Source organism: Balaenoptera musculus, chromosome 14 (assembly GCF_009873245.2).
Source record: "Balaenoptera musculus isolate JJ_BM4_2016_0621 chromosome 14, mBalMus1.pri.v3, whole genome shotgun sequence".
Classification (NCBI taxonomy): Eukaryota; Metazoa; Chordata; class Mammalia; order Artiodactyla; family Balaenopteridae; genus Balaenoptera; species Balaenoptera musculus.
In genome coordinates, this window is record NC_045798.1 from 87,609,434 (window position 1) to 87,753,612 (window position 144,179).

A 144,179-nucleotide genomic window follows, 5' to 3' on the forward strand; every position below is an offset into this window, starting at 1 on the left:
CAGGTGAGACTGTGCGAATATTCGTGGTTGTGTTTGATGCTCCAGCGGGACGATCTGCTTTTCTCCCGACTTTGGGGGGATCAGATCCGTACGGAGTTTTGACTGAAAAGTACAGCAACACTGCGTTCCGAGTTTCCTTGGGGAACCTACAGACAGTGAGGGAACATTCAAGTGAATTGAGAAGAAGGAAGGATGAGAATGAGGGAAAGGTGAAGAAAGCACGGGTGAGGAATCACAGAGATGCCCGAACGCCACACACTCAGTATATAAGATTACAAAAATGCGGTAAGACTGCAAACTCCAGGTACCTGTGGGTGCGGGGGAGTCACGTGACCCCTCTGGACCCCAGCTTCCTTCGTATAAACAAGAATTTTGGAAGACGTGGTCTCTGGGGGTTTTACAACCTTCAAGTTTCCTAGGCAGATCCCTAACTAAAACCTTAATGTACATTCATGACAGGTGTGAACTTTTCAAATATCTCCTTGAATAGTGGTTTGTTATGTTCTGTAGGGTTCACCTCAAACTGAAGGGTGCTGATCCCAGATGAAACGTTACATGATTCATTAGTACGTTAGCCTGCGCCTTGGTTATGTGGAACCCTAACAAGGCTTCGAGAAAGCTGAAAAGACACGGGATTGAGGAGATGGGGGTGGGCCTGCCACTGTGTGAGCCGTGGCCTCCCCGGCACGGGGCGAGTCAGGCCACATCGGGGGCCAAACACAGCGTCATAAACAGGCACCGAGAATCGCTGTCCGTGATGACCCGCCAGCAGGCGTTTTAATAAATCCCAGGCATCACCTGACCGCAGGCTACACAGACAGCCACGGGATGGGCGCCAATCTTATTCTTGGGGAAACTAGCCAAGAAGCCCTGGGGGTTCGGAAGTGGCAGCCCCCCCTCCCCGCCTCCCCCATGCCCACACCCTCCCACACTCTCAGTGCACAGCCTAATCGCTCCCAGGTGTGGTGGTACCTGCGGGGCACCTCAGCCCACCTTCCACGCCGGACGGGCACTCAAACCATCCCAGGGCGTGAGCCAAGGCCCCCCCACCCCCACCCCATAACCAGCCCTGTCTACCACCCAACCCCCCGCCCCCCTGCCCCCCTGCCCCACATCCGGCCCCCGTCCACCACCCAGCCCCCTGCCCCCCTGCCCCATATCCGGCCCCCGTCCACCACCCAGCCCCCCGCCCCCCTGCCCCATATCCGGCCCCCGTCCACCACCCAGCCCCCCGCCCCCCTGCCCCATATCCGGCCCCCGTCCACCACCCAGCCCCCCGCCCCCCTGCCCCATATCCGGCCCCCGCCCACCACCCAGCCCCCCGCCCCCCTGCCCCCTATCCGGCCCCTGCCCACCACCCAGCCCCCTGCCCCCCTGCCCCACATCCGGCCCCCGTCCAGCCCCCAAGCAGAGCGTACCCAGCAAGCATCCACCACGTCACTCCTGAGACTGAGACTTTGGGACCAAGACCCAGACACCGGGTGATGGAAAACCGAGCGAGGTTTGAGAAGAAACTCCACGGAAGGCTCAAGGAATATAAGGAATGCAACATTCCTGTTATTGTGGTTTTTAAAAATACATCCCTCGGAGATGCACAGTGACATATTTACAGTTGAAATGTCATGACGTCTGGGAATTACTTAGATGATTCCAAGTCAAAACAACCACGACAACAAAGTAAAAGATACCAACAAATCTTGGCAAAATGTTGTCATTGTTGGAATCTGGATGATGAACATGAGTGAGAGTGTGTGTGTAATTTTCCATCAAGAAAAAGTTAGAATAAATGTAGAAGAGAAGGAAAAAGTAATCACAATACACGACTATAAGGGCCTTGATAACTTAGTTTTGGGAAAGCAGATGTCTGGAGCATGAAGGGAAGAACCAAGAGAGAAGGAAAGACTGAGTCTGGGCAAGACTGGCTAATGGTGCACTATAGGACACTCCTGGAACTCACACTCAGAAATCGCAGTCAGTGTTTTTATCTCTATGTACGTTAGTTCTTAACTTACAGAAGGTCAGCCGAGAGAAACTTCGACATGAAACTCTGAAATATGAACTCAGAAATCCAAATTGTCTTGTTCTGATCCAGTGATGGTCCTCTGCCCATCTCTTGACGGGCCATGGTATGTACACTCCTTACCTGGCGGATGGCTGCGGGGACCCACGGGATGACGGGTGTCAGTGCTTCGGAAAGCGGTAGCACGTCCCGTGAAGATCGTTACTAGGCTGCATGCAGGGTATCAGGGCAGAACAGAGCAGGGGGCTCGCAAGCCCAACACAACTGGGCTCTGATGGTGTGGCCGCAAGTTACTGGCTGTGTCACCTTGACTAGGCTGTAGCTCCTTCTCTGACCTTCTATTTTCTTTGCTTATAAAATGGAGCTAATAATGCCTGCTTTGAAGAGTGCTGTGAGGCTTAAATGAGTTAAAATAGATGAAAACTCTACCTGAGTCCCTAGCACACGGTCCTTTAAAACATTAGCTATAGTTGTTGCTATTGTCCTGAATGTACCTCAAGACTGAAAGGTGTACCACCTAGACCTAGACTAAGACAATTCACTGTGCAACACGGTCTGACCCATGTCCTTCCTGGCCTTTGTCTTTCTTACCTAAAAGGTCTCACCTTCTCTGTCTCACGTTCAAGCTTCCCCTTGACCCCTGGATTGTCCACCCCTGGCTTGTCTCCAGTCCTTGAACGACGACAGACACACACAGGAACTCAGGACAGATGCACGAAATCTACACAAAGGCAGGCTATTGTGCTGATGCTGGGTTTTGTCACAGCAACTTCCCCACTGATACATGTTGTGGATCTTTGCCTGAAGCCTCACTTTGAGTTAATGTCATCAAGGGATAATTGACAATGATCTCCACCCCTTTCCTCTGTCAGATGTGACAATTCAAAATATGTTCTAAATGTACCGAGGGGCATTTCGCAGAATACGTTTCCTTAGGCTCTTCCTCACGGAAACTCACATGTCACTTTTCTCTCTCATATCAAGATCTTCTTGCAGATGATCCAAGTCAACCAAGGTTTGATGCCAGATGCAGATTCTGTTTTAATTCCAAGTCATTACCCCAAGCATTTTATAAAACTGTTTCCAAAATTTCAGGCGGGTGCCACCCGGTCCTGGGGACACGTGGGCATCTGGTTGATTTTCCGAGCTCCTTGACCTCTCTCCCCAGGTGGACCCCATCCCTCTTCCATCTACACCCCCAGAGCTTGTAGCCCTCTGGCTCAGAACTCGTGCTGACGTCTGCCTTCCTCCCCGACTGTGAGAGTGCCAAGGGCATGTGCTATTTTGTTCCTCTTTCTATCCTGGTGTCCTGGCCTGCCTGTACTTAGCCACGGCAGGCGCCCAGAATTTGCTGAATGAACGTATAATGTCAAAGTTTCTGCACAATTTCAGAGAAGCTTTAAGTATTTTGATGAGACTTGCGTGTTCATCTGGTTCCAAGTGCCCTCTCCGCGCAGGGGCCCTGATACTGATCCCCTCACGCGTGAACGTCGAGCTTCTGTTTGACCTCTCCAGGGTCAGGGACTCTTGTGTCCTACTGCTGAATGGCCTGACCCCCAGGTCATCCTGTCTGTTAAGCCAAAGTCAGCCGGTACCTTCCGCCCACTAGTCCCACGTCTGCAATGCAAAACATCCTCAAGTTCTGACTTGCTATTTCTCAGGGCAGACCTCCAATCACCTCGTAACTGCTCACCTGTCTCGTGTGACACCTGTCTTCTCTGAAAGAAACCCCCTCTTTTGGTTTCTGTTACCCCGTCCTGGAAATGTTTCCAGTTTGTCTTAACCACTCTCTAGATGTCATGCCCAAAACTGAACAGAACACGACACGACACAAGGAGACTCGTGGAGCACAAAGTCAAGTGGGAATGATCCTCCTTGTGACCTGAATGCTACTCTTCTGTTGACAAATCCCAGGACGATAAAAGGCCAGCTTCCTCTTGCCCTTACAAGATTGCAACTGTTGGCAGCAAAGCTAAGGGTTCACTCTGATGCCCTGCTCTTAGCTTGGCACGTGCACACATCTGACATCCCGTTAGGAGAGGGGGCTTGGAATGGGTCTCTCCATTATGTCTTCTTTAGTTGAAAATAGAAAGAGAGAGGGAGAATGAAAGAAAGAGGAAGGAAAAAAGGAAGGAAGGAAGGGAGGGAGTGAGGAGGGGGGAAGGAAGGGAAAGAGAGAGAGAGAGGAAGGAAGGAAGGAAGGAAGGAAACATTCTCAGTGCAATCTTCACTTCACTGCATCTTTCCTCTTCCCATAAAGGAAACTGACCGGAGAGGGGGGTGTGACCATCACGTACCTCCAGATTCCTGCAGGACTTCCCTGACCTTGAAGCCTGCCAGGGCTGGTGCATCAGTTGGCAGAAAGGAAGTCAGACATTCCAAGAACTCGTCACAGGGGCAAAGACCGGGGCATTTCACATTTTGTTTCAATAACCTTGCCGATCTCTCGAAGAACACGTCGCCTTTTTAAAAGGTACGACTGAGAACACGAGTAGCACAGATCAGGAATGCGCCGCTGTTGTTTTCAAACAGCAAGACAGCGAGGGGGAAAGAGAGGTGCCATCACAAGCGGAGTCATTTGTTTTGTGTGCGCAGCTCGGTCAGATTGCCTCCAGCAGGGCAAGGGGTAGATGACGCCACAGCGAACGTTCAGGCGCCGTCTGCCACCTAAGTCCCACCGCCAAAGATGACATCGCACGGGCACGCGGCAGGACATCCTCACCGCTCTTTGGTGACCAGCGGACGGACAGAGAGAAAGGACAGCCCGCATTTCCTGAAGGAAGGAGCACGGTCACCGTAGGACACCCCAGAACCGGGGGAAGTGTCTGTCTGGGGTTTGACTCCACGAACATCCCACGCCTGTGTTCCCTGGAGGGAATTCCCCACACCTGGTGACACACACAAGAGACCTGGGCTTGTTTTGGTTGTGTCGCACACCAAGAGTGCTACCAGGCTGGTGCTGCTCCTTCCTCATTTAGAATCAGCCACCCGGGAAGAGAGAGGTTCTAGATAAACGGAGTCATAAACCTCCCCCGTGCCAGGTTGGTTCTGCAGTTTACGAAACTCACGAGGCCTTCCACAAACTCCTCAAATCGGCGTTTGCATCCAAGAATGGAGGGGCATGAAGGGGCCACCAGTGACCCAGGCCTGGATGCTCTATTTTCTGCACCGACACAACGTGAAAGCCACGTTCAGGTCCTTACCCCACCCCTTCCTTTTCCTGCCAACTGGGACACAGATCTTTTTAACCTCGAAGCACGTGTTATCTTTTTACATTAAAATTCTGTTAGTGCATCTGAGGCCCCCAAGTCCTGTTTCTGCCATCTAAGCAGTAAATCTACTGCAAGTCTCAGAACAGTGTGTGTATTTGGCATCGGGAAATGAGAGGTGCCCGGGGAAAATGAGAAATACAGAGTTACCTTTAAAAAAGAAAAAAAGTGTGCGTGTCCTGGAGTCCACAAAAGACTTGAAAAAAATACCGTGGCCACCTTGGCATCTTTTTTTTAGATGAACTATCTTGTGACTCATCCAAAAAACTCTTCTGCTTATACAAATACAGAGCACTAACACTTGCGTTTGTGTTCAGCCAACAAAAATTTTCAAACCACAGATCCAGATGGGCTGTCAAAGGATTTAAGCCACCTCCTGAAATAGGGGAAAAAGGTCTTACAAATCTCAAGAACTCCAACATGTTTTTATTGATTTCAGTTTCCAATAGAATGAATATGTTTTCTCTAAATATTTTTTATCACACAACTGAAACATTGAATTATTTTTTCAGAAATAGAGTTAAATACATCAATCTAGTTACAAATTCTAATATAAAGAGTACAAAATATAATGTTATAAATTGTATTTTAAAAAAGAAATACAAACTCTATGGTCTTTTGCATTTTACTGCCTCAAAGCATAATTAGCAAAGTTGAAGAATGAACATTTTCCCTCAGTCACTCCACACAGACACACTACGGGGCACCTAAACCATCACTTGAAGTCCTGGCCTGTGATTTTTTTATTCTCTTTCTTTTTGCTCAGTGTATAAAATGTCCTGCGATTAGAACACACCCGAGTTAAAAGCAGTGAAACAGCATACGCTACTTCAGACACGGAGACATTCTGAAAGTGGAAAAGTAAAGTTGTACAAACGCAGCTGTTTTTTTGTGCATCGATCACACCCCCCAGGGGGTGATTTGCCTGTTTTCAAGACGGCATGTTGGTAAAGAGAATCTGGCCGTGAAAACCCAGGAGGTGCGCTGCGTTCCAGGCACAGACCGAGAACTGCCAGTCACCTTCTGTGACCCTGTGGGCTACACTCTCTCTCCTGGTGGAAAGAAGGTGCAGCTACCTGAGCCAGGTGCCTGGGAGACAGCAGGGAGGTGTCACCTGCGACCTGCTGTGTCCAAGGCCACATCCCAGAGGCCTGCCGAATGATGACCCTGCGTGTGCACGTGCCCCCGTGTACTGTTTGCCTGCCACTGTACAACCTGTGACAGAGTGGCCAGATCTGAACATGGTTCCCGACATCCTGGGCAAAACCAATGCTCCCTAAGTTCACCAAAGTGGCATATATATGTCATCCCCGGGGCCATTTCCTGGAGCACCTTCAAGAAACTAGTGTCTTTCTTGGGTTTAAAAAATAAATAAGTAAATATTGGGAGGCATCTCTTAAAGCACTGAATACTTTTCAAAACCAAAAAGGCAAAATCCACTTGGTTTGAAAATCTGTACTGTGCCATGACCGAGGTGAAACGCATCCATCTGAGATGGCCCCAAGGCCTTCCAGGAACCAGGGGAGAAAAGTGACAGAACGGCTGACGAATGCCCAGAGAAGATGCTTGAACAGCTGAATTTTTCAGAGAATTTAAATGTTCATTCTTCAAATTAAGGAATATGAGTGAATAACCTGAAAGAGTCTCTAAGCTCGTTATCTGTGTTACAACAATGAGGACGAGGGTGAGGAGGGGAGGAGGGGGGTTGAGAGCAGCAGCAGGAGTGTGCGAGCAGGGGCCGGGAGACACACGGAGAAGCTGCAGTGTAGACAACCAAACCCTTTATTGTCTAAGTTACATTGACGCCAACACTGTCAAATCCTGTTAAGAAACAAGGAAACAGCAGATTGGTAGAGGTAGTAGAAAGTCTGTAACAGTCAGAGGGTGACTTACAGGAGAGACCATGCGGAAATTATCAATCGAAAAAAAGTGAATCAAAACACATTGGCTAAATAAATAAGAAAAACACAAATCGTATTAAATACTATGGTCAAACTGACACAAACACATGAACAAACCAATACAATACTGTGCTCAGTGGAAGAAAGGAAGTACAGTCGGGCCCCCGGACGGCTTGCCTTGGAGGGTGGTGTTCTTGGACGCCCCCCTCGCCCCGACCCCCGTCTGCTGAATTAAGGGAAAACCTTATTTCTGTGCTCCGGGCAGAAACAAGTATTCCAACTGGCTCGGGCTGCGTGTCCGGCCAACAGGACCCCGGGACGCGCCCCTCTCCACCACGCCCCCTGCAAAGGGGTCTCCCGGGATGACACCTGCGGCTCTGAAGGCCGCCACTGAAACGGTAAGAACGTACATGACTCCTCCTTGTCGCTTTGGGTACAGAATTCCTCTGGATAACGAAAACACAGAGAAACAGACCGAATCACGAGCCCCTGTGCGTTCCTGAACTGTCACCCTTCACTGTCAGCCAAGAAAATAAAAGCCAGAAAATGCAGAAACGATCACTGTGAGGAGACTACGGAAATGATCAAACGTAAGTCAACAGAAAGGCATGCTGATTTCTAGGGTGAACAGAGGAATGTATCTCTGAAACTTTGCTCAAACTAACTTTGGAGGACAGTCACTGAATCGTATCTGCAAGGACATTCCTAATGACACCAACACGACAGATCATTCTGGTACATATTCGGTGTAAGAATATCAGGAAAAAATAAGTAAAAAAGTTATATATATATACACACACATATATGCAGCTATATGTGTGTGTATATACATGTATATATATATTTATAGATATAAGCTAGCCAGTTACATTGCATTGTTTGCAAATGTTGCAAAGTAACCTGAACCGTCAAGTAATTTAAATTCAGTAACAAGTAGAATCCAGAACCAAACATTAACTAAGAACAACAACAACAATAACAATAATAATAATAATAATATAATTCAACAAATCATTAGAACAGGAAAACCACACTTTACGGTGTGTGTGTGTGTGTGTTTAAACAAGTCTTTGTATCAGAAGCCCATTTTCTACAAAAACTGCACTAATCCATTACTGTATTAAGTAAACTGTCGCTCTCACCAGTATTAAAGATTAGGATAATTTCTGTACATGTAAAATTATTGCTTTTTTGAAAAATATATTTAGCATGCTCGTTTTAATCCATTTCCTGCCTTTACAAAATTTCACAATTAAAAAAAACCTAGTAAAGCTTTTGCAAAAAATTTCACAGAACATTTTCATTCAAGGCAGCAGTAACTTTTGATAATGCATAAAATCATTATGTGCAAAAATCTGAAACTCTCAGAAACATTACCATCACACACGGTGTCATGGTAATAGGAAAAGAAAATATTTATATCTGTGGAATACAATTTTAACTGCGTACACTGCAAGGTTTAAGACCCTTTGTTACGGCCCTTAACTCCCCACCGCTGAAACTGGCATCTGCGCGACCGAGGAAGAGGTATATAAAGCTGCCCAACCCACGGGCCGGGGGGCCTCCACGCTCCGGGAATGAAGGGACTCGTCCCATGGAGGCCCCCCCGGCCCAAGAAGGAAAGACGCCTACTTGCTGGGACAGACGGACGGGAAGGCAGGGAGGGAGGGGGGCACAGGAGGCCCCAGAGCACCAGGACCCCGGCGACCTGGGCCCCCCACGGGCTCGGGGATCCTCCCGCTATGACTAAAAGGGTCCAAATCGAGGGGGGTTCAGCGGCCGGATGATTCGTTAAGACGGGCAGTCTTCCGTTGTAAGCAGTTTGCAGAATGTAGCCCTGTTACCAAAAGGTCCTGAGAATAAACAAAGAAGCCTGCTTTTCTTAGTGTTCAACTAGCTCTCCTTTCCGAAGCACAATAAAAGCCTTCCCACGGATGTGTTTCCTCTGCCGGATTCACTGAGCACAGATGGGAGAGAGGGACACACCTGGGAAACGCAGAGGGCCCCCAAGGGGATGCGATGGGACCACTGAGGAAGGAGGACCTCGTCACCCGCCCGCCCCCCATTGAGCCTGTTTCCACAGCACCTCAACGCCCATCCTTCCTCTTTTATTCACTATTTTAAATACCCACTAAGACAAGGAGAGGCCAGAGCGTCAGAACTCCGTCAACCTGGACCCCTCCGCTGTCTGTCCTGACGTCACCTCCAACAGGCCTCTGAGCATTGGCGGCGGCTTCTGTTACAGTGCTTGGCTGCTTCACTCTGTCCGACACACACGAGCATCTTTCTTCCAGTGTCTCAAACCTGTCTTGAACGATATCGATGCTTTGTGCTCCTACCGTGCCTCCCACCTCCACCGTTTATTATAAGAAAATACGACTATGGTCGGTGAGCACGTATATGCATATAGAATATCTACATGTAATTCTAAGTCGAGCATCTTCGTTGATGTTTAACGTGTAACAAGGAGAAGCCCTCCCTTCAGCTTCCGCCCCGCCCAGCGGCTGCAGGATCTGAGGTGTCCGGTCGGGAGTTCTTCCACGGGGCGGTCAGGGTCACGGTCGGGACATCCACAAGGGAACTGCGGACGCTGTCCCGGGGCACTGGGGATGGTGAAAGCTTGTCTCTAGGTTCCCTTTCTGAGAGGCACTGTTTGGACAGTATCTGCATTAGAATGGTCTCTCCCCTGGGGAAAAAAGAGACAAGAGAAAAGCTCATTTCCGCCTTTGGTTTCCAAGTGCATTTTTCCTATTAATTTTCTTAGCAACGCCCAAAGCACAAACAGCAACCTTCACAGAGCCACTGAGTCAGGTCGGCAGAGACCCCTGGCTTCAGCTTTAACTCACTGCACATGAGCAGGATATGTTTGCAATGTGCCTTCCTGCCTTCCAAGGCAGCTTGAGAAAATCACCCCCAACGATCTACAGAGGATCATTAGGCGTCTCTGTTCCGCGTGCAAGAACAGCAAATCATAGTGCCTGAACCAGCTCCGGAGGAAAGGTTAAAAAGACGGCCAGATGGGACCGGAGGAGGATTCAAAACAACAATGCACCGTGAGTAATACAAAGCGGGGTTCACACGTGAATGGCAGTGCCAGAACAGGGTTGAATCTGGGGGCCATACGAACCAGAAGCACAGCACTCCCATAGGTCTGTGAGCACCTGAGGAAGCTTCCACCCATTTCCGTAAATAATCACCACGTTGGAAAAATAGAAGGGGTATTCTAAAGTCAAGGGAACTGCAAGATGAAAATGAGAATAAAGGAGAGCCGAAGTTTTCAGAGAAGGCTCTCTCACGACACGTGAAGCATCACTGTTTGAACAATGGAGTTTACAATCTGAGGACACAACAGGGCAAGATTAATCTTACTTAACCGCATTAACCTTCAGCTAAAGTCTCGATGAAGTAAAACCAACAGCTTGAAATTAACATGCACACATAAAATGCAGCACTCGTGTGAAATTCCAACTGGTTTCCAGCTATGCCTGCAGGAACCCTAGAAGTAAGTGTGTGTTGGGGGCGGTCTGGTTGACATAATGAATTAAGTCCCTCTCTTTAGTTAACGGTTTCAGAAAACTCCTACGTAAAACTAGCTCTGCATTCACGACACCTACCAGTCGACATCTAGCGGAAGTCAGAAAGATACTCAACAAAATTTTATGGGGGGCTGGGGGAGCGGGCACAGTGGTCCCGACAGTAGTTTATTTGAAATGTAGGAAACAGTAACGGAATGAGAGAGGTGATAAAACTTCCTTAAGTAGACGGTGAATTTCCTGCCGTAAACTGAGAAGGATGTTTTGCATTTTTGCACAGCGACATCACGCCGTGGGGAGATCCATCATCGACAGGGCTCATTTGGAACTGGTTCCAGATACATTCGAGGACGGAAAATGGCCTTTGTATATACGGACAGAAAAACAGGAGTTATTGTTAGCTGTTAGGTGGCTGGCCTTGAACGTTTTGAGGAAGTATGTAGCAAACAGACTTGCTGGGGATTCCATAAATGGGCAAAGAATGTGTATGAACACGTGTGTTGTGTGTGTCTACGTTCTGTATACACAATCCAGGCATCTCCTTGGATTTCCCTTCCTTTGGACCAGAATACACAGACTTGTATTGGAAGAAGGAAAAAGGCTGGTTAGAGAAGAAGCATGAAGATGGCCCTCTGTCCGTAAAGGACTGAAGTTTTACACTGCAGGCTCAGAAAGTTTTAAAGCTATTTATTTTACAGGGACTCCAAAACCTGGCTAACCCGAATAACCAGGTTGTTTAATTCAGTCCACAAATCTAGAGGCACAGATGCCAAGTTTCTCTTTATAAATGAGGGGATGTGTTCAAACAGCATCTCACTTTTAAGAGAGTTGTTTTCACTTCCGACTCGTTGGGACCAACACCTTATTCCTCAATACAGCAGTCTTATATATAGGGTTTTTAAGAAATGACTGAAATTCATCTGAGAAATCAGGCCCAGGGGAAAATGCAGCCATGGAAGAAAGGAGTCACAGAAATACTTACATTAAGTGGACACATGATATCTGAGCACAAACAAGTTGCTTTTATTCTCCCACAAAGAAAGAGTCATCAGAAGACGAGAAACACGCTTTTAGAAAATTTGGCTTTTCTTTATTGCAGCTGTGTGAATTGTGGACTCTCCAGTAAAACTGAACAATATTTATTCAGAAATAAATATTGTCTTTCTTTAAGGCGTTTCAGTGTTCCCAGGGATGAATACTGACTTCTGGAACTTGATGAGGCCTACTTTTTCTTCCCCTTTTGTCACATAAGGTAAAGGAATGCATATGTGCTCATGCGTGGGAGTAAGTGACCTACACACACAAAAAAGCCTGTATCCCCTGGGACACACACGAGTCTCTCGGCCTCCGTGGACCAAGGCCTGCATTAGACACGCATGGTGATGCTAAATGTTTAACGATGTACAGGGAACATCTTACTGACAAGGACCTTGCCCAACAAGCCAACAGTTAGCTGGGACTCGCGTTATTACAGGTCATTTTGGATAAATCACTAGTTATAGTCACGACTTTTCACGTTATGTTATACTGAGTGGGAAAATGGATACTGTGTTTCAAGACATTTGGTTTACATGAGTAAGAAAATTACTGAGACAAACCAGCTGAATTTTGAAATGCGATCTGTGATACTGAGAATCTAAAAGTGATACTTGAAAACAGATCGTACACAGATTCAAATATACCAGCCTATGGGATTTATTTCTCCATCGTTTGCCTTCTAATCTCCATAGCTAAAAATGAGACAAATTAGGTTGCCATTTTTCATCTCATTTCCCTTTATTTTGATTAATGGAATTATTTCTCCAGCTTAACTATTGTAAAATAACATTTAGAATAATAAGAAATAAACTATTAATCATAGTCTATAAATTTTTGGCAAGGAATCCAAACAAATCATAACACCAGATTTCATATTTCAGCAAAAGACGGTCTGGTCTTTTAAATCCCAAAACCAGGGGAATGGAGGGAGAGAGGATTAATTTTTCTTGGTTTTAGAAAGACCATTATTTAATTTCTAACATTTAACGAACAATACAATTGGAAAAATACAGTTTCTCCACAACATTAAAGAAACCCCCCACTTTTTTCTCTAACATCCACAGCACAGTGATACCAATATTTTAAAAAGCATACTATTTTCAAAAAATGTTCTTTCTAATGATGAATTTTGATGACTACTAGAAATTAAATGTTCAGTTGTGTTAAATCTATGGCAAAGCATCTTGAAAATGATGATATACATGAATTCCTCCTCTTATGTAGAGTTTTGCTTGGAATATTAGCTTCTCTTATGATCAGAATTATCTTCCTAATACAACAAGCACCAGCAGCAAGTGCCTTTATTGCCGAGGGCTGGAAGATTCATCCCCACAGCTCGGGAAGCTCCACTAATGACGAGGGCTCCTCGCTGCCAGGGCTCAAAAACCCTTTTACAATAAATGCAAAGGAACGGGATGCCTAGAGAATAGATACCGTGCCCAGGAACAAACTATCTGATACCCTACTATCACCTAATCCAGACCTTTAACTTCCAACAAGTCAGTAATCCTTTCCACCCCACCCATCAGAGGAATGTGCTGATAAAGAAACTGCTCCCAGATCTCTGAGTTCAAGGGCAAGCCTGTATGTAACACAGAAGGGGCTTCGCCAGTGTGCGTGCAGAAAAGAGACCACGACCAAAAACACATCAAAACGAAACTCTCTGGGGGAGGGATGGATTGGGAGTTTGGGATTAGCAGATGCAAACTAGTATATATAGAATGGATAAACAACAAGGTCCTAATGTACAGCACAGGGAACTACAGTCAATATCCTGTAATAAACCATAATGGAAAACAAAAAATAAACAAACTGCACGTATGACCCTGTAAACACAAAAACAAAACAGGAAACTCTTTTATTCCTCCTCAAGTAACTAAATTAACTGAATTAAATCCACTGCAACGTATGTACATTATGACATTAGGATTATCCCACATAGAAAATTCAGATATTAATACAGTAAAGTAAGGGCAGGTGCCATATGGCTGTGGGTACAGACATGGCATCTGCCCACCAGGGTGATGTCGTCTGAACACAAGGCAGCAAACTAGGGAACTACCATTTATGTTGACAACACTTTTCTCAAGCTAAGAGCTCTCCTATCCTCCCTTCAAGGCACAACTGACAACTAGACTGTAAAACAAAACAAGACAAAACCAGGGTGTTTACAAGCACACGACCAGGTTCTGACAAAGCAGGGAGATGCTGAGGAGAGGGAGTGGCCGTGACGACCGAGCACGACGGGCCACGACGGGCACATCCACACGTGACGACCGAGCACGACGGGCCACGACGGGCACATCCACGCGTGACGACCGAGCACGACGGGCCACGACGGGCACATCCACGCGTGACGACCGAGCACGACGGGCCACGACGGGCACATCCACACGTGACGACCGAGCACGACGGGCCACGACGGGCACGTCCACACAGGCATCAGCACGTGCGTCCACCTGTTTACACGCACGTGCACCGTACACATACACGGCACCCGAGTCTCCCCAGCTGTTCAGGACAACTGTTCCCTCTCGGTTAGAGTAACTGACAACAGCAAACGTGCTGGACGTCTGGTCTCCGCCAGGCTCAGTCCAGCGTCCTCGTTCATCTTCTCCGCAAGCGCAGAAGTACGTGTTGCCGTTGTCATCATTTTACAAATGAGGAAACTCAGGTGAAGTTCACCTGCCTGAGCTGAGGTCTAGGTGAAAGCCTCCTACTCAATAACCCAACATCTTAATAATTCAGGTTACGAGTCCCTGGGAGTAGAACTGGCTTATCCTGGCTGATCTTCGGCGTTGAGCGCTATTAAATATTTGTATGTTCTCCACCAGGATCAAACCCACTTCAAACCCACACATTCGCCTGCCAAGAGGCATCACAAACTTGACTTGAAGGTCAGCTGGAACTGGTTTTGTCCGGCTCCTCCTGCCACATTCCAGGCTCCAGGAACGGCTCCTCCCGGGAGCTGGAGCCTGAGGCCAGCACCCGGGTCCACTCCATCCCTTCCCCTCCCTCCCATCCTGCACCCAACCCCCAAGTTCTTCCTGCTGCCAAACATCCCCACACCCATCTGCTCTCCGCAGCCCCACCCCAGCTTGGGCCGCCTCTGGGTCTCGCTGGGATGACCCCAAGCACCTCCAGAGCGGGGCGCAGCTGACTGTCCGGAACCTCCGCAATCCATCCCCCACCCAGACCAACCCGACTCTCCTACAGACACAACACTGGTGACGTCATCCCCGGCTCAGGGTCCGCACTGCCCTCAGGATGGAATTCCCACGTCTCAGCGCTGGTACCCAACGGCGGTGTGTCTCCCCCCACCAGGCTCATGTCCTGAGCGCCTGGCCACCCGCCCAGCTCTCCCCCCATACGATTCCTCCAACGAGACATCTCTTCCACCTCCGGGGTTGGGGTCGGGGGGTATTGGCGGGGGCATCTGCCGGCTACCCGCACCCTGGCACAGTCTTCTCAACGCCACAAGCCTGGTTCCAGGACCCTCACCCTATCACAGCGCTGCACCTCTCTGCCCTGTGTTCTTCTCTAAACCACCCACTGGACCTCAGGAACCATGAAAGCAGGAAAATTATTTACCTTGTCTCCCAACATCCTCGTTATCTCCACCAACGTGACAGAGCCTGGCACGCAGGAGGTGCGCAATAAATACTGTTAATGAGTGAATAAATGATTATTGCAAAACTGAAGTCCCAAATACTGTTTCAGTTAGATAATCTAACATCTATTATGTAAATCTATAGAAGTCCATCAACTGTTAGTGTTACATCAAATAATTTATGCGTGAATACAGTGTTGTGCGATTTTAAAAACTCCCCTGGATCCACAGCTTCTAAACCCCACGGGAAAAGAATGATTTAAATATTAATTAGTTAATGTTTGTAAAGCACACTACACATGAAAAAGAACATGGCTGGTAAGTATAATGAGTCCCATTCTAGACATAAATAACCACAGAACTGTCCTATGAATCTATATCGTATTCTAAATCTAAGACAGCAGTTGTGATTTTTGTAAACAATGAGAACTCCAAAATAAGAAAGAACAGTGAGATATAAGCCGATACCTACTACTGCTATGTTTTTCACTTATCCTGGCAGACACATCTCTATGAGAATTCTTAAATTCCAAAGTACGTTAAAGAAAACAGAATTTCCTTCAAGAACCAAAATGTTCAGTGATTAATCAACAAAAGCTACTTTTAATGTAACAGAGGACAAAAAGTACTTCCAGAAGCCGTATCTCGAATATGCCAGCACGAGAGGTGTATAAATCCAGCTCAGTTTTGGTGTCACGGGCCTGACAACCACGGTCAGGAGACTGAAAAGCAGGACAGCTGACCCACGGAGGCCTTGCAACTGGAGTCAGCAGTTCCTAAGACCACAGTATTGAGTCACTGTACACGTGAAACTGAGAGGTTGGCTGGTAGTAAGTACAAAATTGCAGAACTTGGGTTTACAGAGACAAAGACAAAAATATAGATACATCTTTTCTCTCTTTTTTTTTTTTTCTAAAGGGAACGCTATTTGTTTATTTATTTATTTTGGCTGTGTTGGGTCTTCGTTTCTGAGCGAGGGCTTTCTCTAGTTGCGGCGAGCGGGGGCCACTCTTCATCGCGGTGCGCGGGCCTCTCACTATCGCGGCCTCTCCTGTTGCGGAGCACAGGCTCCAGACGCGCAGGCTCAGTAGCTGTGGCTCACGGGCCTAGTTGCTCTGCGGCACGTGGGACCCTCCCAGACCAGGGCTCGAACCCGTGTCCCCTGCATTGGCAGGCAGATTCTCAACCACTGCGCCACCAGGGAAGCCCCCATCTTTTCTCTTTCATCACCAAGAATGGGTAACAGCTGTGATGAATTCCCAGCATAACTATAAGTAACATAGAACTGATTTAAAATACAGTCTTAGTGATTTGCTTTGTTGATCTATTTCTCCCTGTACCAGAAGCCTTTCAAAGAGGCTCAGGTAGAATCCATGTGCACCAGATAAACGGATGTGTGTTCCTGAAGAATCTCACCATGTTATTCAGAGACCTGCCTGGTGCTCCCCGGCCCCGTCAAACACTCTTCTGGAAAAGCCGCGTCTTAGGTGGATTGAATGGGTCGCTGTGGCTGCAGGAACGCTCTGGACTGACTTCACCTGTACTGTCAGTGTGTAATTCTCCAATTACGGCACGACCCCGCTGCTACTGCAACCCACAGACACAGCACAGCGTGCCGTGTCGAAAGGGGGTTTTACTTCTGTTTAAAAGGCGAGTGCTGCGTAATTCGAGCTGAGGTCACATGTGTCCAGAAATCTTTTATATTCTGCGTTCAGTGAGATGTTATTTTTTTCATCAATTATCACAGCATCGTGAAGTTAACAGCTTTCATTCTAAAACTATGGGTTTTATTAAGAGAGAAGTCACTTACTAAAAAACTACAACAAAGGGCAAGGCATTCTGTCCATGATATATGAAGAAAAGGCTTTTAACAAGAAACAGGGATTCTGAAAATTCGATAAAAAACAAAACCAAAGCCTCTGATCAGGTACCGTCCATCGTAAGGCCAGCTCGACCATTAATTAGCAGCAGGCTCTGGGCAGTGTTTTTATCGCTCACTATTCTCTTCTAGAGAAACGGACTGGAATTTCTGGAGGTTCTTCTGACATCTATGTCACCATCATCATTGTCAACGACCGTGAACCCCACACGTGTCCAGGCAAGGTGTGCTAACTGGATCTGACCACCTGGACCGGATCCTGGATGTTTATTCTGGCAGCAAGGAAACCCCTCTTCATTTACAAGGGGGAGAGGCTGCAGTTACAGAACCTCCTACGGCAACCAATCAGAAAGCAAGAAGGTTATGGAGAAAATGCTTGTGGGAGAACGAGGACGGGTGTGACATCCTGTCAGGGGCAGAAAGGAAGAAGAGCTCTGAAACCACATGCTCTTAGCCCAGGATGACGGGACAGACCTCTTAGGACGGCGTACACCCCCTTACTTCAGAGCTACAGACCGAATCCCACAGTCACTCGTGCCCAGGAGCTGGCCACCTTTTGTGGATCGAACGCACTAAGGCCACACATCTACGGTGACCCACGTTCTATGTACACGCACACGGGTATCTTACGCATTACGGCCGAGCCGGTGGTGTGCGTTAGACAGAGAATCAAATCAGGACAAAGAGGAGGCCCTGAGACACCAAACTCAGCAGAACGCTTCTTATGGAGTGATTCAAAAATACGGTTCTGAAATAATGCCATGTGCGGCGACATGGATGGACCTAGAGAGTGTCATACAGAGTGAAGTAAGTCAGACAGAGAAAGATAAATATTAATCGTATAATATCGCTTATATGTGGCATCTAGAAAAATGGTAGAGATGAACTTATTTGCAAAGCGGTAATAGAGTCACAGATGCAGAGAACCAACTTATGGTTACCAAGGGGAGGGACAAATTGGGAGATTGGGATTGACAAACACACACTACTATATATAAAATAGACAACTAATGAGAACCTACTGCATAGCACAGGGAACTCCACTCAAAACTCTGTAATGGCCTATATGGGAAAAGAATCTAAACAAAGAGTGGATATATGTATAACTGATACACTCTGCTGTATACCTGAAACTAACACAACAATGTAAATCAACTCTACTCCAATAAAAATTTTTAAAAATACGGTTCTGAAGACAAGAGACAAAGCCTAACTTGTTCTCAAGCTAACCTCCAAGCAAAACATCTTGAGTGGAAAAGTATGACTTTCTGGTGTTTTCCGTCACCACCGGTCTCTACCAATTCCGTCACCCGCGACGAGACCCAACGCAGCTGCATCGACCCCGACCGTGTTGTTCACGGCCTGAGCCGCCTTCAGTGATTATCAGGCACCCCACAGACTGTCCCACAGCCCTGGGCTCTGATCTGCAGCAACGCAAAGCTACGTACACAGCTGGTAAAACACCACGTGGTACCCTTGTGATGACCATCGTGACACCCCTCTTCCCAGCTACCACGTGAAAACCCACACACCCGTGAGTCGGGAGACCTACTTGTTTGGGGGCGTCTGCGGAGGTGGCGTGGGCTTCAGCACCTCGGAGGCCGTTAGACTCAAACAGCACTGTGAGAACAAGGTGTACGTTAGCAGGAGGACACTAGTTTCCCGACGCCCCGTGACACGCGCCCCTCACAGATTAAGCACTTGCACAAAAAAAAAAAAGACCCAGCGCCCAGCCTGTGGCCGGAAAATACCAGTTTACCATAACACTTACTGTAAGAGACTGAAAACGCTGCCTGGGGCCGGTGCCCTTTTTAATTCAGGCTTCCTCGCCAAAGAGACCCATCAGTGACAACATTAATTAGCCAGGCGCGTGCAGAGGGCCCCTCCTTCTGCGTCACTTACCGTTTGGCCCCTGTCACTTTGCATCAGACCCGACCCGGGTACGGACGCATCCTTCACGCTTGGGATGAAGCACCCCCGGCCCCGCCTCGCCCTGGCTGTGTGGTGTTCCCACCACACACACACTGCGTCCCCCTGAGTCCATCTCAGGCAAGCTCTTGACAAACAGGCCGAGGAATTCTGCCACTCAGCACCCACCGGTCCACAGAGGCCAGCTGGTGCCAATGAGGAAAGCAGGCAGCCGGATGTCATGCCGATGGGGGACTTGGGTTTCAGTGCGTCCTGGTGGCAGCATAACTCATTACCCCGTGCACTTCTGAGGAGTCCACTCTAATTAAAGTGGAGCATTTGCAAAACAGGCTTATCTCAGATTAAACCACACGGCGCTTGGATGCAAAGAAAATATCATTGCAGGTGCAGGTGCCGGATGGGACAGCCTAGAGTGTAATCCCAGGAGAGAAGGCCTGACCCCCCTCACCTCACCCGGGAGAAAGCTAAATACGTCACCGACTGCGGGAAACAGAGACTGCCCCCCCCGGGGCCCCCCGGGCAGGTACCTGTGTGAGCCCGCGTGTGGGCCCGGAGGTGGCTGGGCTGGTGGAAGCACTTTCCACACTCCACGCAGACGAAGTCTCCCTGGTGGGCCGGCGTCCGGAGCGTCCCTGGGCGGCGGTGCAGGGGTGGGGGAGGGAGGAAGGGGGCGAGAGGAAAACATCGTCAGTCCCTCTGCTGTGTCCTGATGGCACAGGCCCCCGGACAGCCAGCACGCGCAGGACCACGAGGGAGCACAGAGTAGAGAGGATTAAATTCCCCTCCCACGACGCGCCCTCAGGTGTGTGGGACCCGGGCAGCTGGTGGCCCGTATCCGGCCGACTGAGTGATGTGGTCAGACCAAGTGAGGGACCAGGAAGCAGGGCTGGGCCCTGTCCCCAAGGCGATGCTGGGCCACACGCCCGGGAGCTGCGCCATCCCCGCCTTCCCCCCCCCGCCGGCCCCTTACCTGTGTGTCCTGCACATCCCGGGCAGAGCACAGACGGGACACCTAGGAAGGAGGCCGGTCTTAAGAGCACCGACCTCCTGTTCCCTCCTGACCCTAAAAGATGTCCGGCTTTTGCTAGAGAAGGGACGCAGAAGACGCGTACTTGTCTGTCTGCCTTTTCTGGATGAGGGCATCTCTCTGAAGAAAAGCCTAATTTTTCATGTAACAGTAGCTCTGAAATGACTTCCCTAGCCTGATCTTCCCATCAGGCTCAGTGGTAGCTCAACTCAGTGGGAAAACAAAAATCAAAAATACTAACTAGAAAAAGGTATGCCTATCACAACAAATCTTTTTAAACAATGTTCCCTGAGCTGAGTATTCACACACCTAAAGTCTGACATTTGAATGTAAAAGGCGAGTGAAAGGATGGCCAAGGGTCTTAGCCAAAACAGCTGAAACCAAATCATTCTCTTGTCCTAATTCAGAAGCCACAACACATAAAAATAATATAAAATTGTTTCTACATTACAGGTAACGTTTATGGAGATAACAGCCAAAGAAATGCACGAATTGCAGGGCAGATCTTGGTGGATTTCTCGTTGGACAAGTCATGAATGTGAGTCCCCGAGAAAGAGAAGCATTTGCCCACAAAGTTCTCAGCTTCCTCAGCACCTCCTTCAGGGATGCGAGGAGAATGATAAGACACATTTTAACCCACTCGTGCCCTGTCATTAGTAAAATATCAGCGTGTCAGGTTCCCGGTAAAACATGGAAAGTGTCACCCGGCCACACGACCCCAGGAGCCGTGGGCTCATGGGCTGAGACCACCCGCCTCCTCTTTCCTGGAGTTCTGACCAGGCCGTGTCGGGGGAAGGAAAAGCTGAGGAGGGCATCGCTGGATGACTGACCAATGGGCCCAAGACGGGGGCCGGGGCTCCTGAGTGCGCCGGACACCCCACTTCTTCCGATCACAGGCAGCCATCATGAAGACGGCTTCTATCAACAGCTAATATACTCAGCCGTTCAGGGCGGTCCCCTCCCTCCTCTGATTCTGGTCCAGGAAAATCTCAACTTTATCCTCGCTTCTGTTCCTCCCTCCTTTTCACTGTGAGCACCATCCAGCTGGGCTCCTAAGAAGACCCTCTCTGACAGCAGCTGTGGTTGCCTGGATTGTCCCAAGAATAATGGGGCTGCATCTAGATGCAGGTCCTTAAGGATGCCTCCAGGACACCCACCGATGACGACGACTCCCCCATGTGGTCTCTGCATCTAATGGTCACAACATGCAAAACTAAGCCATTATCATACTTTGTTTTCCTAAGTAATTCCCATCCAAACTAGCAGCAGCAAAGGCACAGCCCTTGTACCCACTCACCCATTCTGACTTCCTTGAATTCAGTATGCGTCAGCGCACATGCGCACACACACACACACGTGCACACAGACACACACACACTATCTTCCCATGCATTCTATCATATCATTTTCTCCCTACGTTTTAAAGAAAAGACCCTTGCCCTTTACGGTCAATAATATCATGCCCAAGCTACTCCAAAATTCTGAGCTAGTGAGAAAGGTTACAAACTTCATTTGAATTGAAGGCTACCTGGTGAGCAAGCAGCTCTGACACTCTGACCTCAAAAGTAAAGTTGTGTATAGAAAGTGGGCTCAGAAAGGAAAGGAAGAGGCCTGGCGGGTCTTCGGGGGCACCTGCAGACTCTCCTCCAAAGCCCTGTCAACACTCATTCAACTTCATTATGCTGCAAGAGGTCCTCCCCACCCCTGCCAGGGGAGGAAGGAAACTGAAGGATCCTGCGAAGATTCTACTGAGATTCACACAAAGGAAGTACAAATCTTCTGTCATCATCCTATTAATATGTCTTGGGCATACAAGATTTTTTTAAAGTCCCAACAAGAAAAACCTTATATGTTATCCTATCCAGAATTACCCTGTTCTTTTATTTCCGATTTTTTTAATTCTAAAATCCATATCATCTCCTACTACAGGCTGGACACAAATTCTGGAAACACAGATAGTTTACTATTTTATGACTGTTCTATCAACAAACCACTCACGTTACATTCATACCTGTTTCCAGCCCTGGGATCTACACAGCAGAATGATCACAGGAAATGTAGCTTTTTTTTTATCCTTAAGGATTAGGTTTCAAGCCCCTAAGGGAAGTGACGATGATCGTTTCCAAGTAACATCTTTTCTCTTTTGGCAGAGTTTCCAGACTATTCATTTCTACACAAACATCATTCGGTCAAAACACAAGTGTGGAAAAGCTCTCTGAGAATTCTCTCTCTTAACCTCATAAAACCTTGATGTCTCAGAGACGTCGCCCGAGAGCACCTCCTCTGTCTCAAGACAATACCTCCCTTGAGACTCACAGGGTCACACCTCCAGCACCACAAGGATCTCGTGTCCACAACAGGTGAGTGCCTCTTCTTTTACAAGATTCCCTCCTGCACGTTTCTGCCTTCCTACCGCGATACGTGTCACCCACGGCCCGCGTGGGGAGGCTGAGATCTTCACTCGCAGACGACACCCCTCGGGGAAACACAGCAAGACTGCATCAGAGGACAGCGTGAGCCCCCAAAGTGCTGACAGACTCGTGGAACAGGACAGTCGCAGAGATTATTTGGAATGGAGATGAATTCGCTCAGATTCTAGACTCTAGACTCCTGATGCCAAAGTCAACCACATAGGTACTCGAGAAAAAAAAGGGGTGCTCAGCACGGAGCAGAAACCAAAACCTTGAGAGTTTAGTTACTGCAAATTCAGTAACATGTCGGGAATGTAATTTTTGGGAGGGGGCTGCACATCGTTCCTAGGCTGCAATAGTAAACATAGAGTCTCCATAACAGGAAACACCACTTCTCTGTTCACCTCTCAAACAGACCTCACCACACCTGCTGGGTTTCCCTGCAGCTACGTCACTTTCAAAGCATCATAAACAAACACTCAAAGGAGAAAGGAACCAGCGACGGCCCCCCATAGGCCAAGCAGGGACTGATACCCGTCCGCCGCTGGACCAGGAAAGGGATGCAGGAGAGGCAAAGGACAGGGTTTGAAGACGCGATGGGCCGGGGATGAGAAGAGTTCTGGGCTTGCTCTGAACCACCCCCAAGTCCAGACCAGGAGCCAAACCGAGTCCATGAGGGAGAGAAGGGGCCGTCGGGGGGGAGCAAGTCCCTCCTGGCGGGGCATTCAAGGTAAACTGAGGCAGGCCGACCAGGATTTACACAGCTGACCTCAGTTCTTCCCTAAACCCAAGAGCTTCGGTTCTCAAACCGCACCTATGAACTCACACATCAAGGCCAAAAAATTTTAAGCACTTCCCCTAAGAAACCCAAACCAGGGTGAGGGAAAGCACCATAAATCTGCAGACTTACACCTGACATGAGAAGAGTAAATCATCCAAGAACAGCACACACGCTTTGAGGACGATTTAGCATTTTTCACATTTAAAAGATAAATATCTAACCTCTGTTTAAGGGGAGGGGGGAGCCTTAGAACCATTTATTTAAAAAATCTTAAGGAAATGGAAAACATTTCAGGCTACCTGTACTTCAAAGTCTGTCTGTCATCTGATATTCTCTAAACCTTAACTTAAAACTCACTTCTACTTTTTTGGGAAAAAAAGCAACAACAAGGCAGGTCCACACGCGGCACAGAGAGCCTTTAGGAAGTGGGCATGTGGGCCGCTTACTAGGTGCGAACTGTCAGGTTCACAGCTGTGATCGGGCAGGCCGTGGGTTGTAACAAATGAAGTTCAAGTCTGGTTTAGTAAGTGGAAGTCATCCAAACACTGGTGCGGACTCCACTCACTCTGCAGGTGGGTGTAGACTCCGGGAAGCGCTGGAGAAGGTGACCAGGAGCACGGCGCCCACGAAACTCACCATCATCTATATCCAAGTGCTCTCTCTGTTTTAGGGTCCACGAAAACCTACATCTAGAGAACTGAGGTTGGCATGAGATCCAAAAGGCCAACCAATATACGTTTATTCCATCTCAGAGCAAATAATCTGCACGACTGGGGAACACTGCTGAGAACAGGGAAAGCTCCCTAACCTTAACAACCTCCAAAAAGGTGGAAACGCTAAGCCACACGGTAGCAGCCTTTCCTCACCTACCAAGGGCCGTGCGCCCAGAGCACCTGAAGCACAGGGGAGGGGAGGAGAGTCTTAACCAGGACACGCCCTGTGCACCGCATCTTATGAAAGCCTCCACCACCTCCGAGCAGCCAGGCCTCCGCTTCATTCTAGAAATTCTCGAGAAGCTCTGTCTCTGAGCCACAGCCCCAGAAACACCTGGGGTAAGGATCCCGCTGGCAAAATCTCTAAGCCTGTGGAACGCCTGAGTTTTCTGCTAGTCGAAAAACACCTTCGTTTTTCTCTAAGGGTCAACATGGACCAAAGGCCTCCTCGTCACACCAACGTGGCACCAGCGACGGAGCTGGGCAGGTTCCAAGTCACAGGAGGAGACCAGGAACTGAGAGACGCACACCCGCCTGCCACCAGGCACCCCACACAGCGGATCGGGTGCCTCTGTGCACGGGACTCCCCCAATCTGAACTCTGTCCCCCAAAGGTGCTTCTGAGCTCCTGGAATTTGAGGGACTGGATCTCACAATTCATCTGAAATGGTACCCTACTTTAATAAATTACAGATGCTTGATGTACAGTTGTATCCAAAGAAGGGTTAGGACCACCCAGGTAAGGTAACTTGAGAGCCAGAGCCCCATAGGGATTTTTGTCTATTTATTTTTTTAATGGAAATACTTAGATTTCCCAGTGTTCTGGATATTAACTGAGAGCTACCTTCAATTTATAATCAAGAAGAGGGCATCACATCCCATGCAGGCATTCAACAGAGCCTGTGGAGATTTGTTGACAATTCCTAATTATTATTCCTATTAGGTATTAATACCGAGGTACTGGGAGGAAAGGAAGATAATGATCTGAGGTATAAATTTTTCCAGAATTTTAAACATGAGTCAATTCCCCAAACCTGGTAAGGGACATTCACATTCTGCAAAGGCTCTGCTAACGAATGCTGCAGTACTGATGCGCGCTTTTAAAATTATATACGTGTAAAGATAAAACTTAAGTAACCACTTCAAATGCACATCTTGTCTTTGGAGAAGCATGAGACGATGAACATCTACTGATTCTTGTTTAAAATAACCAAACGGAGGGACTTCCCTGGCAGTCCAGTGGTTAGGACTCGGCACTTGCACTGCAGAGGGCCTGGGTTTGACCCCTGGTCGGGGGACTAAGACCCCCCCAAGCTGCGGGGTGCAGCCACAAAAATAATAAGAAGAAAAATAAGATAAAATGAGCAAGTGGAGAAGTGCCACGGAGGCAGCCTGTCAGCGTGGAGGGGACGTGACCGGGTGTGCCGGGGACGTCACCAGGAGGCCGGGCACAGCAGCCAGGGCGCTGCGTCGGGGCTCAGACACAGCCAGTGGGCACGCTGTGCCCTGCTAAGGAGGGGCGCCCCCGTGAGGTCCCAGGGCCCCCAGGGCGGGCGGGGAGAGGGCCCGCAGCCCTTACCTCTGTGCTCGAGCGCAGGGCCGTTGCCGCCCCAGCTCTGGTAGAGAGAAGCAAAGTCCTTTGGAATGTACGTCTTGAAGATATTGAGGACGTCCAGGCGTTTCTCAGGGCCCTCGGACGCAGGCTCTTGCTTGACGGTGTGCAGGACGGGCTGGGCCTGCGAAGCCGCAGTCCCTCTGGAGCCGACCTTGGCGGGGGGCTCTCGGGGAGGTAGAGGGGGGCCCCCGTCTCCTTTCCCATGCGGCTGACCCTGAGGCTGAGGGCTGAATTTGGCTTTGGGCGGGTCCAGGGCACTGTGCTTATTTGGGGGACCGAGGCCGGCCCCCGCTGGGGGGAGGCCATACTTGTCCCCCTGCCTGCTGTTGGCCGGGGGCTGGGGAGCCGCCCGGGCGATGACGGTGGGCGTCGGTGTGGCACTTCTGCTGAAGCCCCCGCTACCCGCCGCGGGCCCGGCTCTGGGGCTGGCCTCCTGCTTGGGCTTGGACGGGGGCGGCGGAGCCCCGGGCTGCTCAGGGCCGGGGCCGGGGCCGGGCTTGGTCTGCCGATGCCCGTCGGGGCCGGCCGCCCAGAGCGCGCAGGGCCCGCAGGGGTGGCTCTCCTTGCTCCTGGGCAAGCCGGCGGCTTTCGTGGGCATCCCCAGGGGCGAGGGGCTCCCTTTGGGGCCCGGCGCCCCGCCCGGCACCTGAGTGCGGGTGAACCGGGAGATGGGCAGCGGCTGGCACTCTTTGCCCCCGAGGGCAGGCGGGGGGCCCGTGCGTCCGCTCCGGGTGAGGAAAACCAAGTTGTTTCTGATGCTTTTGTAACCGTTGGGCTGAATCCACTGGGGGGCCACGGAGTGGCAGCTGACCCTGTGCCAGATGCGCTTGTGCATCCAAAGCACCTCGGGGTAGTAGGTCTTATGGCTGCAGTAAGGACACGGGTGGACGGCCAGAGCAGCTTGCAGGGAGGAGGCCAGCTCCTTGTGGCTGGGGTCAGCCCGAGTTGACCGCTCACTCAGGTCCAGCGGGATCAGGTCGGGGGCCGGCGCCCTTTTCCCTCCCCCGGAATGCTCCGTGTTGTGCAAATCGGACAGCTTCTCTTGCGGGTGGGTGGCCTGGCTCTCAGAGGGGAGCTGCAGATCCGCAGTCTGAGGGGGACGTGAAGGGAGGTCTGCAGCATCCCTGGAGCCGGGGCCTTCTTGCTTGGGGTGAAATGCTGGCATCTTTAAGTCCACAGAAAACCTAGGCTGCTCTGCTCTCTTGGAAGTGTCTCTGCTACTGCTTTCAAGTACGGACACAGAAGCTGCGATCCCCGCGCCGGGCTCCCTGGCAGCTCTTCCCGATGGGTTATTTCCAAGTGTGTGACTTTGGTCTCCATTGGAGAGCGCAGCGGAGGCTACTTCTTCAGGAAAGCAGCAGCGGTGTGGCTTTGTCCCTGGAGGATCGAAATGGAAAACGTGACGTTACCATTTCTCTTCAGAACAGAAGACAGAGAAGCACACCCAAACCGCCACGTGCACATGTGGAGGGAAGCGTGTGGGTCTCAGGAACAGTGCGATCCAGGACCTGGATCAGTAAGCTCTGTTAAGAGCGGATCAAACCTGAGGGCAAAATGGCGCTATTTGGGGTGAGGCTTCTTTTCCAATCAGATGACTCAGTAGACTACAGGGGAAAATAACATAGCTGCCTATCTAGTGACATACAACTAAAGCTTTCCGTGACTTTCAAAGAACCCCTCAGCCCGTGGTCACAGAGAGGCAGGGCTGGAAAAGTGTGCTTTCCCCCCAGGGATCCTGCAGCTGCCTCAGAAACTACGGGCCGATTCAGGATGGGCCCCCGTGACTGCCTAGTAAAGTCCAACATTCAGCTCCAAAACCTGGACACCAACAGTTTCCCATGGAGGCATGAGAGGGAAGGGGGTGAGTCACACTCTTCGTCCCCGCGCCTCCCAGGGGGGAATGCCCGGGAGAAACGGTGCTCCCTGGGTGGGACGCCCACTGCCACTCCTGGGGGGTCTGCCTGGAGCCTTCTACAGGAGAGCTGGCCGGGCACGGGTTCCCTGCCACGGGGCGGCCTCGCACCCTCCCGGGTGAGTGCCGGCGACATCACCCCAAGAGCAGCCAGGCTCCCTGAGCTTGGGCACCGAGGCTGCAAAGCTTCTCCCCGACCGGACTGCACTGCAAGTGGATTCGACACGATTTAACAAAAAACCCACTTGAAGTCTGCACTGACGACCTTGGGTTTGTTTCAGTTAGAAGGTGCACAAACGTTTCTGGATGTCTTAAACCTTTCCGAACTACAGAGCGTGGATTCTTTCCATCAGTACGAGCTCGGAGGTGTTTTTTCTCATTACAGGTGTCATGGCGGGGATGGACTAAAATCTTAGGTTTTCTTTTATGAGAAAGCCCAATACTGTGGGTTTTTAAATAAGAATTTTTTAGAGATTTTAACATTCTCATGGAATGTAGGTATCTGTTTACATAGAATGTTCTTTAAAATTTTTCTATACTCAATGTTTTACTATATTTCTAAAGTTAGTATTTTACTATACTCAATATTTTGTAATAACCTATAAGGGAAAAGAATCTGAAAATACATATACACACACACACACACACACACATAACAATCACTGTGCTGTACACCTGAAACTAACATGACATTGTAAATCAACTAGACTTCAATAAAAAACAAAAAATAAAATAAAATTTTTCTAAGTATATTTTTGGAGTTAAGACAGTAATCACATGAAATTGGTGAAAAAAGAAAGAAAAAAAAGTGTATTCCAAAGGGATCTTCAGGAAAGCAGGAAAGTGTCCTTCACAGAAGGCATTTACCAGAGACCTGAAGGAACACAGTGAACAAATATTCAGTGAACACCTGAATGAACAAATATTCATTTTCAATTAGTAGGTAGAGAGCCACTTACAAGCAACTTTAAAGGATTACGTCCACATAAGAAGTGTTACCAGTATGTAGTGATCGGCAGAATTGGTCAGGAAACAAGACAAAAGAGGAATACATTTTCTGATCCTATAGGCTCTGAAAAGCTAACATTTAAATAAAGTTAGATATACCTGCCTGTCATGTGGGTACCTAGCGTTACTCAGAAAGCAAACCGGGCGGCCCTGGAAAGCTCTGATGATAAAAAGGGCATTTAACCTGGAATTAAATGCAGGGGACCGTCTTGGCCTTTGTTTAATTCAGGCTGAGGCTCAGTCTGTCAAATTCACTTTTACACTTTCAAAGAGAGTCAGGACGGCGGCTTGGGGGACCTAGTTTTCCCTGCATTAAAGGCATATGGATTTATGAGAACACACGTCAAAGCCTATTAGTTGAAACAACAGGGCCGCTGTACCTGACACATCTGCAGGTGTTCAGAGCACATCTGTCAGAGCCCCCAAAGGTTATGTTCTCCCACAAAGGATTTCAAACATCACGAGACTCTCCAGTACCTCTGACCAAAACACCAAGTGAAAAATCACAGCAGGCCCTCCATCACAGTAACGGAATTCAGAGACACGGCTCCGAGGATCCCCGCACCTCACGGTGGGCCAGCACACCTGCGTGAGGGTTCCGAAACGCCTTCCTTAGCTCCTCACCTCTGTGCATGGGTCTTAAATTGCACTGAGTAGCAAAGGAAGCAGTTTGTAGCAATGTTAACGCAGATCAAAACACACTTTTCAACTGCCCAGCTGAGAAAGCAGATTAGATCCATTCTGTGGGCCTTGGGATTCTGGTTTATACAACAGGTACCGTTTCAAAATATTTTATCTCTGGTTTAGGGGGTAAAAAGCAAGAGCACCGTAAAAGCCCATGATTCCCTCTTTTGAGAGGCTTACCACACTGGTCATTAGGGGACAGAAGGACACATGGACCTGATGCCTCCTGACGGTCTTGGGCACAAGATGAAATGTGGCCGGACAACAAGGTAGACTGGGAGCTGACCCGACCCCGCCGCCCAGAATCCACAGGGAGGAAGGTCTCCTAAGGACACTACAGCCTCGGTCCTCCCACAGCCCCACCATCACCAAAAAAAAAAAAAAAAGACAGAGATTCCAAAGTTTTCAACAGGATGGAACAAAGGCTCAAAACTAACAAGAAGAAACAAAGTGCAGGAAGTGAAAGGTCTGGCTTAAGGGCTGTGCTGTGAAAAAGAGTCCAGGTTCCTAGGGGACCACAAGCTCAGTGTGAGTCTCCATGGCCCAGGGTTTTATTGATGTATCAAGGTAAAGCCACAGCCACAGCCAGGGAGGCGAGGGCACCGACAGTGCTCACTGGAGGAGCCCAGTCTCGGCTCTGAGCCCCATACTAGGAAGAGCCAAAAGCATATCCAGGACAGGCTCACGGAGGGAGGTCTCCGGAAACCAAGTAATGTGGAGAACGACTGCAGGAACTTGGACCGCGCCACCTAGAACAGAGGGCTGCTGGCTGGGCCACCACAAACTTTGACATTCAGTCCCTGGGTCCTGAAGGGAGGGAGGGAGGGCTAGTTCATCCACAGCAGCATTCTGGCTGCCCGCTGGCATCATCTGCAAAGGACGTGAACCATCGCTGGAAGAAAGACCCAAGGCCAGTGCCGAGACCAAAAACCAGCCTTTGGGGAAGAAGGGTCTGCACGTTTTTTGAAAGAACGTTTGGGTGATTCTAACTGTGGCCACGATCAAGGCACGCCGGGGTCGACAGAGGACAAATAACTGGGAGTCACGGAGAACCGGATTTCAGGAGAGGCCGAGACAGACAAAGAGCTGCCACGGGGCCAGAGGTCAGCTCCCAGCAGGCGGGGGGGGGGGGGGAGCCGGCCTTCCGGGGTCCACAGGCTGTCTCTCTCTCCCTTCAACTCCAGGGCTGGGAGGATTATGCAGAAGGCACCAACGACCACCAGAAATGAATCGCCGGCTTCACAGGTGCCTCAACGGCCTCACAGCTTTTCTTCCAATTCAGTGGACTCAGATGTGGTGGAATCTGCACAGGTATGTCTGAGTGATGTAAGGGGGAAATACACTTCTTTTTTGAGAAAACGCTCTGTCATTGCTTCATGTGTAACTTCAAAAGCAGCAACTTCGCACTTCCCTCTGGGAGCGCGTGTGCAGCCATCACACGGAAACCTGGGATGGGCCACAGGGAGCGGTTTCAACTTTGGGGACTGAAGGCGCTTTTACAAGAAGAGCCTCATTTCTAAATCCTCGGTTATCATATATCACCTCATCAGGTCACCTTGGTTTAGTCTGTCCACTTAGCATATGACTGTGGCTCTTTGCCTCTCTTTTTATGTTTATTATAATTTCTTCGCTTCCCACCCTTGGTTAAAACAAAAAACAAAACAGAAACTCTCAAAACAGAAACAAAAAACAAAACAGAAACTAACGCAGCACAGAACCCTGCATGACTTTACCTTACGGTGGGCCTTCCCCTGGCATGAGTGTCCCCACGGACCCTTCAGTAAACCTACGGTCACTGCAGGGAGCTGTGTCCTGGGTATGGAGGGAGGAGCTTTATAGGCTGACTTGTGCCCGCCGTCAACTGATTCCTGACCAGTCTCCCCAGCTTCTCACCCCAGTTAGTTACGCTGTGAACTCAGGTGACTCATTCTGATAGGAGCCTAAGCAAATCTCAGAGGGTGTTATCAGTTACTAACGTCTATAACGGGATCGAGAGGAAGCAACAGGAATGTGGATCACCAGTCCCGCCTGCCGAGACGCGGCTCTACATCACCAGGGAGGGTCAACTGCTGGTGGCCAGACTTGGTCCCCGGCGCCCGCCGGCCTGGTTCCCCTAGGCGAGCGGGATGTGGTGCCAGACGCCGGCAGCGGTACCCCGGTCATGGCTGACCACACCATCCGGCCAGCATCGCCCAGCCTCGTCTAGGGGTGGCGTGGCCCTGATGGGGTCCCCAGGCAGCGAGGGCCTGGCTCGCAGCAGGAACCACACAGACATTCGCTGTCGCCCTTAAGGGGAAGGAGGCGTCCTGGTTCCCGCCGGTGAGCTGCCGTCCAGCCGGGAGCGCCCAGTGCGGGACTGGGAGGAAGACTCCCCCTTCCCCAGGAGCCGGAACCCCAGCGGAGCCGTCTACATCCGCTATCACCTCTCTCAACACATCCAGGAGGTAATGCTGCTCCCCCCCGCGCTGCAGGTACGGAAACTGGGGCAGAGAGCAGCTTCCAGAGGGCCTCGCTGTGGCTGGTGGAGCCCGATCCCTACCCTGGCCGTCCGGCCCTCGCCCACCCGCTGCGTCCACGGCTGGGGAGGGTCCGCAGGGATGGAGGTGACCCTGTCCGGTAACTGCTGGGGGAGAATCAGAGGCTATGGGGGAAACCTAACTTGACTTTTCCAAAAACTTACCCGTATTTGGGCTGGGTGCTCGTAAGGTGAAGTACTGAGCCTCACGTGTGCAGCAAGTTTCTAGAACTTTTCATATTGGACCCCAAATGACTTCAGGTCCTGCAATTCTAGAAGACGAACTCTCTCTCCAAAATAGGATGCACAAGCACATGGTCACGCAGGAAAACTCAAAATGGCAGCCAGAGAAAGCAGTTCGCAAAGTACTGATCGACCCTGGTCAGGCTGGAGAGGGCCGCCTGGCCGCCTCCCAGAGCCCAGAGGTTTCAGAGCCACGGCCTCCCCGCCCCCAGCGCCTCATGCCACCCGGCCACAGGACCAGCGCGTGGCCCCAGGAAGTGTGCAAGCTGCAGAGGAAACAGGAAGAGATGCTCTCTCCTGCGGCCCCTCCTCCTGCCCCAGGAGGTGATCTGGGAACAACCTGAGTATGAGATTCCATCAGCAGCCCCATCCCTGAGTTAAAACCCAGATGTAACATCTGTAGTGATGACCGCAAAGGGCAGCTGGCGCTCAAGGCTGAGAGCAGTCTGCGTATTCAGGTACTTGGTTCTCCCAACCCCAGTGGCTGTGACCTTGAGATTGCCTTCATGCCCCTTCCTAGCCGTTCCTCTTCGTTGAAAAGAAAGATCCACCAAACTAATTCCACACACAAGTGTATGAAGGGGGAGCGGGGTTGAGTAGGTTCTCGAGATAGAAAATAGCCTAAACCCAAATTATTCTTGTGATTTGAGCCTTATATGGGACAAACAATAACCCTCTCCCCAAAGATACAATATCCCAAGTACTGTAAGCCTGAAGAATTCTCACAATTAAGAACTCCCCGATTAAAAGCAATTTTGAGATTTCAGAGGTTATTTTTAATATTTGTGAGTTCCTAGTAACTTTTATAACACATATTACCAGTTACTGAAAACTTCCTGTGACACCAAGAACATCCGTTTTTAAATAATGTTTCTCAGAAGACCCTTCTTTTCTAATTTCTTTTACCCTGCCTTAAAAAGGGACAGCTGGGGCCCTTCCCTAGTGGCGCAGTGGTTAAGAATCCACCTGCCAATGCAGGGGACACGGGTTCGAGCCCTGGTCCGGGAAGATCGCACATGCCGCGGAGCAACTAAGCCCATGCACCACAACTACTGAGCCTGCGCTCTAGAGCCCGTGAGCCGCAACTACTGAGCCCATGAGCCACAACTACTGAAGCCTGCACGCCTAGAGCCTGTGCTCCACAACAAGAGAAGCCACCACAATAAGAAGCCCGCACACCGCAACGAAGAGTAGCCCACGTTCGCCGCCAACTAGAGAAAGCTCACGAGCAGCAACGAAGACCCAATGCAGCCAAAAACAAAAAATTTTAAAAATTTAAAAATTAAAGAAAAGGGAAAGCTGTTAACAAAAATAGATACAGGGCAGAATAAAAGGTATGATGTTTTGAGAGAAATGAGAGCCATTATGCATCCAGATTTAGCTGAAACTTGAGAGTTAACTGAGACAATTAAAACGCAGGAAATTAACAAAGAGAAAACTGCATAGGTGTCTGGAGGTGGAAAGAGTCCCCGGAAAGATATTTCAGCTAAAAGAATCTCAGAAACACTGAATCTCAATGAAATGTGATGAAGAGGATTATCGTAGGATGTCTTGGATACAATGTAGAAATGACTTAAGAAAATGTTTTAGCTGCAATATCGATGGGGCTTTTCGATTAACAAACGGCTTAATAAGCTTTCTGTGCAAGTGAAGCAAAGGAAATGCTGAAAAACACTGCCCCGGGCTGGTTCAATCTGGAAGTTCTCTCCTTCTGGGAAAATAAAGGAAAATAACCAAGGGGCAAAGACACGCTTATTATTGGTCGTATACAGAGGGGCATCCAGAAAAGCACGTGACCAAGTGACCTACTTGCGAGGCTGCTTTAAGGAGGGGTTACAGCAAACAAGGAAATCACCAGGGCTTCCAGGCCCAGGAACAACACCAGCACCAAAGTGAAAGTCCCAGCTCTGCCCCACTTCACCCTTTGTAAAAGGACAGGCTTTGTTTCCATAGAGAATAATACAGAAACTGCTTCTAATGGCCCAGTATCCATCAAGGACTATTCAGCTCTATGGTCAGAAAGTCTCTTTAGAAGAAGTGTTTCAAAGCTCTCTCACTCATTATACATATAATGTGAACTATAATAATTAATAATAATAATAATAACAATAAAGTCTCAGTAAGGAAACCAGACAGAACTAGAACAATGAGTGACAACTGAATAATCGTGTTTTAAAATTTTTGTAAATGAACCAATATTTTATTCCCTAAATTGTTCCTGCTTGTTTTTCTGTCTGTCTGAATACAGTACAGAAGTTTTCATTTTATGTAATTAATCTATTCACATAAATAACTCACAAAACTGTAATTTATTTGCATTAATGGAAAAATATGTAAATATCTTAGCACTTTGGAAGCCGGATTTTGATTTCTGAAGAAAAACAGTTACAGATTAAATACAGGCCTTCTGACTAAACAGTGTAACCACCGTTCCACAAGGACACTTAAAGCCTGAAATCTGGGAAATAATGTTTTCAAGAACATTCCTATTCAGAGAGTACAAAACCAACATTTTAAAGGTTAATCAAATACCTCGCGTTTCCACCCAAGCTTCCAGTAACTAGAGGGAAGTCCGTCCTGCCATAAAACATAATCACATTCTAGAAATCTAGAACTTAACTGCTTCCTCACTGACGCAACCATAAAAATGTGTCACTCGGGTCATTTGTGTGTGTTTTTAAATCGAATCCATGCTGAAGTGAATAGAATTCAAGTCTATTTTCATGGCTACTGTCCATTTTATACACCCTCCTTCACCCCCCAAATCCTAACAGGAAGTATAAGCTCGTCCACGTGACAAAATTCAAACAAATGTAAAAATGAAAAGAAACCATTAAACAAAACTTTACAAACCACACTCTGAAGAGTAATGAACATTTCCACTTTACAAAGGCAAAGAGAAAGTAAATCGAATGTTATAAAGAAGTATGTTGAAGCCGAAGTAATTGTAGAAAGAAGGTATCTGTATGGCTTCTAGATTTTAAAATGCCATTAAGAAGGTGCAGTAAGGAACAGCCCGGGGAAGCTTAGCACATGATGCTTTTTTTGCGTCCGTCATCCTCCAGCCCTGCTGCTTCCTAACGGGCAGGACTGGTACACCAACTGCTAAACCCCCACAAAGAACGCACGTCCCTTAAACCGCCTTCGTTTCTTCTTCCACAAGCTGCGTTTTAAGAGACCAAGCCCCGAGCAAGACTTCGGCAGAGAAGTCACCCTGTAAATCTCCAACATAAAAACAACTACAACAGACACAGACTAGCGTTCACATGGTTGAAAAGTTTGTCTGCTGCTTAATTATCCCGAGATACAAAACCCGAGTTCTGTGTATTTACAAACAAATTATAATGACCCTTTTTAAAGAAACTGGGACTCTTTATCAGGACAATCTTTCAGATGTAAAACCAAGCACGTGCTGACCTGCAGAACAAAGGCCACTCTGGGGCACACTGCTGGCCGGGCTGGCCCTGGAGCCGCGGCTTCCGGCGCCGTGTGCGGACCTCACCACTAGATGGCGCCCGCTCCCAACGCGAGACCCCCGCTGCCGGCGCCCGCGCTCCGCGTGGCGTCCCGGGTTTCAGAAACGGACCGAGGAGGCATGACTTTTGAACAACAGGTACGTGTCTGCCAAAGAGGTACACAGACAACTTGTTTTACGTATGCAGCAGTACAGTTGTGCATATTTCTTCTGAAAGGGCTTCGCAAGTACCGAATGTATCTGAAATGGGTAAGAGTAGTTCATCAAAAGCTCTTGAAGCGTCTTACATTTTTATGTCTGTTCCCCAACATTTTCAGAGGTTAAAATGTGGAGAGCTGTAAACTAGTGATATACTTGGATGATCTGGCTAACTCAGGTGAAATGATCTATATGCCATTAGACCGTGAGGGTCAGATTACAGGCAACACCTACCAAGGTCCAATTTTTGGACAGAAACACACAGAAACCGGGGTGCTTCAAAGCGGAACCGGCCCAAGACAGGCACGACATGGCCTGATGTCCTCCTTCCACACAGAACTCTGTCTACATGAAAACCAAACTTCTTTTCATTCGTGGGGCACTGTCATAGGTGCCTTCAGATTGCGGGTGGGCAAAACGTTCTGGGGACACGATTTCTGAGCACTTGGCATCTACACGCCCGCGAAGTTAAACCTTTACTATTTCACGAAGCTGACCGTATACAATAAGCATCCCATCTCGCCTGGTCCAGCACCCCTCCCCCTATGGCGCCAGCTGATGTGTAACAAGGATGGTCCTGACCTCACACGGAGTTAACTGTGAACTAGGAAGCCGCGAGTCTGGGAAGGAACCGCGGAGAATGTGAACTAAGCAGCACCAGCTTGTTTGCCTCGTCATCTCATCCCCACCAGAAGCGGATTCTCTGGCCTTTTATGGTTATAAATGTATAAGTGAGTATAAAATACAGAGATTTTCTGTATCGCTCACATAAAGAGTTCAAACTATTTTATAAATATCGTATCTCAGATGTTGCACTCCCCCAGAGACACTTAGGGGCAGGAATTATTTTATATTTTACTTGATAATTTAAGCAAATATCCCCAAATCACATCACTAAACGGTTTCTGGACTCTTCGGCAAGCTGCCCAGGCCTGCTGTACAAGGGGTTGTAGTTATACTGTTTTCCATTAAAATGCAAAAACAAAGCATACGTACATTTCTTCTCCATGAACTTCGTTCTTTGGCTTTCACTTTCTCCCTTTTTTTTTTAATAAAGAGGAAATAGCTGTATTCCTCTTTCTTGCGTATCTTTGGTTTTTCTCCTGATAGCTCACCTTCAATTTATCCAGTTTTTTAAAAGTCTAGACAAAGAATTACAAAACCCCCGATGGAGCAATGCCGCACAGAAAAATCGCAGGAAAGCCCCAATTACTAACGTTTATTTTCTCAATCCTTTAGTCATATTTCTATTTTGAGAAGCAGTTGCAATATCGTATTTCTGTGACTGTTTTCCAGGAGCTCGTTGGCTAAGTGGGAGCTGTGAATCTATGAATTAAAAATGTTCACAGCTAAGTAGAGGGTTTTCCGTCAAATTCTATCAGCTGAGCTCAAAAGGGAAGGCCCTCCACCCGGTCCCTCTGCTTCCACGGGCTTGGCATCCCATCCAAGGCCGTCTAAGGGGACCTGCAGCTGTGGGATCCCGCCCGCCCGGCCCGAAGTAACTCGCCCACCCGCGTGGAGAGATATGGGGGGGAGGGGGGGGGGGAATCAGCAAACACACTGGTCACCAGTGTCACTTAGCCCACGACAGGCCCTGCTGCACTCAGGCGTGCTCAGCACTCTCTGTGCACCGGCTGAGTGTGGGCAGCTCCTTGACAGTGATGTGTGCACGTGCGTGTGTGCACGTGTGCCTGTGCGTGTGTGCACGCGTGGGAGGGGGCGGTGGCCACCCCAGGGGGTGGGGACGGCTCTCGGAGGACATACTCTGAGGACACAAGTCACGTCTCAGCCCCGTGTCTTCCACTCGCTAAAGGTGCCATCTCGGTCAATACTAATTAACTTGTTCGCTCTTCGTATAAAACCCAGGCGTGACTGCGATGCTTCTCGCTGGACTCAGTCGTGAGCTGAGCACACACGTGGCCCTCACGAGAGCGCCCCCCAGCGAGAGGGCTGCCGCTAATCTAACCGCCAGCGAACAAGCAGACTCGCGGTGACGAAGGCAGCGGCCCGGCCACGCGCCAGGGTCCGGAAGGTTCCCCCACGTCCTCTGCTCTGCCCGCCCTACCATGCCTGTGGCCTGCGTTCTCCCTCCGCACCCACCTCCCGAGGCCCCTTGGGGACAGGGACCCGGATCCTCCCCGGAACACTGAGTTTGGCCTGGACAACAGCAGGACGTACGATGGGAAATGATCTGAAAAGTCACCACTGGTCTGAACGTCTAGATTCTGTGACCTAAACCCACTTTTTAAAAACGGTAGCCACTGACGCTCTCTCTTCTCTCTGACCTAAGAAACACCCTCACCAGGCTGCTGGGGTTCCGGCCCCCTTAATCTATAGCCTCCACGTCTCTCCAGATGCCGGCAGCTTACAGTTTTACACGGGACTGAAAAGATGTACTGATCCTGGCGGCGGAGCTGAAGCCACAATAAAGCAAAGATGCAGCGTGTTCATGAACGTGATTTATCGGCAGAGCTGTCGAGTCATCCCGGGGCTACACTGGGAATCACCAGGCCCAGCCGGCACCCTCTCCTGTCTGTGTCCTTCCGTCCTGATCCTTCCCTCCTCACAGGCACAAAGGGGACGCACGTGCAGGCAGTCACGTGGCCACGCACACTCACAGTCACGTGTGCGCAGATGCACGCCCAGCCACAGGCATGTAACGCAGTGCACACACAGGCTCACACGCACATGCGGTTTCCCACAAGGGAACGGCAGCGCGTCTGGGCTGGAGGACCGCCGGGGGCAGCTAGTATCCAACCAGATAATTGCCCACGTGACCCCGAGTCCTGAGAACTCGCTCCCTTTCCCACAGCCAGACAATTACAAAGTCCAGAATTCAAAACCCAATGAATACACCATTCTTTAAAAGGAGAAAATGTGTGTGTGCGCGTTGGGGCTATTTTTAAAAGCTGAGCGCATCAATGCATACCCTGAAAGCCTTCAAGTGGCCAAGCTCAGCACCACCACAAGCCACACACGCAGGAACCCAGGGTCCCCGCTTCTCTCTTCCACTCAGACTCCGATCAACTTCTCGATTTCTAGAAAACACATTCACCAAACCTAAGACACGTAACTGCAAAACACGAAATGGCTATTATCTTTAGACTCTGGGAAAAAATTACACAGCCACCCGCCCTGGTCGCTGTGTCTTCAGAACCACAGCTCCGTGGCGACACATCCACACGGGTCACCTCGGGTCTCTGCGTACCAGTCAAGGCTACCGCTCGGCCTGTGTGCCACGAGTTCCCTGGACGCACCCGGGGCACCAGCCCTGGGGCCGAAATCGCCCCATTTCCGCTCTGCGGGGGCAGGTGGCCAGGGCGAGGACCTCGGCCTTCCACTCCTGCCCAGCAGCTTCTGCAAAGCACCCAACAGACACGGACCGACTTCTGGGCCTGAGCTAGACGGCAACACAGCTCAGCAAACGCCGCGAGCAAAGCAGGGACCGCGGAGGCCAACCGCTTCTTCTGCCTCGCTGCCAGCTGGGCACGGGGGATGCTCCACATACGGCCTCACTGCCACTCCAGGGGACCCTCGGTCACCGTCCCTACTACCCCCGCAAGCCCCGGTGACCCCGTGATCACCCCCGTGTGCATGTGCACATGCATGTGTGTGCCCCTGGGTACATGCATGTGCACCGTGGTCCCCAGGAGGCCACAGAACCTGTTAAGCCATAGGAGACGGTGCATCCACCCTCATGGTCCCCGGCAGCGAACTCTGCGGTACACACCTGCCCCTTGGCTCCTCCCAAACCTTCCAAAGCCACAGCTCAGGCGGGCACAGGGTCAGCGGATATGAACTTTCCTTGGAAGCGCCTGGTGAAACGGCTTCCCGGCGCCAGAGCAATGGCGCAACCCATCAGGCAACAGGGGACACAGTCACCCCCAGGGGCAGGGTCTGCAAAGGCACCACGATCAAAAGCAGCCCCACGCAGCCCCTCACGCTGGACCCCCTCGGACGCTCACACAACTTCCAACCGATCAACAGCCCAGAGGCTGCGACGCGCCCCCAGCGCCCAGGACACGAAGCGATGCGGTCAGCGTCACACACAGGGGCTGAGGGGCCCCGGTCCCGGCTCAGACTCGACCCCGCCCGCACGTGGAGCCGCTGCAGCCCTGTCTGCAGGGCAGGAAACCCAGGAACGGCTCAGAGGTACGACACGGATGGGTCTGGAGATGAGGAGGGGCGGGACGACGCCGGACGGGCAGGTGACGTCGTGGGGGGGTGACGAGGACAGCCTCTCGTGCCCTTTGCCTTCCGGACGCTCAAGGCTGTTGTGTCCTCAGAGTGGCTCTGCTCACGGTTAATTTAAAAACCACAATGAAGCGTCCACCCATTACGGACAACCCCAGTCATAAATCCTTCCGTATTTTTACGTATCGGTCTGTGAGTCTGTGACTCACCCACACAGCACACGAGAAACACGTGTCGCTTTCACTGCAGAGCCTCATTGCTGGGTTCACAGAGGAAAAGGCCTGTCGTGTCCCTGGGGTCGAAAGGCCGTTCCCCGTGGCTTGGAATCCCACCTGCAGTCCCCTGGGGCGGCGGGCACGCGGCGAGCCTGGTACTGCACCAGGCCAGGGGTCTGCTGACCGCCAGGGGTCCATCAGGATGACCGGCTTCCACGCCAGCCAGCCGGCACAGCGCCACGCCACGCCCTGCCACGGAACATCCACAGGAGAGGCGTGCTGACATCGGCGGAGCAGGCCACGCAACAGCAGCGTCCTCGGGGGCAGCACGACCTCTGGGACCTCTAAGCCGGCCTCTCCTTCGGGGCCCACATCCCCGGCCGCCACGTCCCGATCTCGGTCATCGTCAGGAAGCATCCCTGCCCGTGGACACCGGACTCCTTCGCCACTGGGTACCGCCTGCCTGCTTCTGCACCTGAGGCCTTACTGTTAATCTAATTCTTCTTCTTAAAACAAACAGCAAAGCCTGTGAAAGCAGCTTTCACGTCTCACCAAGGCCTTCCCTTTCCAGGCTAACCCTTCACGGTTTTGCTGACCTGTCGGCATGGGTGAGGATTTCTGGGCTTCTGCTGAAACTTTTTTGTTGACCCAAGAGATGTACAGATGCCCAGGTGTCAGGAACACCCTCTTTTTCACCATCAGCGGCGGGTCCCACCCGAATCCACGGACGATCCTGAAACAGACAGGGTGTCTCTTTCTCAGAGTCAGAGACGCGGAGCTCTAAGTGTGCAGGTGAGACTGCAGCCCGGCCGCCTCCCTGCCCCGACCTGGCCCCTACCTGGGCAGCCTTGGACATCCAAGCCTGGGAGGGTCCCCCCGGCAGTGAGACCCACCTGTTGGAACCCAGGCTCTCTTGGTTCCAAGCAAGGGTGCGCAGGTGTGAACTCGGAGCTGCGCCCCGAATCAACAGGACACGAGCCCCCGACGGCCGTCCCCTCACAGGGCAGCGGACACCAGCTGAGCCACCAGTCTACTGTGCCATCCCAGGAAACACCTCCATCCCCCCGAACTCGTTTAGCCTCTTTATGGTAAAATAAATCAGAGATTCCGAAAATACACAAAACCAGTTCACGGTTCAATAAGTTACTCTAAGGCGATCGCTCTCGTAACCGCACCCAGGTCAAGAAACAGGCGCTGCCACCCCCCAAAGCCCCGACCGTGCCCCCTGCACACACGCACGGAGCCTCCGCCCCGGGCTCTGCGGCGCTCGCTCCCGCGCTCCCACGTGCCTCTGCAGGTCAGGCCCTCTGGCCCCCAGCTGTCCCCACCCCGCCCTCCTCCTACCCCCGTTTCTACCGGAACATCCCCGACCTGCGGGCGGTCAGCGCGCTCTCCCGTCCTCGGCGTTGGTGCCACATTGGCCTGGCCGCCTTTCCCACGAATTCACGGGGTGACGAGGACGGAGGAGTGTCACCAGAACTGAGACGAGACCTCATGTTCCGGGGGGTGAGGAGCGGTCTGGGTCCTGGGGGACAAAACTGGTAGGAGGGGAAAATACGCTCCGTTTCGGATCACACGTCACGATGACCTTGCTGTCATCGTCAGGAGACGTGCGTCCCTAACCACACACTGCTGTCCGAAGCGGGTGGCGGCTCCCGGCAGAGCTGTGAGCTGGTGACCGGGAGCCACTCTGACTCCCAGCCGCTTCCTGGGACCCTCAGTCCTGTGCGACCCGCCCCCGGGGAACTGGGAGGACCCAGGACTGAGGGTGACTCAGCTCACCTCGAGATTTAAAGGGTGGCGTCAAAGAACCCGGAAAGGGGAAAACGCCTCAAGATGGGAGGTGCAGACGGCCGCTGTCACCATGAGGAAGCCCGCAGGGCACTGGTCACGAGGCTGCATCAACGTTATCCCCCAAAACCCAGAGGGACCAAGGCAGCCGGGCAGGGGACAAGGGAAGTCCGAGAAGAGGATTCAAAGCTGACAGCTGTGCGTGTTTCCAGGCTGACTGTCTCTGTTCTCTAATTGCTATAAAACAACCTCTACAGGGCTGTCCTGGGTAGCCCTGTAAGGGGCTGCCTCGGCGGGCAAGTTTTCCTATGAAAGATTCACCATCAGCATTCAATAACCTATCTCCTTAACACCTGGAAATAAGGTCACCATGAACACTGGGACCCAAAGCATTGAGAGTAGCTCCGCTAAACAAGTCCCAGCCACCCATTCACAAGCCAAGGCAAAATGCATGAACAGAGACAGGCATCCTTATCTGTCTAACCTTCAGAAAAGAGAGCGCTGTGAAATACTAAAATTCAATTAGAATCCCAATTTGGAATTTGAGATTAACATACACACACTACTATACATAAAACAGATAAACAACAAGGTCCTACTGTACAGTACAGGGAACTCTATTCAGTATCTTGTAATGACCTATAATGGAAAAGAATCTGAAGAAGAAGATGTACATATATATCTATATCTATATCCACACACACACACACGACAATCAATTTGCTGTACGCCTGAAACACTGTAAATCAACTATACTTCAGTAAAACAATAAAAATTAAAAAAAATCATGACACATTAAATGAGAATTTTTTTGGCCACTGACCCTGTGTTTTACAATTTCCCATATTATGTAGTTATATCTTTTCACAATAAGTTGACAAACGTAAATTATAGTGACCATTAAAAAATTTTTTTTTTAATTCATAAAAGTTATAATTTCAGAGGAATATACAGCAAATGAGTAGAGATACATATACATATGTCTACTTCCAATTTAAGCAAATACAAACAAATACACAGCCTGAAGAGGAGCGTACCGAGAGAAAAGATTTCAGGACAATTAGGTTGAAACTTTCCTTAATGGGGCAGTTCACCCAGTTTCCTCTGCATGGGTATGTACTGTATAAAAATTCTATTTTTTGTAGATCAAGGACACTAGAGTAGAACTCCGATGACCAAATTTTCATTACCAAATTTAATGACAAAAATTTCATTATCAAAATTAATACAATTCTATTTCTTAACCTTGCCCTCAAAAGACTACAGTAAATGCTACCACTGGCACAACTCGTTTGCCAACTGAAATTAAAAAGAAAAAAACTCTAAGAAGATGATTTTGAAGTTAACAGTATTTTGAGGGGGAAGAAAAAAGGCAGGCACTTGAATACCCTCTGAGGAGAAATTATTTTTCTGGTAGGAACAGTACCATTCACACCAGAGTGAATTACACCCAATATGACACTCCCAATGGCCAGTCTCCAAGAGCCACACGGCCCTGCAGCTGCGTTTGATGTTCCAGGTCCCCAAATGAGAGGCCCGGGCGGATCTGGAGCCAGGCTTGGCCCCCCCGGCGGGGGGGGGCATCTTTCTTCCAGCAGAGACAATCTGGAAATGTCTGGGAGCCATTGCAGGAGGCCCAGCCTAGACCAGCCCCTCAGCCCACCCAAGGATCCTGTGACTCCCTGTACAGGATGGCTTCCTGCTTGAAATACCTGGGGCGGTTTCTGTGTCCCGCACTGAGCCCTGACAGGTAAAACTGCCTTGCTTTGTTGGGGGAGGGAGGAACCTATGACTCTGAAAACTTCAAGTCATTTTGACACAAGGGAAACTTTTCTCTTGCAAATTAATTTCTGGAGTCAAAGGTACCATCATCCACCTGTAGGCAGCAGTTTGTGAGTCAGGACAGAGGAGGAGGAGAAATCCTCAACTCAGATTCTTCCACAGGCTTCATCTCCCCCAATTCACCATGTCTCAAGGCATGCAGCTCACACCCAACCAGCAAACACCTCCCAGAGGAGGTGAGGTGATTACAAGTTCAGGTTGTATCCATTTAAGTACGTCAAAGAGCAAACATCCATCCACCCAACCCTCTAGGGACTACACTGTTCCAGCGTGCTCATCTCACCTCCAATGACGCAAACCTGGGATCCTAAAAGGAGAAAAAACTTTCAGGGCTCAAACAAGAAATAAGAGCAGCTGCAATTCCAAGACAGTGTCTGGATTTTAGAGGCCGTGCCCTGAGACAACTGAGAAGCACGTGAAATCCCTCAGGCCAGCACCGTCCGACAGAACTTCTCCAATGATGCAAAGGCCCGATCCGTCTTCCCGTCCTGCACGGCAGCCTGACGTGGCTGGGGGATCAGCATATGGGACCAAGCAGCCTTGGGGGTCACGCGCCCTCAGGATAAAATCTCAAGCTCATCCACCTTCCTAATACGCCCAAGATAGACATCCCCCAGCACACCGGCCGCGGCCAGGGCCTCTTTGCTGCCTGATTCTAGACAAATCTCCCCCCAAATCGGAATACAACAGACTTGCATCAAACACCACTTAGTTCAGGCAAGAAAACTTCCAAAGAGTTAAGCAAGTGGGACATAGCTTAAACTAAATATTCCTTAATCGAAAGACTCATTCTCAATTCAACTCTTCATTTAGGATCATGATATCAGAGTTTAGAAACAAGACCATGCTCCCCGACATTAGGAGACCGGCAGCAAAAGTAAGGAGATGAGGCAAAATCATCACTGTTGAACACGCGTCACCCACTGCTAACCCCCGGACATGATGGAAATTAGAAGCGTTAGGAGCTCCAAAAGTAATGACAAAATACAAAAACCAAAAGCACCAAACTCAGCAAGTTCTAAAATTGTACCTTAGCCACAAAGAAAAGGCCGCTCTGGACTCGGGAGGCCTGAAACCCAGTGTTAACCTTCCGTCCATAAAAGGAGAAGACAGCTCCAGAGCTCTGAATCTCCTGTCGGCTCCGAGGATGCGAGGCGGTGGCCCTCCTGTAATATCCAGGTGTCGTCTGCGCTCAGGCAAAGTGGAAACCCATCTGCACACCTGTGCCACCTCCAGCATAAAATGTTTTTAACAGTATGTTACGTATCACTTTTTATGATCAGATACTTAGATAATGAACATATAGCAAAGCAGGTAGGTCATCTTAACCTTAAAAGAACCTGAAAAATCCCGTAAGATGAAAGTGTCTGAGACCCAAGAAGTCAAACCCAAGCGGGTTGGAGACAACAAAACACACTGTAGCCCAGAGGTGCCAGGTGGAGTGGCGGATGGGCACCGTTGCAGCGGTGTCACCAATCGTTTTCAGAGTGAATGACACCGAGGTTCACTGTCCCCTGATGGGGCCCCATTCCTGAGAGCGGGAAAAGGGAGCCAAAGTCCTCACAGCTCCCAGTGCCTGCAGGGCAGAGAACTCTAGCTCCATGTGGTGGGCGGAAGACATGGGGGGAGGGGGAGGGGCCTCGAGGGACACCCCAACGGGACAGGAGGAGCGCCACCGTGCCCAGCCACCGCCTGCACTTCTGGACTGTCACCCCACCGTCCACGGCACGTGTGTGGCCTGGCAACCCCGCCTCGATCTTCAGGAGAACTGGACTCCGCAATCTGACCTGGTGACCCATAGGGTCAGCCCGGGCGAGAAAGGGGCCATGGTTTTTAAACTCCCGTTGCCAGAGCTGCTGTATGAGGGATTTAATAAGGGGATGAAAGAGGAGGGCCGGCCAACAACAGGGAGGGCACGGCCCTTGAGGAGAAGGCGAGAGGCCAGCCCACTGCCAAGATGCGGCCGCAATGACAGAGGTGACCAGTGGCGCCTTGGTCACTCTCGACCCTTCCACCTCAAAGTCTTCTGAACATAGTTGCAGGCAAGTGTGGAGGCCTAAGGCACACTCAGTTCACTCGTATTCCAGGAACCTGGGTTTCTTTCTCAGTCTTCTTTCTCATGGTGTCTTAAAAACCCCGAGTCCACCCCTCCTTATCCCCACGCGTCTCCAGCCCGGAGTGCCATCCCACCAATGACACCAGCGGTCAAGCCCGGGTCAAGCCCGGTGGCCCCCGCCGTGTACCCCTCCTTGCAGAGTCCCTCCTCTGACACCAGATTCCACGTCTGGGAAGAAAGAATCTGGAAACCCAGTCTTCGTCCGTGAAGAACCGAAGGCAGAAGCCAAGTGCGGTGGTTTGGAAACATGACGTGCTGTGTAAATGACCACAAACAAGGCAGGTTCAGACTCAGAAGGAAAGCTTTTCTGTCTCTGAAGTTGGCTCCGTTCTCCGCCCTCCCCCAACCCCAAGCACCCAAACCTGGCCAAAAAAATGTAAAGTTGTCTCTGGAGCACCTGAAGTGGAATTTAGTACCTAAATCTTACCAGTACAGGACTTTAAAATTATATATACATATACACATACCAGATGTACATAACATACATTGTGTATTTATGTGTGGACGCACACGCATGTGTGTGTCTGTGTGTAAAATCTGTGAATACTGACATATCCCTAAATTCTGAACATGCTGAACAGAAATATACTAAATATCCTTCTCTGCAAGACCATTAAACTCCTTAACAATAAGCATCCGATGTTATTGGTCTTTAATTCCTTGCAGCCCCACAGCCAATAAACGTTTGTTGAATGAATAAATCAATCGAAAGACAGATACCAGGACTAAAGAAATAAAAGGACCCATGTTTTCTATGCGACCACATAGGAATCAACCAACTAAGCCCATTTTTTAGAATTGTATGAATAAAGGGGGAGGGGTAAGCTGGGACAAAGTGAGAGAGTGGCATGGACATATATATACACTACCAAATGTAAAACAGATAGCTAGTGGGAAGCAACCACATAGCACAGGGAAATCAGCTCGGTGCTTTGTGACCACCTAGAGGGGTGGGATAGGAAGGGTGGGAGGGAGACGCAAGAGGGAGGGGATATGGGGATATATGTATATGTATAGCTGATTCACTTTGTTATACAGCAGAAACTAACACACCATTGTAAAGCAATTATACTCCAATAAAGATGTTAAAAAAAAAGAAAGAAAATGCTACATGCTTGATATGGATTATAGCATGATTTTGATATTCTAAAGAAAATATTCTCTAGCCAAATTTTGAAAAAAAAGAGAATTGTATGAATAAGATAAACTGCAAATTTCTAAAAAAAATTAAATTGTACAATACTGGAATTTCTAATTGCCTAGCTTTTTCCTCTTATTTTCTACTATTTTTGAGGCATTCCTACGTTGTTTATTCTATCATACGACCACGATCTGATTTTACTCTCTCAAATAATCAGGCCCCCAGACGCCCACCCCCTGCCCCTCCCATGGTGTCACCCCACAGAAACTGATTTTATGCTAAGATAGAAAATGTTTTCTTAATCTAACCCACTTCTGGCATGGGTTAAGTGTAACTGGATAAAACTAAAACTGAAACGGGTCTTTAAAGAGTGATGTAATATTAGTGAACGATTTAAAAATCTTCATGAAATCCCATGAACGAAAATGTTCCAACACAACATTTATGTATGCAAAATTAGTGAACATCTGTTCATTTAAAAGGTTTTGTCAAATGTTTTCTCAAATTGATACACTATTTAAACAGCTTATATAACTACCAAGTAGCTTAAGGAATTTTACTTAACTTTTATTTTTAAAAAAATTAAATATTTGAACAAAAAGGTTTTTTAGAGAAACTGATACCACCAAAAAACCACATTATCCTCTGCCCTTACTCGGAACAAATTCACTTAAAACTGTACTTCTAATAGAATCTGAAAGACTTCCATGGACATATACACACATACATTCCTAAGTACTTAAATAAACTACATCATTTATGACTGCTTGGCTTTTGGCATTACTTATTGCTCACAATCTCGCTGTGGGGAAAAAACCCTATTTCTTCTGAAACGAGGCATTTCCCTTTTTTTTTTCATGAATAGCACACTAGCATGTACTTAAGTAAGATTTCATTGAAAAAAATAATCTTAGGTAAAGTTGGCATACCAGCTATGATCTTCTTCATTCAGGGAGTTTTTTAAAAGTCTGCACCCCTCAAGTTTAATGTGAGGTTTTAAGAGTCAGCTGATCAGAGGCAGGTACCCTAGCAGGGGATGGCGCAAGGTGGGCACCCAACAGCCTTCCTGGGTCTGGTGACTTTTTTAAAGCTCAGTGTTTGAGTCCCAACCTATATTCCGATCTATTCAGAACTGTCCGTCAAAGTTACCTTTCCTTAGGTTTTCTTAGACTGGGTTTACCTAATTCATTAGCACCAAAGCTTGTTAAAGCGCTCTTCATCTTGCCAAACTGGCTTAGAATCATTTAATTATGTGAAAGGTAAAATAAGTCAGTAAATTCCAGTTTTGTTCCTAAACAACGGTCTTAACTTTTTTTAATGGCGGGTCATGAGAAGGATGATATAAACGTGCATGTGCCATTCCTGTTCCCACTAAACATTTGACGCTGAACACACAGCGAGTCCGGCCTTGAATCCTTTTCTCAAAAGAAGCGATACACGTACACACACACAGATGTACACGCACACAAACACTCACACACAGACACACACCAGTCACACTCACAAATGCACACATTGCACACCCCATACACGCACCGCGTGAGCGCATCCTGCAGACAGGGCTGGTTTCGGAGCTTCTCACTCCAGCCCCTCAACAAAGCGCTGCTGGGAGAGTCAGTATCAGCCCGACTGTAAAAGGTAAGGTCTTCGCAGCCGTTTCGGTTCCACCCAGCAAGGAGCTCGGTTTGCAAAGGGGTAAATGTGCCGTTAGCAACCTTCTCCAACACCTGGGAATTCCTTGCTAACTTCCACGAACAGCGTGAGCTGCGCCAGCAATCATCCCTCCGTACTAGACATACGGATACTGTGAAGGAGAGACTGACTTCCCATACCTCGTGCTGAATCACTGCATCTCACGGAGAGGGAAGGCCAGGCCCACAGAAAAGACAGACAAAACTTTAAGGATGGAAACCGCAGGGCACTAAGACATTTTATAAAAGGGATGAAAGCTTCATAGTTGGAACACACTTCAGTCCCTCTGGAGGAGGCCAGCTCCACAGGGAGAGAGGTCCCCTGTGTGTCACACACATCGCAGAAGACGCACGGCCTTCTCTCTTTCAGGCGGAGCTGGGAAGCCCCCCGAGCCCAGCTCTGTGGGCACCTGGACAGTCGGTCTGGGAAGGTGGCACATGCTTCAGACCATGTCAACGGCCCTGAATTTGCCCATCAGTGACCAAAGCCAAGATCTGCAAGTTTTCCAAACTTACTGTTTGGGGCATTTTGGTCTTTAGTCAAATATATAATCTCATTTCAAATCATAAGATGTAACCCAAGCCCAAATATCAGATTAGGAAATTATGATTTATATTCTCTATAGGCCTTAAGAAACAGAAGGCAACAGTTCCTAAACTACTTACCCTGAGACTTCATCTGAAATATCTTTGAACAGTCAATGTAGAGCCATCTTTGATGGGAAGTAACTACACACCGAACCTCCACAGTAGTGGAGACCAAGGCTTAAGAGTCATAGGAAGGAAAACTTGGGGAAAGACTTCATCTTTGGCAAAAAGTATTTCTGAAGATACACGTTTCCCTCCATCTTAAATACTGCCTCCTTCCCAAGTTGAGTCTAGATAAAAAAACATGTACTCCATTTCTCCACTCTCCCTCCTCCAAATTAATCTCCAGTTTCGGCTGCCGTTCATCAGCAAGCAAAGAGGAAAGAAAGAAGGATGCAGGCAGGGACGTCCATCCGGCCATTCCCATGCGTGGCCAACACAGCCCCAAAGACCTCCATAAAGAACCTGGAGAACACAGGGTCAGGACGGCCTGGGATACTGAGAAATAAACAGATTTTCACAATGCTTCGCAGCTTGCGACCATTTGATGGTTGCTGTAAAGTTTTGAAATGAAACTTGGCAAAGGGTCTCCGCGAGATGCCTTTGAACTCTGAATGCTTCCACTCTGTAACAACTTACCCAGTGGTTCATCTGGCCCCTGATTCCTGACTTCAAAGAACAGACTGTCCCCGTCCCCGGCAAGGGCAGAGAGCTGGGAGCACAGTTTCAGCCTTAAAGGTTTTACTTCACGATCCTCTCAGCTCTTTCCGCATTTTATTAACTCATGAAAACGTGGAAACCAAAGCCATCAGGACAACTCCAGGAATCCTGAACGTTCAAAATCTGAAAACTTTTCTGCCTTCACCCAATTTGAAAACATTTCATGAGTTTTTGTCTTTACCGAGGATATCCGCAAGCAGTGCATCGAGTTCTCTAACTCACGCTTTGTTAAATATTTAAATAAGTGCATAATCCAAGGACAATTTTTTACGACTTTAACCTATCCCATTAAGTAATCCTCAATAAAAACCTGTTATCTCAGAATTCACATCTGACACTTTTCTGCTATTTAAAAGCCAAGCAGTAATAAAACTTGAAGGAATTTTTTAATCCCTTTTTTTGATGTAATTAATTACATTAACTTGGTAGCTTTCAATGAGAGAAAATACTGCATAGGAGATTTTATTATTCCTAAAAAAGAAAGAAATGCATAGTTCCTTTTATGGAATTACTGCTGTCACTAAGTTTCTGCATACGTTTCAGAAGTTCCTAGGTCAATATTTACATCTCTAAAGAGAAATGCTATTTAAACACTCAAAGGACTAAACGGTGCTCACCTATTAAATGTGAAATCCTACAACTTTGCTAGTTTTCAAGTTGCAAGTTTCTCCACTTAGGGGTCAAATACAACTGTGAATTTTTAAAAGTAAATTATAAGCAGTCTGTTGGTATCAATAAAATAAGTGTGTCAGTAAAATACAGTCTTTTAGAACTTCTCTTTCCCAATGATTTTGGGGTCCCCAGTACACGGTTTCACCGCTGAGAAGGGCATCCTTCATCAACAGTAACTCACTCAGATCCCCGCCTGAAATAAACTGGCCTCATATGTGAAAAAAAAAAAAGGAAAAAGAAGACTGTGTTTCTTGGAGTAGCCTTACATGTGAGAGTTAAGGTGAAAACAAAAACGCTTTAGCAAAAGTATCATTCAAAATGTAATTAATCTCTATTTTCTTTTGAAAACCTGTAATATAGTGCTAAGCAAGAGAAAAAGGAACCATCGCTTTAAAAATATAAAGAATTTAGTTGTGCGTCAAAAGCTGAACAAATAATGACAGACCCAGTTTGCTACTAAGTGAAGATACAAATGTCTTTCTGCTTGAGGCAACTACAGGAATGCCACACAGAAGAAGCAGGGGCTGCGGAGAGGGGATCTGGATGGGACCCGAGGCCTCGTTTCCCAGGTAAGAAAAGAGACACAAAAAGTCTGTGGAGAGCCGGTGTCCAGGAGGGGCTGGAACCCCGTTTCGACAGGGCTCCTGTGTATCTCACGCAGTCTCACAAATAGAGCCCGTCAGCTGGGAGAAGACCCGTTAAGTCACAGGCTGTCCCCTCAGTCTCCGAATGCCAGGAATGAGTTACATCTCCAGCTTCCGAGACCCCGCGGGCACCAACTGTCCAGAATTGTACATTGAACTGTACACAAAAGCTAATAATATATCAAGTTTTTAAAAATGGGTTAACAGAACTATTATTTGTCAGATGTGTGCAAGTGTATGTGTATACGCACTCAGGTAAGATATAAATGTGTTCGTGCATAAAGAGTGTAGCCAAAGGAGACACACAGGAAGGCACAGCTGAACCAAAAACTCAACCATCGCTGCCTCTGAGTAAGGATGTCACTTTTTTTTCCTTTTTCCTTATCTGCATTTTCTACAGTGATTACACTGTACGTAACATAACAATCCAGGAATGTTCATCAGAATATACGTACTAAAAAGACGAATCATCTCATAACCATCATCTTTTTACATTCGTTTATGCCCAAAAGCCAAGGAGTCGGGGCTGTGCGAGGCCCCGTGGACCAACAGCCCAGCCTCCCGGTGCCCAAGCCTGGCAGAGACAACAACCCCGGCCAGGTCAGCCCGATGGCAGCCAGGTACCGCGGTGGCTCTGACGCCGCCAACAGCTCCAGGGGCGAGGATGCTTTTTGTTTAGTATTTGTCTAATACCTGCGTTTCTGTAGTTTTTCATTCTTAGGAGTCGCTTATTGCTGCTCTCATTTCCTTAAGATCTCTGCTCGGCTTGAGATTTAAGGAAGCTGCGCATCTCATCTCCAACCACAACTGCTCAACTGTCTGAAGCTGTGAAGTCCTTCAAAGCACCTCTTACCTACGGCCCCCCTCCTACCACCATCCCACCCCGTCATCTCGGTACAGGGCACCTTACCACATATCCGAGTCCCAGAAAAGTAACCTGTCAAACTGCCAGAATCGCTAAAATACTAGACGTGGGAGAAAACCCAACCAGCTGAAGCTACGGTCATGTAGATTTCTCATTTTAAGGGCATATACACTATTTGGGGAACTATTTACATGTGGGGAAGGCGGAGGCAGGGGCAAGGGTTACATTATTTTATGGAAAACAGCAGATACCTAAAGAAAACAATTTCTAAATCTGAGAAATGATCAAAAGAACTTGGGCACAAAAGCAATTCCTGTAGCTATAAAAGTTTATGCTTCACATGCCTTTATGCCGCCTTAAAATGCTGGGGGGGTACACCCCCTGAAAGTGTTATATTCTAAAAAACAAAGTACATATAGACCCGTTGTTCAAAAATAAAATTGCATTTTTTTCTCAAAAAATTTTATGTTGGGCAGTTAAATTCCTAGACTCTCCCCCAAACAGGTACTTGACCCGACAGTCACTGAAGGTTAGTTACTGAACTTCCACAGACTATGGCGATCTTTTGAAGACCCTAATAACAGACCCAAAAAATTTTGGTGATTCCCTGCCCCCCACAAGAAAAAGGATAAACAGAAGAGAACAAAGAGGCAGGAGACCTCTGAATTCTGAAGGTCAAGTGAAACACGCCCAAAGTCACTGAAACACTATTCTCACGTGTATTCCCCACCGTCAAGGGAGACCACTGACTCAGAAATGTTCAAAAGCTGTGACAGCTTAGGAGTCACCCTGAGTTTACGCTGAGGCACGTCGGAAAGGGGGACGGAGACATAGCTTGAGGTGACATTCAGGGTGCCATAAGCCCTGAGACAAACGAGGGGTCAAACTCCCCCGAAGAACACAGCTCTGGCCCGGCTGCTGCTGCTTTCCTGGCCGCCCGGGCGGATGGCCTGGCCCACGTGCCGGCTGCACAGGAGCAGGAAGTGGGGTGATGGACACAAACCTGGCAGGTCCCAGGTCAAGGCTTCCTGATTTAAGGGACAGGTCACACGTCCGGGGCACGTCCTGAGCCCTCGGGCTCCACCCCGTCTCCGAGCTGAACAGAATCCAGCCCGAGCCCCTGGTGAGGTCTGTTCTGGCAAAGCTGCCACCTCGTCCCTCCCTCTGCCCTCACAGAAACCTGCTAGACAGCTCAAGGCAAGGCCTGGCTTGCAGGACACCCGGGGCACTGGAGTTCCCTACTCTGCAAACAGCCGGTGTCTTCAAAACACCCGAGCAGGACCGATGCGTGCACATCATCCTAAAATAAATCCGATGAAACTTTCCCAAGCCCACGATGGAGTTACTATATAAGAACTACTCTGAACTACACAGAGGAATGCCTATATTTTGGCAACACTTCACAGTTCTTTGGTCTTACTTACAGTAAAAAAGTATATACATTGTGCCACAGAATATGTATTTTCAAGAGAAAAAGGAGTTTTTGAAGACATTTCCATAGATCTTACGTCACCAGGCAGATCTGGCACCCAAGCCACCATGGGTCTTCCTGTCTCATGCATGGATCAATCTGTATAACTTTGGCCATTTTAAGGCAGGGGTTTTTTTTTTTTTTTACTCTTAATTGATTGATGCACCAGACAATCAATGATTATTATTGCTATTTTAAGTAAAAGTACGGCTACTTGAGCAATTTAAAGTAAATCCCAACCAAACTGACATATATACACTGCTATGTATAAAATAGGTAACTAATGAGAACCTGTTGTACAGCACAGGAAACTCCACTCAGTGCTCTGTGGTGACCTAAATAGGAAGGAAATCCAAAAAAGAGGGGATATATGTATATGTATAGCTGATTCACTTGGCTACACAGCAGAAACTAACACAACATTGTAAAGCAGCTATACTCCAATAAAAATTAATAAAAAAAACAAAAATGCATGAAGAACATGCTCTTTCAAGAGAAAAAAAAGCCATCAGCCATAGGGAAGCAAGGATATGCATTTCTTTGGGCATTTGTGACAAGACTGCCAATATCCTGACCTCCTATGGATTAACCCTATCAAACTGATCATTGAATACCTTTTTTTTCTTCGTAAGAGAAAAATTCATAAACCACAGAATTTTAAAATTAAAAAAAATAAAATAAAGTAAATCCCAGCCAAACTCAGCCGAGTTATTATACATGCTAATCATGCCAACCTGGCCTTTGGTGGCGTTGATCAGAACCCAGTAAGTCACTGCTGCTAGCTGCGGGTGTGGAGGATACGGCCTAAGTGAGGCCGGGGCGGACACTTCGTGGAGAGAAGCCAGGGGACAATGCCATCCCGACCCCCAAAGGGCTGCGGCTCCAGGTGGCAGGTCTCAGCATCCTCCCCTTCAGGAGTCAAGGGTGAAGCACACGCCCTCCCCCGGCTCAGCCCTCAGGGCCCGGCTGTGGACCCAGGCACAAGCAGGGCTGTCCCTGAGACCCTGAGACTGGGGACTAACTTTCTGGAAACCGAGGAATCAGAAGTGCAGGTCAATGCAACAGTCGAAACAAGTATGGTCTCGAATTGAAAGAACTAAGTACGAGGCAGTTCTAAGACTACAGGAGAAGTGTCTCCATGTTTATGGCGAGGTGAGGACAGGAGACACCCAGACAGCGACTACACGGAAAGGAGTCGTGGACCAGACACACCTGTGCGCACAGACCACAGCGAGGAGGGTGAGGAGGACAAGCAGGGTGACCTTAGGGAGAGGAGAGGTGTGTTTCCAATTCTGCCAAGAAAAGGACAAGCTAAAGAGTTTAAATTACAGGCAGTAAAGGCGAGAAGGAAATCTCAGATTATAAAATACGTCCAACTGGAAAAATAAAACCATCTAACATAATTCTCCTCTGCACAGATCTTGAAGATACGCAAAGATAATTCATGTTTGTAATTGGCTGGTTGAGTTTTACCTAATGAAAGAGCACAAGCGGTCCTCTCAAAATCATATGCGGTCCTGCAACCAAATGTGGCATCATCTTGCAGACTGGCGTCGGCATGGAAACCCTGTGCTGAGCACATCTCAAGGCTTAGACTGGGATACGCTCAGAGATGCCAGAGTCTGCCCAGCAGCAGGCAGCCCTCCCGAAAAGGTCAGCGAAAACAGGTCTCCACACCAGGGTTCACGTGCGGTCTTTCCAAGGGAAGAAGCCCCAGAAGGAAAACACCCACAAGGCCTTTTACGGGCTGGAAAAGGAGGAGTTACAGGGATCGCACTCTGCAGTTCTGAAGTCCCTCAGGGAGAGAGATGCAGCTCAGTCCTTCCCGCACGTTCCCACAAATGCTCCCCTGATGTGACCCGAAAGGACCTTGCCTCAAACACCAGGTCAGCGACAAGACAGGACGAGACATCTGTTGGCAGGAGATAACGCTCACCTCTGAACCGCATTCAGGTGGAGTCAGGACCTTCCGCTGACTCAGGAAGGCCTCATCTCAAGGTGACACCAGACTCCAGAACCTTCCATTTCAATTACAGACCAATCTTTTAAAATGAACTCGAGAGCCCTCTGTATACCCTGTGACGTCAGAGGGGTGGGAGGAGCCCACTGCTTTGGGGACGTTTCCAGGTGCATCGTGGAATCTACAACTGGTAAGTCAGTAATCCTTCAACAGTTCAAACCAGGGACAAAGGACTCCCAAGGCAGTGGTGATTTACCAGATTTTGTTTCACACGTTTATGGAATATTTTCTTAACCAAAACTAAATAAGGGTAGATCACACACAAGCAAACTCAATTCAGAATCAGAAGAAATACATCCAGTAAATAAACCACTTCAGGACTAGAACCGAGTTCCTTACGCTGCTCTGGGGGAGGGGTAGTCAGTCGTCGGTCATGACTATTATCTGTGAAAATCACAGGCTACAGATCACAGACCACTGAGATTACAAGACACATCTCTACATCTGGGCAGCCCAGGTCTAGAGTAGGATCTAAAGGAGCCTTGGGTCTCGTTTTATTTTGAATTAAGGAGATAGGCCCGTGTGTGTGAGCTAAGTTTCAGCAGTTAAGGCTGGAGTCTTCTATTTTTACACCTTGACTCAGCAGATTCTTTGGGGCATCTGCAAGGGTCCCACAAAGTCAGGGCAGAGCCGTGACCCCAATACTACACCCACCACGGAAGAGTGACACGCCACCACGGAACAGCACTGACCCGAGAGACAACAGCAAGCTTCAGCCCATAAGCTACCAAATTCCAAACAGAATGGAACTTTCCGTTCTGATGACTGACATCTGCACAGAGAAGCAACCCCTGCAGTATTATTCTCTAGGACGGGTTTCAGTAGCTTTCAGCATCACGGTTCCCTCGTGCTGTGGGGTGCACTCAAATGTGTCACGTCGTTCTGGCTCCAGGTGCTTTGCTGAACGTTTTCTGTGTTAGAAAATGCTAAGACTTTTTTTTCATCACCCAAACAGACTAAAGGCAATTGTTGTTTTCTCTTGAATCTCTTTTTCCACCAGCATTGTTCTGACCCTCAACAGAGCTAATGCACGTGTTTAAAGTATTAACACGTGTAAACAATAGAAAGAGAGGTATCTCTACCAGAAGGCCCTCCCCTTTTCTTCCTCAGCTAATTATCCTTCGAACATTCACAGCCTGAGGTCCCAGCATCTCCATCTAGTAGTAAACAGAGCTGCTAAACAGGCCTTAGTCGGCCAACGAGCAGGCCAGGAAACAAGACCAGATGTTTCCCGGGTGCCCTGAAATAACCACCTGCCAGAAGATTCACCCAGAGACAGGCACCAGGTAACACACAGGCTAGCCAGGTAATCTGAATTTCACACCGAGGACAAGTAACTTTTAGCATATGTCTCAAACATTTCATGGGATGTGCCTATACTAAAAAAAAAAAAAAAGTATTCGATGTTCATCTGAAATTTAACAGGCACCCTGTATTTTTTATTTACTAAACCTCTAACGTGTTCTCAACTAAACAAATACATTATTTACATGAATGACTTCAAAGGAAACACTGTGTGAATTAGACGCACGGTCCAAAAACAATGTGTGAACGCTGATGTAAACACCAACGTTATGTATCACGAAGAAAATTACTTTTCATCTAGACGCTTTCATCTAGAGGCAGTATCGTTCGTTTACTGAGAAGAGCTGAATGTATTCATGGAAAACAGAGGAGAAGCCAGTATTACCTTCAAAGGACCCAAACCACAGGGCAGGCACTTAACTAATGACTAGTCTCTCCTGTGATGGGGCCTCTCGGAGCCTCAGTGACTCCAAAGGTCCCTCCCGTGCAAGTGAGGGCCTACCTGCAGCCCCTCATTCCTGCACCTTCTCTGGGCAGGCTGCCAAGACATCCCACCCCCGGTCCCCGGCCCGAGGCCCTGCTGCTGGGCTGGGCTTTGGGGCAGAGCACGGCTGGGAAGGGGAAGATCAGGACTGTCCAAGAGCCAAGGAGAGAACAGGCACGACTCTAGCAGGTGCAAGGTAGTCCCCCACCAGCTCCTCCTCGATCCCCCCTACCTGCCTCTGCCCAGCCAATGCAAGCAGCATAACAGAACAAGCTCTTGACCTTTGGAGTCACTTGGCTTCAAAACTTATAACTGGTACAATCTGGAGAAAGCGTCCTTGAACCTCTAAACCTCAGATTCCCCACCAACACCCACACCCCACCCACTGCGTTAGGATGGTTTACCAAGCCTTCAGATGCTGGGTGAAGAAGCTAGCACATGGACATTTGTGTGTAATAAGGATATTTCAAGCCAGCGGAGGAAAGACTGATGATAGAACAAATTATGTTGGAAAAACTGGAGAGCAATATGGAAAAAATGTGAAAACGTCTCACAGAACACATTACAAGTCCCACGTGGTGAGCACAATGTGTAATAAGGTAAATGTAATCAGGCAAACTAGCTTTATTCAATGAAAATATTTTAACAGTAGGGTAGGGGGTGCCTTTCTAAGTGGTGTGTACAACTGAAGAACCATAAAGGAAAAAGACTGCCAATTCTGACTTTTTAGAACTTCTGCAATAAAAGACTTCATAAAAAAGTCTTTTATTAAACTAGGAGACAGGACTTAAGGCAAAGATTCATATCCACAATATATGAAGCGCTCCTATAACATAATAAGAAAAGGACAAACACATTATAAAAATGGGCAAAGTGCATAAACAGGTAAATCACACAAGAAATACAAATGACCAACAAACATGAAAACATGCTTATTCTCACAGAAACTATGAAAACAGAGATGAAAGCAATAAACGTATATATAACACTTTTCCTTTGGGGCAGCAACTGTAGTACATTTATAACACCCAGAATTGTTGAAGGTCTGGGACAGTGGACCCAACTCATAAACTGTTGGTGGATGTGAGGATATTACAACCTATCTGGCAAAATCTTCTGAAATATGAAATGTGCAAACCCCTCAAACCAGCACCTTCATTAAAGAAATCGATCATGAAATTCTCCTAAGTGTTCTCAGCACATTTACTGCAGGCTCTACTTGTAATGAAAACTGGGAAAAAACTTCCACGTCCATCCAAAGGCAAATAAATTACGATCACGTTCCGTTTGACGCAGGTCAGGAGACACTCCATGGATGTGGCCGATTCCCAAGACATGCTGTTTGCTAATCGCGCAACAAAACAAATAAAATGATCTTATTAAGTATCAAAACAAGAAAAAAATTTGCGCACGTGTATACACTGCATATGTAAACATTCTTTAAAGACCTGAGGGTACAAAATAAACATCTCCTGAGTGGCTGGGGTGGGGAAGCACGGCCGCGGAATGTGGATTGTTCACCACGTATTCACGAAAGACTTGTCCGTTTTGCAAAGAATGAACAGAATTCTAACATCAGTTGCACGTGCCAGCCGGGACCCGGCCCGTGAAATGTTAGCCCTTGCTCGTCCACCTCCATCACTGCCCCCATGACCCACGGGGGCCGGGGACACAGGCTCTGGAGGAAAGAAGCAGAGAAGAGTCAGTCGTCAGCCTGGGCACGGGGCTGGACAAAGGCAGCCTTGGCCGCTCCCCTCCTCACCGGGGGGCAGGAGAGCTGGGGTAGCGGCAGGAACAGTCCTCAGGCAAGAAGACCAGGTCTGGGGGACCCTAACCTTGCCCTGGAAGGCCTCCCCCCACCAAGGGCATCCGAGGGAGCTGCGAAGTGACACTCCCCCTGCAGGGCAGAGGGACAGGGTTGGGGGCGGGCGGGGGGGGGGATGGCAGTGGAGGTTCCCAGAAGGAGGCCTGTGGGGAATGACAAGGGCAGGGTCACGGCGATCTGTTCCGGGCACACTGGTCACAGTCTGGGATTCTGTCTCTGGCCTTGGGACACAGACAAGACAACAAGCACAGGGTCCTCTGAGACCGGACAGACTGCCACGTGGGCCCCCTGCTCCGCTCCATCAAGCCTGGTTGTGCACGCCGAGCACTGCGTGTGAGCTGACGTCCTGTTTCCTCCCACTTCCTTACTCCGCTTTGCCCGTCTGGTAGGAAGAGGAGCGAGGGGGAGGAGCGAAGGGCCTGAACAGGATGAAGCTGACCAGCGGCCAGCTGGGTGGGCATGGCTGACGGTGGACCAACAGATGGCGGGGAGCAAAGACCAGCCCCTCACCTGCCCTGTGCACCTGCTCTGGGAGGCTTCCAGATGTGGCACTGCTCCGACAACTTCTACGAACTTCTACTACACCCCCCATACACCAGACCTTTAAACTCAGAGGAAAAGATCTTCAACACAAGAAGGAAAAACCCAAGAAATTCGGACCCAGAACGGAAAAGAAATGTGGACATTTAAAAAGGGATCCAAGAATCACGTCTGCCCAGTGCTATCCAGCTCACCAGGCAGCTCTGTGTAAGCGATTTCATCTCTTCCCAGCTAACTTTCAAGCACGATGCTCTTTTGTAACTGGGGTTTCAAAACAATATCAAGAATTTGTTTCTGAGTTGTGAGTAGGTGGTCACCATGGAAACTGCAGAGACTCTTTTCTCTCCTTGGTGTTAACACACAACCTGTCCAGAACCTCGTGTTCAGAGTTTCCAAAATTTCCCAAGTCAGGACTTTGCAATCCCTTTCTTCACACCTGAAATTCAGGAACTCTGTAAGTCACCTCCAGGTGACACATTTTAACTGCACTGTGAGGCCAGTCCTGACACTCCTCTGTCAGCCAAGGAGCTTTACAAGAAAAACGGCGTTTAAGGGTTTAATGCTTGTTTTCAACCTCATGGCCCTGCCCTACCAAATTTCATCATTTCTGAAAAAACAGCCCCAAATCATATTTCTTAAAGATGAAAATGTTCATTCCACCCCATTACTATGCATTTCAAGTCCAATACTGGAACAATCTGTATAAATCATATCTCATGAATTCTGCAGAAATCAATTTTTAAAAGCCAAGAACATCATAGACAAGTTTTAAATCAAAGCAATTACAGTACCTAGGAGTCAGACTGGGAACCTGACCATCATTCCAACATCAAAAATGATGTTCTCCAACGAGCCAGTCCATTGATGAACTCTTCAATCACTGGATTATTGTCTGCAGGAACAACCTGACTTCATGATTTTGGAGGAAGCTGCCATTCCCCAGCAGGTTTCAGATATTAGGTTTAGGCACACGCGGCATTTTCTATAGGATGACCAACCCGTCATCAGAGGGTACCAGTGGGTTATCACTTTAAATGATATATTTCAGTAACCAATCAGGTTATTAAATGAAAAGAGTAGTCATAGTAAAGCTGGAACACAGTTTAGTCCCAGTGCTGAAAGTAATTATTCTGGAGTTCTCAAAAAGAACATGAGTAACACTCAGATCCGGCACATTGTTAGGGGAACATATTTGGCAGCCAGCAGTCAGTCCAAATGTCTTACTAATCTGTGAAAAAACTTCTCTCAAATCAGTGGCTGCCTTTGTAAATAAAACAGAAGACAAGGCATCCTTTAAGTGGATACGACTTCACTGACCGCACACACAGATACCGGTAAAATTCCAGTAATGAAGGTGTGACCTTCTAATCTTTAATCCAGAGAAGACTATCCCTAGCTTTTTCAATTCCAGTAAAATATAGATCTGAAACCACAATCTGTTTTAATACGCAAAGGCTTAGACAAACCGTGTATGCAAATACTGGATCATATCAGCAGCCTACAAAGGTTTCATGAAAAACCAGCCTGAGATTAGGTCAGGCACACAGGAAATTAAGAACTTAAAAAAAAAAAAAAAAAAACTTAAACTTACAAATGAAAAATTAAGAACTTGTGCCAGAGACATGTACACAACAAAAACACTTATCGAATAAAACCTAAATGCTTGAGAAAAGAGAATCTCAACTAACTAACTGACTCACTGTACCCACAACGAACATGCAGACCAAGGATGATACAAATTGAATGGCACCCACGGTACAGAGCTGGCTGAGCCAGAACGTGCCACGGGAAGGACAGTGTATCCTGAAAGGAGGGGCCGCCTGAGCTCTGGGTGGGTCTGCTTCCGAGCTCACGGGCACTGACTGTGAACTTCAGACTCCCAGTGGGCTGGGCCAAGGCAGGAGCAGGAAAGGGATACTTTTCTCAGCAGGGCCGGGGGCGAGGGCACAGGGTCTGTGCAGCTTCTCAGCATCTGCACACCGAGGATTCCCCCAAGGGCTCCAAGTCCCAGCGCCCCACACAATCCCTAGACAGTCCCGCAGCTTCTCACTCTGCCTCGGTCTTGGGCCCTCGAGCGCCAAAGCTGTGTCCGTCACCGACTGTGCACCAGGCTTACCCTCCGGTCACAGCCCCAGCCCGGGTCAGGGATCAGCCCAAGCACACGTGTGGCACGTGGACCCTGAGCCCCAGGGCGGTCAGGTGGGCGAGGCGTCCAGAGCCCCAGGCCCCGCTCCCGATCCTTCTACGGCCGCCAGGCACGGGGACCCTGGCAGTGAGCTGGGAAACGCTCGGGGACCTGAGTCACCACATCCTGGGAAGCCAGCCATGACCGTGAGCGAGGTCAGAGCTGACCGCACGCACACCAGCTGCCGTGCACGCGGCCATCCAGCGCTGGAAACGCGGAGCCCCTTCAGCTCCTCCAGTGATAAAGGTTCACAAAGAGCCCGGGACGCAGACCCCAATCACGGCACCGACAGGAACCACGCAGTTTCAGAAGTCGTGAGAAAGGCTCCTCGCAGAATACCAAACTCACCAAAAATCACCCCAAACCTAACTAACTCCAGCCCATCCAACAAGCCCACGATATCATTTCACGTTGAAGCCGCTCTTTCAACTTCAAAACTTTGCAGGATCACAAGAAGTTCATGTTAAACACTGTTGGTTGAGCCATGGCTACTATTACTAGTCGTCGCTACTGCTACAGACGCGAGGCGACTAGACAACTGGGTGAACATCCCCGCTGCTCCAGGGCACAGTCCCTCCCAGGAACACCCCACACCTCTCCCGGGAGTTCGCCGCGGACGGAGGATGGACCTGACCGACCCCTCCCGGCGGGGCTGCCGGCCACTGCGCGGTCAAGATCACCGCGGGGCGCCAGGACGAACAACTGGGCCCTGCCCGCCGAGAGCACAGTTCCAGGAGAAGGATGTGCCCACCGTGTGGGGCACGAGGCCGACGCCACGAAACTGCAGAGACGCAGAAATTCCAGGAACACGGCGGGTCAGGGTTGGAAGTGAGAGTCCGGGCGGGAGGGACTTCCAGCCTCCAGTGTGCTCGCTGGGGAAACAGGATGCTCGGGCCCCCCAGAGGGTAAGTGGGGAGCTCTGGGCAGGGCATTCAGGGCGCAGAGAAGGTGCAGCGGGGGAGACGGGGAGGCAGGTCAGGGCCACGGCTGTGGTCCCAGGAAGCCAGCGTCACGAGCGGGAACTCCTCGGCTTGCAGTGACAGCATCAAAGGGCTGAGCAGCTCAGCCACCTGAGCACTTTCAACCAACGGTACGAAGAAGGGGTGCTGTCAGGTGTGCCCCATCACAGGCCCAGACAAACATTATGACCACGCTTCTGAGCACAAACACAGGCCGGGGCGTCAGTGCTGGCTGGAATGACGCGCCTAAAACAGCTGGGACAAGGCGCCGTCTCGGGGGTGACACCCGGCTCAGCAGGTGTGAACCTCACTTCCAAAGCCCAGGGTCATTCTCCTGCAGAGCTGACCGGGACACGCCCCCCCACCCCCACCCCACTGATCAGCAACTGATGGTTCAGAAGCAAAATCAGTTCAATCCACCTCTTCACATGTGAGGCCACATCTCAGGGGACTGGGGTGAAAGACCCAAATTCAGTTGTTTCTACTCACTACTGATGGGTCACATCTACCAAGAGGGGTCTCATGCTTCACATGAGAAGTCACAAGCTCCTGTCTGAACTGGAGAAGACCAAGCTCCTCTTCATGACACGTGAACCACAGGGAAAGAGCCGAAAATCGTAGCCAGCGTCATCCATACCGCAGACTGGGGAAAACTAAGTCCAGCAGGGCAACAGGACAGAAATAACAGGATTTAGCATGTGAAGCAGAGACGGAAAAGACTGAAAAGCAGTCACATCAAACAAGACTCTGTAAACACAGTGCAGGCATTTTTCCTGGAATCCAGGAACATCGTTAATTTTGCCTTCAGACAACGCCCACTCGACGTTTACCACGGGCAGGCAGCCTCCTAGTGACAGAGTGAAGCCGGCACCCCACGCCGCCAAGCACGGGCTTCCACAGAGCTCGGCAGGGCTACCTCCATCTCCGTCGCCTCCAGGGTGGGTGGGAGTGGAGACTGGGGATCTGGAGCCCTGGACGCGGCCTGAGCCATCCTGGGACCACATGCTTCTGCCCCTCAAGTGACAAGCCAGGACACACACCCTCTCCTAGGCTGGGAGACGGACCCTGCGGACCCCGATTCTTGTTCTAACTCTTGTACCAACAAGAGCCGTGTGGACAGGATGTGCAGGCCATGCCGGGCACCAAACAGGGACACGGTGGCAACAACCCCGCTGGTGGCGATCCCAGCCCCCATGGTGCCACCCAGGAAGCCAGACACCCAGGGGTTGAGGACTGAGGACACACAGCTACTTCGTGCGAAAGGAGAACCACAACCTCGGCGACCCCGCTCACGTGCCTTCCACCACCCACGCTGTCCTCGGGCAACAGACACCCCTGGCGGCTCTGGGAAAATTACAATGATTCCCCCTATGCCTTGGCTTCCTCTCTGTTAAAATGGGGGGGCAGACCAACATCCCTCAGCTTCTTCCCAGCTCTAAAATTCTATGATTCTATCTCGTGTGAAAGAGAGAGATGGAGACAGAAAGACAATGGAATCAAATGTTTGAACTTTGCTAACAAACAAAAGGGTCTGCATGGTGTCGGCTTAACGACGCTGAGGACCGTGCATCCCACGTGTGTGTCTCAGTGGCAGGAAGAAAATCCAGAATATAATCTCCAGAGTCTAACGCGTTTCACAGCATAATAAATTCATTCTGGAAGGCCGGGGATGCAGCGTTGCGTTCCAGCAAATATGAGCATGCACGCCATGCACAGATGACCAGTGTCTGAAGAATCAGAATACAATAAGCACACTTCTAAGGCACTATTCTCATCATAATGCAATCTTCCTGGGATAATTCAGAGGCATATCAGGGGACCACAGGGCCAGTGAATAATTACCATCGTCTCCGTGCGCATGCTGACAGAGATGCTTCTTGTTGCTAAGAAGCTGACTAAACCACAGGGCATTCTGCAGTCGGCTGTCAAGTGCATCTGGATATTTTTCATAAAGAACTTCACTGCACTTTCCTACTGAATAAGAATTTAATAGGAGGGTTTTCAAGTCTCACTTTATTCCCAACTAAGTAAATTCCTCGATGTTCAGGACAGCAGAAAACACGAAGGGTGGTGTCACCCTCACATCTGGCTGAAAGGCATCTGTCTGCATTTTACGGTCCCTCTTCTGTAATCTGGAATCAACCAGCTCTTCCTTGATCTCCATCTCTGCCGTCCGGATTCTCCTTGTCACCGGTCCCCACCCCGGTGCCGTGCTCCGGCCGCTCACTGGCACATGGCAGAGAGCATCCCAAGCTCTGTGGCCTGGCACCTGCGCCAGCATCACCACGGCCGGGGCACTTCCAGAGTGGCCGACCAGCCTGCGTACGGACATTTATTAGGTATCGCTCAAGATGCCTGTGTGATGAGGAAACTGGGCCCGGCGAGCTGGACTGAACAGTGTCCGAGGAGAGCTGACCTCCTGATTTCACTTGTACCAATTCCACAGGCCCCTATTTAATGGGGGGCCCCGGTACCACGTAGCACTGACGCCGCTCAGGATCACAGGGTTTGTAATTGTACAGGGTTGTTCCCAGATGTGCCTGCCGCTTTCCCCCGGTTACACGCATTCTATCTCCCATCCTCTCACTTTATTCATGTTCTCTCCTCCTTGGTCTCCTACCCCTTGTTCTTTGTGGTGTCATTTTTAGCCTCTTGGGCGGGGGAGGCGGGGGGAGGCACAGATGAAGCCCTGCGTTAAGACAAAAGTCCTTCCCGGGCTTCCCTGGTGGCGCAGTGGTTGAGAATCTGCCTGCTAATGCAGGGGACACGGGTTCGAGCCCTGGTCTGGGAAGATCCCACATGCTGCGGAGCAGCTGGGCCCGTGAGCCACAGCTACTGAGCCTGCATGTCTGGAGCCTGTGCTCCGCAACAAGAGAGGCCGTGACAGTGAGAGGCCCGCGCACCACGATGAAGAGTGGCCCCCGCTCGCCGCAACTAGAGAAAGCCCTCGCACAGAAACGAAGACCCAACACAGCCAAAAATAAATAAATTAATTAATTAAAAAAGGAATCCTCAATGTCTGATCATTGTTTAAAAAAAAAAACAAAGTCCTTCCCGATCACTGAGCATCGGAGATGGGAACCGGGCGGGGCTGCAAACAGGTCCCAGCTCCCCTGCTCGGAACATGCACGCCCTGCACCAGAAGGACGATGGGGAGAATGCGTCCCCTGGGAGCTCCCTCTGCTCTAGCGCAAAGTAAACGCTAAGAATAGGTAACAATAAAAGCCTCCCGTCCCAGCAGGCCCGGCCGCCACTGCAAACACCACCCCCAGGCCCACCTCACACTCCACACTCTGACCTTTGTCCCTTGATTCCCCCTAAATCCTGCTTCAATGGGACGACGTGTAACGACATTTCCTCCCTAAGCTGTTCTGATGACTGTCCATGGTCTATCAAAAAAGAAAAAAAGAAGAAGAAGAAGATGATTGGCTGGTTAACCTTTTGGAGAGCTGCACGACCACAGGCTGACCCGCCTGACCCGCCGCGCACAAACGTGGACAGTCAGTCAGTCTCAAAGCACGTGCTCAACCAACATTTTATAATCAAAACACTCTGGCTCTTCTTGCAATGACGACATAAAGAAGATGAGCTCTAACACCCGAGAGTTTGGCCTGGTGGCAGCAAGCGGAGAGATACGAGAAAGTGGAGGCTTTCTGAAATAAATCCATGTCTTCCTTCTAATTATCTTTTCTTCCCTTGACTGTATTTTTTAATTCTGAAAACCCTCTCCTTACTTCTCCCAACTACATGTAACACTATGGCACTTGCTCTAAGAGCTTTTTATTCTATTAGGTTGAGCCATAGTGTTTGTCAGTCAAAAACAATCAAATATTTGCAATTTCATATTTGCAATTTCAAAACTTGGGGTTTTACTATCAATTAAGTTACAATCAGTATCCAAAGATATAGAGAGAGGGTGGGCCCAACAGACTATACGCTTGATGCAACAGAAGTGAGAATAACAAAAAACAGTCAAAACCGAGGATATACTGTACAACACAGGGAAACAGAGCCATTATTCTGTAACAACTTTAAATGAAGTATAATCTATAAAAACACTGAATCACTATCTTGTACACCTAAAACTAATATAATATTGTAAAGCAATTATACTTCACTTAAAAAAATACCTGGGGTAGTCACCTAACTTTTAGCCAAAACAGTATGCAGATAAACAGTAGGAATGGGTTCTGCATCAAGGCAAGGCCCCCAGCACCAGGCAAGGCTTCTCCCAAGGGCACCACATCTTATAGTACAGGGACTTCATGAAGAGAGTCCTTTGAGACACAGCCAGCACGCTTCTACCACTCCTAAGTCATCCTAACGCTTTCCAAGCAGAATTCCACTTTGGCCTGTTGACCTGTCCTCAGTAATAAATTCTGAACACCATGACTCTGCTTTGTGTTTGAAAATGTTAATTTTTCTAAATTTCAACTATATGCCCTTTCAGAGCTCCTCTTCCCTAATTAAAAGGATTAATTTTTGTGAACTCCAAAAGGGTACTTTCTATCAGTACCACATCACTTTCTCAATGAAGATTTAAATCTAGCTCAGTAACACATTTTAAGTTATTGAATTTTATTCACAACTTTGCTCTTAAGACTATTTTAAGACTGTAATGAGGGCTGCTGGGAGCCGGTCTTATGTGGAAATAAAGGTAATGTGACAATCAGAGCTTTCCAAAGGAGTAGACGCAACACTCGACAAAGAATATTTCATGAAAAAAAGCAAGTTTCTTTCAATTAATCTGATAATGCAAATTGTCTCTAGATCCAGGAGCAGCATTCAAATCCACCCCTGGATGTCCAAAAATCTGTGGGGAAAATCATGGCACAATATGGGGACTTACTGGAAGGGGCACAAAGGTCTGAACTCTAATGTCAACTTTGCTACTACAAGTAGCCGGATTCACTCTTCTGAGAACTAGTATGATCTTCTGTCCCTCAATTTCTACATGTTTCCTCTAATCATTTTAACCAGTCATCCCATCAAGATTCTGAGAATTTAGAGTCATGTCAGTGTTTAAAGATCTAAGTCATCTTTTAGTGACAAGAAAGGCAAGTGTTTTCCAAAGCTGAATGCATTTTTTAACAAGAGAAAGGCTCACTGCAGATCAAAACAGAGGATTCAACATACCCATTTGCTCTTCCAAAGTGGCTGCTTCCAAGGCCTTGCCAATCCCTGCTAATGAGACTGCTTTGTGAGTATTAAGTCCATATAACACATCTCTCTCCTTAAGGGGCATCCATGAAGCAGCGATTTAATGCCAGCTAGAGCATTAAAGGCCTGCCATGATATAAAGTTTGTGTTTTTAGGAGGAAAGCTACTGTCCTTTGGGGCTACAGTGACCCGAGCAGACCTACAATGTTCTTCAACATGTTATGCCACTGTCATGCCATAAATTTCTTTTTCTAGTCTCTCAGTAAGCTACCGTATTCTGTTGTCAACTTGTTACACCCACACCATATATAATCTTGTTATGGAATCACCTGAGGTATCACGTTTCTCAAAAAGTTGATTAATACAGAGAAAAGAGATATAATCTCATAAAAAAGTAAATGATAATCTCTAGAATTTAATGAACCTGAGAAGGAACAAAACGAGTAAATTCCAACTTACAGTGAATGTAATTTGATCTTTCCCACATCTTGACATTAAAAGCACTACTGAATTAGCTTATTACTAATCATTTAACTGCCATCATAATAGATGGGGGTAAGGACAGCTTTTCCAAATATTAAAAATATTTGTCCTCAAAGTAGGAAAACAATTATTGCCAGCTTTAATATTTCATCCCATTTGCTCCAAAAAGTAACCATAGTACTATTGGAACGTGGCCAGTAAAATCTATAGTTGTCAACATTTTTTAAAAGGAAAAACAAAAATTAATCTTCAAAAATGCCACCCAGGGGCTCACAGTTGGGTTCCCCACGTCTTACACGACAAGCTGCTAGAAGAACCCAAAAAAGGTCACAGAACTAGCACTGCATTTTCAGACAACAGTATATTATACTGTTCCTTCCCACAGGTTAATGACTAAGAAACGAAATGCAAGATACGAGCCCCCGCTCTCCGCAACTAGAGAAAGCCCGTGAGCAGCAACGAAGACCCAACGCAGCCAAAAATAAATAAATAAATTTAAAAAAAAAAGGGGGGGGGGGGCTTCCCTGGTGGCGCAGTGGTTAAGAATCCACCTGCCAATGCAGGGGACACAGATTCAAGCCCTGATCCAGGAAGATCCACACGCCGCAGAGCAACTAAGCCCGTGGGCCACAACTACTGAGCCTGCGCTCTAGAGCCCGCGAGCCACAACTAGGGAAAGCCCGTGAGCAGCAACGAAGACCCTACGTAGCCAAAAATAAATAAATTAAATAAATTAATTATTTTAAAAAACGTTTTATTTTCATTTACCTACATACACACATGTGCAGATTCAGCATAGATTGATTGCCCTTATAGAATCAGAGAAACAACTTTTTTCTACACTTTTACTGACTCCACATATACTTGAGTGTATCAGAGGCTCACACAATACGTTGTACAGACCTGTAATAATTAAACTCTGTTCAGGAGAACTGGCTAAATCTTCAATAAGGGAAAGGTGACATACGTTTGTGGGTTTTTCTAAGACATGCACAGGGACAGTTTTCCTCACTACAGAATATAAAAAGCCCAACTGAAGCACTTGCATCTCTATCGCCTCTGACCTTTCAGTAAAGGCAACATCCATTAACCAATTTTCAGGGAGAAGAGAAAAACATCCCTGGCTATGCGGGGAAAGTTACAAGTTTGTAACTGAAACATCACCTTACACTTAAAAGAATTACCCAAAACAAAAAATTATGAAGAAAATAACAAAATGTTTAAAAATTTATTTAAAAAAAATAGGAAAATGATGAAAATAAAGTTGGCCAAGCATCTTTAAATATTTACATAGCTGCAGTTTGGAAAGTAATCTGGTTCCAATTAGCCATCTCTAAACCCACAGGGTTACTTGAATCTAAGGAGATTAATTATAACTGCACACAATCCCTAGTTCCTCTTTCACTCAGCTGTCTGGTGCAAGGAGAGGGGCAGAGGAAAGCATGTGTGCCCCAGCTGACGGCGAGAAGAGAAGGGCACATCTTGGAGGGGCTCCGTCACCTGTTCTTTGCTCAGAAATGTCTGATGCCTCAGAGAGACCATCACCTCCATAGCCAAAGGTGCGAATTTATGCAAACGCTATGGGCGGTCAGCAAGCAGGAGCCTCAAGTGGAGCTGGGGGCTCCAAGCACACACTGGGCGCATACCACCTGAGTACCAGTCTACCAGAGCCTGGGACGCCGGGGATAAGGCACCAAGCGCAGGATTATCTAGCTGTAGCACCACCTAAGTAGGAAGCTGCCTAAGCACCAAGACTATGTGGGCCTGGGAAACCAGGGAGCCGGGTCACCTGGGGACAGGGCTAATTGAGCCCAGATTCCCTGCCCATGAGATCCTGGGCAAGGGTTAGCTAGACCTGGGTCACCCGGGGACAGGGCTACCTGAGCCTCAACTACCTGGTCATAGCTGATGGGTGAACCAGGACTACCTGGCCTGGGCCACCGGGCGGCGGTCTACTGGGCCTGGACTTCCCTGGCTCAGGGCCATCGGGCACAGAGCTCCCTGAGCCTGGACCACCTGAGCGTGAGCTACCTGAGCAAGGGCTTCCTAGACCTCGGCCACCTAGCTATGGGGCGACCCAGACACAGGGCTACCTGTGCCCAAGCCAGCTGGACGTGGGATACCTGGGCAAAGGCGACCCAGGCACAGGGCTACCGGGACCGGACCTCCCGAGCCCACCGTACCCGAGCCTGACCACCCGGCGCACGCGCTCACCTGGTTGCAGGGTGGGCCGCGCCCTCCTCTCGCTCTCGTAGGCGGCCTCGTCGGCCAGCCGGAGGCCGGGAGTCGCGAGCGGCGCAGGCGCAGGAAGGAGCGGGGCATACTGGGCTGACGAGGAAGAGTCGCCTCGCGAGCGAGCCGCAGCGGGCGCGGGGCGCGCGGTCCCCGGGGCCGTCCGCGGTCACGGTAGAGCGGCGCGGGGCGGTGCACCCGCGAGTGCAGCACCATCTGGTGGTACGTGCGAAAGATCTTGCCGCACTCGAAGCACTCGGACGACTTGCCGTGGGGCGGGGGCGGCGGCGCGGCGGCTGGGGCGCGGGGCCGGCCGGGGGTCCGGGGGCCCGGACGCGGGGTCCCCGGGCGCGCCCGCCCTCTTGCGCGGGGGCCCCTGCGCGCCAGGCTCGGGCTCGCGCTTGCGCTTCTCCTGGCTCACCAGGATGAACTCGCGCCGCTCCTTGTCGAAGGCCACGTCCCCAGCCAGCGCCTCGTCCCACGCCGCGTACTTGAGGTGCCGGGGCCCGGCCCCGCGTGGCCAGCTGCCAGGCCTGGTAGCTGTTGACCGGGTCCAGCTCGGCCACGCGCCGCCCGGCCTGCCCGCGGGCGGGCGCGCCGGCCACCGGGCGCAGGTTCAGGCACTGAAGGAAGAGCTGCTGAGAGTCGGCGGGGCCGGGCGCCGGGCCCTCCCCGACGGGGGCCCGCGGCCGGCCGGCCTCCACCCGGCGGTGGATGGCGTTGTGCGCGTTCAAGCTGTCCAGGTTCGTAAACAGGTTCCCGCACTTGGTGCAGACTTCGTAGAGGCTCAGGCCGGCCACGATCACCTCCTCCTGCACCACGTTGTTGATGGTGGCGATGGGGTCCAGCTCGCTCCGGGGCTTGTTCTTGCTCCCCGCCTTCGGGCCGTGCGCCTTCATGTGGTTTTTCAGGAACCACGGCTCCTTGAATCTCCGGCCGCAGATGTGGCAGCCATGGTCGAAGGAGCCCCTGTGCTTCTTCATGTGCGCCTTCAGGAACCAGGTCTGGCTGAAGGCCTGGCCGCACACCTCGCAGGGGAACTCGCCGGGGGGCAGCTCAGGCTTGCCGTTCTCTGCGAAGGTGTCGCCGCCGCGGGGCCCCTGGGCCGTGATGTGGTCCTTCTCGATGTGGCTGAGCAGGGACTCCTCCCGCAGCGTCACGTAGCTGCACAGCCGGCACTTGAAGGGCTTGTGCGCCTGGTGCACGTGCTGCTCCAGGTCCTTCCTGCGCTCGAACTTGCTCTTGCAGAAGGAGCACTGCCCCGCCGCCGCCGCCGCCGCCGCCTTGGCCTCCTCCGCCGCGCACGCCGCCCCCTCCGCCTCCTTCTTGCTGCTCCTCAGCAGGATCTTGCCGCTGTCCACCTGGGTGGCGCCGTTCAGGATCTTGTTGCAGGCCGAGGTGCTCTTCGTGGGGCTGGCGCAGCCGTCCAGGCCCTCGGACACGCGCGTCTCGCCCGCCTCGGGCTCGTGGCCCTGGATCAGAGTCCCCGTGCGGTGGCCGCGGATGTGGATCTTCAAGTTGCCCTTCTGGGAAGCCCGGTGGTCGCAATAGGGACACTTGTAGGGCTTCTCGCCCGTATGCTTGCGCATGTGCTGGGACAAAGAGCTCTGGAAGGGGAAGCTCTTGCCGCAGATGCAGCAGCTGTGGCTCAGCGCCTTATCCCCGTCCGCCTCGGGGCTCCTGCCGGCCCTGGGTGGGCTGGGGCCCCTTCTCAGCTCCATCTCGGCCTCTCGGGGGCGGTCCATCTCGACGACGAGGGCTCGCCCGGCCGGGGCGGGCACGGCGCTCGGTCACGCGGGCCTGCGTCTTATCTCTCCATGTTCAGGCGAGCCTCCCGCTTGCCGGCTGCAGAAGTGCGCCTGCCCCGCGGAGGGGCATGGTCTTACCTGGAGAACATGGCAGAGGGCAGCAAAGACCTGGAACAGAAAAGACACGGAGATCTTAGGAGCCAGGTTTCCCCGCATAAAACAGGGGCCGTACATCCGCGGACAGCGATCTGCACGCTCCTTCAGAAAGCCAATCCCGTCCAAATGAAAGAAAGGAAGCATCCATGAAAGTTTAAACAGACGTACAAACAGCTGCTTCCCTTTAAAAAATCAGTAATTAAACAATTAATGACTGATAATAATTGTGTGCTAAATCGTTAAAATAAATCATTGTAAATGACTGCGCACCAGAATAATTTTTTATCAGATATCCAATCTTTAAGGAAAGACTGTGGTGAGGGAGTCCGTGGGAGTGCGAGGGACAGGAGCGCGTCTGAGAATGAAGGACAAAGACACAGGCCAGGCGGAGGACGGCAAAACGCGGGGGCACGTGCAGGACACGTGAGCCGCGAGAGGGCGTTCACAGCCGGAAAAGGCGCTTTACAAATGTATCTTTGTGTCTCGGTGAAACAGATGATTTAGTGAAAGAAAGGCCGCGAAGGACAGGGGCAGAACCCTGAGGTCCTTCCAGACCTGGGCCTGAATCTGCTGCTCTAGCACCTGGCGGCCCACGCCAGCTGCCCCGACGGACACCACTCCCAGGGGTGTGTGACCACCAGGCCGTTTCCACCGCGACGTTCGGTCTTCGCTGCCTCTTAGATAAAGCCCAGAGTCCTCGGCCAGCCTCACACTGCCCCTCCCGACCTGGTCCTGTCCCTTCTCTCCTGCACTGGCCGCGGGGCGGAGTCCTACCCCAGTGCAGACACCCTCCCGACCCCGGCAGGTCCTCACGTGGGAGGCGGGGTCTGAGCCCAGCAGGAGCAGGGGTCACACTGTGTAGTCACTGTCGCTCTCATGCTCGTCCACCCCCTGGAGAATGAGGGGCCGGGGCAGCTCCGGGCTGCTCCTCCAGACGCCTGGGCGTCTCCCTCACCGGTGCACCGGCGAAAGGCAAGTGGACGGGGATGCCCAGCGCTGTGCCTGGCACGCGTCGGGCAACGATCTGGGCTGCAGGGAAGCCAGCCCAGATGCCTGTAAACTGCCAAACAGGCCCAAGACAGTACACACTGACAAGCGGCTATCTCAGGAATTCCCATCTGACTCATGATAAGGAGAATAAAGAAAACAGTCAGCTGACCAGAAGGGATGTGAGAGCTAAAGTGTCTTTCTGGAGGGTATTTTGATGGGTATATATATATATGTATAACTGAGTCACTTTGCTGTACAGCAGTGATTAACACAACACTGTAATTCAACTACAATGAAAAATTTTTTTTTAAAAAAGCAAGCAGGGGTGGGGCAGTGGGGAGAACGGCCGCACACACAGGCCCCTGCGGCCCAGTCTGTTTATCCTTCTTATCTCTCAACAGAAGTAACTAAGTTAATGATTCTGAGGGTCTCCCTACCGGGGGCTCCAGACTTGCACAGAGAGGCGCCCAGATGGACACATTTTCTTTTTTAAAAAAGCTATAACATGTAGAAAGGAAGCCACATTTTTTACAAAGTTTCAATCTCATGCACACTAAGAACTCATGTTTGAAAAGCAACAAGATGTGAAGAAGCCATGTGTTTCTGGTTGTCAAGCAGACAGTGTACAATGCACATCGTTTGTTCAGAGACGAGGCCAGGCAGCAAAGCCTTGTTTGCTCTGGGTGGTCCGACCTGCCATGTTTTCCTCGGAGCCGACTCAGAGAAGGATGCTGATGGTGGAAGGCAGGGGGCGGGAGGGTGTCACCCAAACATCCCCAGGGGTTCCAATAGATGACACTCTATTCCTCCACTCACCACAAGGGACAGACGCCTTCTGAAAAAACAACACACCTCCTGTTCTCCAAATGCCTCCTCCCAGAGACCCACGCCAGAGGCAGAAATCTCATTTAGATGATGTATTCTCAAACTTCTTTCGAGAAAGCCTCATGCTAGCAAGTTTCCCAGGCACCTAATGAAACCAGCTCAGTCTGAGCAACAACCTCTGGAAAGCAGCAGGAAGCACAGCTGCTCACAGATATTCCTAACTCTTTACGCCAATGGGTACAGAGACACTCCCACACCCCAGGAGAGAGGGAGAGAGAGGTGAGACAGGAAACTCCCAATAAAATAAACAAAATCTCCCCTAAACCTGGATAAACAAATGAGGTGAATAAGAACACTTCTTCATGACAATTTAAGCTAATTTGTTTTTTTGAGCTGTTTTGGTCTTAGACGGCTGCATATTATTCACGATGATTTTATAAGACAAATGATTTGCATGCAACCGCTGCCATCCCAGGGCTTATTTCAGTCCCCCCAAATGTTGAATTTGATATAATATATAAAAATATAAATGAAACATACTATTTACATTTAACTTAGTGACCTAATCTGGGTACAAAAACCTTCCGAGTTTAAAGAACCGTCTAGAATAAATTTACAGAGGAAAAAACAACTAAAACACCAGAAATTGGTGTCTCTGAAGTATTCTGACAGACTTCACTGGACCACTAAGTTGGTTCATAAAGGATGTTAAATGTCAGAACTTCTCCAGTTCACGGGAATTAAACATCCGAAACCCCGCCACGAAGACAAGATTCACGGAGCATGAATGCTCAGCTAGCTAAGGTTCATAAAAGGCAACCTACAAATGCACCTGGAAATAAAATGAAATTGTCAAGTGAGAAGAGCTGTTCAAATCACCAAAAACACGCTGTGTGAGTTTTCCTTCCTTCTCTGCTACTCTCCCTGCCATCTCGGGCACTGCCGGGGGCCGTAGAAAGTTAAAGGCCCTCGAAGCCAAGAAGCTGCGCTGGGGATCCCCACAGAGACCCCACCTCCGTGCCGTCCAGGTGTGGCGCAGAGCCCAGCCCGGGAGTCGCGTCCCCCGTTTGCCAGCGTGTGAATTTCAGGAGGTGTCCTTCACACCCAGGCGTGCCCTCACCTGTCAGGTGCCAGCAGTCAGGAAGGGACATGAGGAAGCCGTGTGACACCGAAGCCCCTTGCAAGGCACCTCCTCCGAGTGCCACTCAGACCCCCCGTCACAGTGCAGAGCGAACAGTCCACAGACAATAGAACACCTGCCCATCGGGGCCTCGCTTCTACTATCAGGTAGCATCCCGGCTGGGCGAGCCCAGAGCACAGTGCAAAGAGGATCAGACGTGAGCACAGCCCCCCCCTTCTTCTCATGGGGGACCTCAGTCTCTTCTGCACATTTAAAAAGGCTTAGCGCTGCCATCTAATCTTTGCTACCAGAGAAACCCACATCCCATTTCCTCATTACGGCCTTGATGTGTAAAATTTCTGATTCCCCAACACCCCCAAACCCCCAGCCAAAGCCTAGACACTTCCCCTCAAGAAACCCAAACACTAGAGAATATACTTTTCATTTCTTATTCGGGCTTCCTGCAAAACTTGCTTAAAAGCTCGCAAAGGAAAAAAAAAAAAAAAAAAAAAAAGCTCACAAAGGCAGCAGAGCCCTGCAATTTACAGGAAAATTCTCAAGCAAGGGCCTTCAGGGTGCCCATGAATCAGCACTACCAGCTCTTCTTTCTCTCGTTTTCCACTTCTCTGCCCACCCCCATCTTTCAACCCTGAGCCCTGCTGTCAATCCCTGTGAGAATGACAGGGGATGTCTTTTTAAGAACTTAAAATATTTGGAGGGGAAAATAGAAAACTGGAAACATACCATAAGGGTAATGACCACTTAAGCTCAAAATACCATTATCTTAAGGAAATCATAACATCAACAAAACTGGCTCCACTTGAAAGAGGCCACTAAGTGGCCCCCTTCCTGAAGCCCACAGTCGACCCACAAGTTTCTTGCAAACCTTTAAAGAAAACAGTCAAAAGGAATTCCCCACAACTGGCTTCCTTAGTCAGTGGCCAAATCAACAGATCTTCGTGATCATTCTTTTCAGCTGCAGGCAAAAATGCTTTTCCCCAAAAGAACAAGAATGGGGTCCTCAGAACTTCCAATGTGAAAATGCAGCGGGGCAGCTGCCCCAGTTAGAAGACGTAGGGGAACCTTATTAGCCCCATAACCCATAGCACTAACTGGATCTGCTATCCTTTAAAAAAAAAAAAAGCCCACCAGCCTCTGTGAGCCAGGAGGGTCTCAGATGGTTTGTCAACATTGATTGGGGTCTCTGGTGGTGAGAGGTTCTCATCCAAACACCGCCCCATGATAAAGTGTCACACTACCTGGTTTCAGCCAAATACATTCCGGTACCGAGCTGCCCCTATTTTATTCTCACAGGCAAACGCACACCGAGTGCGACTTGGTGTTCCAACTTTTCCTGAAACACATTAACCTAAAGATACCTAGCCTTACAAAACGTGTAGGTAAATGCTAGCTTTTTACTCAGACCAGAGCGATTAAAGAAAGTCTTCTGGCAACACAAATATTAGGAGGTAGAGGGGAGAGAAAATCCACACATGTGTGTTTCAGCTGGCGTATGACCCATGTACATACACACATAAAGCACAGCCCCATTTGAATCATATTTTGCCCATAATGAACCGCAGTTTTGTTGTTATTATATTACAAACTTTTTCCAAGGCTGTAATTGGGAACTTACCAGACAAGCCTGTAATTTAATTGTTTAGGCATAAAAATGGCTTGCTGATTAGGGTTTTAAAATAGATTTCCAATGCATCTCTCTGTGTGTGTGTGTGTCTCATAGGGATGTGACAAACAGTCTGAAACTTTTTAAAAGGCCTTCCATAATTTTGGAAATAAGTTTCTTTTTGAAAAATTTAGGTAATTTCATATTACATATTTATATATATATTGCCTATATAATTTTATGATAACAATTATAACAACAGGAAAAAGTAAAATGTTTATTACAGAAAATATAAATCTGCATTCATAAAATGCATTATCATGGAGATGGGGGAGGGGTTTAAGAGAGGGCAAAATATAAACGTTTTGAAAATAAAATATGTAGCTAAACTTTAAGACATCATCATGTGAGGGCATAAATAAATAAAGCACCAGGTCTAAATGCATGTATGTAAGGGCACTGCCATACCTTAGAGAGATTCTTTCTTTTCGATTCTTTCTTTTCATGCCTGCACGGCACAAATGAAATAAGTTGACTTTCTCAAGACTGCTTACACTCACTGGATTTGGGATACATTTAATCTGTGGGTAAAGGTTTTAACGAATAACTCACTTCTGTAAGTGAGGACCCTGGGAACTGAGTCTTGGACCTAACAGAAGGCAGGAAAGTCACTTCCTGCAGCATCCCTGGTGACCTTGTGAAACAGCTCCAAGGACCCGGTTAACTCCACCTGCCGACAGTAACTCCCTTCATCAGAACAAGCCCTGCAGGGCTGGGATCCAGGACACACACCAGAAGGAAAAGCCCTGTGATGAAGCTGTCAGATCTGTAAGAACCCATGTGGGACCACAGTCCGTCATCGTCCCACACGCCCTCCCGTGACAGCTCCCACGGTGGAAGCCCCACGGCACGGTCGTGGGGCGAGTTCATGAGGGTTTCATCACAATCCCTGAGAGCTACTGGGCACCAGGCCACTTATGGGGCCTAAGGGCTCGGATAACTAAGCAACAGGCTTGGCTTCGAGGGACCCAGACGTCAGAAAGAAACACGTAACCACACAGAGAACAGCAGCAGAGCAGGGAGGGAAGTGATGACCTGCCCTGGCCGAGGGTGGCCGGGTCTCCCCAGGGAAACTCAGGTGGCTGTGAGCCCAACTAGCCTTTAGAGCAACCCCCAGCCCTCTCACCCAGACCCAGGAGTAACCCCATCATCCTGTTGGCTGGACCTCCAATTCACACTTGAATCCACACGCTCCCCTTCATCGCAAACCAAGATCATCTTCCCAAATGCAGAGCTGGGCGACCTCTTCAACCCTTCACAGGCTTTTCACACCCTGAAGATGAGGCCCGAACTCCCCCAAGGGGGCTTCTAAGGCCCTGAACCCCCATACTGCTGGGGTCCCTGGGCCCCCAGCCAATGGCTGTGCACCTGCCCCACACCCCAGCTGGATGTCCGTTCACTCCCACCTCGGAACCCTCAGGTGTGCGGGTCCCACCCGCCGTCCACCTTCTCAGGTGTGGTCTTTCTAAGAGACCCTTCCTGACCCCTTCGCCCTGTGATCGGGTCAGGCACACAGTCCCCACTCCCCAGCCTTGGCCCTATCCCAGCTCATGCCTGGACGTGCTTCTATTACCGCTTCTTTAACTGGTCACTCGGGTGTGAGGCAACCTACTCTGTGAAGGCAGACCCACCAAGTACCACTGAGTCCTGACACCAGCGCAGGGCCAAGCAGGGAGCGGGCCTCACGGCACCATGAGAGGTGGTCCGGACCGTGAGCTCCGAGGTCAGGCTACCCGAGATCCAAACTCAGTTCTGCCACTCCCTGGGATCAGCTGTGTGACCGGGAGCAAGTGTCTCAACCTCTCAGTTCCCCAGTCCATTTCTGCATTTCTAAAATGTAAACGATGGCAATGGGAACTATTATTACAGTATTTTTGTGAGATTTAAAGTAATGCATGCAAGGTGCAATGTTGAGCACACAGCAAATGGCCAATATATGGTAGGTATTATTATAAATTAATAATTGCTAAATAAATGAATGAGATGTCAGTGCCGTACCCAAAGATACCTAGTCACTGGCAGTGACACTGTTTGGTTTAATAAATTCAAAAGGAGGAAATAATAGTTTAGGAAACTATGTTAGAAATGGCTAAATAGTAACCTGTATGTATTCACTGGGCCCTGGCAGGTTCACCACAGAGGTTATTTAATACAATTACAAAGTATTCCACGAACAGCTATCACCATCCACAGCACACAAGTTCAAACCTGTCCCAGCTCCAGACTCCATACAAAGTCAACTTTAATATAGACTGGATATTAGACCATATTTGAGAATTACTATTACTTTCGTTAGGTCTGTAACACAGGAGAACTTTCTTAGTTTTTGGAGATATGTAATGAAGTATTTTAGAGATGGTTTACAAAAGAGAGGAGAAGGCAGATATATCATAATGTTAACAACTGCTAGGGCTAGATGGTGGGTGTATAGATGTTCATTAGTTACTCTTTCCATTTTTATGGGTTTTGGATGTTTTTCACAAAAGAAGTTAAAAAACAACTCCCACTTGCAACTCCAGTAAGTAGTAGCACAAAGGAAGCAGAGCTGCCTGGGGCAGCCGATGGGCCCTCCCCCAGCCCTCCCTCCCCTCCCCTCTCCAGGCCCCCAGGAAGCTCAAAAGTCTCTAAGGAATGCACTTTGGGAAAATTACCTTTTGTTAAATTCTAGTATTTGAAAGTCAAAGAAAGAAAAATCATCTGAATAATATGAAACTGTCCACAGGAAAGCAGTATTTTGAGAGGTTGCTTGCTGGTGTTTCAGAGGCTTGCCCCCGGAGACATTCAAGGGATCTCCCCAAAGCTCCACGGGGCCCAGCCTTGGTGCAGACGGTGCAAAGTCAGCCATCGCAGCCAAAATGAAGCAGCCATGAAGACATGGGCGCTCGGGAAGATCCTCCCATCGCGTCCCAGGGCAAAAATCCAGTAAGGCTGCCGGGGTTTATCTTCCCCAGTTTAAACAATCATTTTCTGACCAACTAAATGTGGCGTTGTCAGGGGGAAAAGGTAGAACATCCTGTATTTTTACACAGTAAGCATGGCTCTGACTCTACAGGAAATCTTGCCATTTTCTGCTCTGTGAAGTAAACCAACACAAAGCAAAAGCCAAACGGTTTTGTACTGATTTCCTCAAAACCATCGAAGTCAGTTCTGTCGAAGTCATATCCTGGAAAAGGAATCAGAAGGCTGATTTTTTTTTTTTTAATAACCTCTAATATTTAGAGTAATCTGCATAACAAAACAACTGTGCAAGTTTCTTTAAAGGGACCCAAACCAGACTGCAGACCTCAGGGGGGCACGAGGGGCTGCAGGAAAGCTGGAAGGGGCGTTTCCCACACTGGGTCTGCTGCCCTTCTGTCGACAGAAGCAAAGCCTGATGCGCGTGCTGTTTGTCAAATATGTCTCTTCAATTCTAGTTCATTAATTAACCACATCATGATACTAAGAGATAGTCTGGCTTCCCTGACGCGCTGTGGTCTCTCTCCTTCTCTCTCCCTTGGTCACCGGGGCAGAGGGGGGCTTCCGGGAGTCAGAGGGATGGGGGCTGAGCCCACAGCGGGGCCACTGTCCCGGGGGCGGGGGAGACAGGAGAATTCAGGAAATGTGGGGAATCGGTGCTGTGGGGAAGATGCCCTTACAAAGAAAACAGTTCAGGGCAGATAGAAGGCTCAAGATATTTACAGGATATTCTGGCCCCAGAAGGCAGGTCATAAAATTTAAAAAGTGGCCTCCTGAGGGCGGCCGTGAGGCAGTGAGGCTGCAGGGCCCGTGGGTGCTGCCGTCAGTTTCACATACTGCCCGTTTGTCCTCCAGCAGACAATGCAATGGGCCTTCCCAGTGACACTGTGGTCTTATGAGCCACGAATTAAAATACACCATTAACATCCTGCACAAGCTTATCTACTGCGGAGACAAAAAGCCCATTCTGTGAACAAATGGGGAGAAATTCCATAACAACAATGAGGAGTTCCTCTCCCCACTCACCAATCTGCCCCAGATTAACAATCCCAGGCTTATAGTCCCCAGACGGGGTCCGAGCCGCCCCATGAAGTGGTGCATTCACTGCCTGGAGAGCCAGGGCGCTGATGGCAGAGCCAATCAATAATCCATTATAGAGCAGACCCCGTTTCATCTCACAAGGAGAAAGGAAAGCGAGCGACCAGAACGCCAACATTCACGGGCGAGTCCACCCCACCTCCCTCACTTGGGCAGAAGGACACAAACCCGCTGTCCCAGAGTACGGGGGACGCTCAAGTGGACCCAGCAGACCTGTTTCCAAGCAGCCAGAGGACACCGTGCTCGGACTTTTCTGCCAGAAGCACTCGTTTTAAAGGTAAACCTCAAAAACGCTTTGTTCAGGACACAGGTGATGTGAACAAAGCATGGACACAGTGGTGACAAAAGTCCGTCTTCCAAAACAAAGGTTTCCTTTAAATTATTTAACACCCCCAAATAAATCAACGCGAGTGCCAACACGAGTCCCCAAATGTAACTAATTGTCCATAATAAGGGTTTATTGCGCAAACTCCGCGATCATTTAAAAGCAAGACTCTCTTCCATTCTGTACCTCAGACCACAGCTTTGGAATCATTGCTCCATTTACAGCAGAAATGCAGAGAGGACCTAACCATTATTCCACAAGTAGGTTATCTTTGATGAAGTTGTTTACCACGATTTGTCAAAAGCCCAGTAAATTCCTGGTTGTGCAGAGAGAGAGGCCATCTTTAGCTCCAGAGAGAAGAACATTTCCTCACAGTAAAGACAGTATACAGAGATACTTGCTAAAGAAAATATAAATTAACATTAATATATAAGCTACCCACACGTCCTTACTAAAATACAAAAATTCGTAGTAAAATCCTACCTTACAGGGGAACAACAAAAGCAGATGAATACACAAATACAATTCTTGATCACATTCAGAAAAGGCCAAGAATAAACAGGGGAGCGTGCGTTTCCATATCCTGGAAAATCCAAAATGGTTATGGAGACTTAATAAAGAGGCATCCACGTGGAAATAAAGGCAATGGATTTTGTTAATCTCAAAAGAAAAGAAGCATCCTTTACTTGCGTTTTCTCCTGCTCTCCAAAATGAATACATTACTGATACTTGTTATTTACTAGTTCCTAAGTCTCATATTAAGTAGTGGCCTTATCAATCTATTTGTCCTTACAAAAGGAAACTTCACAAAGCCGGAAAAAAAGAAAAGTCACAGGAGCAGGGGCTTGCTCTGTCATTTTCTGCAGATAGGTGTCCTGCTGGAGGCCCCGGGTCCACCACAAAGAGCTGAGATCTGGCAGTAAATCCAGCTTCCTGGAGGGGCCAGCACTGCCCGCGTAGTTAATGATCTTGTCAACATTTCCATTAAGAGCCGCATTTCCAGAAGCTCAGAACTGCATCTCCCCCAAACTGGGCGGCTCCATGAAATCTGTCGTCACCGAGGGGCTTTACAAAAATAGAAGAAAATCACTTGCTATTCAGTACGGGAACCACAAAAAGCACAAGTTTTTTTTACTTTCACTCTTTTTCCATCCTGCACCAAGATGATGAAACCCAACGTTTCCACTAATTCAGAAACACTGAAAACTCGGGGAACACCAGAGAAAATGAAGACTCATCAATTTCTTTTTTTAAAACAAACACAGAACACCAGAAGGCCTTAGATAAACAGCAGGGAAAAATCCCATTTAAAAGTGGCTTATAGGTTTTTACTCAGCCTAACCTCAAACGTGTAGAAACTGCCACCAATTCGGTGTCCAATTTTAATTGTTTTTAATTTTTTTTGTTGTTTAGAAATTACCAGCAGTGAAAACAAAATAGTCATGGGCAGAAACATTGCATTGCATTTCCTATGGAACACTTCCTTGAAATGTGTATTAGCTGACTGTAAATATATTTTAACTGAAATCTGTTTCTAGAAATAAGCTGTATTTTATTTCATGTAAATCAACAGCAAAGGGCAATATTCACCTGCAACATGCATACACCGACCTGTTTTCCAGCCTCTTACCTAAAACCAACATTTCTCTCCCAGTATAAGAAAACAGATCGCAATTAACACCTATTAAATAGTATCTCTTTCTTCTGTGCTTTTTGTGAAAGCACCTTGAAGTCCCCACCACCAAGTAAAAGAAAGAATTGTGTCCAAGAATACAGAAGGAGATAATTATGTGCAGTAAACCATAAACCATTCTGTTAAACATTACCCTCCAAGGTAGTTCTGTTTAGCAGAGAACTCAGCCCCCAAAAATCCCTTCATGAAGAGCACACAGCAGATAAATACTTCAAGAATCAATTTTAATAAATTCTAAGCAACAGCTTACCAAACATTTCCTGTAAGAATACAGGAATTGATTGAATTGAATCCATTTTGGTAGGACAGCAGAAAGGTATATCATGCAAGAAGTTATTTAAGACTTTGTTTGCCATTGTACCAACACTAATCAATACTGTAAGAGGATCAAAATTATAAAAGGACAAATTCTTCCCCAAATGCTTTACTAGATAAAGCACATACACCATAATCAGTTTAAATTTTCCAGATTCCTGACTAGCAATACCTACTGTAACATGACCTGGTTTATCACTAACCCAAGCAGCGCCTTTGAAAGCAGCTGGGTAGTTCAGCCTCTTCAGGAGAGTGATCTATCAGAGAATGTTTACCAAGAGCAATTCTTGACAAGAACATGATATCACATGGCTGTCGGATTTATTCTGCCTTGCTTGTCTAAAAATATATTTTCAAGCACAGTTAATGACACATCACTGCAAGTTCTAAGTTCTGAAGATAAAAGACCATCTATACTTTCCTTGCAAGGATAAAAGAATAAACAAGCAAAATTCCACTTTCAGTCCCCATGATAACATTATTGTGTGATTCAGCTACTAAGGTTAAGAAAATTCTGCACCTGAAGTGATCCTAAATGATCTTGCAAGAGCAGAGCACGGGCTTTTTCTAAGCCACAGCATCTCACCCAGAAACAGCTTTTGGAAACAGTAAATATAAAATACAACCAGGCACATTTCTGAATTCCAAAGCTCCTAGCTCCTGCCCCCTCCGTCCCTGGAGAGAAAAGATATCGAACTTGAAATCGAATTTCTCCGCCGGCAGCCCAGCCTGGATCACTTGGGAAGCGCCGTGCTTTACGAGCGCCGGGCGGGCCTGCGGTGAGTGGAGAGGGAGCAGTGAGCACCTTTTCCGGGAACCCGGAGACCAGGACCCCGCTTCGGCGACCACAGCTGGATCATCCGCCTGGTTTCGGCCCGGAACCAGGGCCATACTGGAGGGTGCTGGGGGCGCCCCCTCCCTCCCTTCACTCCCCCACCTCCACGCGCTGCTACACATCCAAGCCCGGAAGCCCTTCTCGCCCCGTTCCACCAGGTGCCGTGAGCAGCCCTGCAGACGTCGCGGCAACAGACAAGGTGAGGGGCCGCATGGGCACAGGTGGCGGGGTGAAGGCAGGTGACCCAAAAGCCAGGGCGGCGGCTCTCGTGTTCTCAGGGGCTGTGACATCCAGGTTAGGGACAATTACTCAGGCCTTAGAGTTCACTGACACAAACCCTGCCAACACCTATTTGGTGAAAGAGACAGTTACCCATAAACGTCGTGTCATTTACCCAGGACACAGGTCAACGCAAGTCTGTCGCACAACAGGGCCACGTGACTACACACAGGTGTCCCGTGAGCACAGACCTGGGCGAGAAAACAGCGGGACATGCGTGGCCTGCCCACAGGATTCACATGAAACGAAACAAAATGCAATTGCTCTGAAGTATGCGTTTCCAGCTCAATCGTCTGAATGAGCTTCTGTTATGTTACTTGATAAATACAGCTGATGATCAGAGGCCGCCTTGACCTCCCGTCTCCCGACCAGACACCGGGCACGCGGGTCACTGCAGTCTGCCCCCGCCTCACTCAAGGAGGACGCAGGTCCCAGTGACCTGAGACTCCGTCACAGGCCCTCGTTCCTGGAGGAAGATGTTCTGGCTCCCCTCCCCTCCGCAGCGGGCTCACAGCGGACAGCACCGCTCCCTTAACTCCCTCTCTGAGCCAGCCTCGCCAGCCTCCATCTAGCAAAACCCTTCCGCCCTTCTGGACCCGCGATGAGCAGCTCTACCATTTCAGGGACCGCGCTCCAAAGCCGGGTCTGGACCATTGCGTGGGACTCGTAGGCAAGAGGAGCAAAACACATTTGGGGTCTCGTTCAACTACAGGCCCAAAGCTCGAGCCTCTTTCTACCCATAAATAACCGAGTGCAAGCTGGTCAGCGGCAAAATCGAAGGATGATTAGATGTCCGGGGGCGAGTCACGTAAACTGCCAGGTTCCTCAGCTGCCGCCCCAGGCACCACCGCTCCCCTGAACGAGGGACCAGCCCAGGGCCTCGAGACCCTCAGACACACACAGGCACATCGTGACGTCAGCCAGGGGTGCCCCGGGATGTGCAAGCATCTTCACTGGGACCCTCAGAACCATGGACCAGTTATACCCTAGTTACACACCCCCATGCAGTCTCCACTCACTGATTCACTGGGGGGTGGATACGCGCTGTGACTTCTTTTTTTTTGTTTAATTTGTATTTATTTGTTTTTTTGGCTGTGTTGGGTCTTCGTTGCCGCTGCGTGGACTTTTCTCTAGTTGCAGTGAGCGGGGGCTACTCTTCGTTGCGGTGCGTGAGCTACTCTTCGTTGCGGTGCGTGGGCTTCTCATTGTGGTGGCTTCTCTTGTTACAGAGCACAGGCTCTAAGCTCAAGGGCTCAGTAGTTGCGGCTCGAGGGCTCTAGAGCACGGGCTTCAGTAGTTGTGGCTCACGGGCTCTAGAGCGCAGGCTCAGTAGTTGTGGCGCACGGGCTTAGTTGCTCCGCGGCATGTGGGATCTTCCTGGACCAGGGCTCAAGCCCGTGTGCCCTGCATTGGCAGGCGGATTCTTAACCACTGCGCCACCAGGGAAGTCCTGGGCTGTGACTTCTGAGTCTACAGTACTGCTGGCTTCTCAGCTCTACACTTAAAATCATATGAGCAGGGACTTCCCTGGTGGTGCAGTGGTTGGGAGTCCGCCTGCCAATGCAGGGGACATGGGTTTGATCCCTGGTCCTGGAAGATCCCACATGCCGCAGAGCAGCTGAGCCCGTGTGCCACAACTACTGAGCCTGTGCTCTGGAGCCCACAAGCCACAACTACTGAGCCCACATGCCTAGAGCCCGTGCTCCGCAACGGGGCAGACACCGCAATGAGAAGCCCATGTGCAACAAGACCCAACACAGCCAAAAATAAATAAAATAAATTTATTTAAAAAAAATCATATGAGCAAGTGATTCGTACAGATGTAAACCATAAAACTGCTTTCAGTTTGTTTTACATTTACTATGAGTTTTGTCTTTTATTTTTTTTCCAAAACGGGTTTGCTGCACTAAGGGTGCCCAGTTACAGGGGCTGCACAGGCCACGGGGAGGTAAGCCACCACACTCGGGCCTCAGACTTGTCCTTCCACTGAATTAAGCCGGCAGGGCTCACGGGAAGGTTACGGAGACCTGCCAGGAAGACGCCACACACGCAACAAAAGATGCTTATTTTTAAGAATTCAGAGGTCAGTGCATATTACACCATGGGGTGGGCGGGGCAAAGAAAAATTCTGCATAAGTTCCTTGCATGTTAGAACTTCCTCCTTGGAAAGTTCTCAGTAAGGAGCTGCAGGATTTGTAAACACTTAAGCTTTTTCTCCTTAAACTGAACCTGCCTGCATTTTAGAGAAGCAAACCCTAACTGCTTTCTCGGTTAATGGGAGTTTTCTCAAACTAGTTCTTAAGTCTCTCAAGGGAAACTATACTAAATAAGCTAAGCAAGTGACAGGAGACCCTTCAAAATTAGAACCGAGAGTAAGACCATGCTCTCTTCAAGGCGTGATGTGCAGAAGGAATAATCGACGTGTTCTGTTTTGTTTTAACACAAGGAGGCTCCTTTCACAAGAAGACGCTCATCCCGTCCTGCAATCAATCAGGATAATTCCTTCCCATGTCACGTTCTGAAAACACGGCTTCACTAGGAAACAAACAGGAAATCTCATTTTTCTTCTGAGGAGGTAAACCTCTCACTCACCTTCAAGTCCCGACGTTCAGCACAGCTATTTGTTAGAAAGGATACCCACTGATGGTGGGTCAGTTTCACCCAGTACGTGTGCACACTGCACTTCTCCACGTGTGCAGGACCGTTTGCTCCAGATGCTTCATAATCATAGATCATTTAGCGAATTACCCCTTGTAGCTCTGATGCCTGATGTCACAAGCACTTACGGAAAAGCCACGCCGAAAGAAACTTTCAAAAAGAGCATCTGCGTCGTGTTGAGTTACAAGGGTCCACAGTTTTCTCAGGAGCTCACGTGCTCTCACCGGCTCCCAGCTCCGGGCCCACACCCTCACCCCAGGCACGCAGACGCCAGAAGGCACCTCTTCCCGCCCCGCCCCCAAGGGCTCCACGCGCAAATCCCGCGTCTGCTCTCTCCTTCTCTGACACTGAAAATCCAGTGATTTTCCCCAAATCCAGAAAGAAAACGTATGAGCTCTCCCTTTCCACCCTATTTTGCATCGTAATATCTTTCATATTAAAATCACATTTAGTATTTTCCTTCGGGCTTCTAAACTTATTTCTCTGAGCGTTCTTGTCCCAGCAGGGCCATCCAGGCTTCGCCGGTGAGCCTGCCGTGGCCACGCCAGAGCACGGAGTCACGAGACCATGCCTGCCCATCGCCACGCCAGGCACCGCGTGGGATCCTCCTGGGGGAGGAATGTCACCTGAGCTTTCCGTTCTTCAAACCCAGAGACTCCTTCGTACAAATTCAAATCAAACCATTTCATGACTTTAATCAAAGGACAATCCACACGATTACTGGAGAAAGAAGAAAAAGAGTGTCACCACCGTACATCTCCTTATCAGGAACTGCAGGCCCAACATACTTAAGCGTCTAGAATGTCTGTTTAGGTGGAAACACCGAAGCCACAAAGGCATGAGGCCACGCATGTCGGGGCACACAGGGTGCAGAGAAAGACCTACAGCCCCTCTCGTTAAAGACCAGCCATAAAAACCAAAGATGGAAGCAGGAACATCCCAAAGTTTATAAATGATCGCATTATTGCTTTCTGCACGGAGATGGCTCCTCCCAGCAGGGAAAGGTCAGCTCTCTGCATCTCGGAAGCGCTCTGCCCAAAAATACCTTCCCAGGAGCAGCAAGCTGTGCAAATGTGGGGGGAAAAAAAAAAAAATCTTACTCCTATGCAAACTAATGTCCTTCAGCAACGGTTTCCCAGATAATAAAAGTGAAAGTCCTCACACGCTCTGCAGATCTGCTTACACAGCTGCCTCTCAGGGAAAAAGTCTTGAAGAGTTTTGCTCAAATTCACTCTATGATCCTTCGGTCCTAATAAAAAGGAGGTGGTGAGAGGTCTGCACAATCAGGTGTCCGTGCTCAGTGATTCTTCTATTTACCATCAAACGCCTTTTAACACGTTTCCAGCTAAGCCAGGAAAAGCAGTCCCACACCAAGGTCAAAGTAACAACGTGGTGCTTAGCCTGCCCTCAATCCCGGGTCTGCGAAACGGAAGTCCGACGGATTAAATAGGAAGGAATTCTAATGGAACCAAATTTGACTTGCCCTGAACGTGTTCAATGAAGTAATAAGCCCCCTCATCTGACGCTGGTGCTCTGGGGAAGAGACAGGACTCTCCCGGCCTCTCAGAGTCTGAAATGGTCAAAGGTTGGTATTACAGTATCAATAATTATCTTTTTAAGAAAAGTTTGCTATTGGTTTTCTTTAAGAAGGAAATAAACTGCTGCAAATGCACAGGGCCTTTCGTTTCATAACCTTGACTGTCCGCCGATGCGGGCTGTCACACATCACCAACGAAGACCCGCTGACGTGCTTTCCTGGGCGACGCTGTGCTTCCCTGCAGGTCGAGCCCCACCAGAAACACGGCACCCGGGTGGCGGCTCGTCCTGGACCTTGGATCTCAGGGCATCTCCATACCTCATCCTGCCCTGCTCGTCTGCGTTGACGAAGCAGAGCATCGGATCGGGGGTCTGACTGGGGCATGCTACCGTCCTCACCGCGTTCAAAAGGGCTTCCGTAGATAGCTGACAGCGAGCTTTAAAAACAGCACTTGCACACATCTTTTAAAGTCTAAAATGAAGTATTTCTGCTGCATGAGCCACAGGCAGTGCGTGCAAGACGATCTTCTTAATCATAAATTAAACATACTATTTTATAAATGGGAAAAGGCAGGCGAGGATCCCCGGAAATAAGAGCTCCTGGTAATTTCCCTTTCTTTACATGATCACGTGACGTGTTGGCATCTCCAGGCTCAGGAGCGGGAACTCAGACTACATCCCACGAGCTAGCAGCTGGCGTCCAGGAAGGGCTGCTGGGAGGCACCAGGGTCCCCGGGGTCCAGGAGTGCAGAGCCCCGCAGCAGGGTACCTGCAAGGCCTCTCCTGCACCCCAGGCCTGGTCATTTCACTCGTGAAGAGGTTGAGACGTTTCCTTTCGTTTCCCCCCTTTTAAAGAAATTACTTAGTGGACATATCTTTTAAGACCTGAGATGTATCTTGGGCCCCTCAGGACGGTGCAGCAGGGCCAGGGAGAAAGGATGATATCATCCAAGCAGCATCAGCGCGCAGAGAAGCCGCACTGGGTGTAAGAACGACATTCGGTGGTGAATTCACTGCCGCCTCAGCATCAGGGGCCCTCGCAGAGGCCCTGGCCCCCACCAGGACCAGGAGTCCCCCTGCCAGGACCAGGCTCTCTAGGTGCCCAAAGGCTCTTCATCATCTCACACCAGCTGGATGACTTGTCTCCAACGTTTGAGTTTTTAAAACTAAGCATGAACTTTTTTCTGACGGTTTTTCCTTGACTGAATATCTCAGAGTCACGTGTGTTCAGAGGTAACTCCCTGTTCCTGGACACAGCAGGTGAACAGGGAGAGGAAACATAAAAGATTTTACTCTTTGGCTGTGATTCATTAGTCAAGGAAACTCAAAGAAGAAAGAGGCCGTTTAAAAACTCTATTTACCGTTTCCCTTGGGCCAAGGGAACCAGTCCACATCGAGGACGGCTCTGAGACTGTGATGCCCCATGGCACCTGGGAGGAAAGTTCCAGATTCGGCTGAACAGTCAGAGGGGAGAATCTCAGGGCCAGTGCCTTGACGACAGGTGCTTTGTACCCTTATCTGTAGATTCATTAAGCAGTAAAAGACAAAGGGGGGCTTCCCTGGTGGCGCAGTGGTTGAGAATCTGCCTGCCAATGCAGGGGACACGGGTTCGAGCCCTGGTCTGGGAAGATCCCACATGCCGCGGAGCAACTAGGCCCGTGAGCCACAACTACTGAGCCTGCGCGTCTGGAGCCTGTGCTCCGCAACAAGAGAGGCCGCGATAGTGAGAGGCCCGCGCACCGCGATGAAGAGTGGCCCCTGCTCGCCCCAACTAGAGAAAGCCCTCGCACAGAAACGAAGACCCAACACAGCCATAAATAAATAAATAAATAAAATTAAAAAAAAAAAAAAAGACTCTTGATCTTCTTTTAAAAAAAAAAAAAAGACAAAGAAAGCAGAGCTGGAAAGACCGTGAAGCATTAGTCAATTTTTAAAAGACTGACCCCTGACGTGATGTGATGTTAAAGCCTCCCCCCACTGTGGTCTTCCTCCCAAAACCCTCAGCCCAGGTCTAACGGGGAGGAGGAGATCAGAGAAACCCAATCAGAGGCACAAACTACGAGACACTGCACTGGTCCTCCTGGAAAGTGCCAAGGCCAGGAGAAGCGAAGGAGGACCAAGGAGCCATCACAACTGGAGAAAAGTAACCACCAGATGCGGCGGGGAACCCGGCTGGGGCAGAAGGCGGACATTCACGGAACTGTGGATCCCAACAGGGCCCGGAAGTCAGCCCTTAGCAACACGCCACTGCAGTTCCTGCAGGCCTGACAACGGCACTGATGTTGTCTAAGGTGTTGCATCAGGGGAAGCTGGGTGAAGGGGAGATGGGACGCTCTGAACTACTGTTGCAACTTTCTGCAAATCTAGAATTAGTCCAAAATTTAAAATAAAATTACACTGCCTTGCATGCTGTGCAGAAAACCATTTAATCACCCATTAAAATCAAAATAAAACATTTTATCAGAGAGCATATGCTTTTACAAAGGCTGTCTCATTTCAATGAAATGTTGTCTATCTGCAAAACAATAAATAACTGAAACAAAATTACAGAGAGAGTAGAGAGAAGGCCAGCATGTGAGAGGCGGAAGACACAGGTCCCTCCAAACAAAGGAAGATGCGAGCACCCCTGGTGTGGTCCAGCCAACCACACGATGGACCCGCCTCCATGGAGCAACATGAGGGCCCTTGTGGCTTCTTTCTGAGATCTCCCTGCAGGCACCTGAACACCACCCCACGGAGGTTGCCACTCAGTGGACAGGCCACAACAGCTAACATGTTTTGAGGGCTTGCCAGGTGCCAGGCATTAGCTCAACACATATTCCATCTCCCCTGTAAAGTAATTATGGTCATTCTCTCCACTTTACAAATAAGGCAAGTAGGGCACAGAGAAGGCAAGCACATTGCTAACGTCACACAGCACCGAGGTGGCCAGGCAAGGGCTGGGCGGGCAGGGAAGCTGGGGGTCTCGCTCTGACTGGGGAGAAGCAGAGGGTGGTGCTCCAGACTTGGATATTTAAGAGGACACCTTGGGCTTCCCTGGTGGCGCAGTGGTTGAGAATCTGCCTGCCAATGCAGGGGATACGGGTTCGAGCCCTGGTCTGGGAGGATCCCACATGCCACGGAGCAACTGGGCCCGAGAGCCACAGCTACTGAGCCTGCGCGTCTGGAGCCTGTGCTCCGCAACAAGAGAGGCCACGATAGTGAGAGGCCCGTGCATCGCGATGAAGAGTGGCCCCCGCTCGCCACAACTAGAGAAAGCCCTCGCACAGAAGTGAAGACCCAACACAGCCAAAAATAAATAATAAATAAATAATAAATAAATTAAAAAAAAAAAAAAAGAGGACACCTTGGAAATAAAGACAGCAGAACAGAGAAGATGAAACAGAGAAGACAGACGTGGGTGGGAGGGCGAAGGCCCACGGAGGACCAGGCAGGGAGACGCTTCTGCAGCTGGAGGCACATGCCAAGCCTGGGCAGCGGGGAGGACTGCAGAGACCCGGTTCTGCCCATACTCTCCCGTGCTCACTGCACCCTGGGTTCAAGCTTTAGAAGCACAGAGGCTTTTTGGATTCAAAACTGACCCGGGCTTCCAACCGCTGCTCCTCGGACTCTCCCTGTCCCCTGTGACTCGTCTAAGCCTTGCTGGAAATTGCCGAGGTCCCTTGGGAGCGAATATTAATTCAAGCTCCTTCCATATTCTTGATGTGTGACACTGATTACACTAATTGCTGTTAGGGTCCTGCTGAAAGACGGGCACAGGCCTCGTCTGTGTGGCTGCCGCCACCCGCCGGGGCCCTGATGCCCCTCGGCTGAGTCAGGGGCGGTGACATCACCCGGGGGACACCCCTCCCCTGCGGCTCCAGGGCCTCCTCCACCTCCCGTCACCTCCACGCCCAGTTGGCCCCCGCCCGGCCCAGACCGCCCAGCCTCCTGCACGACGGCCACTGTCCACACGCGGACCCTCCTCCTCACACGGGCTTCACCCTACAAGCCCCGGGCTGCGTGAGGAGGACCCGAAGGAGAACCCCGCCCGGTGGGTCAACTCGGCCCTGCATGCTCAGCCCACGGGGAGGGCGGAGGCGGGGCCGTGCATGTGGTTGGTTCCAGGGAAATCAAGCCCGAGGCACCAGGGATGGAGGAGGGGCTCCAGCAGACGCACAGAAGGAGACGCTGCGGCAGAGCCAGAGGGCGCAGGGGACCTTCGGGGTGCGCACCCCAAATCTGGGGAACGGAGTTGGCGAGGCGGCCCTGGCAGGGAAGCAGGCCCCAGGGGAGGGGACCATGGCGGGGAACAGGGGGCAAGTGGACAAAGAAGGCAAAGGTGATGAAGGCCCTCACTGCCAGGATGACCTGAAGTCAGACTCTCAAGGACACAGGAAGCTACCATGTGCTGTGGCCACGGGAAGAGGACCAGGGAACCTGCAGACCCCAGCCCGTGGACCCTGCAGCGACACGCGAATGGGGCAGGCGGGGCAGGGGCCGAGGACTAGATTTCCAAGGAGAAGCTAAAACACAGGCCAGTTCAGGGCCTGCCGGAGGCTCAGACGTGAGGCCTTGGGGTCCGGGATGTAGCGTCCATGAGAAGCAACCTTGGGTCTCGGGGAGCATCACCTGGAACCTGGGGCCGGGAGGAATGTAAGGACCGCTGGTCCCGCTTCTCTCGCCTCAGAGAACAGACAGCTTAGGTGAAAGCAGACATCTCCCACCAGTCTCTCTGCCCAGGCGCACCCCTCTGAGCACCGGGGGCAGAAGTGACCCCTCTCCGCCAGGGACTGCAAGTTACAACTGGCTCAGAGAGGGTGCTGGCCAGGGGATGAGAAGCCAGGTCCGGGCCCCGGTGCTGACTGTGACCTTCAGAAAGACACGACACGTCAAATCAATTCAGAGTCTGAGCCTCAAAAATCTTTTGCAATCTGACAGGCAGCCTCGTTTTCAAAGCAGAAGTTTAGTAACTTCCTGCATCTGCAGACATGTTCAAACTGTAAGTACATTCAATTCCTGATTTTTCTGTTACCAGAGAAATGCATTTCCCTGGATAAGGTAACCACATGCATCACAGACCCTCAAGGCAACTACAGAAAAGTATGAATAGATGCAGGGCAGTCTGAGCGCTTCCGGCCACTGCCTGGTCATCTCTAGCTCCCTCTGTCCTGCCGGACAGCCTCTCCCCAAGAGGCACCATAGCCTATTCCAGACTTGAGCTTGAGAACAAGGGGACACCTTGAGTAACTGGATGGCCGTGAACGCAGCCCAGCCCGTGCCCATCTGCACACAGAAGCCTCAGCGCCACTTCCAGACATGCTGACAGGCACCTGGAGGAGGTCTCCTGGTGCATATGTGACAACACGACACTGAGACTTGCTCTCGTGGACCAGAAAGGTCGAGAAATGGGCCATCGATCTCTGCTTCCCACTTTCGCAGAAATGTGTTTATTTATCTGAAATTAGAGACAGCAAAATTAAGACTGGCAGTGTCCTTCAGCGTTTGTGATTGGGGACAGGCCCACGTCCGCTTAATAAGAAAGCCCACCACACTAGGTATTTATGAGACAGAAACTCTCACTCGGGGGGAATAAATGGAAACTTCGATCCACATTCCCCTGTTCAATACCCTGTTTAGACCTCAAAAAAAGGGCCCGGGGTGTACAGATTGCATTTAGCAGTGCTTCACATTTTCTATGCTTCCCCAACCATGAAAGATTCTGAACCATCAAAGTATAGCACTGCAAAGAAGGAATACAGCATTGAAAGAAAACTTCCAGGTCCCAAGCCTCCAACCTCCCATATCGATTTCAGAGGCATTTAAAGTTCATTCCTGAATAGTTTTCCTTAAATGAAGTTATAGTCTTTCCACAGGTTTAGCTCCGTCTGCCTGAATATAAATAGCTGATGTAGTCAAGTCAGGCTGTGCTAAAGTTCCCTTGCCCTGGAGAAAGGTTTTACCTTCTCCCTGCAAAATGTAAAATTAGTAAACCGTGCAGCACAGTGAGGTCACCAGCCCAAAATGACACCCAAACTTATTATTATTAGGGATTTGCTGTCCTGTTTTTATATTACTAAGAAAGCTACACTCATTACACCCTTATATTTAGAGGGCTCTTTAAAAATAAGTTTTAGTACAGATCTATGAATGTATGTATTGTACAGAGTGGACAGTTAAAAGAAAGTACTCATGATTTCAGGTTACATATTTTCCCTTCCACACTGAAATAACCAAAAACCTAGTAATAGTTTCCACTACTGCATTTAGGGTAAAAGTGCTTTCTTTCAAGGTAAAAAGAAATTAAATAAAATTACTGAGTTGGGCCAAGGGAGGAGATTCACTTTTCAGATAAAAGGGGTTTTGGTAACTTTAGTCTCCTGACCAGAAACTTTAATATTTTTTAAAATATAATTTTAATGTTGGGACTAAACAGAGACTTCACTTTCTATTTTTATCTTCTTTTATTCTCAAGCCCTGGAATCTGAAAGGTTAAGTCACACTGTACCTAGAAAAATCACGGTGTTGTCTTATGTTCCTTTCAACTAATATTCACTAATTAAAAAACCAGTGTAGGCACTAACTGTACATTTAAAAATCGTTACAATGGCAAATGTTACCTTATATATATTTTACCACAATAAAAAGCCAAAACAATGTAGAGTTTAAAGGCTTAAAATCATTTAAAATGCTTGAATATTGTACTCCCTTAAAGATCATAAGACAAGACGTAAGTGAATAATATTTACAGGCCTCAAGAGGTCAATAATCAATTGTTAAAATTACTTAAAATACGTTGCTCTGGAAACAGTATTATCTCAAATGAGGATTAGACCTCTAGATGTCGGAGGTCATCACTAGAATCCACCAACTGCTTAAAAAATTTTTTTCTAGATGAGGCAGCCAATTTTCATGGGCCGAATCTGGAACAGCCTGTTTGTAAATTCCCTGTTACACTTCATGCTCTCTGCTGAGTTGTCTGGGCCAAAAACTTACAGAAAAGAGTCCCTTTTTTTCCCCCCAATTTTAACTTAGCTCTGGAGCAAATCAGAAGTTTTCAGAATACAATTCTAATTCGAATATGGAAAGAAGAACCCCATAAAGGGTATATTTCTATCCGGCACAATATGCTTCCCACAGTGACTCTTTTTTGCACTAACGGCTTGAGAAATTCCAAGTTCAAGTTATTTTAGATGCGGCATTTAACTGACACTGTGTAGTGCTCTGATCCAAGGAGCCCTTTTATAAATCAGCTTTGGAATGTCCCACTTCTTCCTGGGCTGGAAATTCCATACGAATCCTCTTCTGTGCTCTCTGGTTTATTCTGAGAATTTTAATCCACTTCATTTTTTGGTAACAAATATTTTACAACCATCCTCGGCCAAAAGCAATGAAGTTCTGACCTAATTCACATTAAGAACTTCTTCTCTGTGATTTTATGTAAATCCTACATACTGCACGGCTTACCCTTCCCTTGACAATGTTTCCATAAAGTTCAATAAACCTGATATTTAAAATTCCTTCTATATTCCTTTCTCCTTCCCAAGTAATTTTCTTAAAAGTATTCTTGCAAGCTGATTAATTAGAACACAACTTTCAGATGCCTTATTCTACCCACATCAAAGACATGACCTACAGTCTCCCTCACCAACCTGCTGGCCAGAAGAAATTAGAATCAGATAAAAACACTATTGCTATTCAGAACTTTTAAAGAATAATTTTACAAGTATGCACAATGGATCCTCAGTTCAGAGGTTATGACAGTCATCAAACCCTCAACCTCCTGAACTCAGAAGGCAGGCACCCTCTGCCACCAGCATCCTGGTGGGACAGGTGAGAAGGCTGGTCTGCATCCCCTCCGACACCTGGCATGAGACAGAAGCAACCCCTTGCAGGGAGCTTTCCTGGGCCTCATCCCCCTTCTCTGTACCGGGATGTGTGGCCTCTGCGTATTTCTCTGGCCCTTACTGTGCCCGTGCGTGGACTGAGTGCTTTGTCACCTGCCCACTTCTGTCGGGGGAGCAGGGAACACAAGTGTTTCTGGGACCCGGAAGGCCCAGGCCACTGCTGTCGAAACATTCCCGCGGGAGCAGTCAGGTCTCTTCCCGAACATTTGATGGCCTCACAGAATTGCACGATGTAACTGGACAGAGATCCTGGCCCAGCGCAGGAGACACTGCCAGTCTTAGGAAGCTGGACCACACCGTCTGGGTGCAGCCTCTACCAGGGCCAGACCTGGAAGCCCGGGCCCCGCACTCACCACGTCTACACTGGGCCTCCCTCCATCTCCCACCGGCCCAATCCGTCACCACGTCTCCAGGACCGCACCCTCCAATGCCCGTCTCGGGTCCCCCTTCTCCAGTCTCACGGCCACGGGTCTGGCCCCAAGCACCACCCTCCCTCTGCACTGCCCTGCGCCGTCTTCCCTAAACAGCTCCGTCTTCAGTCCCCCCGCCGGCGAGCCCCCTGCTGCAGACCACTGAGGGGTCACCCAGAACTCATCACCTCACCACTGGTGAGAGCCCTCAGGATGCCCACCACCCAGTGCACAGAGCCCAGCGTCCTCAAGATCACTCACAGCCCCTAACAACCTCTCAGACGCCACCTGCCACGCTCACACACGTGTGCACACACACACACGAGCACCTCGAGGCTCTCTTGGGCTCTGCCCATTGCCCACTGCTCGGTCCTTCCCCAGCACCCTCTCCTGCTCAGGGAACTAACTCCAGCAAGGACTCTCCTGTCCTCCCCAGAACCATCCTTTCCCATCTACTTGGAAAAGGAATCCAGCCAAACAAAAGAAGATTCAAAGAACTCACAGGCAAAAAACTAAAAACGAAAAAAATCTGGTAATGATCACTAAACCCAATAAGCAAAGAAATAAGTGTAAACAGAATCAAGTCTAAGTAACTGTGACATACCTATAAACGTGTAATTATTACATTTCTTGCAAGACAGTATATACAATGTAAAAATAATAAATTAACAATAGTAGACTAAAACAACATCCAAAAAAGGAATTACAATACCGTGTGGGGAGAGGGGAAGAGATAAAGAAAGGGAGGAAGGTAACAGAAGCACTCATTTCTTCACCCTTCCCAAAGAGGAAGTCAAATTATATTGTTACTGAAGTTGATAAATTGAGAAACAGGCGTTTAGGCAAAAGTTATAAATATAACCACTAGTAAAACTGAAAACATTGGACTTTCTATCTACCTTCTGATTTCAAGGATTAAAGGAAACATAATTCATACACCAATAAACAGAAAACAAAGAAAAGAAGAAGAAAGCATAAAACAAGATAAAAGTTTTTTAAAAAATTAGGAAAGAACACCTAAGAAATCTGTTTCAGCAAAAAATATAAATGGAATCTACTTATTTAAAAGACTCAATGAAAGGGTTAAAAACTAAATCCAACTATTTGCCTCGTAGAGAAGACATCCAAAATGAAGGAACTCAGAAAATTTGGACACACAGACAAAATATACCAGAAAAATGCAAACAAAAACAACAGTGAAGATAGAAATATCACTAAAAGTTTAATTCATGGTTCAAAAGGCATTCAATTGCACAAAAGTCATACTATAATGATTAAGGGTAGAAAAAAAAAAAAAATCACAAAGAATAAGATTGTCCTACACCTTGAAAGTCAAATAACAGAGAACAAAATACACAAAGCAAACACCCCAGTGAATACATGGAAAGATCAAAAGAGAGAAAATGGATCTGGGAGAATTAACAAATCTCTCTTAAACCTGGCAGATTAAAGAGGCAAAAACAATAGAAGACTTAAATTAAAAAGTAGAGTTGAATCTAGTATGTAAGTATCAAACCCCACACCAGCCACTTTGCTAAAGTGACAACAGGAGATAAGCTGGCTGCATGCTGACCACAAAGATGGGCTCTAACAGCTCCTTAAATCAGAAACAGCACAGATCTCCCAAGCTCCATACATAGTACTGTGATACCAAAAATTAACAAGTGAAAGCAAAAACAACACTAACAAAAGTCCACCCATTTGGAAAATTTTAAACTCTCTGTAACAACTCCTGGGGCAGGAGGAGATCACAGGGCAATTGCAAAACTCTCCTGAAACTCCTCTGTGTCAAAATTTATGGGACACACAGAAAGCTGAAAGTATAACCAGCTGCAGGATTTAAAAGTAAAGAAAATATGTAAGTGAAATATTCAAATCAAAAAGTAACAAAGAAAAATTAAAATCCGTAAATTTGAATTTTAAAAATCAGAAAATCAGAAAAAGAGAAATAAAACAGCAAAACTGATAAATGCAAGCCATAACTGGCTCTTTGATAAGCCCAATGAAGGAGAAAAATGACAAGCTGGCCTAATCAAAAGAAAAAAAGGCAGGGGCTGGGGAAAATCAGGTCTACTGACCACCAAAGGAAGGAAGGAAAATTAAAAGAATACAATGTTCTTCAAAACATTAGTAAGTGTGATAATATTGAAAGAAATTACTAATTTTCTAGTAAAATATAAATGTCCAAAATCTATCCAGGAATCAAGAGAAAAAGTAACCAGAACAATAATCAGGTAAGAAATCAAAAGAACTGTTACACACTCCTTCACCCACTCAAATGCAAAAAAAAAAAAATCAGTTTCAGTCACACACCTTTTGAGAAACAACTCAGATGTAGGCTATTTGAATGTTTGGTGAGCAACAACAAAGCACAAAGCTACTGTCCTAATAAACAAAATGTTCTTACAAAGCAACAAATCATGAATAACTCAGTGGAAAAACCGACCAAGTAAGTGAACAGGTGGTTCACAAGAGAAATAATAGTCAACAAACGTTAAGAAATGCTAAATGTGGCTTTACATTTTTAAAACACAATGCGGTGTTTTCCCTATCAAGTTGCCCAAGACTTACGCTGATAACACCAAGTGCTGACAAAGAGAAAGCCACAGGTCCCTGACTGCTGCTGGGGCTGTAAAATGGCATTTTGATATCCTGTTGGGAAATGCGTCAATATCCATCAATGAAAATGCCCCTTCCTGCCAAAAATTCCGTCTCAGGGAACTAACCCCAAAGAAACATTCTCACACGTGCACAAAACTGTATCACAGAGGTTCACTGCACACGAGGAAATGGGTAGCAACACAAAGTCCCCCACGGGGACAAACACAGCGCAGCTTCCCCGGGGGACATCCACCTGGCGGGAGCTGGCCCACTCCCACTGGTTGATGCTCACCCCAAATTCCCTTCCGACGGGTCAGAATGGACCACACTGGGTACTGGGCATTTGGAAACCACAGACGGGGTGTGCAAACAACTGTACTCCACCCATCCCACAAAGAGTAAGTTGTGAGGTTACGTTAAAAAAAATAAGTTGCAGGGACTTTCCTGGCAGTCCAGTGGTTAGGACGCTGTGCTTCCACTGCAGGGGGCACAGGTTCAATCCCTAGTCGGGGCACTAAGATCCCGCATGCCATGCAGCGTGGACAAAAATAATAAATAAAGATTACAAAATAAAACACTTTTTAAAAAAGCACTGGGCTTCCCTGGTGGCGCAGTGGTTGAGAATCTGCCTGCCGATGCAGGGGACACGGGTTCGAGCCCTGGTCTGGGAAGATCCCACACGCCGCGGAGCAACTGGGCCCGTGAGCCACAATTACTGAGCCTGCGCGTCTGGAGCCTGTGCTCCACAACAAGAGAGGCCGCGATAGTGAGAGGCCCGCACACCGCGATGAAGAGTGGCCCCCACTTGCCGCAACTAGAGAAGACCCTCGCACAGAAACAAAGACCCAACACAGCCAAAAATAAATAATAAATAAATAATAATTTAAAAAAAAATTTTTTTTAAATTTTTAAAAAAAGGACTAATTTGGGAAAATAAGAATTTTTTTTAAAGTTGCAGGAAAACTCACGTAACATGGTCAGATTTTAATTTTTAAGTTAAAGTTTATATATGTATATTAAAAATCTACATATATTCATTAAGCTATTATTGAATTTAAATGCCTAATAAAGCGACTGGCATCTAGAAGGCATTCAACAAATTGTAGCCTGCATAAAATAAAATTACATTCATGTTGTGAAATCTCTCACACGTTCTTTTTTCTCAAAATGCAATTTCCTCTTTGGATGGTAAATATCTTGCCGGCAAAGATGATGGAGTCTTTGCAGTCTACGAACTTTGCATTTTGTATAATTATCTGAAAAGAAAGAGTTTAATTTAGGCAAGTGGAACGCTATCCTAAGTATTTGGCTATAACTCAATTACTCAAATATGTGGCTGAAAATCAATTAACGTGTTATCTGCCGTGAATTCCACACCACCCACCCCTAACGGAAAAGTGCTGTGTCTTCATAGCATTTTGTGAACTTCTACATAATTTATTTCTGAAAATCTCTATGTCTTCAAAGTGAAGTACTGTGTGTCTTTACCCCCTTACCAAGAGAAATACCGTGTAAGACCTCGGTCCCAGCTGTCCACGTTTAATTCTGGTTCAATAATTAAAATGTATATAGCTTCATATTAATTCCCTGGAATAATGACATTCAGATCAACTCCCTTCCAGAAAATGGGATGCTACACAAGAAACAAAGTTAAGGGGTAACGGGAAAGGAACCCCACTTGTGCTCAGCTACTACAATTCCTCTCAGTTAAAAATAGGACAGGGCTTCCCTGGTGGCGCAGTGGTTAACGATCCTCCTGCCAATGCAGGGGACACGGGTTCGAGCCCTGGTCCGGGAAGATCCCACATGCCGCGGACCAACTAAGCCCGTGGACCACAACTACTGAACCCGCGAGCCACAACTACTGAGCCCAAGAGCCACAACTACTGAAGCCCATGTGCCTAGAACCTGTGCTCCGCAACAAAAGAAGCCACGGCAATGAGAAGCTCACGCACCGCAAGGAAGAGTAGCCCCCCCTCGCCGCAGCTAGAGAAAGCCCACGCGCAGCAACGAAGACCCAACACAGCCAAAAATAAATAAATAAATAAATTTATTAAAAAAAAATAGGACAGAGCTCATATTCGTAGTTCCAACTTCAGACATCTTAAAGTGAATTTCAAGTGAACAGGAAAGAAATTCTGCCCTGAGTGATTCAATGTAAGCCTGCAGTCCTGTGTCTGTTTTCCACTAACCTCCAAACCCAGCCATGGTTTGTCTAATAAAGGGATGTTTTAATCAGAACACTTGCATTTACTGTCATAGTGAAGCCCATCTGACTAGCAGATCCTCAGGCAAATGAATACCCATAAATTTCACGTGACTGGGTAGAAACTGCCTAAGCTCTTGAGTCCCCCAGATGTACGGCCAATTTGGGGTGACTGGCTCTGGGGCCTTCAATCATTCCCTAGATAAGAGCCAACTTATGAAATCTAACTCGTTGAGATGCATGTGAATTTAGAAAACTCTGCAAAGAAAGTCAGGCCCACACACTAAAGAACAGTGATCCTAACACCAGAAGTTCTCATTTCTCCTTTGAGTGGAAGTATCCCTTTGCCTAAACTTGCACACGTCTCCAAAGCACTGTTCTGTTGGGCCAATGAAACAGAAAAAGAGAAACAGTGCTTTTTATCAGAGCTGAACAATGTCGATCTGGACTTTGTTATCCTACCTGAACGCTAGTGGATCTTATTTTTTTTTAAAGTCCGATAAGTTTCCTGAACACTGATACTAGGAGTCCACAAGCAAGAGAGTAAACAGAATTCTAGTCTGTCTCAACACCATTTAACTATCCAAAAGAAGCATTTCAGTGACTGATAGGGCAAGATACGGAACGTGACCTTCAGTCTAAATAATAAACTTGCTGACCTGAACCTGGATTTACAGGCAGGAATAGCAGGTAAACCACAGCATCGTGGCAAAGGGCAGGACCAGCCCCAGGATGAGGAAGCAATTTCACCAGGTCTCACCTTCAAAAGTTGACAAAACTTAATAACCAAACGGAACAGCAGTCTTGAGACACATGGGGATACAGACGAGCTTTGCGCCGTCTCCTAAAACGGCAGGGTTTTGTGCCTACCTGTGGCAGGTAATAAATATCCCAACACAATGTGACTCCCTTGCAATTTTATACCTATAAATCTCCTTCCAGCTGGCTGCCAATCCACCCCCAAGCATACTCTGCAACACTCACAAAATGGCCCACTGTAAAGTCCTTCAAGGCAGGACCTGTGTCTCTCGCTGTAATTCCTAACAGCACATGAATAATATACGAATCACAGCCAAAAATACTGCTGACATGAAGGAACAAAAATTCATGACACTGTATTTAACCCTCATCTCCTTGAAAGAAGCATCCTTTAAAGGAGATCATTTGCTTTGAGTTACTTACTTTATTCTTCCCTCTGAGAAACACCTTTTCTGAACCATTATTGTTACCCATTTGGGGGGAAAGAATCTTCATTTTTCTTATTATTAATAGTATTACATGGAAATGACCTACTTTAAAAAGACTGATGAAACACACTGGTTCCAGATCCATTTTGAGGAAAAGAAGTTTTGCCTTTCCATCCACACGGCCCTCCTAAGTGAAAACCCCCTACGTCAGCGCTTTCACGAGCTTTGATACAGAGCTCAAAGTGTACTGAGCTCTCATCCAACAACCGTATTTCACATCCCCAGGACCTGGGAGCAGAAATGAGATCGGCACGAGTTCATCCATGAAGAATGCAGGGGGAGGCCCTGCAAAAGCACAATCTCAGAAAAATACTCTGTTCCTCCAACAAAGAGCATTTTGTTGGTGTCCTACCATCATTACAACAACGATGTACAAAATAATCAATGAACTCTGCCCAGGGTTTTCACTCCAGATACACTTTAAGCCCCCAAGCGAAGTTAACAGTTTCTATATTTTATAAAGTTGCTTTTTATATTGTGAGGTTAACAAAGCAAAAAGGTGGCAAATGAGGATAAAACAGGTTTAAGGCTTAATATGCTCAATATAAAGTACATCTATCTAATTGAATTAGACCATAATTCTCACCTCCTCTGTAACATAAACAGGTGATTTTTTTTAATGTGCAAAATGTAGGAAGAACCAAATGCTTTTTTATGCTGGATGTAAAGTTTAAACGTTTACATATTACCACTAGACGTGACAGAGAATAAACTGGAACCGTCCTTCTGTGTTCTGAAATTCTCGGGTTAAGTGACCTTCATCTGTAATTTAGTCTGCTTTCAGCTCCCTTTCTTTCGGGTACAAGGCACATTGTCCTTTAACCGGCCCTTGGGGGAGGCCAGCATCTCACCCCATTTCACAGATGAACAAGTAAAGGCATACCGGCTCCAGAACTGGCCAAAAGGCACCACGACTGGATGTTGGATTGGAAGCCAGAGGCTGCCTCTTACACTTCAATTCCTTCCCACACACCTGCAACCCGGGATTAACACTTCTGAGTTTCTGGATGCTACAGCAGAGGCGGGGCTCGGCAGCAGGGAACAGGGAGACAGCAAGGCTCCTGGTTCCCAGCGTGCTGGGCCAACTTACCAGGGACTCGCCGAGGGACAGACATGATGCGGCGTCAGGCCCCAGCCTCCCTTCAGCGCCCAGCGCCCCCCCCCCCCCGACCCCAGCTCCTGGCTTGAGAGTGGTAAAAAAGAACTTTTTCTCCCTTAATTAAGCTGCTCGGATTCGGCTGAGATATTTCCAAAGTATCGTATCTCCCCTTAGAGTCCTTGTCTACCAACAGCTGAACTGGAGGAGTGAAGGTTCCTCCTCGACCTCAGCACCAGGCCCTGGCTGACGGCAGGGGCGCCCGCCCGGGCAGCACCTCCAGCCCCACAGCTGTGCCATCTCCACGGGGGCTAAAGGGGCGAGTCCACATCGGGCTGAGCCCTAAGCGTGAGATCCACGCCAGATTTCCGAGGCTTAGTGTGGAATAAAGAGCGAAGACTGACTCAGCAGTAACTTTCATGTCATTTACGTGTTCAAGGAACATTTTGGATCTACCGGGTTAAATGAAACACATTATTAATTTTACCCACTTCTTTAACCATTTTCCATGGGGTAACTAGAAAATTGAAAACGACAGCAGCATTCTATTTACCAGGCAGCACTGTCTTAGCGTGCTGGTCAGCCTATTGCAGCCCCAAGGCCAAAGCCAGCCTGCCCGCCACCTGTTTTTGTGTGGCTCGTGAGCTGAGGATGGTTTTTACATTCTTAAGTGGCTGGAAAAAAATCAAAGGGAGATGAGTATTTTGTGACACATGAAATGACATGAAATTCCAGTTTCGGTGTCCACAAATAAAGCTTATTTCCTCACTGATGTGTTGTCTGTGGCTGCTTTTATAACTGCTACAAGGCAGAGTGAATTAGCTCTAACAAGAAGCTCTGGCCCACAGAGCCCAAAGTATTTATTATCTGGCCCTTTACAAAAAAAGGCTGCCAGTGGGGAGGGATAAATTGGGAGATTGGGACTGACATATACACACTACCATATATAAAATAGATAACTAATAAGAACCTGCTGTACAGTACAGGGAACTCTACTCAATACTCTGTAGTGGCCTATATGGGAAAGGAAGCTAAAAAAAGAAGAGTGGAGATGTATAGCATCTTTGCTATAGATGTATAGATTCACTTTGCTATATACCAGAAACTAACACAACATTGTACATCAACTATAGTCTAATAAAAATTTTAAAAAAGAAAGAAAGAAAGGAAGGGAGGGAGGGAGGGGAAGGAAGGAAGGAAGGGAGGGAGGGAGGGAGGAAGAAAAAGGCTACCGACCCCTGCCCTAGAGATTTGCAAATACAGACCCCAGTTTCCCAAGCTCAGGCCCCTCTGGGCTTTGGTGCAGGCTCCCTAAGCCGACCAGGAAAAGAGGCGGCTGAGGTGGGCCAAGCCCCCCTAGCTGGCTGGACGGCTGGACGCTGATGCAGGAGCTTCCCTGCTTCAAATCCCCAGACCACGCTCTTTCCTGATGGACTGATTACTCGAAGTCTCCGCTCACCTTCACAACAGACATGGCCATGTGCTGAGCAGGGGCCCACACGCTCAGGTGGCCAGTCCCAGCTCAGGGCACCCTTGACACTGGCTCCCAGCTCCTCCTGGGGATCCACCAGTAACCCCGGCCACCTAGAAAGGGGGAGAGGCCGGGAGGAGGAACACTGGCCTTCCACGATGTGATCTCCACAGTGACACAATTCCAGATGGTTCAGACCAAGACTCAAAGTCTCTAGGCTTCAATGAGCATAAGGAAGGTCAAACTCAAGGTGACTGCCCAGAAGATGGTCTGCTCAGATAACCCAAGTTCCTTAACCGCGAGAGTCTCAGTGGTTAAGGAAGTGGGGGGCAGGGGACTAGAATGACTTCCTATCTCCTAACTGTTACGAATACTAAACAAAATACACACAGAACGTGGGAGCCTTGCTCACAGCGGGTGTGAGATGGATGTTTGTGGAAAGGAAATGAGCCTTGGTAGAGCATTTATGAGCTATTTATTTGGGGGGCTGGTTTTTCAGGCATTCACCCAATTTGATTCACGTCTATAAGTCCTTGGTAGTAAAAATTAAACTTCTAATATAGCGAGAAACTGTTAATGCTCAATACCTGGGATCGTACTGTCATGGTGATTCAAAAAATAGCTCTCAACGCGGGGTACTACTGTGTTCTGATGCCCTCGGCTCCTTGTACCAGGGTAGCTCCAAGGAACCACCTTTGGAAAGCCACCGCAGACCTACCCTAAGAGCGTCATTGAAGACCGTCTACATGAAAACACGTGGCCTGTGAAAAAGGTCAACATACAAATCAACGTGAGGAGTCTCCTTTAGGGTTACAGGCTAGAAAAGGCTTCTCTTTCACAGAACCGGTGAGTTTTGCCCGTATTGTCAATTCGACATATAAATGGCCCTGTTTCACTCTTGTTTTAGTGACCAGAAAGCTCAGATTATAAATTTTGGTCCAAGTATATACCCACAGGACGGAACACGATGATCTGGATATGGAATCCTATTTTCCCCTTGTCAGGACCTATTATTTCATTTCCTTGTTCTTGACTTGTATTTATGTTTTACTCTATATTTAACGTAGACCTCAAGTGTTACCTCATACCCTTTATGGAATGGGGATAAACAAGCAAACTCTTCCTACCAACAGACGAATAACAGGATTTCAATCACCAGATTCTCCAACAAGCCTGCCAAAATCCTCACAGAAGGGCATACAGGATGATGTCCATACACCGATTAAATAAATCTCTACAATCTGAGTTTACATGGGTCATTACGTATTTTGAGAAATTTCTAGAAAAGTAGCAAACTACCTAGGGCATAGTGTCAGATAAATAATGAAAAAGTACTCAGTACTACCTTCTTCAGAGAAGGGGAAACAAATGCAAAATCTGGGTCTCAGTTTACTGATTTTTCCCCTTAAGAGAAAACCTAGAATGTTGGCTATGTTTGCCCACGTGGAGAACGCAAAGGAGACGGGTTTTCTAAGCGGCTCTCGCACGATGAAGACAAATTCACTGCACCCTGGCCCAGCTCCCAGTTTGCCGGAGCGGGCAGAGGGAACGGATCCCCTACACAGCATCCAGGAGCAGAGCAAGACCCCGCCAGCCAGGCCCACGGGTGCTGTGGCCACCTGTCTGAACTGCCATCACCAGCAGGGAAAAGGGAAGCGTGGGCTCACCGTGGTCGGCTTGCCCCTCTCCCCCACCTGTCTTCCTCTTCCTTGCCATCTCGTCCCACCTGCACCAAAGATGTGCACAAGGGAAGGTGCCCACCTGCTCTGGTCTCCCCTGTGGCTCTCCCCAACCCACCTGGCAGTGACCCGCTGCATCGCGATGAGAGCCCAGCCCTGCACGTGCCCTGCTCTGCACCAGCGTGCACTTCACCTCTGCCGCGGCCTCAGACAGGAGGCCCACCAGAGACTGCGGGTCTATCTCAGCCATCGCTGGTCCTCGAGGACCCCTTTCCCTGCGATGTTTTGCTGGCTTTTTTCTTCTAGGACTTTCTATCCCCTGCTGGTGATTTGCTTTCTGTATTTACTCTCTTATAAAAAGTGATGGCAGTAGGGTGTTAACCATTGGGATACCCGAGAAAATCTGTACCCGGGCCCCGTGCTGAGCTGGGAACGGGTGCCCACAGCTGCCAGGTCTTGGGTGACAACAGGGCTTCCCCGTTTCCTCCCAGTCTGAGCTCGGTGATGCTGGGTGGCCTTGAAGTGGGACAGTTTATCCAGTTCTCCCACTAACACGATATCCCCATGGAGAGCTGCAAAAATTTAGTCAACATTTTTTCTTCTCTCTGGAGACAGATTTAAGCAACAGAAAGTGAAACGGAAGTGGAGCCCTCTCCCTCCTGTCCTAAATAACCCACCACTCTGCTAGGTCTACACTCGCAGAGCTCGATCAGCCCTGCACCTTCTCGACAAGCTCACTGTGAACTCAGACGGCGACCTCACTTTCCTCTGTGCGCTCGGCACGGGGTACCAGGAAGAGACCAGACTGCGACTCAGGAAACCTGGGTTTGAGCTCAACTCCATCACTGTGGCCTCAGCCGAATCACTAAGTCCTTCTGCAGTTCAGTACCTGTAAAATGTCCAGATTCACCCCCAAATCATCTCTAAGTCAGCTGCAAATAACACACATATAACCCTCAGTATGAGCCTTTTTAAACAAGTCCAAATAGAAGTAACATAAATGTACAAAGAAAGGTAAACAACCAGGAAAGTCAATGTTTCCCTTCATGGTCATTCTGTAGAATCAACTGAAAACTCCCGACAGACATGAAAACCCTACTCTGGAGCAATGCACCCCCGTAACCTGCTCGGGCCACGAAGGTACAGCTCAGTAAGCGTCTAAATGGTGCCTCTGTGGCCCCAAAGATCTAATGCACTTTCCAAAATAGTCTACTATTTCCATGGACACTGGAAAGACCTAATTTAACCGCTGGCTGAAATGCATACTCTCAACTGCCCTCTGAACGTTTGTAGCTAAATGAACACGGATGGTCCAATGGACTCCCACGTGCACAAAAAATCCCTAATTCTAACTGCTGTAACCTCTTTTTTTTAACCAATCCCTACAGATACTTTAAAATGTGTAGCTATTAGAAAAATTAACCTTCCTTTGTAAAGTTCAAATTTTAAGCAGCCCATAATCTTTCATCAACCTAGAAAATAACTGATAAGCCAATCTTCCTGTAAAACCCTTAACAGACTCTGCTTTTCTGTCACCAGGGTAATTTACTGAGGCCAATTTTAATCCTACCACTAAACCACTAATCCCATGACTCTGCAGAATTGTCCCAAGTTTACGTTGCTATGGCAAGTATTTTTACATTAGGAATTCAGTTATTTACTCATAGTTGTGTTTTTCAAGTTGGTTTTAGAAATGAGGTCATCGTCCTTGCCTCTTGTTTTAAAAAGTAAAAAGCCATGTCTGAACTAAGGAAGCCACTTGAGCACCTGGCTGGGTCATCACAATAACACTAATTTAAATTACGCTTGGTGTTACTCCAAGGAACAAATTATCACCGTTATGCTAATGGTCATGCTAAAGACATGAAAAGCTCTGGTATAATGAATCTCCATCTGGTGAGACTATGATTATCAATGTGAATGATCATATTTTCTCCAAATGGCACAAAAACCGCCCCAGGTCACTGACGGTGTCAATATAAATGATGTGTCACCCAAAGCAGTCTTCATTCACACCGCTCAGATTCTCTGAGAGGTACCTTCCCATCCACATATGCCCACATACGCTTTACAGGCAACACACATGAATGAGTATAAATGTGTTTACTTCTCTCCTTAAAACAGGAAACACAGTACGATTAAAACTAATGAGACAGATTCAGCAGGAGACTATCTGGACACACATGAGCTTTGGTGGGCAACTCCACAGCCATACGGGACCTTAAAAATGGAGGCAGAGATCTTGATTCTCCACGTCCACAGCTTCCTGAGACGTGGCATCTAGCAGAGGAGCTACCCTTGTGATTAAATCCATGTCTATCTGAAAATTCAAAATAACACGTGTAAACAAAACAAGATGAAAACATCTAGATAATCCCAGAACAGCACCACAAAAGTTTAAACTATGGAAGAGGATCACCCATCTGTCCATTGGTTCATCCATCCATTCAAAAAAAAACAGCTAATTCTTTAAGGGGAAAAAAAAAAAACACCACATTTTTTTTTAGCTCTAGGTTAAAGTCACCAGAATAATCAGGAACGAAAGAGTGAAAAGTCCTGTCTCACTAGCCCAACTTTCAACCTATTTACAACCAGCAGAAGTTTTAACTACTCACTTTGGGCTGTGTGTCTTCCTGAATCAACACAATCAGCCAACATTTAATGTCAAACTCTTTCCCACAAAAATTATTTCAGGAAAAAAAAGTGACACTTGCTCACAGCCCTCAAATATCAACAGAATGAGAAGCTGCTAGAGACAGGACAGCCTCTCGGCACATCTCTGGATGCATCCTTCACTGCCCTAACTTTCGAAGAACATTCTGGAGTGCTGAAATGAATCAGTACCTCATGCAGCCCAAGTCAGCCCAAGTAACGTAGGTTAAACAGTGCCATATGGCAAACACAGGCACATGTTGCCCTTTTCTGAGACAAAGGACAAAAATTCCTAAACAAATATCCCTTCCTTTCACATGGGAAGAGGTGAAGAGGGGAGGCTTTTTCAAGCGAGACAAATAACGCTGAAAAAAGCTTTCTTCTTTAATTCTTAGTGCCTAAGAAAAAAACTAGAGTTTTACCAGAGAACCTCAGTTTTTCAGAGTCTCCCTTCAACTACGTCCTGAAAGCTAACACCACAAGTTAGCCTAGCTCCCCATCCCCTAAATGAGCAAGAAAATAACAAGACAGCTGCATCCGAGGGCTGAGCTGACAACAGCAGTCCTCCGGGTGCCAGAAACGGTGCGAGACAAGCCTACCTGCTTTTGAAGGAATAAAACACCAGCTTACTTTCATCTTGAAAATAAAATACATTAATATCTCAACCGACTTCCAACACTCCATTGAGTTGGTGTCTGAACCTCACAATCACATAAAATACATGTCTCTTAAAGTCAGTTTTTGGAACGCAATGACTTGATTAAATTCCTGACAGCAAACCATCATCAACAACAACAACAGAACAGAAAGAAAAAGAAAGAAAATCTACCGAATGAACACATATTTGAAATATACAGTAAAACGTATCTAAACCCAGTGGAGCTGCTTTGTAAATTGACTTTTTTGACTCACCGGTGTGGTGTTTTACTCATCATTTTACACATATTTACATGTTTGGGTTCTAAAAATAGTTGCGTTTCTAATTACTTCTGCTTTGTAATTTTCAGTACCATTGGCACTGAAGACTAAATGCCAGCTCTTTTTCAGAAAACTACTTTTAAGGGATATTGAAAGCCACAAAATTATACTTCGTTACGATTCCAATGTATGCTACTGGAAAACATTTCATTCTGGACATAAATATGACAGCCAGCACTAGCTTTGGAAAGAAAAGCTTCAGCTGTTCAAATCACGTGTAGCCAGATGCAAGGGATAAAGAATACACAAAACAGACAGTTGCAACTGCTAATTTTTACCAGTCCCTCTAAAATATACTTGATATACCTTAGCAGATAGTGTAAATTTCAAATACAAGCAGTGCATTTATAGTGCCTATATATGTATCCTCCCTATGACTATTTAAGTCATAACCCTCAAATAGTCCTCTCCTGAAGAAAATTAATTTTAAAATAAAGGTGCTTTTAAAAGAACTGGATGAGACATTTTAAATTTATGGTGAAAGTTTTTCTTTATTTTTCCCATAAGGTTTGTTGTATTAAGAGATTCTTCTTTAATAAACATTTGATGTGACTCCTTTCTTAACATGGGCTCGTGACAATTTGCCGATATTTCTGAAAACTGTAAGGTATTCATAGCTAGAGTCAGAGGATAAAGAGGATGCCCTCCCATAAATCACTCCCTCCTCTGGTGAGAGAGGTAGAGCGGGATCTCAGCTCACTCAGGGCAGAGGTCACTCCTCCATCAAAGAGAAATGTCCCACCTCCCTACCTCCCCCCCCCACCCCCGGCCACAATTCACTTGTTCCTGGGTCCAGAGAGAATGGAGGCAAAGGCTTGAATCTAAAAAATGCTGTCACTCTTGTGGTCCCAAGGCTCATTCAAACCCTAACAGGCTGCTGCCAACATACTGCTGGTCATCAGATGGAAAAGGTTGGGGGTGACATCCCCAAGGAGAAGACAGGAGGGAGAAGAGGGCCACCGTCACCTGTGTGACTCATGCCACCAGTTAGCACCAAGCCCAGCGCAGAACAAGAGTCGAAAAATTGCTGGTACCCAAACTCCAGAGCAGACAGAATGGCAGCCCAGGGATGCACAGCCACACTCCACATTCACATCTGCCTTCTCAAAGCTCCATCCTGCTAGCCTATCTCCATACCACACGTGGAGATGTATTCCAAACACCACCTGATCAGACTTCCGAACAAATCCACCTCCTGACACGGCTCTATTCACTTGAAAAATGCAAATCCAAATGAGATGATGTTTCCTACCAAGAGCATAAGGGTCTGGGAGCTAAAGACAGTGATGCAGTGAATTCTTCCTGTTTAGACATTAATAATTCCGGAAGAAAAGATCAAAGGTGCCCAGTGCTAAGCAAGCCAAGGCAGGTCCATGTGCTGGGTGCTAGTTCTGCCGTCGGTGTAAGTACAGCGAGGGGGACAGAGGCAGCGGGGCCAGGGCAACGCAGCACACAGGCCCACTAGTATCCTCTGGACGGCATTCAGTAAGAAGAGAGTTAATGGAACTTTCCCCACAGCCTCTAGAGCTTGTGAGGGGGAGGGGTTAGGGCAGCAAAGAGATGCATTTTTTGAAAGAATTGATTGTGTCAGAAAAAGTCCATCCAAGTGCTAAAAGGCATAAACATTTAGAGCATGTAAGATGTCTGCTTTTGAAGAAGGAATGTTACTTCTATGTTCAAATATTTATAACTGCAGATATCTGATCAAATACATTTCACTTTCTTCTGCTTTCTACCATTAGTTCTATGCCTTCAGCTGAAATCTATGCCTATCACCGAGAAAGGTTAGCTGTCTCCAGCTAAATTTGGCCATCAAACACCAATGAAAAAGTTATTTGTTTCCTGCACAACAGAGTTGCTTTATTCAGTTGGAAATCTAGCTACATTATAAGCAAAATATCACTTTTAATGATATAAGTAAAACCAATGTTGAAAATGGAATAAAAACCAAAAGAGTGCAGTGTCTTGAACACTGAAAACAAATATATTATGAAAGGAAAGTACACACGTCTGGACAAGCTCCTTCCCGCCGAACAGAATCAGCTTCTATTTCAGTTTCCTATTTCTATGCCATTAAGGTATAATGCAGCTGAAACTCTAAACACAATCTCCAGCCAGACTTACAGCCACTCCCACAAAATTCTTAATAAGAGTCCTTCTGGTAAATTATGAATAAGACCCATAAGTATCCTGGAAAATGAATAAATAAAAATCCACAGCAACCCAATAAACTGAGCACTGGTTTTTCAAGAACTACCCATGACTAAACTCTACTTAAATTCCTAGGTCACATTATCATTTTTCCCTGTTTAGTAACGCTGAAAACCATCTGTTAGAGTTTACCCCACTTTGAGTTCTTCTTTAAAGAAGTCTCCTTTTCTTTTTCACATAATTGTTGCTAAACTTAATCTCCCCATTAAATGCTCCACCTGTTAAGACTCAAATATCTCCACGAAGGAGCAAGTAAGGTAAATGAAGTTAAAGTTTAATTCACGGAAGTGGAGACAAGGTGATTTCAGCATCGACCTGTTTTCACAGACATCTCCCATTCTATTCACTCTGGGTTGGTCTCTGAGATGTCTCATAAAGTTAGAAATGTGGGACTTCAGAGCCCCAAGGAAACTTTAATCTCTAAATTAGTCAGTCAACTTTTAAAGGTCCTCTACAAATAACAATGGGATTAAGACTAGTGATGAAAACTATTCTCAAGTCATCACTGACTAGTATCAGTTACACATCCAAAAGTTAAAAGTCCTTGATGGAGCAAGTTTCAGTATACTAAGCCATTTGGAAAGATTATGCTGACAAACAAAAGCTTTCGGAAATGAAACGAAGCAAAACTCCTCTCTCTTTTCCCACTGCTGAATCCTGTACCTACCAAATATGCTCCTTGGCTGTCCTGTTTCATTTTACAGACATTCGCATTCTTCTCAGTTAGCTTTATGGCACATCCCTTGGGCTTGTTATTTTTTTTAGAATGTTAATGTGCTCTAAACGTTTCATTTTATTCAAATTAGCAAGTTTAACAAAATAAAGCCTTACTAATGAACTAAGACAAATACCAGACATAATATAGTTGTACCTTAACACATCAAAATTCTAATTCCATTACCAAAATACTGGAGTCTCGCGCAGAGCTCAGGGTCTCCCAGGGTCCATTCAAGACAGCGTGGGAGTTGCTCTCGTGAAACTGTCCTTCTCCAGGACCCGAACTCTCAGACCCAGGCACGGCCGGCCAGCTCCGCACCCTCCAATTTCGCACACAGGCGGGGAAACTGCGCAGCAGTGGCATGTGGGATAGTTAATTCTGGCCAGTCTGTGTCAATATAAATAACACAGCTATTTTGACGCCACAATCAAAGAATGCAAGAGAAAATGAAGGAGGAACAAACAAATGATAAAACGACCTCTCTTTTTTTGCGCGGCAGTAGAAAGATCCTACCAAATAGCATGCATGCCTAGTTCCTTAAAGTAGCACTTACATTCCTAAACCAAAATACTCCGATCATACTAACAGGAAGGCATGAAAAATAATCTGGCGAAGATCCTGCTGGGGGAATAACCACCCTTGCTTCTCCTCCGGTCAGACCTTTAATGGTATTTATCACACCGCCACGGGGTGGGAGCGCCTCAATGTTTAAGTCATCTTTAATCAAGACTGGAGACCTACGGGCAGGTTCATGGGGGAAATGCCGGTCTGTTGCACGTTTAATGAAGACTTTTGTGACCTGCCGTTAGGTCGGCGCGGTGCGCGGCCCAGGGTCCCGCAGCCCTGCCCTTTGTTACGCGGTGGACCCCGCCGGCAGGCCCGGCCCCCAGCCACGGACACCCCGGGGCTTCCAGCCGCAGCCCAGAGTGCACGCGGGCTCCCCACGGCCGACACGCACCAGGTCCCACGCGCACGACGCAGCAACTCCACGCGCGGCCGCCCCGCACGGGGACGCCCGGGCCCGGTGCCCACCAGCCCCTCGCGCCCAAATCCGCGCGCCGCCCGCGGCCCGGCACCAGGTCAGGTATGAACACTTATGTAATCGCCCGGGGGCCACGCCTCTCCCACCGCCCCACCTCCGCCAGGACAAAGTGAAGTTTAAAATAGAAACCAATTACCTGGCCTCCGCCGCGCCTCGGCCCCCGGAGCGCGGTCCGCGCCGCCGCGCACACCCCCGCCCCAGCCGGGTCCCAGCGCAGCCCGCCCCCCCCCCGGGCCCCCGGCCCGGCCAGGCCCGGCCCGGCCCGCACTCCCCCGCCCCGCGCAGACCCCGCCCCAGACCAGGCCCTCACCCCCCGGCCGGGCCCCCCAGTCTCCCGCCCCAGAGCAGCCCCGGGCCCTGCACTCCCCACCCCCAACCTCATCCCCCGCCCCCTCCCGCCGGCCCGTTCCCTCCCCAGTCAGACCCTCTCCTGCCCGCACGGACCCCCGCCTTTGTTACGGTGCGAAGTTGGGCCGTGGGTCCCCGTCTCTTTCACTTCTTGGGTTACAGTGTAGGCGTGTGACGTCCGCTCCACATGACGGGGGCGGGGGGCGGGCGCCGGGGGGAGGGGGGCGGGCCGGGCCCTCCCCCACCTCCCCGCCCCGCCCGCCCCGCCCACGGCCCTCCCCCAGTTAGCCGGGCCGCGAGAGGCCGCCGCCCCCGGGGCGGGCAGGTAAATGCCCCCGCCCCCGCCCGGCCCCCGCCTGGCCCTCGCCTCCCCAGGCGCCCCAGGCCCAGCGCCGCACCAGCGGGAGAAACAGAAATAGGAATGATTTAATCTAGCGACGCCTCCCCCTTCTGCCCATTCCTCAATCCGCGAGCTCACAGAGATTGGGGGGCGGGGGGAAGAGAATCGAGTCGTACTCGGACTTAGGGGGCGGAAATGGCCCGGGCGGGAGGCGCGGGGCTCTGGACACCACCTTGTAACCGAGTTAGGATCTTGATGGGAGAGGACGAAGGTCGCCCGGGGTCGCCCGTGGACCCTCCGGCAGACCTCCGCGCGGCTCTGCAGCCGGACACACCGTGCGTGGACCAGGCCGGGTCGCAGGGTGCCTCCCAGGGGTCTCGGGGAAGCAGGGGGCACATGTGGGTCCTTAACCCGTTCCCTGCAGCATCGCCATCCATCCCAGAGCGAAGCAGCACAGCCACTCCAATACTGAACAGAGATGCTATATGGCTAGTAGCATGTGTCCACACACAACACTACCAGTATTCCTAGGGAAGTTGGTGCCGGGTTAAACCCGTAGGAAACGTGTGGCGGCCCGTGACGCGCTCCGCCCGTGAATGTGCCCATTGTGCGCGGGAGCCACGGCCAGCCCTTCGCATTCATAAGTCGGGTGGGCAGCAGAACTCTGACTGACCATGAGCAGGTCACATTCTAGCCTTTGCCATGGACTAAGTATCAACTGCCAGTGAGAAAATAAAATTTGAAGTTGGAAGGTCCATGCTGCCCTTCACTTTTACAGTTAACACCAGTTTCAACAATCCTCGACCTGGCTACGCTTAGCGCCCGGCGAGTGGACTCCATCCCTCCGACCCCAAGAGCGCAGGGCGCGCCTGCCGCGTGGGAACGTGACGGAAGGAACCACACATTTCGATGCCCCAGTCTCTGAGAAGCACAATCGCATCACTCCTTTTCTTCCCTGTCTGCAGGTTTCGACTTGAATCCGAAAGCACTTCTTACGCCCATTCTTTACGGGGGGGACACTCGGAGGAGGGAGGGTCTCCATTTGGACTGCCACGTGCCCACCTAGCTGCAAAGACTCAGATAAAAGCGTGTCCACGTCTACAGTTCACAACTGTGCAAATCAGGAGCCTGAGGACGCGCGGGGCTGGTCGGATTTAACAGTGTGCAGACACATGGGCGCATGCACGCGCGCGCGCGTACACACTCACACCCCAAATTACCTCCGGGATGGAGAAAGCCGCTGCGGATTGGCCGGGAGAGCCGTCACTCACACCCAGGGGGCAGGGAGACTTCGCAAGGCTGTTTCCTTTTTTTCCCCTTCCCTACCGTTTCATTTATTGGTAAAACAACAGCAGAGGTCTGAAACTTAGCCATCTGCGCCGAGAGAGAGTTTGCCTTCGTTAACGAGGGGGGGCGTCAGACAATATCCGTTTAAATATATTTTGTACTTCCTCAATGGATGAAAGGGGAAATTAGCAATCGGGGTGGGGGAGGACAGGGAGAGCGCAGCGAAAAGGAGGGGGTCATCCGGGAGGGGATGGACGCAGGGTGAAGCTGTTCTCAACACCCAAAAGGGACTTTGACCTTTCATTGATCTCGAAATTAAAAAATGTTCTTCACAGGTCAGATTAGAACAAACGCTGGTCCTAATTTATGAACTCATTATTTTAATTTTATTATTTAAGCATGCGCCAGCACTCGTGTTTCCTTAAGAAAGAACTGACCTATTTTTGGCTGGAGATAAACGATCATGTTAACAGATGTTAATCTTGTAATCTGTTTTTCCTGTAAGCACTTTAGATACCCGGGTTTCAGACCTTAAAAATAACATCTTTTCCAAAAAGACCTGACGTCACAATTCACTCCCTGAAAAATCACTCCCCCTCTCCAGTTTTTTTCCTCCGCAATGATCTCAAAGACATTAAATCTTTTCCACTTTATAAACGCTGATTTGTTCTGCCTCGACTCCCACAGGCTTTTATTTGCATTTCAAATTCCACAGGTTACACCAGTCGCCTTTTCAAAAAATGTAAACCAACAATGAAGCAGCAAATGGCTTTTTGTGCATCTGGATTAAATAAGGCACAGAATGAATATATTTTAAAAGAGGGCTGAGCAAGTTGATCTTTGCACACCCGGAGACCAAGTAATTCTTTATCAGTAAGCCCAGCGGAATGAGTAAAACACAGACACACAACCCCAGAAGCCCCTGGTCACATCCCGGTCTGCTGCGGGGAGCTTATTAACGCTGATAATAAGCGAGGCTGACTTACAGACCCACATTTTTCGGGTAAAAGGCTCGGTCTCTCGGGTCCCTAATAGCAAGGCTCCACCGGCTCCCCAGCCCACCAGGGCTGATTGTCACCGCACACCAACCTTCCTTCATGAACCACTGTTTTAAATACCCAACTCGGCTGTCTTTTAACAAACTTATTCATACAAAGTTTCTTTAAAACTCGACGAGGCGGTTCAATCTAAATACTGATCGTAACTCTTCAGTAGGTTAGCTCCCCCTGGAAATGGCAGAGGAGGCGCTTTTGCACCCTCCCCAACACACACCCCAAGTATTCTTTTCTAGTATATACGCGGGTATACAGCGCGATCACTACCTCCTCCGCCCCCAGCCACGCCAGGCTGGGTGCCTCTCCGAGGAGCCCCTGCCACGCAGACCCCCCTCTCCCCACCCCGCCTCAGTCACTGCGAGAACCCTCGTCCCCAACCCCACCCCGGCCCTAACTTCCCTTCCGGGCTCTCACTTCTTTAATGTTAGGGTCACTTATGCGCTCCCAGCTGATGGGCACGCAGCCAGGGGAGGGGGGGGAACAACGCCCCTCCCCGCAAGCACGTCCCCGAGGCAGCAGCGCTCGGTGCCCACTGGCATCGACCCCATCAACCAAACCCTTAATAACTGAAGCGGCTCCTCGGGCCCCGAGGCCCCATCACCCACCTTCATTAGCCGGAGCGTTTTACTTTAAAGTAAGGCAATTTGCTCTTTGTCTCCTAATGGATGGAGAGCGCATCCGAGCTCCCCTCCTCCCGCGTCGCCTTTGACGAAGTGTACAAAGCCGGAGCCTCCTCCGCGCTCCCACCCCGCCCCTCCACTGCGGTAAAAGCCACCTCCCGGGCGCTCGCTGGGCCGCCCGAAGTTGCATCTTCCCTCTCCCGGAATTGCGGAGCGGAGCAACTAGCCAGCGGGAAAGCGAACCGCCCTCCCCGCGCCCTGGAGTCCCTTCCCGGAGCCCCGACCCCCGCGGCGCACGCCGGGTCCCCCACACGTCGAGGCCTGGTCCCAGCGCCCCCCGCCCTCCCGCGGGCCCCGCCGCGCCGCCACCCCGGCCCCTACCTTGGCGGGGAGGCGGGCGGCCCGGGGAGGAGGACGCGCACGCCCCGCGCCTCTGAAGGTGAAGCCGAGCGCCCGAGGCGCGGAGCCGAGCGCTGCACTAGACCGACCGCGCCAGCTGCGCCCGGGCGCGGGGGACGCGCGAGGGCGCGCGGGGCCCACCACGCGCCCGGCCCCCTCCCCGCGCCGCCCGCGCGCGCCCCGGACGCGCCCGCCCCGCGGGGACCCCGGCGCCGGCCGGGCTCCGGGGGTTGCGCGGCGCGGGGAGGGGACCGGGCCCCAGCGGCCCGGCGCAGGCCCGAGGCTTCCCCCAGCCCCGGAATGGTCTGCCCTGTAGGAAACGCACACGCTCCACTATTGTCTCATCAGCACAAAGTTCTGCCACACTGCGGGGCAAGTCTGGAGGCTCGCGATGACTCAGACACTGATAATTCTTCCCCTAATAGCACTGAATCCCGATCCCAGCGGCTAGTTGTCGCCCCTTATTCCCAAGGACTAGCGCTGCCGCAGATCCAGTTACGGGAAGCTGTTTACGCGCGCACACGGATACACACACAGGCACGCACCCATACGTGCAGGCGTGCTGGGAACGCATGTTCAGCCGGCTTGGGCACCTGAGCACTACGCCCGGAATCCAGATTTATAGGCGGGTATCCTTCCGGTGGTCCCAGCCGCGCGTGCTTTACAAACCGCTTAGGGTGTGCGTTTCACCTAACTTCCTGATAAAGGTGCTGGGGGTATTCAGACACAGGGTATCTGCAGATGAAGTCCGGAATCAAGATGGGGTCCCACTGGAAAGACTTCAGAACAAGGATTCTGCTGTCTGGCAATTTTAAAATGCCTGTTGTTTTTTATTTTTATCCTTGAAAAGCTCCACTTTAATTTTTGTTTTTCAAACTCCACTTTCTCACCCCAAGTACTACTCTCCGTGGGCCGTAGTTAGTTGCACTAAGTCGAGTCTGAGAATGGAAATCCCAATTTGACTCCAGAAAGCTTTAAGGGGGGTGGGTGGCTGCCGAGGAGAAGGGGTGGGAGGGGGCAGATGGAGGGGAAGGAGGAGAGGTGAGGGGGGGAGGCTGTGGGAGCGGGAGACACCCCCCGCCCCGCACGCGCGAGCCAGGGGTGACGTAGATCCAGGGAGCGGTGGCCTGCGCGGAGTAACGTTGCCCTCTCCCACCGGGCTCCTGGCCGTGTTCTGCTCACCTCGTGACAATCCGCAGTGGAGATGGATTCCATCCAAGATACGGCCGTGGCTCTGCTGTGGAGGCCGCGCTACAGTCCAGGCCTTACCTTCCGCGGTGGCATTTCTCTCGGAGCCTAACGTTCGCTAATGTTCACGGCTGCTGCAGCAGCTCGGGGGCCGGCTCCAGCTCAGGGCATTTACAACAGAAACCACTACGGACCCGCGCCCAGGAAGGGACTTGTGCCTGCAAAGCTGGACTCTCAGCCAGTGGGCCATTCTGCATGTGTGCAACGTGAGTGCAGGGTGTGTGATGTTTGTGCGTGTGTGTGCATGTGCGTGCGTTTCCACGAAGCAAGGGAGTGGGGGGTAGAGAGACAGGGAGGGAGCAAGACGGCTGAGAACCTTTGCGAGAAGGATCCCTGATCATAAAGTATGATTAATGATCTGCACTAATGCGGAGAGCAGGCATGGTAAAGGTCGTTGACGATTGTTGCTGGTTTCAGCCTGAATGCCTAAGTGCGATGTATTCTTGAACAATCAAATTTAAGCCCGATTCACAGAAAAGTATTGAAGTGCCCACAATTCTTTACAATGCAGAGTAAAAATGCACAAATAAAATTATCCCCCCGTTGCAACTGATTACATGGATATAAATGTCATATAGAGACGTACTATCCCGTATATGTGTATGCACCCCCAAAGAGATTAAAATTTGCCTATTGAAACTTTAATACTTTTTGTAGTATTTTGGAATGGATTTGAGTCCATGGTAAAAATTCTTACGTCTATTTAAGACTACAGGATTGCACTAATAACTTCCATGTGTGGAAAATTGACAAGTTAGACCAACAATCAGTGAGCAAAACTGCCACACTCCTCCACATAAAATTGTGATTTTCATGACTTGCCTTCTTTCTCCAGCCTGCTTATCACCCACATGTGATTTCACTCAGGGCCACGCGGGTTCTACAATAATAGTGTGCTTTTCTTCCCTGTTTCTCTACAATGCATGCAGAATCTGAGAATGTAACTTGAGAGGCCGCAAGAGTTACATCCTGGAAAATGGCAGCTTGAGGCGGTTTTGTTACTGGTGAGAGCGCCATTCGTGAGCCGAATGTGTTTACATTACTGTTCATTTGTCAACACACTATTTTAAAAATGGTATCAAAACAAAATATATGAGTTCTCATACTACTCCTATAACATATTCAGCATTGTCAAAATTTCAACTGTTTAATATCTTGAAACATTTAAAGTCCCCATTAGAGATTAAGGACACTGCTTCTGCACAAAATATACATCCCTGAAATCGCCCAAAAGAAGTCCTCCTATTTTGAAATGTTTAGGTAAATTACAATATTTGGGTGGAGAGAAGTCAGCAAGACTGATGGATTAATGGTTGGATATACATTGGTTATTTATAATTTTATAACAGACAAAAATTCTGGTTAATGAAATAGATGGAGAAAAAAATACTTATTTTCCCTTGTTATGGTCTAATGAATTATTTGTTCAGGATTTGGGACTCTGTCCCTTCAAGCTAAGGAAAATGGCATTTTAATGAAACAGTGTTGAATGGCTTGTGTGCATAAGTCAGCCAATGGTGTGTGATTATTGGGCATTTAGATCAGAAAGGTTCCTAAGAGATTCCATTAAAGAATAGTTAAAAGTGAAAAGCAGACAGATACCAAAAAAAAAAAGAACCTCCTAAAAGGCCTTGTCCGTCTGAAAGCTGGAAGTGAAACTCTCTAAACTATAGTGTGAAGTCTAAGACAAACTAAAAATATTTATTAAATATGCATGCTCAAAATTTTAAGTGCACTACTTATTAGTAAATATTTAATGTTAAGTCTTTGTGTGAATTTCTTAGGATTTTGTAAATTATATCTGAGAAAGGAGAATGACATCATATACCTAAGTCCAGGTATAAAATATTTAGCTCTCTGAACTAACTTAAATTTAGAGATTTCAGCATGGATTAGGGATAAATTGGATTTAAATTGTCAACAAGTATTCCTAGGTAAAGGCTGTTTTAAGAGCAGTACAGCTGCTGCCTGCCTTTATACTGTTTGGAGTAGGTGGTAATTTCACGTATAAATGGAAATTGGCTATTTATTCAGTCACTGATGGTTTCAAAAACATTACCGCAATCCTAACGTGCTGTTCTTTCCTAAAATCTTTCCCTTCCGTAGAACCTGGAGACTCAGAGAATCCGCTGTATTTAGATTACGGAGGAAGGGAAAACAGCCGTCAGCATGAGTGATTCAGTATGGAATTTAACATATGGTGACCCCTGCCCTGATGAGAGGCAAAGTTGTGATTATATTTTAAATAGTCTTTACAAAATGGTTCCAGGCTGCTTGAATCTGAAGTTAACCAACAGAATATTTTTAATCGTGGTGTAGGAAACTATCTCAGTTGTTTCTTAAATTTTAATTCTTATGGAAGGTGATGAATACTGTAGTAGTGAAATAGACACTATACGTTTCTTGTAAACACACACACACACACACACACACACACACACACACACACACCCCATTACCTCTAATGTGATCCATGCCCAGATTCTCCTAGCTTCTCACTGAGCAGCTTTCTCTGGTGCTGTCTTTTGTGTAAATTTGACAATTTGGGTCAGTCTTTCTGGGCTTTAGGCTTAGTCAGTCATGGTGGAAACCTGCGTGTTGTTTCAAAGACTTCTGTGACGATTTCTTCACCTCTCCGTGGTGTCCGAGTCTGAATACACCTTAAAAGCCATACCTGAATTTTTCAATAGTTTAATAATCAGCAAAGCGTCTCTTCCAGATCTGTGCAAAATGGACCCATATGCGCGACACAGAGTATGGTTTCCTCATTTTTCCCCACGGCAGAAACCCTAACCTTCCCAGGGAATCAGCCGTTTTAACAATCTGTCCTGGTTTTCTGCTCAGAGGAAAATTCCATGATGACCCCTACTCCTATTCTTAACGCAGCACGGGTTCTCTTTTACTCTTGTGCGCCGATTTTGGTTAATGACAAAGATATCTTTAACAACTTTCGGTCAGAGCGTTCGTGCAGATTCCGAATTGAGGCAAAAGCATCATAGAAAATATACTAACAGTCCCAGGGATTTGCAGGCACGTTTTCTCACCATTTGCAGTTTGGGATAACTACATCAGGACCTCACAGCAGGTAGAGGGCCCTCAAATCTGTTCTTAATGTCAACCTAAGTAAAAGTCTCGGCAGCAGCTGGCTGTAGAAGAGCTGATACGGAATTCCACAGATGCGCTTCATAATGGCTTGAAGAATAAAAGGAAGTGGACCGCAGAGCAGAATTCATTTAAGGAAAGACAAATTCAGGAAGGATTCCTCTTTGGAAAGATCTCCCATGTTCCGGAAGGGAGGGAGTGTTTTTCTTATCACACGATCCCACAGTATGTTAATTAACAGATAGGTTGTTACTGACACCATACTTCTTACAACAGCAAAACCAATGGCTTTTTCTGCGCCCAAATCTCATTATGTTTCCCCATGCATAACTGATCACATGTGCATGTTGATGCAAACTTTTCTGAGAGAACTGAAAATAAAATAAGGGAACCAGCAACATCTCTTTCACTGTGGGTAGGCAGATATACTTGTAATGAAACCGAGGAGGGAATAAATGCTCAGAAACCTTCGCGTGAGATCTCATTTGACACATCACAGAAGACAGGTTGAAGGAAAGCAGAATTTGGCCTTTAGGTGGTTTGATGATATTAGAATCAGAATAAGAAAAGAAGTGGTCAGGATACGGATGAGTCATTGTCATAATTAAGGAGTCAAGACATTTTGTTGATGAGGAAAGCTGGGTACAATTTTTTTTTATTAATTTTTATTGCAGTATAGTTGCTTTACAATGTTGTGTTAATTTTTACTGTACAGCAAAGTGAGTCAGCTCTGCGTATACATATATCCCCTCTGTTTTGGATTTCCTTCCCATTTAGGTCAGCACAGAACACTGAGGGGAGTTCCCTGTGCTGTACACAGGGAACTGTGTAGGTTCTCATTAGTTATCTATTTTATACATAGCAGTGTATAAATGTCAATTCCAATCTCCGAGTTCATCCCTCTCCCTCCCAGCCCCCGGTGTCCATACGTCCGTTCTCCACATCTGTGTCTCTATTTCTGCTTTGCAAATAAGTTCATCTGTATCATTTTTCTAGATTCCACATGTGAGTGATATGATACGATATTTGTTTTTCTCTTTCTGACCTACTTCACTCTGTATGACAGCCTCCAGGTCCATCCACGTCTCTGCAAATTGCACAATTTCGTTCCTTTTTATGGCTAAATAAGATTGGGTACAATTTTTTTAGTGACTTTTTATTGCACTAAAAGAGACATAACACAAAATTTACCATTTTAACTATTTTTAGGTGTACGGTACAATGGCGTTGAGTACATTCACAATGTTGTACAACCATCGCCACTGTCCATCTGCAGAACTCTCTTCATCTTCTAAAAGGGGAGCTCTGTTCCCATCAACAACTCCGCATCCCCTCCACCCCGCAGCCCCGGACTACCACCATTCTACTTTCTGTGTCCGTGAATTCGACTACTTGAGGGAACCTCATCTAAGTGGGATCTCAGAATATTTGTTTTTTTGTGTCAGGCTTATTTCACTGAGCATAATGTCCCAAAGGTCCATCCATGCTCTAGCATGTAACTAGGTACGATTTTGCCTTCTTTATAAAAGATGTAGCAGTTATATATACAGGCAGGCAAGAACTTTGCCAAATAAACTGATTAACAAAGTGACTACAATCTCAATAAAAACAATTCTCAAGAATTTATCTTCTCTTATGATGATCTTATCTGGCTGTCTTTGCTTGTCTTGGCCTCCTTATAAGTTTCAGGAGAAATATGAAAAAACGCCCCATCTTCTTCCCAAATGGAAACCAGTGCAGCTGAAACTACACACAGCAAACCTAACGTCGAATTTGAGTTACCTGCTCTCTGGTTAGTAGTTTCATGGCTGATTGATGTCTTATAACCAAACTACGTCCCCCCAAAGTGGAAGAAGCATATTAAAAATCAGAAAATCAAAAATTAAAATCAATAAAAAGGAACAGTGAAGTTGACCTACCGGGCACCTGAGAAGTGTTCACGACGAATGCAGCCAGGCACTAAGGCAACCCCAGGCTTCTGGCCCCAAGGAAAACCTTTGGTTAAGAGGATCTGTCTTTCTGGGGATGGAACCAGGGCACATGTGTGTCTCTGGGGCCTCACTGGCAGGCAATGAGCAGACGCTCCATTCTAGGGTACATGGAGGTGTTTTGGTGTGCCCCCAATAGATAGTGAATCCATGGCATGCAATTTAACCTGGGGGCCAAAATGGAATTTTTGAAAGAGACAAATGGCTGGATCTCTACAATTGAGTCACTAAATTGTACTAATTGAGTCACCAAAAAGCTTTTGTTCTTCATTTCAGCATCACGGTGACCAAGCTGAGTTGGGAATGTGAGGGAGTCACGTTAGATCACTGAAACATGTAATACAATGAACAATTTACAAAATATTTCAAGTAAGCAGTCATCATTTAAAGCACACGATGACGAAAGGTCAAAAAAATTTTAAATCCTAATTTTTCACAACTGTGCATTCCTTTGTTCATTCATTCCACATTTACTACTCCTAAGCCAGGCACTAGATTAAGCGCTCATTTAAAAAAGAATATTTATTACCTAAGGGCTTACATTTTATGTCATTTAATCCTCCCAATAATCCCACGAGGTAGGCGTCACTATCGTCCCATTTTACAGATGCTCAAGTTCAGCGTTCATGGCCCCGTCCAGCGGGCAGAGCTGGCAAGTGCCAGGGAGGGGGTGGGAAGGCAGAGGCCCTGGAATGCGTCACTAACCCTTACGTCAGCCCATCCACCAGCCAAAGCACATGGCCTCGGCTACTTTAAAGATGATTCTAAGGTGGGCAAAACCAAATCTGTGTCTCCTCATAATAGCTTTAGGAACTTGGCATGAGCTCCAGTACCCAGTTCTGGCTCTGTGTATTGGTGTTTGCACGTGCATAAGTTACATCACATCCTCTGCACTCACACCATGTGTGTCACTCCGGTCGGCATTCGTCACTCACCTCGAAGCACTGTTGTCTTCTGGAAGCCTGACGTGTGCTACATATTTGTGTGGGAAAACGTGCTCACTGGTGGATAGATAACCTCTATGAAAAAATCTTTAGTTTCTCAAAGGATTTGAATTGGTTTTATAAGACATATAAAATACAAAAGGAAAGCGTAAGCAGTGGGAGGAATTGGGTTAGGAAAAACAAGAAAAACAATGACATCAGGGTCAAGATCAGCTCACCAGGCTTAAGATAAGCACACGTTTATCCCACATGCTGTCAGAGGTAGCAGAATTTTCCTCTGAGCTTCCTAGCATCCAAAACAAAGAGGGAAGTACTATTCTTTACAAGATTCGCACTATCTGAAAAATGAGAAGTCCATTTTTCCACCGAAAAACATTATGTCCTGATACTGGTATCTAAGTGAAATTTCTCCTACAATTTCTCAAAAAGAAACGATTGTAGTCTGTAACAGACTGCATTTGCAACGATATTTTTACCAAACAAACAAACAAACAAAATCCAGTGTTCCTCACTGTAGTTTGGAGGTGAAACTATCAACCTACAATTTAGTAAGAATTTTCATTGATTACCTTATCTGCAAAATGGGAATTGCACTTCGAGTTATTAGGAACAAGAAAAGTGAAAATGTGTAATCACTTGACATTGTTTTAATAGTGTATTTTTTTTAATTAATTAATTAATTAATTTTTATTTTTGGCTGTGTTGGGTCCTCGTTTCTGTGCGAGGGCTTTCCCTAGTTGTGGCGAGTGGAGGCCACTCTTGATCGCGGTGCATGGACCTCTCACTGTTGTGGCCTCTCTTGTTGCGGAGCACAGGCTCCAGACGCGCAGGCTCAGTAGTTGTGGCTCACGGGCCTAGTTGCTCCGTGGCATGTGGCATCTTCCCAGACCAGGGCTCGAACCTGTGTCCCCTGCATTGACAGGCAGATTCTCAACCACTGCGCCACCAGGGAAGCCCCTTTAATAGTGTATTTATGTGGACAAATGTAAGTTCTTTTCTGAATATGCAGTTTACCCCTTACCATATAGGGATGTAATCAATATTATAAAATTATATGTTCATTTAATATGTTGTTTTAAAACAACTGAAGGCATCAGAAATGTTATCCCAAATTGTATTAGTACTCTTGAAATGGGGATCATTTCTAGAACCATTTGATTTTTCCTTATTGATTTTCTTTTTTTTCAATTGTGTAAGTCACTTTATTTTTGTTGTTGTTGAAGTATAGTTGATTTACAAAGTTGTGTGAATTTCTGCTGTACAGCAAAGTGACTCAGTTATACATATACATATTCTTTTTTATATTCTTTTCTATTATGGCTTATCCCAGGATATTGGATATAGTTCCCTGTGCTATGCAGTAGGACTTTGTTGTTTATCCATTCTGTATGTATTGATAATGGTTTGCAACTACTAAACCCCTCCTCACTGATTTTCAAACTCTTGTTTGTTATCATAAAATGCCACTGGTGTGGTCAAGCCTAATCGAATCTGGTATTCACACCCTAAACTGCAAATGTTTAAGAACTGTTTCCATTCAATACCTGATCTAGATGTTCTCCAGTATGATGGGAAACGTAGGTTCCTCCCCCGACAGGCACCCTGCCCACTCCCAGGGCATAGAAAGATCGGATTCCCTGGGGCCACAGACCCAGAACTTGTCAGCTCTTGGCTTCTCCCGGGCAAAAACGAGCTAACCCACCCTCACCTCCTGCAACAAGTGAGGCCTCCGGACTGCCCTGGGTTTGCCGAAACTTCTGGGGTGTGGACATCAGGGCATTTGAGTAACATGCAGCATTGGCAGGTCTGGACACACACTTACTTCTTTATTTCCTACAGCTTAAGCCCTTTGGCTTCTAGAAAGCCTTTATTTAAAATAAATACAGAAAAGATGTGTTACACTGTGAGTTACAATACAATACAATCATCCGTTAAGTGCCAAACTCTGTTCAAACAAAGTTCATGGACGGACTGACAAATTTACAAAAGCGAGGAAATTCAAAGAGGAGGGGCTGCCACTGAACCTGGGGTCTCCCCGTCGTGCGGGCAAAGTGGGCCGACAGAAGGAGCGGCTGGTGGCTTTTCTCTTTCTCTCTCTAGTTTGCTTCTGAGTTATCATAACTCAGTAAAGTAGGGTATGGGTAAAAATAAAACAATCCTTAAAAATGAAGTGATTTTCTATATGTCTTTTTTTTTTTTTTTTTAGCAAGTAAACTACCCTGTACTTATTGGCTGGAAAACAATATTCCACTTTCCAACCTCTCCCCAACACCACTTTTTTTTCTTTTTTTTTTTTGCAGTTGAGGTTATCCAGTTGTTTATATTGGGACTTCCTAGACTGAAGCATAGAAGTAACTTTTAGGCAAACTGATCATAAACTTCCATCCTAGAGCTTGCGTTCTTCAGGACACATTACTAAAACATGATTTTACAAATATTTCTCACAGTAAAGAACATTTCTTTAGAACAATACAAAAAAGCCTAAGGGGGAAAAAAAACCAAAACTGTATTCGTGAAGTATTACATAGATAACTGTTAAACTACTCTTACCCTTTCAAAGCAGGGAAATTTCATCTTTTTTTTAAATCTTATTTTTAAACGCGGTGGTGTGCTCACATGTACCCCCAACTGAAAATTTGTTGAAACTTTCTTTCAATCACCAACAACGCAAAAGGATTCCAAAAATTAAACTCTGCTCTAGAAGAAGCTATAATGATATTATTTCCGTTGACTGATGTCTTTCTGTCCCCCATCACACATCATCATGCAGTCTTACTTCACCCTCCCTTGCTGTGCAAAATTACAGGGACGATAATGGTGCAAATACCCTACTTACTCATTTCGGTACCATTTTAGTCTTGATTAACCAAACCAAACAAGGAATAAATACTGAACATCTATACAAGGGATTGTAAAAAGTTTGGTTGTCTCACGCTCTGAGAAAAAATATAGAAACCAAGTAAAAAACAAATTTTGTTCAATGAACACTGCACAGAACACTTATTTCCAAAATGTGATGGGAGTTTCGTAGGTATTGGTCTTGTACATGTTAGGGTGGAGTCATAAAAGCCACACAACTACTTCTCTCTTTTGTGTGTGGAGATACCTATTTTCTGACTCAAAGTTAACAGCTAGAGAACGCCACAGATATGAAGGCAGGAACTATGAATTATAGATGATTCTTTACAAGTGAAAAAAAAGAGTGCATTAATTGTGGAACGTCTAATCTTCCAGAGACCGAGGCACTGTTGTTTTTGTGAGTCTCTGTGTCCCTACACCAGCTGTGATCAGAACAGATGACCATTATATTCCTTCTGAAATAGAAGTAAAGGGTTTGTCCTATGGAATCATAATAACTACACATGCTACATTTTGTTTAGTTTAATTCTGCTCATAACAGCAAAGTGAAATGGCTCAAAATTATTAACTCCTTTAAAACTTGAAAACTCAAAGTGGTTGTGTTTCCTTTGTGGTGCAGTCATTTAGAAGCCAAATTATTTTGAGTTCATATGATGTTTTTAAGAATTATGTGTCTAAGGGTACAGCTCTTAAAATCCATTTGTCCCACGTACTACAGGAAGGACTTTCCTCCTTGTTGTGTGAGTGTCACTCTGCCCTGTTATGAAATTTGAAGTTAGAACAATGCCCTTGTTCTATTCTGTATAATTTCTACACTCCCTGGTATACGGACGCTGAGAAATTTTAATAAGAATGGTGATTCTTTCTCTAGCCAAGATTTTCTCGCAAAATGTAGCAGTCAATGAGGTGCTGCAAATTTGGGATAAGTCCTGGATAGACTCAACTCTATCCGCCAACGTCAACTGCACATATGATGATAAAAAAAGTCTTCAAAAAAAAGAAAAAAATGAATGACGTTAAACAAAATTGAAGAGGCTAAAGGAATACAAGGAACATCTGACTTTAAACGTACACAGTATCAGTAAAACCACACACAAGTCATAAAGCCTAAAATGTCCGCTGTGATTTCCGTCACGGCACTTGACATTATCACAATGATAATAACATATTAAACACAGAAGATGAGCAGAGACAGAGGCGTCATTCACTCAACTCATATGTATTGAATTCACGTTCGTGGTGAGGAACCGCGCTCGGCCTTGAGTCTCCAGCTGTGAGGACAGTTCTCGGGCTGCAAGTTGCTCAGGGGTTCCGACAGAGATGTTGCACCAGGAGGGAGCCTGGGAGCCTTCGCTCTCGGGGAGACACCCACGCACGTGTTCCCACGGCGCTCTGTCCTCGCCGCCCTCCTGCTGGTTCCAATATTTGTTGCAGACTCTGCTGGTTCCCCACCAGCAATCACTCCAGCCCCTTCCTCTACCCTGAGTGCTGTCCAGCCCGTGCTCGGGCAATGCTGCCTGGGGAGATGGTTTGGTCTAAGCCGACACAGTGGCCCTACTCCCGCGGCTGGGGTTTGGTTTCCATATGTCCAGGTGATGCCACTGCTGGCCGGGGGCCATGACGGGGAGTTGGCTGGGGTGGGTGTGGAGGGGCTTCTAGCCAAGGGCCTTCTCGTAGATGAATCACAGAGGTGGAGAAAAGTTCTCCTCCTCGTCCCTCAAGGCGGTCACCTGGAGCAGGGGTACCTTGGGGCCACCTCCCACCCTGGAGGAGTGGGCAGCCTCTGATTCCGCCTGGCTTGGAGCAGACACCCTATCCTGGACTTTAACAAATGAGTGTCCCTTTTTGTTTCAGCCTTGGGCCAGGGATTTCTGTTGCTCTTAGTTGAAAGCAGCCTGAATCTGGTTTTGAACTGGCTGTTTGCTTTGCGAGCCCCTCCCTGGTCTGTGAGCCCAGAGTGGCCGAGGACGTACCGGGGCCAAGCAAAGGAAGGCGGACTTCACTGAAGGCGCCTGGCGGCCACCAAAGCACTTTAACCAGGAGAAGGACACGATCAGATATGGTTTTTTAAATTTATTTATTTATTATTTTATTTTTGGCTGCATTGGGTCTTCGTTGCTGCGCGCGGGCTTTCTCTAGTTGCGGCGAGCAGGGGCTACTCTTCGTTGCGGTGCGCGGGCTTCTCATTGAGGTGGCTTCTCTTGTTGTGGCTCGCAGACTCTAGAGTGCAGGCTCACTAGTTGTGGTGCACGGGCTCAGTAGTTGTGGCTCGCGGGCTCTAGAGCGCACAGGCTCAGTAGTTGTGGCGCACGGGCTTAGTTGCTCCACGGCATGTGGGATCTTCCCGGCCCAGGGCTCGAACCTGTGTCCCCTGCATTGGCAGGCGGATTCCTAACCACTGCACCACCAGGGAAGCCCCCAGATTTGTTTTTAAGGGTGGTTCTGACTGCAATGAGGAGGAAGGTTTGGTGGCTGAGAAGTCAGTTAAGAGGTAAGGTCTCACTGAACTTGAAGATCAAAATCCCGAGGCCTCCCACACTGGGCAGAAGACGGGGGTCCTGGATGGAGGTTGAGAAGGACAAAGAAAGGCCGGTGGAGTACCCAGCAGGTGCCCTTCTGTCCTGGAGGTGGAAGAGGCCATGTGATGGAAGAGAGAAGGGCCAAGGGTGTCAGACACCACTGCACCCCCGTCGGATTCGGGAACCTCGCAGATGCTGCCATGGGGAGAGGCTGGCCGTGAGACCAGCCGGCTTCAGCCCCTACTCGGAAGGGTCTTCGGGTCAAGCCAGAGGCCTTTCTATCACTGTGGTTCATCGGACGGCAGGACAGAGGTAAGCGTGTTGGATGGGATGCCGATGTGTCCTAAGTGAAGGCACGGATTCTGGAGGCTGGGAAACACCACGTGGCACCAGGCGTCTGGGACACGACCCTCGGCTCCCGGCCGGTGGGGCCCCTTGACTGGCCACAGCCTATAAACAGGGGCTGCTTGGCGTGTGTGCGGGGAGCACCAGCCCAGGTCTGTGCGGGCCGGCTGCCCCGCTGGGAACAGGAGCACCTCCTGGACCTCTTCTCGAAAGGCTTATTCTGAGGCCCTGCATGTCTTGGTTGTCAGGGCACCTACCCCAGCAGCTGCCCTCCCGTCCTTCAGACCCAAGGCCTGTCTCGATGCTAATTCTAGACATTACGTCTCATCCTGTATCTGCTGCCTCCCTTATGAAAATCCCCTCAAAATGTAGAATTGGAACTTTATGTTTTCCCCTCACCAAGTTTTGGCCAACCTCAGGGCCTGTATTCTTCTTCTGAAATGCAGACTACAGGAAATCGGAAATAAAAAATAAATTTAAAAGAAGACAAGGGACAGAAGAAGCAGGGGTGAGTGAAGAAATCAGAAAAAAAAAAAAAACCACGTTGCTGCATTGAAGTAAGTGTTGATTATAACAAATATAAAAATAACTATCAGGAATAATAATTCCCCCAAATCTCAAGACCACAGGAGACAGAAAAAAAACATGGTGGGATTTCTCTGGAGGTCCAGTGGTTAGGACGCGGTGCTCTCGCTGCTGGGGGCCCAGGTTCAATCCCTGGTCCGGGAATTAAGATCCTGCAAGCCACGCGGCTCAGCCAAAAAAGAAAAAAGAAAAAAAAACATGGTAAGATTTTTGTTAGTGTTGGGTGGAAAAAAGAAAGGTTCAATATATGTGTACAAAATTTATGAGTAACAACTAGAAAAGAAATGAGACAGAGGAAAATTTGTTAAAAACTAACAGAAATGTGGAGAAATCATGGTAAATCGAAAATTCACAGTGTAAAATGAGTTAAAATGTATTAGGAATGAAAATAAATGAGAAGTGAGACTCTAATACTGGTCTTAAAATCTAGTTATATGCTATTCATGAGAGACAACCGTAAACAAAACAAGAAGGTTCAGTATAAAAGGACGGACATCAGGCAAGTATTAATAAAAATAAATTAAATGTAATAATAGATGCAACAGATGAAATAGAATTCATGATGAAAAGAAATAAAAGGGTAGTTCAAACTGGTAAAAGTTATAAGAAGATTAAAGTCATGGACATTTAGATACCTAACACAAGAGCTTCATATAAAGCAAGCACTTAAAAATATCAAGAAAATAGATAAATCATCCACTTTATTAAGGGACTCAACACACATCTAACAGACATCACAGGTTAAAGAAACAAAAGTAGTTGAGAATAACACAATCAGTAAGGTTGAGCTAATAAAATATGGAATACTCTAGCTAATGAAGAGAGACTATACCCTCTCTGCAAATAATTAGGAAATAGTCATTATAAAGAAAAAAAAAAAAGCCACAAGGAACTACGGACAAATTCCAAAGTGCAGAAATCATAAAGACATTCTTCTGATCCACCATGCAAACAACTTGAAATTAACAATACAGAAATAGCCAACCACCTGCTAGAAAAAAAAAGTAATTAAAAATAGAACAAAAATTTAAAATACCGGGCTTCCCTGGTGGCGCAGTGGTTGAGAGTCTGCCTGCCAATGCAGGGGACACGGGTTCGAGCCCTGGTCTGGGAGGATCCCGCATGCCGTGGAGCGACTGGGCCCGTGAGCCACAACAACTGAGCCTGCGCGTCTGGAGCCTGTGCTTCGCAGCGGGAGAGGCCGCGATAGTGGGAGGCCCGCGCACCGCGATGAGGAGTGGCCCCCGCTTGCCACAACTGGAGAAGGCCCTCACACATAAACGAAGACCCAACACAGCCATAGAAAATAAATAAATAAAATAAAATAAAAAATTAAAAAAAAAAAAAAAAAAAAAATTTAAAATACCATATATAAGTAATATAATATAAATTTAAAGATTTTAAAGAGAAAAACCAATTGGAAATTACTACTTAGAGAAAAAAAGAAGAGACAGCGCTACGTATCAAAGTCTTAAATAAGAATACATTTATTATAAACTACATGAAGTAAGATTTCAACTCAGAAAGTTGTACAAAAAAATGAAATAAAATCCACCTAAAATAGTAGAAGAAAAAAAATCAGTAAAAGTCAAACAACTTAATGAAATAGATAAAAATAATAATAATAATTGAGTTGAACAGTAACACTAAAAAAAAAAAATCAGTAGTCAGATAAACATTGCCAAGTCTAATCAAGAGACAAAAAGAAAATACACATAATCAACCATTAGGAATAAAAGATATGAAAATATTTTTTAATTTTAAAAGAATAATTATATCAATGGGTATATATCAATAACTTTAATAATCCAAAAGAAACAAACTTTCTAAAATTTTTTAAGGAATATAAGTTACCAAAATTGACTTAAAGAATAAGTAGCATCCTTAAATAAACAAAATAATTTCAGAAAAATTTGAAAATAAAGTTGGATTTTTTTTTTAAAAAAGGCACCAGAACCAGATTAAATGGTTTATGTGGGTTATTTAAAATTTTTTAATTTTTAAATTACAGAAGTAATACATGCTCATTTTAAATGAAATATTAAAACATATGTAGGTGTATACAGTAAAAAGATTATCTCCCCACCCCCTCCTTTATCCAAACTCCAATGCCTGGGATTAACCCTCTTTAACTACAAACAGGCAAATATACATGTGTATACATACATATATTTACAAAAAAGAGATCTTGCAGCATACATTGTTCTACACTTACTTTTTAACTTCAACCACATATCATGACATCATTCCATGTGAACAATATGACAGATACACAGAATTCATTTGTATGGATGTACCACAATATATTGTAGTATACTTAGGTTCAATCTTCCCTGGCTTCAAAGAAATAAACACCCATAGACAACCTTTTAACAACCTGCAAAAATCCCTTCCACCAGACTACTGGGGAAAAGTCTTCAAATGAAACAAGAGAACGAGTTACTTCTGCTAACTTCCCACCAGCACTGAGGAAATGATCAGTTCTAGTGTGACAGAATAATAATGAAAACCAAAGTTCACAGTAAAAACTTTCCAGATTAGCCTGACCATTTAAAAAATATATGCATATCCCAAAAAACCCCACCTTTTTTTCAGTAAAAAGAATTGCTAATCATGTTTCTCCTTCAGGTCAGGAACGACCTGCACTTCCTGTCAGGAGGAATTAATCAAGTTTTCTCCCTCAAGCATCTACCATGATGCTCCAAGTACTCATTTAGTCCTTCTGCGTGTTTGTTTCCCCCAAGTAATTCACTGAAGTGAAAATACCTACAGGACTTCCCTGGTGGCATGGTGGTTAAGAATCCGCCTACCAGTGCAGGGGACACTGGTTCGAGCCCTGGTCCAGGAAGATCCCACATGCCGTGAAGCAACTAAGCCGGTGTGCCACAACTACTGAGCCTGCGTGCTGCAACTACTGAAGCCCGTGCTCCTAGAGCCCATGCTCCGCAACAAGAGAAGCCACCACGGTGAGAAGCCCACGCACCACAACGACAGCAATGAAGACTGAACACAGCCAAAAATAAATAAATAAATAAAAAGAAAGAAAGAAAGAAAAAGAAAATACCTACGAGTGTCCGTCCAAATCTTGATGAGCCATTATCCCTTTCTGAGGCTGTGGGCTGAGAACTGGAAAGAATGAGACCGTTTCCTGGAAGGACACAATGTGGAAAAGAAAGATATCAAAAATGGAAAGTGAGAATAAGTCTAAGGTCACCCTGCTTAAACTGCCAGGATTCTGTCAGGCTATCTACGGGAGCTCATGAATCACAGAGTCATAGGCTGCAGAAAAGCTAAGATTAGGACCAATAAAGAGACCAGTTAGTTAGTGTAAAGTTTTTTACATTGTTTTTACAATACCCCAGATTTTTTAAAGGGATATAAATAGTGTGTGACAACTGTAGTATTGTTCCTACTTCAGATCTACATTCTCTTCCTTTAACATTTTATTGGAGGGAATTCCCTGGTGGTCCAATGGTTAGGACTTGGAGCTTTCACTGCCTGGGCCGGGTTCAATTCCTGGTCAGGGAACTAAGATTCCGCAAGCCACGGATCATGGCCAAAAAACAAACAAACAAACAAACACAAAAAAACAAAACCACAAAACTCCCCGCGCGCGCGCGCACACACACACACACACACACACACACACATACACAAACATTTTATTGAAATCATCGAAAAGTCATGCTTCCCTGCTTCATATTAAAAATTGCAGGGTCTTTTCAACAAATGGTGGTAGGACAATTAGACACACACATTCAAAAGAATGAAAAGGTCTAATTCAAAAGAACACACCCAAAAATTAACTCAAAATGGATCATAGACCTAAATGTAAGTGCTAAAACTATAAAACTCTCAGAAGGAAATATATATTAAATCATCATGAACTTGAATACGGGCAAAGTCCTCTTAGATATGACACCACATGCAAAAAAGAAAGCAGATAAATAAATCAGACCCAATCAAAGGGACAAAGGACACTATCAAGAAAGTGAAAAGCACTCACAGAATGGGAGAAAATATTTGCAAATCTTATATCCTACTGATAAGGGACCTGTATCTGGTATATATAAAGAACGCTGACAATTCAATAATTCAAAGACCAATAACCCAATTTAAAAATGGGCAAAGTATCTGACTAGATATTTCTCCAGAGAAAATACGCAAATGGCCAATAAACATAAGAAAAGAGGCTCAACATCATTAGACATTAGGGAAATGCAAATCAAAGCCACAGTGAGATACCACGTCATTCCCACTAGGATGGCAAGAATCAAAAGATAGATAATGACGAGTGTGGGTAAGGATGTGGTGAAATCCACATACAATGCTGGTGGGAATGTAAAATGAGGCAGTCGCTTTGGAAGACAGTCAGGCAGTCCCTCAAAAGGTTAAGCACAGAGTTACCATGTGACCCAGACATTCCACTCCCAGGTATATACTCAAGAGGAATGAAAACATAACGTCCACACAAAAATTTATACATGGATGTTCATAGAGACATTATTCATAACAGCCAAAAAGTGGAAACAGCCAAATGCGTACCCCCTGATGAATGGATAAACAGTATGTGATATATGGGAATTCCCTGGTGGCCCAGTGGTTAGGACTCTGTGCTCCCACTGCAGGGGACAGGAGTTTGATCCCTGGTCAGGGAAATAAGATACCGAATACTGCGCAGTGCGGCCAAAAGAATTTAAAAAACAAAAAAACCAGTATGTGGTATAAGCACCCAATGGAAAACTATTCAGCCATAAAAAAAGGAATGAAGTTGTCATACATGCTACAGTCTGGATGATCCTCTGAGAAGAGTATGCTGAGAGAAGGAATCCAGGCACAAAAGGCCACATATTGTAAGATTCCACTCACATGAAATGTCCAAAAGAGGCAAATCCATAGAGACAGACAGTAGATGAGTGGTTTCCAGGGGTGGGGGACTTGGGAGAAAATGGGGAGGGACTGCTGATGGATGTGGGGTGATGGGAGTGTTTGGGTCCTAGATTGAGGTGATGGCTGCACACCGCTGTGTATATGACAAAAGCCACTGAATGTACAGTTGAAATAAGTGAGGTACGTGATATGTGAATTATATCTCAAGAAAGCTGCTATTAAAAAATGGCGGGGTCATTACCAATGGTCTTGGTCTGTTATGCACAAAAAGGGGATTTAATGGCCTGAAAGACAAGGCATCTTCCTAGGTATTACATTATATTACAAGTTATTTTTGCTCAAGTATGCCCTACTTCCCTGGTCTTCTGGTCATTTAAAGAAGGGCCAATGTGAAGAGTGACAGCTTGGCATCTGAAGGAGAGAGATGGAAGGAATGGCTTCTTGCCCTGACTTTGCCATGATTAGCTGTGTGACCTTTGGCAAGTCACTTAACTTCTCTGGGCCTTAGCTCATCTGAAAAATGAGAAGTCAGAACTAAATAAATTCTCCCACTTTAGAATTCTGTGATTCAGATTTAAAATGGCATATGTAAATATTAACATAATTATGAAAACATATTGTATTTGTTTATTTTCTTAATATGTAACACAATGTGAATCAGTGGTTGTCTTGTATGATGGGTGATTAGTGTTTTACCCTCATATGTTTCCCAATTCTTCCATAACACAAGCATATTTAATTTTATATTTGAAAAAAAAATCTTTTAAGTGTTGTATTGCATATGTTAAAATGTGATAACTTCATTGAAATACAAGTCTGTTAAATCTATAAATACAGATGCAAGACATTTGTAATTTTCCAGTGATGAGTGGAGATATTACAACCCCTGGGAGTTTTTAAGGTTGGAATTCTTCTATACAGAATTGTTTTCTTTGTTTAAATATGTTCTTGGTTTTCAGATTGAATATAGTCCTTGGCATACAGCTTTGATTCTCATAATGTATGTGCTTGTGCTAACTTAATTCACACAGACGCTGAGGGAAAGAGGGGGCCCTTAGTGCATCTTTCCCAATAAAAGGGAATACAGGAATCAGCAAGATACTTAATCCTACACTTTCATATGCAAAACTTGATTACATACAATAGATCCGCGCTAATGACAAGATGAAAGCTGTGGTAAAATAATTTCTAATATATGTTCAGTAATGTTCCAATGAAGGAAGTAATAAAACAATGAAGATTCCTTTTAGTTTAGATTTCCAAACCAGGAAACTATGATCTACACGAGGCAGAGAGCACTTTAATTTAATGGAAAAGGTTTCCTTTAACTGAAGTATTTTTAGTGTGTACATTTGAAATGACATTATATCTCTGTGAGCTAGAAACAAAAGTCATGTATTTTAACCTTAGGTAGAGAAGAGGAAAAAGACATGTCGAAATAACCAATGTTTTCCTAATTAAAGACCAACTGACTTGCAAAAAAAAAAAGTCATGTATTTTAAGAAGTGAATGAAAGTAAGGTTGAAGGTCTAAAAATTGTTAAATACGGCAAGAGTCTTGGTGGATTTGGGAGGGACATGAAACATCTGCCCACATGTGCCTCCATGTGCTTGTTCATTATGATGGGAAAACTGATCTGGGGGTCATAGTGGACCTCAGAAGCACGTGAGCAATGGGGCCACAAGTGGCTTTTCCTCTGGGAGGCAAAGAGCCCCTTGCAACGTAAACAGGCCCAGATAAACACTGGTTCCTTGCCTATTACTGTGTGCAGTTATAGGCAATCACTAGTCTAAAGATGTCCTTGTGTGTGCTAATTATTTCTGCAACTCAGAACGCGTAGAGATGGGATTAGGAAAGGAAGAAATGCACATGTGATGTCAGGGGGTGCCGTAGTTTTGCCTGGCTTCTTCATTGTCTTTGTTATTTAAATATCCTGTTGTGTAAGTATGAAGACAGGAAGTGAGTTATACAAAACCTTACACCGACAGCAGTATTGAGTTTCAGATGAGCAGATGTGTCTAGTGTTTGGGAAGCTGACATATATTTCGTTTTTCGAAAACGCTAAAAAGTACTCCATTTTCTCTGGGAACATTTTCAATATTTCAAAAGAAGCTTTGACAGTACTGCATAAATATTCTCTAGTTAATAATTGCCGCTTGGGCCTGTAACAGCAGACTTTAATTATTTAGCTTCTGCTTTGTGTTTCTTTGAAAAACACTAAAATCTTGTCTTCAACGGTGAGGGAGAGAAAGAGGTGGAATAAATGAGCAACACGAAATACACTGTGCATTGTTTCTGCCCCGGCTCTGCTGGGTTTTCATGCTGATGAGAATCTCTGGGCGGACAAGGAGGAGAGAGATCCTCTTACTTGGTCCACCCACCACTGCTGGCTTTCCTGCCAAAAACGGCCGCTGGTGTGGGAGCGTTTCCTCTGGTGCTCGGAACCCTCAACTTAGAGAGAATTGTTGAGAAAAGCTCCTTCCTCTTTTAGAGTCAGAATCAGAATAGCCCCCATCTGAGTCTTTTTCCGTTTGTTTGTTTTTCCATTTAAATATCCTCGGTGGCATCTTGAATTTCAGATGTTAGAAATCTATACCTTTTCTTACGTGGAGGAGTGTGAAATAATTTTGGTTGAGAGTACAAGTTAGAAGCACCTACAGAATTGAGATTCTCGACTCTCGTCTTTCGAAGATAAACTGGACGAGATGTAGTGAAATGGCATTTGGCGGGGTTCGAGATGTGATTGATTTTGTTAACACACAAAATGGAAACGGTGCTCTTAATTTACAAGGTATGAAAGCGACTCTTCGCATTGTCCCAGATGGAAACTTGGACTTGAGAAGAGGATTTAGAAGGAGAGTTTTTAGGCGTTTCCCTTAGTTTCTGAGTGAGCTCTCCCACTCCCACCTCCTCCTTCCATGGGGTAAGGAGATAGGGTCCATTTTCTGCTGCTAAAAATGCTGGAGCTTCATTACACCCTGTGCTTCATCTCTGCAGCCAACTCAGTGATGGATAACCGTGTGTCCCTGGCTTTAACACAGCGAATGTAACTTAAGCTTAAACAAATAACCTGTTTCCTTTCAAGTGTCTCTTAGAAAGATCAGAAAATTCTGTTGAGATTTAAAAGAATGTAAAATCCAGTGTTGGAGGTGGAGGGAATTGGCTAAATTTTGCTGCCCTGAGTTCAGGCCGACCATTTGCATTCAGCCAATAATTAGTTTGTCAACAAGCTTTATTTAGGACCTACTATCTTTTAAAAGTCATTTTAAGATTTGAGGAACAGATCCAAATGTTCTATTTCAAAACAAAATCAACAGCCTAATTCCTTGTCACTGGTTCCACTGCCCTTTTCCTTTCCTTTTTTTTTTTGTGTTACAGGGTATGAAGACTGTTATTTTGAAAGCCGTGTGCACGTCTATGAACAAATCATTTCAAACAGCCATTTGTACGAAACGTAAAGTTAATAAGCTTAAGGAGAGCATTGTCCCGTATTTGGCTTGGGAGCGGCCCATCCCCGCTTCAAGTGGCATTAGTGAAGCCCAGCTTTAAAAGCTTAATGAGCAAGCCGGTCACCCACAGTAGGTAGCCTTGTTAGAAACTACAATTTGGTCCAAAGACAGCTTTTTTATTTATTTGATTTGCTGCTTTCTCAGAATTACGTAAGCTGTTGCTGGTCATATTGATTTCATGTTAGAATCACTTGAAAACATCGTTTGGCTAGCTGTGTTCCAGGCATCTTAGCTGGATCTCTGTTTCTGGGTTTTCTCAAACATTGAAAAAAACAAATCAATGGTCCTTTGGCCACTTGAAATCTTATCTTTATTTCGCTTCAATAACATGAAGCTGCAGACAGACCCTGCAACACTAGAGCACGTGAAGGTGAGTATAGATGTAGAGGTATTACGTTTATAATTGGATTTTAATAAACACCGTCTTCCAGTTATGATTCTACTTTGGTTACAATTTGTTCTAGGATTCCTACCCTTAGTCTTAATGTGATAACAAATTTGTTCTCCAAGTATTAGTTACTGGTCTTTAGGTCTGATACAGAAACTCTTCTTACATCCATTCATGGGCTTTGCAACAGAACAGTCTAGTTTATCCCTAGAACTGTCAGACTCGTCAGAAAATAATACCTCCTGACATTTGCAGAGTTAAAATATAGGATTAATGATCAGCTTTTAACATGCAAATTAAGTGTTCAGTATAAGAGTATTCGGTGGTCCTTTTACCCATCTTATTTAACTCAAATTCTCCATCAAAATTAGAAGGGCAGGTTGAGTCTTTCCCTCACTCGACGGGGGTCACATTAGGACGGTGCTTCTAACTAGACTTTGCGGGTAAAATGGGAAATTACAAGGAAGGCTACTTGGAAAAGTAGCATATTTGTAGTTCCAGTGAAATGCCCTCAAGACTTCAGAGAAGTTAATGATTAACTTTAAGAACTGCAAGTCCCAAATCTGAATCCCTCCTCGCCGCTGTTGGGCCCCAGCCTCTGAAATGAGAGAAGAGAGGAAATCTATGGCCTCCACATTGCAGGAAAAAGAGATCATCTTCCCTTTGTTCTGAGTAAAACTGGAAAAGATGATCTTTCCTGAAAACCTCAGCGTGGTTGCCTGCTTTCTTGAAATGCTTAATAACATTCTCTGTCGGTAGCTCTTCACAATTATATAATAGTTTTCACTCATGACAACCTATTAAGAGGCTACTTATACACACCAAATTATACGGTTAAAAACTGCCATATACTTTTGTAACTGGAAAAAGCATTTTAAACTCTAAGGCTAAAAAGAGCTATGTGTCTGTTGTCTCTGCCACAAGAGGGGACATTTCTTTTGCAAGAGGTCTTTGCATTGCAAAAGACAAGTTTCACAGTTGCATTTCTCCTACAAAATAAAGTCCCTTTTTTACTTGAAAAAGATGATTTGCTATGTTCGAACCACCACCTTCCTTCCTTTTGGTGGGTTTTAGGCTTCTTTGGCCGATTTCTTTGCTATAATGTACACAGTTGATCCCTAAAGCTTAATTTTTAATTGCTTATTGTCTCAAATGGTATCATGGGTTTATTGGGCACCTCTGTCCTGGGACAAGAGCACTCGAGGGGGTCCCCTGAACTGCACACCGTGAGGCAGGGTACACACACCGCTGGCCCTGGCAGGACGGCAGCAACATGAGACACACACTGTATCGTGCACACACCCCACGCTCGCAACCAGCACAGTGTGTGGGTCATTCTTTACATCACAGTGTACAGGCTCACAGGAAAAGTACAATTAAACTACCCGGAATTTTGGTCATAACAAACTGCTTCTAAATGGCTCCCAGGGGATTTCTTTTGTTACTTCGATAACAATGCCAATTTCAAAGGATACCACCGATTTCTAAGAATCCGAAGCCATTTCTTGTTAATAGCCTTTGAGAAAGGTCAGCCACTTATAAGCTGACCTCACGGAGTCTCTTTTCGGGGCCTTGAGATACTCGGCCGCGGAGGCCAAGTTTTCGTGGAAGCCTTCACCAAGTGACACGAGGTTGTTAACCCGGAGACACACACGTGAACCTTCAGACCTCACCCTTGATTTTCACCAGTAAAACCCTCGGAAGTGTTTGAACAAAGACAACTCTGCTTTTAGTGAACATTCAGCCAGAGTTCTCTGTGTGCTGATGGGCCAGGGGAGTTTGGGGGGAGTGGGAGAAAGTAGAGGTTTGGGCGCAAAAGAGGCAGCCTTTTGAGCGTTTCGGGGTCCACGGCCTTTCATGCTGAATCGGAGGCCTTTCCACTCACAGAGCTGCTTCTGAGCTAAGTGGAAATTGCATTCAGCACGGCAGCAGGTAAGAGCTCCCTGTCAGTACTCGGGAGGTTTTTTTTCCCCCACTTGTTTTGAAAGCAAGCAAATTCCTAGAATATTACGTCTGGGAACACTGGTGGGATAGGCCGAATCCAGGAGGCCACATCATACGTACATAAAATGCTTATCAGAAACCCTTATGACTGTTATAGAGATCATTTAAAAATTACATTGTTGACAGTAATGAAAATAATTATTTCATAAGGGCCATAATGACAGAAAACGGCAAGGATTATGGCATATCCATTTTCTTAATCTATATTCTTATTTTCTGTAATGCATATCTTACCAAAAAAAAAACCCACCAAGAGTAGAGATGGGGCTTTCCTGTTTGCTAGGAAACAGGTGTTTAAACTGTGTAGATGAATATTTGTCAAATATTAGTAATTTTGACTACCCTTTCTGCATCTCTCTTCTCCCCAAAATCCCCAACTGATGACCACCTGCACTAATATTGTGATATGTCACCAAGACCAGGCAGAGAAGT

General features: G+C 47.5%; 1 protein-coding gene across 4 annotated transcripts; it reads right to left on the reverse strand.

The window, feature by feature from the left end:
- Positions 1 to 5,772: 5,772 nt before the first annotated feature.
- Positions 5,773 to 119,433, reverse strand: ZNF516 (zinc finger protein 516). Of its 4 annotated transcripts, none has more exons than XM_036875065.1 (7): positions 119,349 to 119,433; positions 70,891 to 72,819; positions 25,690 to 27,106; positions 20,150 to 20,191; positions 19,707 to 19,811; positions 18,803 to 18,870; positions 5,773 to 9,876 (listed from the first exon to the last, which is right to left on the reverse strand). In XM_036875065.1, the coding sequence occupies exons 2-7, from the start codon at positions 72,646 to 72,648 to the stop codon at positions 9,817 to 9,819; spliced, it is 3,450 nt and encodes a 1,149-aa protein (XP_036730960.1). In that variant the 5' UTR covers positions 72,649 to 72,819; positions 119,349 to 119,433; the 3' UTR covers positions 5,773 to 9,816. The 4 variants fall into 4 exon arrangements, with proteins under 4 accessions (XP_036730960.1, XP_036730961.1, XP_036730958.1 ...); XM_036875063.1 differs by lacking the exon at positions 5,773 to 9,876 and adding an exon at positions 14,976 to 15,424; XM_036875066.1 differs by lacking the exon at positions 18,803 to 18,870.
- Between the last annotated feature and the right edge of the window lie 24,746 nt (positions 119,434 to 144,179).

What these genes read in the sequence shown, in the direction of transcription:
- ZNF516 (XM_036875063.1), bottom strand. Translation starts at nt 72,648, where the DNA reads ATGGACCGCCCCCGAGAGGCCGAGATGGAGCTGAGAAGGGGCCCCAGC. An exon ending in GGGATGTGCAGGACACACAG is followed by an intron (nt 19,812 to 20,149) that starts GTAAGGGGCCGG and finishes ACCGCCGCCCAG; the next exon opens with GGACGCTCCGGACGCCGGCC. An exon ending in CCACACGCGGGCTCACACAG is followed by an intron (nt 18,871 to 19,706) that starts GTACCTGCCCGG and finishes TTGTTCTCACAG; the next exon opens with TGCTGTTTGAGTCTAACGGC.